General features: G+C 43.9%; 3 protein-coding genes across 10 annotated transcripts in view; 2 read left to right on the forward strand and 1 right to left on the reverse strand.

The window, feature by feature from the left end:
• The first annotated feature begins 1223 nt into the window (after nucleotides 1-1223).
• igsf9ba (immunoglobulin superfamily, member 9Ba) lies at nucleotides 1224-50794 on the forward strand. 5 transcript variants are annotated; one of them, XM_058079900.1, is made up of 21 exons: nucleotides 1224-1497; nucleotides 12012-12209; nucleotides 17297-17443; nucleotides 23725-23876; nucleotides 25774-25891; nucleotides 26690-26831; nucleotides 27275-27420; nucleotides 27540-27682; nucleotides 27760-27900; nucleotides 28015-28134; nucleotides 29239-29389; nucleotides 30809-30932; nucleotides 32303-32478; nucleotides 33920-34146; nucleotides 34212-34296; nucleotides 34497-34658; nucleotides 34739-34784; nucleotides 37216-37302; nucleotides 37841-39469; nucleotides 43114-43247; nucleotides 43362-50794. In XM_058079900.1, the coding sequence occupies exons 1-21, from the start codon at nucleotides 1434-1436 to the stop codon at nucleotides 43559-43561; spliced, it is 4392 nt and encodes a 1463-aa protein (XP_057935883.1). In that variant the 5' UTR covers nucleotides 1224-1433; the 3' UTR covers nucleotides 43562-50794. The 5 variants fall into 5 exon arrangements, with proteins under 5 accessions (XP_057935883.1, XP_057935885.1, XP_057935884.1 ...); XM_058079902.1 differs by lacking the exon at nucleotides 43362-50794 and adding an exon at nucleotides 40947-40989; XM_058079901.1 differs by lacking the exon at nucleotides 37216-37302 and having other exon boundaries at nucleotides 43362-50793.
• Nucleotides 50795-52199: 1405 nt separating this feature from the next.
• On the forward strand, nucleotides 52200-75769 carry arhgap32a (Rho GTPase activating protein 32a). 2 transcript variants are annotated; one of them, XM_058080342.1, is made up of 23 exons: nucleotides 52200-52528; nucleotides 59358-59475; nucleotides 60191-60287; nucleotides 61338-61429; nucleotides 61653-61737; nucleotides 66141-66227; nucleotides 66291-66428; nucleotides 66644-66736; nucleotides 66839-66961; nucleotides 67393-67470; nucleotides 67758-67839; nucleotides 67929-68078; nucleotides 69162-69264; nucleotides 69439-69583; nucleotides 70011-70093; nucleotides 70292-70399; nucleotides 70477-70622; nucleotides 70684-70897; nucleotides 71614-71762; nucleotides 71845-71919; nucleotides 72008-72391; nucleotides 72499-72618; nucleotides 72775-75769. In XM_058080342.1, the coding sequence occupies exons 2-23, from the start codon at nucleotides 59387-59389 to the stop codon at nucleotides 74757-74759; spliced, it is 4626 nt and encodes a 1541-aa protein (XP_057936325.1). In that variant the 5' UTR covers nucleotides 52200-52528; nucleotides 59358-59386; the 3' UTR covers nucleotides 74760-75769. The 2 variants fall into 2 exon arrangements, with proteins under 2 accessions (XP_057936325.1, XP_057936326.1); XM_058080343.1 differs by lacking the exons at nucleotides 52200-52528; nucleotides 59358-59475; nucleotides 60191-60287; nucleotides 61338-61429; nucleotides 61653-61737 and adding an exon at nucleotides 64273-64325 and having other exon boundaries at nucleotides 72775-75768.
• Nucleotides 75770-94206: 18437 nt separating this feature from the next.
• Nucleotides 94207-144179, reverse strand: part of cadm1b (cell adhesion molecule 1b) — a 164104-nt gene continuing 114131 nt past the window's right edge. For 2 of the 3 annotated variants that reach the window (XM_058080344.1, XM_058080345.1), the window contains 9 exons: nucleotides 141498-141644; nucleotides 133762-133914; nucleotides 131654-131791; nucleotides 120732-120890; nucleotides 119549-119645; nucleotides 119239-119411; nucleotides 112084-112134; nucleotides 99468-99596; nucleotides 94207-98317 (listed from right to left, as the gene is read on the reverse strand). In XM_058080344.1, the coding sequence (XP_057936327.1) occupies nucleotides 98199-98317; nucleotides 99468-99596; nucleotides 112084-112134; nucleotides 119239-119411; nucleotides 119549-119645; nucleotides 120732-120890; nucleotides 131654-131791; nucleotides 133762-133914; nucleotides 141498-141644 (1166 nt within the window). In that variant the 3' untranslated portion in view covers nucleotides 94207-98198. The remainder of the gene's footprint in view (nucleotides 98318-99467; nucleotides 99597-112083; nucleotides 112135-119238; nucleotides 119412-119548; nucleotides 119646-120731; nucleotides 120891-131653; nucleotides 131792-133761; nucleotides 133915-141497; nucleotides 141645-144179) is intronic. The other variant, XM_058080346.1, reaches the window with a different exon arrangement.

Below are 144179 nucleotides of genomic sequence, written 5' to 3' on the forward strand. Positions count from 1 at the left end.
TTGCACAAGATGTTGAGTCATCGGACTTACCTCACAGTTTGGGTTCTAGAATCAAACTCCTCGAGAGGGGCTGGACCTTGTTCTACTCTGAAGTTGTTTCAGGGTGGGGGAGTCAGTTGAGGTGGCTCGAGCATCCAGTCCTCCCCGGTGAGGCGTGCCCAGCCGAGAGAAGGCCCCCGGGGCAGACTCAGATCACACTGGAGGGATTATGTCCCACAGCTGGCCTGGGGACACCTTGGCGTTCTCCCGGTAGAGCGGGAGGAGGTGGCTGGGGACCGTCGAGTCTGGGCTTCCCTACTGACACGCTGCCTCCGCGACCCGGACCCGGATAAGCGGAAGCGAATGGAATAGATGGAGGCAGGTCTGCACTGCCTCCTGAACTGGCACCCTATATTTGGGTGCCAGTACACCCAAACACGCCTGAATTAGCTCCTTTCGGTAGCTCGAGTGTGTCAAATGTGTTCTGTTCAGCGATTGCGTGGCTGAAGAGCCAGCAGGCTTTGCAAGTCCACTCCAAAGTGTTAATTCATTCCAAAGGGAGCTGGATGAGTGGGATTGGTGTGTTGGTGATTCAGACACAAATGTGCCAGTCTTGTTAGACGGAAGGGAGGGCAGACATTGAGGTAATAACTCAAGATTTGCAGAACACAGACGGTCCTTGGTGGAAAGCCAGCCAGTCTCTCGGCCTGTCCTCATCCGCGTGTGTACATGCATGCATGCATGGATGCAGACGGCAGGGAGGGGGGGGGGCTGCATGGGGGTGTATTGGACAGCGGCAGCCTTATCAGCGGTCACCATGTGGAAGCTGCTGCATGTTCGTGGATGTGGAAGCATTGCATTCATTTGTCGCCACACCCAGCAGAAACGATGCACACGCAGCGAATAGGCTGTGATGGTATAAGATGTATGAATGTTGTATTTTCCAGAAGGGATGGATGCTGGTGCAAATATGTCCAAGACGTGTTTCCCCGTCAGTGCGCATGATTCTGCGGCTCCACTACAACGGCACGCTCCAACTCACCTTGAATGAGGCGCACGGAGGCTCTCTGCCGAGGGAGCCAATCCCCGCCAAGAGGTCCGACGCGCAACCAATCAGGTGAGGGTAAGGGGGTGGGATTTGTAGGTAGGGGAGGGAGGGCTGCGCTTTCCATTCCGGGGCTCTCGGCCCAGCCGCTCGTAAAAAAAAAAAAAACGGCTCCGTGTGTGGCGAGACGAGCGAGGCGGTGCAGGTGCTGAGTCTCATCGGGAGAGGATGCGGATGGAAGGACGGGGGAGGGAAGGGATGAAGGGAGGCTACGCTGGGGAGACGACACCGGATGTGTGAGAAGCAGCGGCTGTCGCTAAAGAAGAGGGAGGCGCAAGGTCGAATATGAGAGATTTTGGTCGAGCGAACGGGGCACTTTGCGTGGCGATAGCTGGCTGGCAATAGTACTATGATTTGGTATGTGGCCACTCTGATAGCAAGTGTATTCAGCATCAGAGGGACGGCCGCTCAAGGTGAGTCGAAGTGCAATATACCCGCACATTGCATTTGCACACCATCTGTGCGTGTGTGTTTGCTTGTGTGTGTGTGTGTGTGCGCGCGTTCTTCTGCTGCTTGAGACATCCATGGCATTTTCTTGCAACAAGAAGCCTTTTTTTTCCTTTTCCACGCCAAAGTTCAGGCCAGGGTAATTCAATGCAATAACATGTGCATCGATGCAGCCAACAATTGATTGTCTCAATCTCCTCCAGCTGAGGCCTGCTTGCATGGCAAAACGTGTGCATGCATGGGATCATAGCACAGCAGTCCCGTTCGAGTCCTCCTGAAAGGGGTGTGACCGTCTGAGCCCTCCGGATGGAAAAGTAGCTAAATAATGCATTATGTGTCAGATAAAATGCACTCTCCGTTTGGGCAGTCAGTCGGTAGCTGCATGTATGAGTATCACACACGACGGCACTACCATGCTATACTATTATACTATTATTATACTGTTATTATACTATTATGTGTGCAGATAACGCTGCTGTATCATTTCAAGCATGGAGTGCATTTTTCCACAGGAGTGCTTACTCCATGTGTGTGGACAGATGCACTCACTTAACCTTGCCTTCCCATTCATGCCCAGACGAGGGAGACAGGCGCCAAGCTGTTGCCTGGTAACTGATCCCAGTGACCCCCACATACCCAGTCAAAACTGGTCTGCATGCACACGCCTGACGCCAACATGATCGCGTCGAATCACAGCGAGATCCTGTGCTAGATTGTTCTGCTGATGTGAGAGTGTCTGCTTTGGGTGCTGCATTGAAGGTGACACGGGCTGCAACACAACACGCAAGTGTGGCGTGCTCAAACACCCGCCTTTTATTTACACGAGTGCAGCGAATCCCAGACATGTCCAAGAGAGGAGTCATACAGGGAATGGAGGCATTGACTGATGAAGATGTCAGCTGTACTGTCATGTGATGTGTCTATTCGGGTTTGTACCTGCTGCTCAGCAGAACATGCTAATGTGTATTTAGCGTTTTTAACACTAGCAAGAGAATATTGACGTTTGCCTCATCTTTTCTGTGGATTTAATTGGCAAGTTGGCCGAGCCTCTATCAGTGACCTGGAGGAAAGGCTAACTAAATTGATGTAAATTATGGTATTATGCTATTATTATGCTATTATATTATGTGGCTATGGAGTGTTAAAATAATCCCAGTACATCGTGGCACCTTCTGACTCTTGGATTATTTAGTCTTTCAGTCATGACAGCCAGTGCACATACCCTAGCCCACCTCTTCCAATGGTACCAGCGGGGCCCTCTCCCTTTCAGGGGGCCCAAGCATGGTACAATTGACCTGGTGGCAGCGTAAGGCAGTTCAGGGCTGGAACCACAAATCCTCACTAAATGAGAGTGAAGTTGCGTGACATTGGGCGACGAGCTCATTCATTCATTCAATTTCTACCGCTTTTTCCTCACGGGGGTCGCGGGGGGTGCTGGAGCCTATCCCAGCTGTCTTCGGGCGAGAGGCGGGGCACATATAGACAAACAACCATTCACACTCACATTCATACCTATGGACAATTTGGACAAACCGGAGTACCCGGAGAAAATGCACGCATGCACGGGGAGAACATGCAAACTCCACACAGAGATGGCAGAGGGTGGAATTGAACCCTGGTCTCCTAGCTGTGAGGTCTGCGCGCTAACCACTAGACCGCCGTGCGGCCCTAGCTAACAACCTGAAATGTCAACTCTGCACTGCTCTTAAGGTGCCAGGGAGTTAGCGTACTTTGGCTGGCATCCGTTACAGCAGTACACTTGAACACGCCTGAATCAGTTGCAGTTATGACGAGTGTAAAGCCTGCTCTTCTTCATGTTGCTTTGTCAGATTCAGAGAAAGAAGTTTGTCAAGTCAAATATGGATACAGAAATTATATTCCTAACTTGGTCACTTTGATACAAAAAGCACACTCGTTGCCACCAGGAAGTAGAGCCATTTGATTCCATTGGCCCGTCAGCCATTAGTCATGGAAACAGTTGTTTGATGAGCGTTCATCTCATGTTGTCGTCTGTAAGAAAAAGTCAGAGCTGCCAAGACAAGTAAATGGGTCAACACCAGTTGGGATTATTTTTCTGTTATGTGGCAGGAGGCAAGTCGGTGAAGCCGCGGGCAAAAATCTGATGTTGGAAAGGGAAACATTTTCAGACCAGGAATCAAGTATACTTATATATATACTTATTAATATTTGTGTAAAACAGAAGAAAAGCACAGACATGTTTGCATGTTCACAGGAACATCCTGCCAGTCGGTGTTGTGCAAACTGGCTAACAGTCCGTGCATGGTTAAGCCTCAGGACAAGTCAGCTGCTGAGCATCTGAGCCCCCTCCCCTCAATCTTTTCTATTGCACGCTTCTCTACGACATTTTCTACGGATTTCTCAACATGGAATCCACTGGTACCTGGTGCAGTACGGTCTTATTTGACCTTCATTAAACAAATAGAGTACATTTTCTCTGGACGCTCCTCTCCTGTTTGTCCCACACGGCATAGATCCACTCTAAAAGCTTTCTGTCCAGCTCTCCGCTAGCATTCTTCCTTCCGCCTGCAGCGAGGCACGCTCTTTTCTCGTAAGATGACATCTTTTTCTAATCACTATTTTTTGGGTCAATGCCGCGTATTGCAGTACTGTAAATGTCTGCTTTACAGATGCCACTTCTGCCATGAGGCATCAATTTGACTCTTTGTCTGTTCAGTTGCAGTACATTAGAGTGCAGCATATATAGTGAAAAACTGAAATGTCCGAAAACCAGAGTCATTTTTCCCATAGGAAATAACGTAAATCCAATTAATGCGTTCAAAAATATATATTAGAAAGAATAACTATCTGGTCTAAAAGACAATGAAAAAGTAATGATAAATATGTGAATGATATGGAAACACTCCAGTTTGCAGAGACAATAAAGAACAACAACTTGTCTTTGGTTGTTTCTGTTTTAGTCACAATGTTTGCATTTCCACCACATTTCATAATAATAATTCCCTCTTTTACCAGAATGGACCTTATTGTCTGCTGCACGGTGGATTATGGTTAGCATATTGGCTACACAGATCTGGGTTGGTATCTCATACTCTGGTTTCCTCCAGCATTCCAAACTACGCATGTTCGGTCATCCAATGAAATTGTCCATAGGTCTGATTGTCCATGTGAGTGCCTATATGTGCCTGATTGGCTGGGTCCAGGGTGTGCCTCACCTGTCACCCAAAGTCAGCTGGTATAGCATAGCATACCCTCATGACCCTAGTGAGGACAAGCGGTGGCGAAAATGGAGGGAACCCTATTATTGCTAAATTAAGCCTTACTGGATACAAATGTTGGGGGTGTGATGCAAGATGGCTGAATAAACACGCAATGCTATGAGTCGTCCATCTACTTCTTCATTAATACCACAAGATCCAACGTAGCAAAGGCACTGAGGCATAAACAGAATGGTACGAAAACTGGGGCGTTGGGTTGGACTGTATCAGAATAGCTCAGGCAGGAACAAACGGCCGCAGTAAACGGATGGTCGAGGAAGTGTGTTTTTATTTTGATGATTATTTCCTGCCAAGTACTCGCCGGAGAGGCAGCATATGGTCCAGAGGGCTGGAGGTCACTTCCAACTAAGTCAACGGTGATTTGGCAACCAATCAAAGTGAAGCAGTAATTAAGTGACATTGGCAAAGTGTTGCTGTTAGGACTACTTTCAGGCAAGGATGGCGACAGTTTCCGCTTCCATGCTGGACTGCTTTTTCTTTCCTGTGACGCATTGGTTGAACTGGCTTTGGGTCAGATGGTCAGTTATTGTCTGCTTTTTTCCACCTGAGACCCACGACTGAGACACGTGTCACTGGGTGACGTGGATCTTTAAATACAAGATTCAGATCATATTTTTGAAGGTGGCATGACTGTCAATCACACTGCTAAAGGCATGCCTGTAGAACCCGGACTGGAGTCTGAGGAGTCTGGTAGATTTTATATTGTTTGCGGCGACAATGGGGCGTTTTTGTTGTTAATATGCAAAAAATCAAACCTATGAAAAAGACACTTGGACACCAACCCATAGGTTGCTTTATTTGGGCACTCGTTGCTGTGTAATGACATAGTACAGGACAAACAAAGATTGGTTTGTTACGTGCAACATGTACAATAACTGAGGCAATGTATGAAAACCAAGGTTTGTCCGTACTATAGAAATGAAACTTGGATATACTATAGAGTACTCGGTGTACTATAGATGTACTATCATTGAAACCATTCTAATCTGAATAGCTGATAACACAAGTGAGTGCCAAGATAACTTCCTACAATTTAGCATGTTGGTGGTAGTGTCTTGGTCCAGGGCTGCATGTGTGCTACCGGGACTGGATAGCTGTGGTTCCCTAAGAGAACATGACCCGTTCCTTTGGGAAACAATTATGGCTATCTTAACAACTGTGTCACTTTGAAGCCCATTAAAAATGCCATAGACAGAAAACATAAATTGAAGCTTAAAGTCAGTTGTGTAATCACATCTTAATTATTTGATTACTATTATTGCTAATGGGAAGCTGCACGGTGATTAAGTGGTTAGCATGTAGGCCACACAGTCAGGAGATCAGGAAGACCTGGGTTGGATTCTCCTTGGGAATCGCTGTGTGGAGTCGGCATGTTCTCCCGGTACTCCGCTTTTCTCCCCCATTCCAAAAACATGCTAGCTTCATTGACCACTCCAAATTATCCATAGGTATGAATGTGAGTGTGAATGGTTGTTTGTCTATATGTGACCTGGGATTGGCTGGCCACCAGTCCAGGGTGGACCCCGCCTCTCGCCCAAGACAGCTGGGATAGGCTCCTAAATAAGAATGGGAACCACAATAATTGGATGTACCAGTATGATGACCATCACTTTGCAGTACTACTGACTTCCAGATGCCACACAAAACACGTCCTACTCTGGTCTCACTACCAGTGGGAGCAGCAGCAGTGCTTTGGTGTCCGATGGCCTCTATCGCTGGTGCACACTAGTTGGCTGATGCATCCACCAGTAGCAATTCATTGATGATTAAGTGATTATTTAATTAATCAACAACTACGTTGGTATTCAATGAATTATCCTTTGATTTTAGCCTCTGAAATGTCAATATTTCCTTCGTCATCCTATTATGTTTGTGTTTTGGCAAAACAAGATATTCACACACAATAGCTTTGACTTTGAAAAACAGTGATTGATATTTTTGCCTGTTTTTCATGTTGAATTGGTTGGTTTTGGAGCCTACCTGATCACTCCATGAATTAAAAAAACAAGCTTCAGATTGATCGACTAAGCAAATAATAATTTGCTGTGGCCCTACCTCGGTCACATTCCTGGATTTTGTGACGGAAACCTATTGCAATGTCGGCTGTACTGTACACTACTGATGGAGCAGGTCTTTCCAACGGCGGGGGGGGCAGTGAGTGTTAGCGTTGAGGTAGCTCCGTCAAAATGCTATTAAAGGTGTCCTGTAATGTGCACTTGGAAGCCACACTGTGTTAGTTCGCCCTTTGTGCCTTTGGCAAGCCACCGCCATCTTTCTTCTCTCTCTGTTCTGCATTGGGCTTTGCTTAGGTGTCAGCACATCTATCGCATCCCTGACTAAGCATCGCACATCAGAGCAGGCCACTCTGCAATTAAAGAGAGCTAAATAATGAAGAGAGCAGATCTATCCTCAATGATTGCCGCACAAAAAAGGATTGAAGCAGCAGACGCGTGGGGGGGGGGGTCATTGTGAAGCGTGCCCAAATGTCGTTGTGGTGTGTCAGGTTCTAGAAGTCGACAGAGTGCAGGCCTGCTGTTGCTTGCGATGGAACGTAGAATTCCATGATGTCTTCTGGTAGATATGCTAAATATGTGCAACGTGTATGATGCAAAAGCCTGCTCAGGGTTTTTAGTCCAACTATGTTTGTGTTTGAGAGGTTAAGATCACAAGTGCATTAGATTTGGGTTTGAACAAATGAGCTTTTTTAAGGCAGACACTCTGATTGTGTCACATTCCCGTGTGTATCGTTACTGTAGTTTCTGGACTATAAGTCGCTCCGGAGTATAAGTCACATTTTTTTCGGGTAATTTATTTTAAAAATAAAAAACAAAAAATAAACATGAACACAAAAAGTGTCCAGTGTTTATGTAACATAAATATTTTTTTCATTTATAAATCGCTCTGGAGTAAGTTGCAAGAACAGCCAACCTATGAAAAAAAGTATGACTTATAGTCCGGAAAATACGGTAATTGGTCATACAATTAGCGAATATATACCAATTAGGTATTGAAGCAATTGAGGCAAAATGGAGGTCAGCATTTTCCTGCTTCATGTGTGACTGGCATGGAAACAGGAGTTCAGAACACTGAGAACAGCACTTGAAAATATCAAACATTAAGTTTCCCCATCGTCGATCATGGGAATTGGCAGCCATGTTTATTTCTCATACATTCTAAGACTAACTAGGGTGGCGCTGCTTCCTGCTTCATCCACGTCGGTATAGGCGTAGGACTCTACCATTTGCATTCTGGGACAGAGGGGTGATGATAATTATGATTATTATGACCATAAATTGCTGTATCTACCAAAATGTAATTTTGCTCATGTACACGTATAAGGATAAGGATAGCAGGGATTTTGCGATGCCATCACCTCCACGCTCGCATGTACTGTACTACACACGTACATCCTCTGGGATGTGACCTTCAGCCACGCAGCCTGGCATTCAATTACCGCCCTGTCAGTGGCCCGTCCAGCCCGGCGGATGCATGTCCTTGACGGGCGATCTGCAGCCTACAGCACCGTACCGTATGTGCCGTTACGTTGCTGGTGCCCATTAAGAGTGCGGACCGCCCCTTTGATGCCACTCAGTCACTCATAACGCATGTCTACTGTCACCTTTATCTAGAGCCTCACCAAATGTCCATGGATTCCTCCTTGGTCCTTGCCTTTTGTACAATGCTGTATGTCACCCAACATGCAACTGACATGCAAGCCAAAGAAAAAGCACTTTTTCATTTGTTCCTTTAGATGGTCACTGAACTGAAGTCTCAGAAGGTCAACCACGATGGTGTGGAGGTGTTTAACTAGCTTTAACTTTGTCTTGTGTGACTTTAGCCTCATTGCAATTTCAAGCTTCCGCCACATTCTTTTAAAGCAGCTTCCGTGTTTTTATTCCAATAGCCTGTAATTGTGTCCTCGAATTGCCTTTAAACCATATTGACTCAAGTACTGAGTGGGAAGCATTTTATGGTGTTTACCACTTGAAAACAAGTGGAAACATTGCAAACTGCTATGGTGTATCGCTATGGACAGCCGCTGATGAAACCTTTATTGGTTTATGGGGGCTTCGTTCGGCTGCTTTGCTAACTTGTGCTCATGTTTGTGCCGTGCTTTTTTTTTTATTAGAAATGCATATTATTAAACACGTTACAGGAATTCAAGCTTTCACTGGGCCTGTTAAACCTACAGTCGGTTGAAATATTATACAATTATGTATTCCCTCTGTATTAATATTCTTTTGCACTGCAGTTTGGGTGATTTATCTGACAGGTGACTGAGATGTTTTCCCGGTTAAATCCACGGCAGTAAATCCAGCGGATGCCGAGGATAGATATGTAGATGTGTGACTGATTTGTGTGGATCTCACAGGCATGCATAAACAATGTTTACATATTGCCGTGTTGAACCTTTAATATCTGCGCTGCTATTTATTGTAAGGCCACAGGCGGTCGTGGAAGCTTGGAGACTTGGATCACATGAATATGTTGTTGAGAGCAGGAATATTTCCCCTCAATAAGTGCTCATAAACCCTAGTGGGGTCACTGTGCATCCATTAAGGAAATGAAAATGCGAAATGCTGTGATCAAGCCCACGCTGATTGTCCCCCTTGAGGATCCCCTAATGGGACTGGAGATTTATTAGTCCTGTGGTATTTACTGTAGAAGTCTGGGGATCCAAAAATAATGTCAAGCCAGAAACCAAAACCCTTCTGAACCCCGACCTGACCTGTCTGCACGGAAAATGATGGCTTTTCATCAGCTGGCATATTGTACACGCTCGGGCAGGGTTGGGGCTCGTGCTTCACGTCAAGTGACTCTACTTAGTCATAGCAAACAATGCATCCAGTGTGAAGCTGTGGAGGATATCTCAAGCACTCAGGGGGGTTGGGAATTTAAAAAACTTTTGATATCAATTGGTTATCATAGCGGCAGTAAAAGGTTGTTTAATGGCGCTTTCTATTTCAATCCCAGCTGCCATGTTTATTATTGTTATTATTAAAGCTCAACATTATGCTTCTCCACCTTTCCGACCTGTAAATGTCGTTACAATCTTGTATTCTGGTGTTAAACCATGCCAGAGCGTCAGATTATTAAAGAGGTCTGGGATGGTTGTGGATGCTCTGTTTTACACCGTTCCTTCTAATGCATCAGGTGGAAGTGGTTGGAGAAATCCATGCTCATTTGTTAATGTGACGCACGACTGTTTTGTGAATGTGGGCGAAGCGGGACTATCCGCCGAACTGTTGCTGAAGTCTGACACCTCTCCAACGTTACTTGGTCGTGGATGACGAGTCATGGGAGTAATGGGACAAAATGAGGGCTGCTGTCCAGAAGGCCAGGAGAGCTTGGGAGTGTGACCAATCACAGTGGAGTGGGGGACGCGTATGGGTGGGAAGAAACACTGCAGGAAGGGGTGCAGAATCTGGAAGATATAGAAACCCGTGTGGAGCTGCTTTTTTTTCCCGGGTACTCCGCTTCCCCCACCATTCCAAAAACGCTTCCAAAAAAATCTTCATTGGCCACTCAAAATTGTCCATAGGTATGAATGTGGGTGGGATTGGTTGTTTTCTCTATATGTGCCCTGGGATTAGCTGGCCACCAGTCCAGGATGGACCCCGCCTCTCCCCCGAAGACAGCTGGGATAGGCTCCAGCATACCCCCACCCTACTGAGGACAAGCAACATAGAAAAAGAAGATGAATGGATGTCTCCTGGCTCCAGCGCCATTACAAAGCTTCCAGATTCGAAGGCTGAGCCCAGATAACCGTCTGACCGCATCCCCTTTAAAAAGAAAAGTGTAATTTGATTTAATCTGCTCTGTTTCAGCGCAGAATCAGTGCCGGCTGAAACGACTAAAGTGGATTAACTCTATGACAGGATAATGCCGATTAAAATGATGAACACAATCACTAAGTGATCCATATGGCCTCCAGAGAGGAGAAACGGGTGAAAATGTTTGCGTTTTGATGTCGGTTTGCACAATTGAAGAAAGGAGGACATTTCCCAGAGATGATATAATGACATAGTGAAGAAAACATCAGTTTTTGGCAGTCGTCACCGACATCTAGTAATACACTCGACTGCCGCCTACAGGACCGAAGTGGAACATTATCCGGAGCATACACCATGCTAGCCTTTCCCGCTCCACTTCTTTGGCATTCGGGAGCGTCAAGGATCCACCGCTGTCTCATTAATTGGCCCCTATTATGCTGTATTCACGTTTTAATGATGTTCTAACAACAATATTTGTCCCTAGAGCCGGTTTATGAGCATCAAATATGTTAGCAAAAACAGCGGCATAATAGGACAGGGAGGAAGAGCACTTTTGGGTCTTGTTGTACATAACTGTGGTGCGTTCAATGACTGTTGATTATAGTGCCAAATGTTGACACTTGATGGAAAACATTGTTGATGAAAGAAAGACATAAGATTGTGTTTTTTTTTTGATGGCACATCATATCATTAACTTTGTTTGGAATGCTGGAGGACATTTTAAATATGAATGCCAGAGGGAACTGGTTTCCAGTTGAATAATCTAGGCATGTGAATACGGCTAGTGCTATCATATTCATGTATTTTATGTCAACATTCCGACTTTGAATGTAAGGAAAATGGGCAAAATGCTCTCTCTAACAATGACAATAAAGACCGATTCAAGATCTGATGGGTTTTGCTCCTGAAATCAGTCAGGTGGTTTTTTGTTCAGGCAGCGTCATGGCCAACACTAGCAGGCGCTGCTTTGAGGTTGTTGGTCTGGAGTGAAACAGCAGCATCCCTTAATCCCGTTCAGCCACTCAATGGAAGCCGGGATAGGATGTGACTGTGGGCGGGAAATTGGACAAACTTCACTCCCGGACGGAGCGTTGTGCTGATGCAGGTACGGCAACCTTTCAGTCGTCTGATAATAACGCTCGGCAGCCTGCCTGCGCCTTTCTGGCCGAGTGCCGAGCCCGGTGGCGCTCTGGGGGTGGGGGGGCAGGGCGGCGCTCTTGGCAGCTCACATCACGTACAGCATGGCACCACCACAAAACTCTCACGGTGGGAGGGGGGGGATTTGCTTTATCCTCCACCGCAAGTGCTCAATAAAGAGAATGGTGTTTTATTGCATCGGAGTCATTTTGTTGATGTGCTTTAATTGCCACCTAATTACTTCCTGACATCCTCTAGGCGTCACCGCGTCAGCATGAACGTCCTGACGTGACCTTCCTTTGCTGTCCTCAGGTGCCCACGGAGTGAGAGAGGAGCCTCGGTTTGTGACGGCACGCGCCGGCGAGAGCGTGATCCTGGGGTGCGACGTGTCCCCTCCCCTGGACGGCCAGCAGCCCCCCTACGTGGTGGAGTGGTTCAAGTTTGGAGTGCCTATTCCCTTCTTCATCAACTTCCGCTTCTACCCTCCTCATGTGGATCCAGAGTACACTGGTAAGTGTCACCGTGGTCACAGTCCCAGGATCAGCGCTAGCCAACCAGCCCATTGCACACCAGCTGGCATCTGCTACATATGCAAATAACAATGACATTAAGAAGGGGGCGTGTCTCTTCACTAAGGGCGGTGGCCAATCGTACCGTGCTCGGGCCCAGTTCGCACCTACAGGCTTACACGTTTGGCCTGTGTGGGTGCACAGATTCATGCTCAAATTCTGTGCGTGATGCAATTGCACCAACACATACATCCCGCTCAACCATGGAGCCAAGTCCCAGCGAAACAATGTGCATTTTTGTGTGTGATGATTAATGCGATTATTAATCTTCTTCTTATTCAATTCATGTCATTGTTGACCTGCTTTTGTCGTAGTGTTGATGTTCAGAATTCCTGCTGTTTGTGAATGCACTTTGCCTGCTGTGCCCTTGATTGGTCAGGGAAAGTTGTGTGCGGTGCCAGAACTGTTAAGGTCGGCAACAACGTTTGAGAAGAGCGTCAGACTTGCTTATAAAACGTTAATTGCACATTACCGCCTTGGAGCAGCTGTTGCTAGCGTCATTTAGCATCAAAATGATTTTGTGTGTCCAGGGACTGTCCTTGGTGTTGGCACCAGGACCTTTATAATGCCTTGTTTTGGTATGCATCCACATTCGTAGGACATTAATGACAGCCACCACCTTCCACAATGGAATGAGTGGCCCCCCATTTATCCTGGTTTCAGACCCGAACGCACTTGGTGAATTTTAGTAGGAATCTTATAAATATTTGTATTTTCTTACGACCTTCCCAATATGTTTGTTTCTAACATTATTAGACACAAAAGAATCAGGACAGAGACGTGCGTGCACCCCGTTCCTTGATGATTGAAGTGAAAGTTAGCCGAATGGAGATGAATTACACAACGCAGGAACACATCATAACCTTAAAGAAAAATCCTCCTGTGCTGATCGTCAATTTTCCAACATACTGCCTTGACACGGGCTCTAACAGCAGAAATGTGTGTCTTCTGAAGGTGTGTGTATGTATGTGTGTGTGTGTGTGTGTGAGACAAGACGGCACACTGTCAGAATGAGGTCAGATTTATCCCCCCTGTTCCCGACTGTTAATGGGCTGTCAAATAGAGGCAAAGAGTTTGGCGCTCTTACATCCTTCATGTGGGAAGTGACACCTGACACCTGATCAGGACTCACGACTTGAGGATTGTCTTTCGGTTATGTTGGACCCATGCACAGTAAAGGGGGGGCGCCCCGCCCGTGGAGAGCTGCTTGTGGTGTGTCATTGTTGACGTGACCCACAGCAGGTGTCATGCTGTGAGCAGAGTGGACTTTTCAAACAGCATCAGCATCCACGTTGCCAGGTGGCCTCGCGCTGGCTTCTGAAGAATTATCTTCAAACAGGAATAGCAGGAATAGCCTAATCTCGTCAGATAGATTATAGCGACAGGACTGCTGATGGCTGTATTCCTTCAATATCTGAATTGGTAAAGACTTATTTGGATGAATGGTAATTGTTTCCGACAAATCAGCTTTATTTACTCAACTTACCGCACATGACCATATTTCCTCAGTGTTCATGTCCGTTCCTTGTTATGTATATTTTGTATTCATTTGAGCTAAATGATAGCCTTTGCACGTCTCCTTCCAGACCATGTCTATCCTTCATTATCGAGCCTGTTTGTCCTGCGGCTATATGTAAATCACAGCATTTAAAAACATCTATTTTTGTGCCAACCCAAAGCAAAGCCGCCATCAATAATTCAGCTGCACAGCTTGTGAAATTGTAGCGGCGGATTCTCCGGCTTTGGGACAGGCTGCTGGCGTAAGAAAATCATATATCTTTTAACAACAGCTTTTCTGCATTCTGATTTATGTGAGCAGTCGCTGCGGGCTGGAGATGGGAAGTGATGTTTTCCAGCAGGATGAAAGATTATTTGGGTAAATAAATATACATTCAAGTTTTAGTTACTTGGAATATTAACCATGTTCACAACTTTTATGGATGGACTTTCTCGGGGCAGACCAGGGGGTCCACTTTGGGCGCCTTAGGTAACAGTGAAAAGTTTCTTTGTGCACCATAATTCAGATATTGATCAACCTTTAAAGGGTTCTTGCACGTTCTCGGCACGTCCAGTACAAAGTTTGATGGAAACCATCCAGCTAACAACAACAATGCCCTTCACCTGAAATGTCTTCATTGTCCCTAATGCTTTGGTGCCATGAATCTTCAGAAAAACTATGACATCAGATACGTACGTCACTTCTTCTTTCTCTTTGGGCTTTTCCCTTCATGGGTCGACACAACAAACCCATCTCCTCCATCCATCCGTCTTCTGCATCTGTCACTCTCATGTCCTCCTCCACTACATCCATAAACCTCCTATTAGGTCCTCCTCTACACCTCCTACCTGGCAACATCCTTCTACCAACAGCGAGGGCATATCTAGCTAAGGACGAGATTTCAAATGGAGGCGCATGGTAGCACACAAGTCAGCGGCTGAATGCCGTTGAGCACGACAGTTCTGCTTATGAATGAGTTGAAAGGAACCATGGCCTTGGTGTGTGTAGTACAGGCCCACACTTGGCTTGCTTCACGTTCTGTTCTTTGTAAGACACCCTCTTCTCTGCTTCTTCTCTTACACTTTAGATTCTTTTCTTCTTTATGAGGTTTGGGATGCGACCTGCACAAAGATCTTCACCAATTAAAGGTGTCTCAGGCTGCGTTCGGAACTGTGGTTCCGTACTGTAGCATGAACCGAAGAAAAGCTAGCTGGATTACACTTGTGTGATGCACTTGACCAAGAAGGCCATGCATCCTTGTGGGGTCCTAAGCGGACTCCCATTGCAGAGTTACTGAATCGGGGGTGTCACCAGAACTTTTGGGTGCATCCATTCATCATCCATTTTCTGTTTTCCCTAGGGTCACAGGTGTGGAGCCAAAAAACAGAAACTGCAAACTGTAAATGGCCCTTGGGCCACACTTTGGTCACCGCTGATTGTAAAAACAAACTTTAATGAAATAAGCTTTAAAAATGTGTTATTCTGTTTACTTGAGTTACGTGATAAAACCATTTTCATGTCTATAATTTCCATAACCTACGTATAATAACATGATGAAAGTATGCTGACTGGAAAATACCGTATTTTCTGGACTATAAGTCGCTCCGAAGTATAAGTCGCGCAAGACCAAAAATGCATAATTAGGTAGAGAAAAACATACACAAGTCGCACTGGAGTCACATTTTTTGCGGGTAATTTATTTTCCAAACTACTTAACCAAAACAGACATTACGTCCTCTTGGAAGGCAAGTTCTAGCAATAAAAGAATAGAGAACAGGCTGAATAGGTGTAAGATATGCTAACACAATGCTTATTCAGCCATGAATAACCATTGTGTACCAATGGTGCATTATTATACACAAAAAATAAACATGAACATAAAAGGTGTCCAGTGTTTATGTAACAAACAGTTTTTTCATTTATAAGTAGCTCTGGAGTATAAGTCGCAGGAACAGCCAACCTATGAAACAAAGTACGACTTATAGTCCGGAAAATACGGTAGAATAAAAGGAGCGGAGTTAGCTTGTGGCAAACTCAACATGACAAGCGTGAGCATACCCAAAATGGTCTTTGGGGGTCCCTGGGTGTACGGGGCTGTTAACTACAGCAGTGGCGTCTCGCTCCTTCATCTCCACCCTCCCGACTCAGCACTTCAATGGCCAAAAATAGACCTGACTTTTTCAAGACTAACAGCCTTTTTTCCTGCAAGACTGCAGTCGCCACACTCCTCTCCTCCCCTTGACACCATTGATTTTCTGCTAACAAAAAAACAATCCGTTTCCCCCCCAGTGATAATGGTGGTCCCGGGTGGACCCATCTATCTCTTGCATGTACCTGCAGCTCTGCTAGGCTGCTTTAGCTGCTTGGACACCAGCGTGTTAGCCAGACGCCCAGTGGAAAGGTACAGGAAGCGGGTCCTTATTGCATTTACACATCAAAGTTCGCTAACGTTTGTCAGGTTGAGCAGAAGCCAACGTTTGAGTCTGCTGGGCTGTCAAAGGCAGCTGGAAGATCCGAGACGGACAGCCGAGCAGCGGAGGATTTCAGCAGGCTGCCTTTCTTCAACCTCTCTCTCTCTTCCCTTGTGATTTGCTCCTTTTTGAATTTCAATTTATCCTAAGCTGTGAAGAAAAAAAAAAGTGCCAGACTGGACAAGTTCTGTGTGAAACATATGACTTCTTTGAGATGGGAGGCTGTTTTCCTCACCCTCAGAGTTTTGATTCAGCTTCAGTGGTGGCCTTCAGGAATGACTGCCAGACAGATGCTCTGTTTCCTTTTTCCATATTCATTTGAGTGAGAGTGAGGCACCATTTGCTGTATTGCTGACAGATAAGAGGGTGCTATCAATCTGTCTGTAGAGTTTTTTTTTAAATATACCTGCTTTGTGGGTTTTTTTTCTGGATACTTCCTTGTGCAGTCCAACAAGTCTAAAGCCACGTCTCCACCATTGGTATAGTACAGTCCACTTTACCATGGTATGGTATAGAACGGTGGGGGTGTCACCAGACCAGACCCAAGATTGGGTCTATGAGAACGAACGACACAAGATGAGATTTTAACTTTACTTTTAAGAAAAGTACAATAAAAAATATATGAAAATAAATATCAATCTACAAATGTAATTTCTAGTATTTCTATTCTACTACGTTACAGCAGGGATGTAATATGATCATTTAATTGCATGACAACTTATTGTGACAACTTTATTTATTATTGTGACCAAAAATGACAACTTCACACTTTGGTTGGGTTATTATGACTTAAAAACAAATATTTAATCCTTCAACTTTATGATCCTCATTTTTCCTTGTAATATTACAGACTTATTATAGTAAAATTAGAACTTTATTTCTTCATATTTTGACTTCATTCTTGGAAAATGACTGATTTATTCATGTTGGCTGTTGTTTTTCTCGAGTTTTCTTGATAATTTACAATATTGGATATGAATATGTGCTACACTCTTGAAAAAAACCCAACTAGAACCCTAGTCCTGGTCTAAGCGGTCTTTCCCTGTCCTGTTTTTGCAGGTAGAGCCTCTCTGCACGGGAAGGCCTCCCTGCAGATCGACCCGGTGCGCTCGGAAGACCAGGGCTGGTACGAGTGCAGGGTCCTGATGCTGGAGCAGCAGTCCGACACCTTCCATAACGGCAGCTGGGTGCACCTGACGGTCAATGGTGAGTCTCCTCCATGGGTCGCTTATTTATCCATATGGTCGCTCTCTATGCATGTGGTCAGAATCTGTAGAAAATATATGAAACTATTAAGACAAAAGAGTTGTATTCTACCAAGACATTTTTTTTCAAGAATAAACTCTTAATATTATAAAGAAAATAATTTTGGAATATTTTGAATTATATATTACAAATATAATAATATCATATTGTTATTATTAGGAACAAAATAAAATAAAGTTGTACTTTTTGAGCAATTATGTTGGGGAAAAATGCTATAAATAATACATGAACAAAGTTAAATAATATTTAATGAATAAAGTCATCATATAATGAGAAGGACATTTACAAGAAGACAATTGCAATCATAGGGGAAAAAAACGAGCTATGCTTTTTCATCTACATCACAAAGCTGGGAGCATTTTGTTGTTGACATATATACAGTATATACAGTATATACAGTATATACGGTACATACAGTATATACAGTATATATAGTATATACTGTATATACAGTATAACTCCAGCATGTCTACATGTGTTGGTAAACAAGAAGTGCATCATAGAAATAAAAATGTATATGAATAAACAAATAATGAACAAATAGCATTATTTGTTTAAGTGCAAGAAGATGAAAATTGTCATTTTGCTGCTGTGGTTTCAGTCGAAGCTTGACTCGGGCAGGCTTTGAGCGAGAGGCGATCAGGGAGTATTTATTTGGCTATTATTTAGCCAGCAGAGAATCGATGGTAGTTGGAGCTCTGAGGCAAAGTCTGTGATCGTGGATGGGCTATCAAGCTGATGACTGCATGGCTGGGAAAAAGCTGCACCTTTGCATTTCTCATAGGAAAGCCCCCAGGTTAGTCGATCCCACGACTACACACACTGGGATGTGTGTTTTATATCCGGAATGCGTTCCAGTCCCATTTCCTACTGAGCCGTTTTGCTTGCAGATGTGTGCTTTGCTGCAATCCGCAGCACTTTTAGTCAAGTGATGAGTTTGGTGCAATGTTTCACACGACCCCCCCCCCTTTACGGGTTCATTCACACGTGTATTTCTGGTGTTCATCCAGATTGTATGAAATGTGATTATGCATTTTGTAGCGACTGCAGAGCTTTATTGTGAATAATGCTGACAAGGTGCTGCATGGAAACTGGGGTGTAAAAGACCATCTATAAAGCCCATGGCGTCGGAATGAAGCATGCTGATGTGTATCAAAGCTGATTATCAATGCGGAACATAATGTTTTTCCTGTGTCGCGCATGCCGCCGTGCGTTAGCAAATGATGCCAGCGCTCGGTGTGCAACGATTACATCAGCGCTGACACGAGCGTCCTTTTATGTGCGCTTGCATGAGATCTCTGTGCTGCTTGAAGCTCACGTTGAAGTATGAATAGGTCAGGCAGGCCGCGGCACAGAGCGTCACCTGCACGCTGGTGGCTTTTATGAATGTCTTGTTGTGCAGGCATAATGCACCTCTGTAGTTCGCCTCATCGGTATTCACGCTCAACTTTAAGTGCTGCCGCTCTTCCTCCTCCAACGCTCTTCACTCCTGCCAGGCCTTTCAAGGTAATTGGCCTGTGGCAGGACTAATAATATCCCTCAATGTTGTGTACTTTCTGCATGTTACACGATGGATTTTTGTTGTGGGAAGGCGGGGAATCAAACACCGATGCTGTTGTGCATTGGAGCTATTGTCTTTTTTTGGATGTTGGTGACATCATTTCTCACCACACACACACAACTTCTGACTTCTGAGAAAACATACATTGAATGCAGTAGTCTATATACTGTATAATAACGAGGGCTGTTTTTACTACGATTATATTGTTACTGTAATTACCTCATTCTTTAACGTATTTATACATTTTTTTCAACCTGACCGCTCATTCCCAAAGACGCTCCCAAAGAAGTCTTTTAGTTTTTTTTTTTTTGCACAAGAGGCGATGATGCAACTCCACAATAGAAGAGAGCACATTTGGTGCAGTTTTAAGTTTTTTATGTTCAAATTAGTCCCATTTATTGATATTGATTCCTGCTTTGCGGAAATTCACTGATGGCGTTCAGGTCCAATTAGCCACGATAAACAAGGGGCGTCTGTGTATACTGTACACATCTGATCAATACACCAGTTGAGAGAAGTTTTACTACTGTTGGATCTTAAAGAGCCGAAAATAAGCTTTAAAATGCAACAATAAGAAGAAGTAGAGTAAGAAATGTATAGTAAAGCAGCATGAAAGTGAACCAGGCTGTTCATCAGCTGATTAAAAGTCTAAGACCACGGCCCCTAAGTCCATAGTCTTGGCTAAAACGTAGTCCGTCTCACTTTCTGATGGCAAAAAATGTAACCTTCACTGTGCTGATGCCTTCCAACATTACTGGCATGACTAGAGGATCCCACCTTAGATGTTTTCCACACGGCACAGTGGAGGGGGCACCATGATGGCCTGGAACAATGGAGTTTCAGGTTGTGCAGGGGCGTCAAACGGCCGATGGCTATGTGGAGATGTTGCAGGGGCATCCCTCATGACTAAAGGCACTCGTCTGTGTGGTAATGACAAGAGAAAGGACGACTTCCAAAGGAATAGGCTCACTCTTTTGGACCATCCAGGGTTGATGTTTCCACGGCACGTAACAGCACCACAGTTTCCTCACACACACAGCAGCATCCAGTCAGACTGCATTGCTGTCTCCTGAAGGAAATATATCGCCATGTTCCAATAAGAGAGCTGCTTCGAGTCAGACATCAAACAAGTGATGCCTTCATGGTGCCGTCGCCACCTAAAAGGCTGCGAGGGAAGCAGGTGCCATCTTCGTCACTCCAGGCCGCCGTTTCCTTTGACTGTTTGCTTTTTGACATTCCTGTTTACACACACGCTCCTCCTTTGGGTTCCTGTGTGGCCTTCGCTTCCTGCCAAGCAGACAGCGCATTAATGCCCACTCAGTGGCAGGTGTCAGATGGCGAGGCCTTGTGCCCGAAAAAGACACTAAGGCCAGTCTCTTCCCTTCCTCCCCCTCGCCCACATCTACTTTACATCTTACTGTGCTTCCCTTCTTTTTGCTTTTTTGCTTCAGAGATCAAGGCAAGTTTGACTTTATTGTGACACCAAAAGACATACTGGGTTATTTGCATATTCATATATTGTCATTGGCCAGCAATATTTCACAGTCCAAAAACCAAGTCAATAAAAAACTAATGACTCAGCCTGTTGGCGTTTCCCTGGTGCAAAGGCAACTAAAGGGGGGGGGAAGCGAGGGAACGTAATGCAGTGTGGGTGAGTTAGTGAGCTACAGTAATCATGGAAGAAGACGCCGTGCGAGCATCCGTCTGCCTGTGAGCTTTGTGCCTGACGAAGACAAGAACAATGGGATTTAAACATCTTTATTATTATATAATTGATGAAGGGCTGCCGCAAGTAGGACGAGGACGCTGGGCTTTTTTTCATCGAAGCAACTCTTGTGTTCTTCGGGCGTCCTACGGGACGAGCATGACAGTTGGAGACCGGTCCCAAGTTGACCAGCGTACCTGCAGTTGTCACCACACGGCATCCCGTTTCTGTCCTGTCAAACGATACTGCTTCCCAGAAGGGGCAACTAAAAAGGGGTTGGAATTATTAGTGTCACTTCCATTTCTTTGTGTGGTTATGGAATACGGACACGTGTTGGCCAGGAAGTTCCATGCAACAACATTACAATGGCGCTATAGCTTAGCTTAGCATAGCTTGGAGTAATGTCCTGTTTCTGGACACTGATGAGTTACTTGGGGTGTCCATAGTGCAGCCCGGGGGCCATTTCCGGGCTGTTTCAAAAATATAATGTAACAAAATAGAAAAAGTACTTTGCAGGTTATTTGCTAGCCTTCTGACCGTCTTGCACATACGGGTGAGCGTTGTCCACGCGGCTTTTGCCTGATGATCACACGATGAGCTTCAGGAAGTCACCATACTCCGTCACGTGTTTGTTCCTCGAAAGCTGCATTGTTAACATTCTAGCACCGCAGGATAGTTGTCGCGGCATATGTCGGCAGTTCAGTTCCACGTTGGGTATACTGCATTGGGCGCAGGGACCACTGCGGGCCGCCATTGTACTACCCACAGGTAGTACTACCTTTTGTGGCTGGTGTTGAAAGGCATTTATTGGCATATGCTGATCACGGGATTGAGCCAATATTGATGATTGATGAGGGATTGATTTTCCCTCATCATAACCATAGAACAGGAAACGTAAGTGACTCTATTATGTAAGAGGAGAGATGCATGTACTCCGATACTCTGATACTCCGATACTCCGATACTCTATATACGTATCTCCATTTCCTATGAATACATATGCCTCTACCTTCAAAATATAGAGGACATTTTAGGTTGTAGGTGTGATTTTGTATGCTTCCCATTGGACAATGAAATTAAACATGTAAATCAAACAAATTAATCGTCAAATGTGTGGAATTATGCAGCCATATATTGTTGAATGGACCAGGTAATTACATAGTAAGTTTTATATAAATGTACACGTGCACCTCTTGTAAAATAGTATAATATTGTATATTGCAATTAGCATGTTTTGCAATACGACTTTGAAATGGAATCATTTGGAATTTCCATGAAATGAATGACTTCAATGAATAATGACATTCAACAAGTTCTATATGTGCCAACTTCTCTTCTTAATAAATGACAAGCATTTGCATCTTCAATCAAGATCAATAATGTGCTTTGTAATTAAAGTGGTTAAAAACGACTCCAGGTCGCCATTTCATCATCAGTGTTTCCACGCCGTCATTGACCCACTGACTGAGCGGAACCCTTAAAGCAGTCATGCGTTTTACTCGCACCTAGCTCAACTACTGTATCTAATGCCTTTTTATTGGGGAGTGAAGTGGCGAGACAGACAGAGGTCTAAGTGGAACATTTGTTTTCCCGGCGCTTGTGTGCCGTGTGATGCATGGCAGCTTTCCCAGCAGCAAGCCGTGTCCCACTTGTGTTGCCGGCGCCTTCTCGCTCTTCAACTGAACACATGACCTCTATTTATCATCGCTGTATTGAAAGACTGAAAGCTAAGGGGGGCAAAATAGGATTAATTGGCCCCTGGTTGCTGGTGAAGAGCTCGGTGAAGCTTAGAAACATCGAGAGGTAATGCAGGGACATTACCAAGAGGCTTCTTTTACCATTGGAAAGATTTAGTGGTGGCTAAAGCCGCTATTCTACACTTCCCTCTTGCTGAGAGTTGAATATGTTCTATCTTATGGTCAGCAGAAAAGTGATTTTCTTTTCTGCATTTTGTGGGGACCAAAGGAGATTGTGGCGACCGGAGTTGGCCGGATGGTCACAAAATGCAACGGGATGCTAATGTTGTGCTACGTTTACTGCACAAGTAAACGCATAGTTTCGTCGATGCTGCTGTTCAAGCTTAAAAGGGCAAGTTCAAAGCACTCCTGTCAAAAATAGTTGAATGAGCAAGTATAATACCATATACAGTAAAACCTTGGTTAGCGTCATTGATTCGTTCCAGAAGGTCCGACTCTAACCAAAACGGACACTAACTGAATCAATTTTTGAATCAATGTGTTTCGATACATTCGATGCATACTTGTAAAACAATAAAAATATGTTTTATGTTTGCATTTTTGGCTTCCTGGAATGGTTTCATTGAATTTATGTCATTTCTTATTGGAAACATGTCCATTTTGGTTAGAGTTGGACCCTGTGGAACAAATGAATGATGCTAACCAAGGTTGGAGTCTATTACGGATTGGCCTAATGATCAATGACTCGATCATTCATAATTAATTTCAGAATTAACTCAAAATGGAGTGCACTACTTTGATGCGTGTGGCAGAGGTGCTGTTGATACGGACCACTGACATCAGACATCAAAACTAATAAAGAAAAATCATATTAAAAATGTCCTTGGAATAGAATAATCATTTGCGGTGCATGAGAAAGTGGAAAAGTAAAATTTATTTGTATCAAAACAAATATCATTTGTTTGTTTGTTTCTCATATTTCATCCGTATGCTACTACAATGACATCATTTTTCTCATCATATTTCAACTTTATTCTCCTAAAATGGTGACGTTTTTGCTTGTTGGAATGCGTCTCTGCTCTCTGCTCTTTTTTGACTTTATTCTCATAATTATAGCTGCTTTTTCCATTGATCTATTTTTCCATTGCAGTCCAAAATTTCCAAAGAGAACACTTTGGACACCCCCGGCTTCTATCAGAATCGAGGCACGGTGCGTCGGATTCCAGTGTGTTTACTTTGGCTTTCCTCTCTCCCACAGCCCCGCCTACATTTACATCGACGCCGCCGCAATATGTGGAGGCGAAGGAGGGGGGCAGCATCCTGCTTAGCTGCTCTGCCCAGGGAAACCCCAAACCGATGATCAGCTGGCTGAGGGAGGGGGAGGACCTGGTAACCAACGCTAAATATTCGGTAAGGAAAAGGATGTAAATTCATATTTATGAGGTCGAGCCTTCTTTTTCACAGATGGCGTCCATCTGCCACAATCACGTTTGTGCTCTCGAATATCGAGCTTCATTTGGGCATATTTTTAAATGAGTGGTGCAAAGCAAATCTATCAAACACTCAGTAGTGGGTCATGTTTCGTTTATGAAGATGCTACTTTGGGATGGTTTGTAAATGAAAGGTAAAAATCAGTTCTTATAACGGTTAGGACTCATTGATGTTCCATTAATGAAAGAAATTCTATGATCTTCATCTCAATGTCTGCATGCTCTCCACCACTCTCCTCCACCCACCTCCTTAAATGATGGGACGACATTCTGGTGCATTATTAATTCGCAGCCTTCGCCATCCATATCACATTCGTCCTCACTCGAATCTTCCTCAAAAAGGAAAGTCACCACAGAGCCCAGCACGTATATCAGTCAGCCTATAATATTTTTTCCTGGGGAATTTCATGCTAAGAAGATTGTCCGTGTGTGTGTGTGTGTGTGTGTTTGCTCACCCACATGCTGGCTTCCACGGAGACTGTTAGAGAAATGCAGGAATGTGTCAGACAGGGAATCGTCATCATGCTCTCTTGACTTCCCTTTATTGCTTCATTTATTTGCTGGTGGAAAAGGCTTCATACAATTACGATGCAAAACGGAACAGCAGACATTTAGGTGGGCTTGTAAGAGCCGGTGAAATGACCGTTTCTGGAGGACTGATTGGCCTCATGCAGGCGCTATTTTGGGCTAACCCCCAAAAGCTTTTATTTAACCCATTAGAAAAAGATAATAAGATAATTAAGATAAGGATTATGTAATAAGAGTGCAGATACCACACGAGTCTCATCTATGTATTGACATAGTACCATAAGATCCAGACTATTGAGTGCACCTGAATATTTCAAGGGAACATAATGTATGTACTGTACTGTATCTCGTATATAGCCTAAGGTGGGATATTTACACAATATAAGACACACTATAAAACTTGCAATCCTGCCTAGTCTCAGTGTTCCTCATCACTTGTTTTTGGAGTTCAACAGCAGTCCAGCTGTCGTAATTCTTCACACTCCGGTCTGTATTATGTCTTATTTCTGTCTTTTGTGTTTATTTTCTCTTAGTATGTCTACTACATTGGGTCATCGGAGTGTAAAGGTTACTACAAGGGTGTTTTATTTGATGTCTAGAGGGCTCTAATAATGTTAAAAACTGCATTCAGAAGTTTGTAAACAGGTTTCTATGCTTCATCTGGGGAAGTATTCAGTTTGGAAATAATTTCTCCTATTTTGCAGATTCACTAATCACCATCAGGCCTGGAACCAATTAAATGCGATAAAGGAGGAATTCATGTAGTAAAGTTAATTCATGAATGTTACCAATATTAGACTTTGCTTCTTTCTTCTTCTTCTTTCATCTTAAAGTGGCTTTCCAGGCGTCCGGTCTCACCTTCACAGCTTTCCACTGTTTACTTCACACCCGTGGCTCTCAGCCTGTGGCACACAAAGTGTTCATCTTGTCATCATGCGCTTCTAGACTTGGTCAGGGAGAGGAGATTTGTGCACTTGCATGGAGCTCTCAGTCTCAGTTCTGCTGAAGGCCACCACCTCCCTCCCCCAACCCCCCTCATCCCCTCCCTGACTCCCACTTCTTCTGTGCTGCATAATGGACTGACTACAGCTGTGTGTGAGTTCAATGAACAGCGTCTCACAACCTGTTGCATAATTTATAGATGGGGGGGGGAGGGTCTAGTAGGTCTTGTCTGGTCAGTATTTATTGGTTCCCATAAAGCAGCTCAGCAACACCGAGCCGTGCATTTCCAAGGTTCCGCTTTACAGGAGAGTGATGTGTTCACAAAAACATGGCTCGTGTCCCCACAGGTGCACGACGGAAGCTTGACCATCCTTGGTATAACTCGGGACGACAGAGGGGCATACACGTGCAAAGCCCACAGTGACCAGGGTGAAGTGCTGCACACCACCCGGCTGTTGGTTCAAGGTATGGAGCATTAAGACACGCAGATGTCCACACTCCAAAACCAAACGAGCCACTGGCTTTGTTGTCCCACGGCTTGGTACCACGGTCATGTGACGCTTGGAAACGCTAGGACCTCACTGCTCTCCCGTACAAATTCACACTTGCGCACCCGCAATGTCAAACTGTTGATGGGTTGGTTTGCAGTCCATCATTTCCTGTGTGTATCTGACTCGTTCAGAGATTGCCTTGATTTCTCCTCCTATTTTGAATCAACATTTGCAATAAAAATGTCTGAAATATTTTGTTTAGTTCCAGCTGCAAGAACGCTCTCCGTCTCTCTTGAATTACCATGGTTTCTTTGCAACGAGTGACACTAGCAAACTACATAGTTGAATAGAGTTAACCCCGATGAGGAGTTGTAAAAGCAGCCCCAAGCGTGTTTTAGAAATAAAATAAAACCAAAATAAACCTTATAAAAAAGGAAGATGGAGTAAAAGTCATAATGTCATGAAAAAGAGCTAATGTTTATGCTTGTAACTATGGTAACGAAGGCTGTCATAAATAGGGCATTCATGGCGCTAACTAATTTATTTATATTTATTTATTCTATTTATTTAATATGGTGTGATGCTCAACACTTACCGTACATTACCTTACATTACCTTTTCATTATCTTACATTACCTTACGTTACCTTACCTTACCTTACATTACATTACCTTACATTACCTTTCATTACCTTTCATTACCTTTCATTATCTGCTGTGACGTCATAAGTTGATGTTTCTTTTGTTGCCTTTCATTGTGGTCTGCCTTTCAGGGCCCCCGTTCATCGTTTCCCCGCCAGAAAATGTCACCGTCAACATATCGCAGAATGCACTCTTCACCTGCCAAGCGGAGGCGTATCCTGGCAACCTGACCTACACCTGGTTTTGGGAAGAGGATAACGTCTACTTCAAGAAGTAATGTGCTGAGTCGCTGGTTTGGGGGGGGTCAGGTTGTCGCTCCTGGGCCATGGCGGGAAGACCTGTTAAATGACACCAGGGATTTTTTATTTCAACATTCCATTTCCTCACTGAAGTATGATTTTATTCCCCTAATATTCTAACCTTTCCCAAGGTCTAGTTTTTCAAATAAATACAACTTTATTTACTTTTGTTTGTTTTTCAATATTAGAAAAGACAAGAATATATTTTTTCTTCAATATTTCAACTGTGTGCTACTAGTATGGCATTATTGTATTCCCCACAACTTTTTTTTCTTGTTAGAATAGGATTTTCTTCTTTTGTTTTTTTGTTTATTATTTAGTTTATTTATTTAATCATTTTTTGGCCGTCTCTCATGGCCTGATGGACGGTCCTGGTGTACACTGCTGTGATGAAAACGCCGGTGTGTCCTCTTGCAGCGACCTGAAGCTCCGAGTGCGCATCCTCATCGACGGCACCCTCATCATCTTCCGGGTCAAGCCAGAGGACGCCGGGAAATACACCTGCAGTCCGAGCAACAGCCTCGGCATCTCGCCGTCGGCATCGGCGTACCTGACCGTTCAGTGTGAGTTGACTGTGGCGTTTCTGTTGCAGCGCCATGGCGGCTTCTCTATTGTGTGACAGGACCGCCATGGCACTACACGACATGCAATGACATCCACCTTCTACTATGCTCATGTTCAGACCCCGCCCGAGTGATCAACATGCCCCCGGTTATCTACGTCCCTCGGAAACTGCCAGGCATCATCCGTTGCCCGGCGGACGCCAACCCGCCCGTGACATCGGTGAGGTGGGAGAAAGATGGCTACCCTCTGAGAGTGGAGAAGGTCAGACCCACGAGCTGCGCAGCGGGCTTCCCTTCATCATCCCATGTTTAAAAGTTCCTCTAACTGTCTCGCAATAGTACCCTGGCTGGAGCCTGATGCCAGATGGAAGTATTCGGGTAGCAGAGGCCACAGAAGACTCCCTGGGCACCTACACCTGTGTGCCTTACAACGCCCTGGGTACCATGGGCATGTCCCCCCCTGCCACTTTGGTGCTAAAGGTAGAAAACGTGCACTTCTGTATCACGCAATGAATGCAAGGCAACAGCTGCGAAAGAATCTGCCATCTGACAAATGGAATGGTAGTTCTAGCAACCTTTGTGTGTTTTTCCAAGGATCCCCCTTACTTTAATGTGAGGCCTGGGGGGGAGTACCGTCAGGAGGCCGGGAGAGAGCTAGTAATCCCTTGTGCTGCTTCTGGAGACCCCGACATTCCAAGTATCACTTGGAGAAAGGTGCACTTCCTTTATTCCGTTCCTTTTAGGGATGTCCGATATCGTCTTTTTTGCCGAAAACCGATATGCTGATATCAGCTGATACCGATATGTGTAACAATATAAAATATGAAAACACAATATCTGATACCGATATTGACCGATACTGATATCGGGAGGGTCATTATCAGCATCCATATTTTTTATTCATTCATTCATTCATTTTCTACCGCTTTTTCCTCACGAGGGTCGCGGGGGGTGCTGGAGCCTATCCCAGCTGTCTTTGGGTGAGAGGCGGGGTACACCCTGGACTGGTCGCCAGCCAATCACAGGGCACATATAGACAAACAACCACTCACACTCACATTCATACCTATGGACAATTTGGAGTCGCCAATTAACCTAGCATGTTTTTGGAATGTGTGAGGAAACCGGAGTACCCGGAGAAAACCCACGCATGCACAGGGAGAACATGCAAACTCCACACAGAGATGGCCGAGGGTGGGAATTGAACCCTGGTCTCCTAGCTGTGAGGTCTGCGCTAACCACTAGACCGCCGTGCCGCCCCATATTTTTCAGACATCCCTAAATCTTTTATTATATTAATTCTGGTATGATTCCATCTTTATTTGTTATCATAAAATGACATATTTTTCATAATATTAGGGTTTTATTGTCATAAAAACTATGAGTTCAGGGAATTTTTTTTATTATTGCAAAACACAAGGTTGGATGACCTGAAAATTATTTTTTTCCCCTTTTTTCTCTTAAAATGGATCATAATTAAGGCTTTACTCTCATAATATTATTCTTACAAAAATACCGCCATTTTCTCATGAAATGTAAAAATTGTAAAAAAAAATTGATTGCCGGAAAAATTACAATGCTAAAAATGATACTTAAGAAATAAAAATGTAACATCATTTGCATAATATTCCAGGTTATCAGCGTGAAACAACAGCTTGATGTTGGTAAACATGATGACTGGCTTCTCGGTAAAATAAACGTTTTTACATGTGAAACTAGAGATTGATTTTACTAAAATGACATTTGATCAAGTGATGATTATGGTAAAAATACAATGTATTCAATGTACCTAATGTAATGTCCTTATCTATGCCAAAGGTGGGGAAGCCAAGTAGGAGCAAGCACAATATCCTCCCCAGCGGCAGCTTACAGTTTGTGTCCCTCGGCAAGGAGGACCACGGCGAGTGGGAGTGTGTGGCGACCAACGTGGTCACAAGCATCACTGCCAGCACGAGGATCCTGGTCATCGGTACGAGGAGCCAACACACTTCTCTCTTGTTGTTGTAATTTCAGCTTCACTCTCGTTGCACTCTGACTTTGTGTACTTAGTGTCATTCCCATGAAGAGCTAGAGATAGACATCTCTTCATCTCCTCGCCTCGATCCAATTTGGCCGCGGCCGTCATTAAAATGCCGTTTAATCTTATCTGTAATAGCGTCATAAGATTTGGAGGCTGCGTCTGGAATCGCAGCGTGGCGCCGCCAGAGGAGCCTTTGTCTGTCCGCTCACCGGACCAAAGACGGTTTTCGTGTGCTTGAAATTGAAATCCACGGACTCGAACATCGAAAAGGAGTTTGGCTTGTAGCCTTTGATGATTAACCAGTGACTTTGAACCAAAAGGAAGAACGCCAGGTTCTACATGAGTCCGACATGAGTCCGTCATGAGTCCACAGATCCGTGATTTTTTCTGCGTCACCGAGCCCGCTTCAAACACTTTCCAACATATCTGCTCCCATTTCATGTACAATAAATCTATAGGAGCTGGCGAAATTATTAGGTACACCTACACATCTTCATGCACGGGGTGTTCAAACTTTTTCCGGCGACGGCCACATTGTGACTTTGTCACATATTCAACTTTTAAAAAATAACTTCTTATTCAACTCTATGCTACAAAAATAACATTAATTTTCCTCATAATATTACAAGTTTATTCTTGTAATATTGTGGGTTTTTTTCTTGTTTTTTGTTGGAGTTTTTTTCATAATATTTTGACTTGATTACAACTTATTTTTTCATATTTTATAAAAATATTTAGCAAATTTGTTTCTTGTAATAATAACCTTTATTGCCATAAGATTTATTTTATTGTTTTAACACTACAAAGTTTCTCCAAAAATTACAACTTTATTGTTTTATTTCTTTCATTTTTCCATTTTATGCGACTACATTGACTTTTGATGATTTTAATTATTTTTCCTTTGGACACACCTGATTTCATGACCGTGCCTTGGTCGGGATAGTTGATGGACGCTGTCAGAGAGATGTGTTGAAGCATTGGTGAGCTTTGACCAACTGGAGCGTCTGCACCTTCAGCGGTTCCTTCTGCTCCGGTTGAACGGAGCCAACTTTGGCTGGACCGCGTGAGGTGCAGCATGTCGCACCGCTGTGCCTCGCGGTCTCGGGTCTCTCAGCTCCATCCCACAGAGGTGCAAGGTAGGGCGGGACAGGCGAGAACCGCCGGAACTTGACCTGGTGCAGGTGGTCCTTTTGGCCACAGTGGGATGAAGACGATGAAGACAGAAATTATTGGAACCACGTTGTCGTTTCAACATTTGGTCACGCCGTTGTTGATAGCGCACGTGTGTGGCTTCTAGTTACATTGTTAGCTCACGTTTCCTACCTTCCTTCCTTCTTTCCTTCCTCCCGCTCTCTGAAATCCACTCAGGCACCAGCCCGCACGCTCCCGGCAACATCCATGTTTTGCCCTCCACGACCTCCGCTAATGTGTCCTGGGAACCGGGCTACGACGGCGGCTTCGAGCAGACGTTTTCCGTGTGGTACGGCCCAGTGTGAGTGCTCAGGCCCAGCGCCTTGTTGTCTACTGCCTTTGTTGATATTGATAAGATGTGGAACTATCTGCTCGGCACGCTTGGGGTCAAGAACCTTTGAATTTTTCAAAGAAAGTCATAAATCTGTTGTATTCTTGTGTAAGTAGCATTTGCACAACCATTTTTGTTTCTAGTACCTTAAGGGGACAATACTATAGGAATCATCTATTGTTGTCTTCATAGCTGCCAATAATCAAGATAATCGCCTCGGTTTGGGGCTGCACGTGTCCTGCCTGCGTTGGGGGAGCGGCGATTCATTGAAGGGAAACATGAACTCTAACATGTGACATTCTGAAGACGATAAGCCCCCCAGGCACACCTCCAACAAGTTACCACCCTTAGGAAGGTGAAGGTGACGGTGATGCATATGCACCAACCGTGTTTTACCAACACGGTTGGTGAAAAGGTTTTAAGTGGGTGCACAACTGTGATTCATTTTCTAAGGATTGGAGACCTGGCTGCAACCCCCCCTCTCTACTAAGTGTAACCAAGTTTACTTTCCATAGTATTGTCCCTTTAGATAATAAAATGGTTGTAAAATATGAGAGAGGGCGGTCGAGTGGTTAGCGCGCAGACCTCACAGCGAGGAGACCAGGGTTCAATTCCATCCTCGGCCATCTCTGTGTGGAGTTTGCATGTTCTCCCCGTGCATGCGTGGGTTTTCTCCGGGTACTCCGGTTTCCTCCCACATTCCAAAAACATGCTAGGTTAATTAGCGACTGCAAATTGTCCATAGGTATGAATGTGAGTGTGAATGGTTGTTTGTCTGTATGTGCCCTGTGATTGGCTGGCGAGGGTGTACCCCGCCTCTCGCCCGAAGACAGCTGGGATAGGTTCCAGCACCCCCGCGACCCTCGTGAGGAAAAAGCGGTAGAAAATGAATGAATAAATGAATATGAGAGGTGTATCATGTCAGGAACTCTGGGCTCCATGGAAAAAGTCACATTGGGTTTCCCTGGACAGTCATGGTCATCACGTCCCTATTGGGGAATTGTCCCAACCCCCCTCCATATGGCATCCCTGGGTGACCCGTAGTGACTTTTTTGAGATAGTGAATCCTCTGTTTTTCATCACAGGGAGTGATAATCAGGCGAAAGTCATATTGTTCCCCAGCTTTAGTGACCCTATTTTCCCCGTGGATCAGCATAAGTAGGTCACTTGTGTGCATTTTCCAACTTTTAACTATGAAAGCTCGCCAGTGTCTTTGCGGCTTCAACCCGAAGCCAAGCAGCACTTGCAGTGACGAACAGCAGACAAAAGCAATGGGAGTTCATTGGTCACCCTTAAATAACATGCCACTCTTCTTCCACTTGCTCTTGGGCAATTTCCAGGTCAAAGAGAATAGACTTCGGTCCACATGACTGGCATTCAATGCCGGTTTCTGGTGCTCAGACTTGGTTGCTGGTGCCAGGGCTGGAGCCTGGGACGGAGTACCAGTTCAGTGTGCTGGCACAGAACAAACTGGGCACAGGCCCGTTCAGCGAAGTTGTGACAGTCAACACTGCAGGTGGGTTCTGGTTCCATTGCTGGTTCCATTAACACTCGCATGCTTCCTTTTTTACCCTCTTCTGTTTGCCACCGACTTGGCTCTGGCACCTTTTTATCCTTTCCATAAGGCCCAATGTAGCATACTGCCCTCTAGTGTGCTTGGCATGTGGAATATTCCACTCACTGGATAGGTCCTGCTGTCCAGTCATACCTGTGCAACTCTGCATTGACTTGAAATCTTATTTGTCATGATTTTAAAAACATAGCGCCACATTTAAACACTACAGTACGTTTTCCTACACATTTCTTCTTAAACTACTAACTACTAAACGACTCATTAGGTTTGTAAAGGCACAATTTGTAGTTTCACTCGTAGGGAAAAAAATCAATGAATTAAGCAGCATCCTTTTTATGCTTCCATTTTATTATGTTCAAAGAGAAACAAATAATGTTGCTGCACCAAGCCAGACATGATATGCAGTTTCATCCACGTCTCTGTAATGACTCATGAGAAACTTGGGTTAGTTCGTGAGAAGAGGCCATTAAATCTTTATCTACTCAAAGCACATCGCTCCTCTAGCGGCGAGCAGTGATGTGTTCCATTGAGCACAAAAGCAACAGCATGAGCATGAGCCTCACTTGAAGGGAATCACCTGTGTTTGACAGGACAGCATTTGCTGGATGTAGAGTGTTTATGAATGAATGTTGCATTTCAGGTCGTGCATTTACTAAGTAATCTCATGCACACACACATATAATGCTTGCTATGTATGTCGCTGCAGTGCAAATTAAAGATGTCTGCTCTTTAAAATCAATGCCTCAGCAAGACATGGGGGGGGTATTGCATGGACAGATGACCCCATTTACAGTGGAGACAGCAACAATTGATCGCTTTAAGGGTAATGGTTTTACTTTATTAGGACGTGCTTACCAACTTACAGTAAGGGACATCGGCTGTTTACACTTCATGTCAAATACCGATGTTTCTCATTAGTAGTCAGGACTAATTCCCAGTGAATCAGCCACTACTTTGACTTTTTTCTTCAACTTTGAACCCTGCGGCTCATACAGCGCTGTGGCGAATTCATAGCTTAGTTCTGCTAATTAGTGGTGCCTGCTGGGGCACTGCAATGACATCAGCCTCCCTCTAGGCTCCTCTGTCCAGCACCCTGCTTCTTGCCCGAAGTCAGCTGGGATAGTTTCCAGCAACCCCAGTGAGCATAAGCGGCATAGACAATTGATGGGTGAAAAAGGTTTTCTTTGCTCCACTACAAAAATATTCAATTTATAAATCAAGAATCCCTCGTCAATGGAAAGGAATGGGAACCAATTAATGGAGGGATTCCTGTATTGTATTATTGCAATAACAGCCAAATCTTCCAACAAACTACATGAACCTTTACCACAAAAGACCATCTAAACTATATTTCCTCTGCGATACATCTGACCTTCTCCCCCAGGCTCACCCCTGGGTACCCCAGAACCACTGGTGCTTCTTACTCCACCGCGGTGCCTCACAGCCAATCGCACGCAGCACGGTGTCCTCCTCACTTGGCTCCCCCCAGCCAACCACTCTTCCCCCATCAACCGCTACATCATGGAGTTCCGCCTCGGGGAGCGATGGGAGATCCTGGATGACTTGATCCCGTCCACCGAGACGGAGCTCATTGCCAGAGACCTCGTTCAGGTAGGGAAACGTGATCGAGTGTTTATAGTAGCAAGACAATAAGACCATGGTTGTTGTGTTGCCAGGAATCCTGGTATGAGTTTCGAGTGATGGCCGTCATGGATGACCTGATCAGTGAGAGCAGCAACGTAGTGGGCGTGTCCAGCACGGGTCAGTATCCAGAAAAAACACCGCCTTTGTCATCCATATCGGATTCATGTATTTAGTGGGGAGTGTTTTTGCCTTCCTGGTAATTATCCCATGTGGTATTGGACCAATACTGTATTGCGTAATTACCAGGCTGGTTACCATATTGGATTAATTGAAGACCATATATTCCCATTTTAGAACCTCTGTACTTTTCCTGTCAGATCCTTTCCCCCCTGCAGAGGTGGCTGATGAGGGGCTGGCGCGGCCCGTGGTGGCGGGCGTCGTGGCAACTATCTGTTTCCTGGCAGCGGCGGTGCTGTTCAGCACCCTCGCGGCCTGCTTTGTCAACAAGCAGCATCGGCGCAAACTGAAGCGTAAACCGGGTTGGTCCTCCGTGTCTGATATCGTACCCCCCCCTCCCCACGTCTGACTGGGGAAATAGTAAATGTATTTGTCCTCCCAGATCCTCCCTTGTCGGTGACACACTTCCGGAAAAGCATAGAATCTCCGTAAGTAGCGCCAACGCCAGAGCCCGTGCTGCTGTCATGCATCTTCTTTTGCACCACTTTTATTATTTATGCCAAGAAATAATAATGAAAGTAGGGATGCTCCGGTCAGGGTCTTATGTGGACGATTCCGATACTGATCATCCATAAGCGATATCCGCCGATCACGTGGATTAACTTAATTAATTTTTCCATGTATTTATGCTGAGTGCTATTAGTCAGGGTCCCTGCCAAATATTATTATTATATTATTATTACAATTCATACAGTTCATTATTACCAAAATAAATGTTTGGGCGGCGTGTGAAATGATTTTTGTTTGACACAAACCTGAATTTTATTTGACGCATGTTGTGTAGTAATACACGGAATAATACATGGGAAATACAGTACATTCTTTAATAATAATCTGGAAAAAAAACAGAATGAATTAATAAACAAAAAGCATGAATAATCAAACTGCAATAGGTTCGGTAAAGAAGTGATCAAACACGCCGGCATCGATTGGCATAGCCTACGCTCAATTTTGAGCAAGATTTTGTTGGCAACTCTACGTGGCTCAGCAGACGTATAGTAGACGCCGCATGCTAATTGGATGTTGTCATTGGCTTCGGAAGGCGTTTATTGGCATATGCCAATTACGTATTTATTAAATATTGATCGGTGGGCGATCAATCGGAGCATCCCTAAATTAAACCTAGTATAAAATGTTGTGTGATTGCTGAGGGATGGTTTCACTGAGATAGATGTATACAAATAGATCAAATACAGGTGATAAACATAGCTCTGGATACTAGTACCATGCAGTCACATACATGCATACATATAATACCGATGTCCTCAAAGTTTTGTCATCGTTAGACAAATGGTCAATGACTGATGGTCAGTTAGTCCCGCCCCCGCCAAGACATTTTGCTTGATGACGGCCATATTTTTGCTCAAATTCCACACATGCTTGTCAGTGTCCTAAAATACAAAATGCTCCTACACTTACAGTGTGTGTGTTTTGCAGAGCAAGTACCAAATTTCCCAACATATTTATAAGTGAAAAACTGCATGATGAAGTTGACTGTAAGTTGCATTTACCAGCAATCCTAGAACATGAAATTGCCGAGAGAAGAAGAGGGAGCCAGTAGTGTTTACACCAGTAAGGAGACAAATAAAAGTACAGAAGCTGAAATAAGTCCTTTTTTGGATGCGCATTTCAGCATTCGAAATGGCAATGCAGCATAAAAAACAACACATAAAAAACCTGAACCATGAAATAATAATTAGCTGGCTACCAGTCCAGGGTTGTCCAAAGTCTGCTGGAATAGGCTCTATCAAACCCTGTGACCCTATAGAGAACGGATGGATGGATGGTTGGATCATAATAATAACAATAATATAATATAATAATGGAACTAGCTTTTACAAATGCAGTGAGAACTTTAAATGTATGTGTATGCATCTTACCACTGACCTATTTCATCCGGAATTTGTATAATAAAAATGAAAAATGCAGTTTTGCGTGCTGCTTCAGCCGCCATCTTCCGTCAGCCACAACAGAAGCCGCTGGTGGCATCCATCTGCAACGTTGTCATCTTTGCCACGGAGGAGCATCAGCCAATCAAGAGGGGGAATCTGATGTCATGTGACTTGCGTTGCAGTATCGACTGAGTCATAGTGGTATTGTTGCACCCCTAATGTTTTGATACTTCCAAAGTCGCATTTCTCCTCCAGAAATAGAGTAGAGCTGTGTGAGAACATGTTAATGATGGGGTCCATAATTGGTGTTCCATCATGTGATGTATTTGTCTTAGCTTACATTTGGACCAATTTGGACGATCCATTACTCCACAGTCTCCAGTTGGCTGTGGCGGCTCGTTTCCTGGTCTAGCTACCGTACTTATCTTTCAGCAGTCACACAAACACCTCTTAAGGTTTGTGTTCATAAAAGCAAACATGCAAATAAAGAATGTATGGATTCTGTACTGAGACAACCGGGGAGAAATAAAACTAAGAGATGTATTTTCGAGGTGCAGAAGAACATGCTCAGTAGTGAGCTTGTGCAGATTAGGAGCGAAAGCAGCCGAGTCAGCATCTGAAGCACAGAACTGCGGCGTGTGTATTGATTTGTATCCATGCGTGTTCTTTAACCTCAAACACTGTCTGCTCTCTGCATGATTCTCAGTGTTTAATAATTTGTTTGCTTTGTTTAGCTGCTCATTTAATGTACAGTGTGTAATCATCCGTCTGTGTGTAAAACCAATGTAGACATATGAGTGCACTGCAATACCCGAAAAAACAGGCGCAGCTGTGACAGTAACTTCTCCACAAGCGTCACTCATTGTATTCATTTGATGAGATGAGATGCAAGCAGGCCACTTCTCCTTTTCCTGCGCTTGCTATATTTAAGATGAACCAGGCCCATGTTGTTTGTCTCCCGCCGCAGGCCTCCTCTCACCCCCTTGCCAGGGGTAGAGCCCTGCTGGGACGAGCCTGCCAGGAGCACTTTCTTGCCCCCGCCCGCCAGCCCCCTGTGAGTGTGCTGCACTGCACTGGCTTGGCTGCATGCATGCTTCATTGTGGTGAAACCTATTTTTCGTATGTATGCACAGTCTTCCAGGGGTTCCACGACATTGGCGTGGCTGCATGTACTACCCTGTGTGTTGACTCGTGTGCCATGAAGGCCTGCTTGGATGTCATTTGCTCTCCTCGAGTCGCCACGCGGTGCAGCATATGCAAACTGGTCTCACATCTGCTGAAGACTCATAGATCTGTGATGTGATGTGCATCGTTGGTGCTTCATCCCTGTGTTGGTCATTCGCTTCTGTCCTCCTGCCGTCCCGTGTTGGTTGTGAAAAAGACATCTTCAGTTATGCATGAGCAGGAAGCTGCTCATGCAGAAGAATGAATGTTGTTATGACGGACCTCTTTGTGGTTGAAGACATTTGGTCTTTTACCCAAGTGTCCCCGTTCCAACCCAATGCTACATTTGGGAAGCTAAACTTAACCTTAACCTGGATGTGCTTTGCACCATTTTAGTTAAGCCTCACTTCTGCCCTATTCCATGTCAGGTTGTCATCAGGGAAGATAAGCCCAGAGAGCTCCCCTCCGTCTCGGCCCCGCTCCATTTCTTCAGACGGCTCCCACGGCCCCGGCCTGTACGTGAGGAAGCTGCCCAGCCCTCAGAGGGAAAAAGACAAAGAGCTCTCCTTCTACAAGAAAACCAAGCGTGCCATAGCCAGCAAGAAGTACAGCGTGTCCAAGCACGAGTCGGAAGTGACCACGCCCATCGAGCTAATATGTCGCGGCCCAGACGGCCGCTTCGTCATGGAGACCAGCCCACGGGCCCGCCGGATTCAGGGCTTCCCCTTCGCCGAGGAGTCCGACTTGTACCCCGAGTTCCGGCAGTCTGACGAGGAGAACGATTTTGACCCCGGGCCTCTGCCGCCCATCATGCCCACGCTGCGGCCCCAGCTCTCCCCAACATCCTCCAGCCTGGAGTCAACGCAGCCCCCCACCTACAGCCCCCACCTACACAGGGCCATGGAAGGTATGAGCTTTGCAGAGGGCAGTGCACTTCATGCCTCAGGGCAGGCCCCGTCCGCCCGCTACCGGGGCTTCCCCCAGGGCCCTTTCTATGGGTATTTAGGCAGCCGTATTGAATCAGGGATTCCACCACCATTCTACATGCCTGACATCAGCCCGCATAGCTCTGCTCTGTCCTCCCCCCCAGGCACCGCTGAGGGGCCCTTTGGTTACCCTTCCATCCCTGAGGAGAGTGGAGAGATGGAGCACCATCAGTACACTGCCTCTGGCCATTCTCTGTCTCACACTCACAGCCCCTCCCCTCGCTCACCTGACAGCTGGCAACCTCGCGAGTTACCCTTCCTGGGTCTAGAGGGTCCACGCTTCATGTTGCCCCCTCACCATCCCTCGCATCATCCTCCGGACATGCCAGAGCTACCCTCTTATGCCCCTCACTCACTTCCTCCCGGTCGCCTTCACCTCCCTCCCCTTTCGGATCCAACAAGCCTGAGACTCCTGCAGCTGGAGGTCCCTGTGGCTCCCCCAGGCAGAGACAGGCCCCCGGGGCCTCCGGTTAGGCGTTTAGCTATGCAACAGGCCCAAAGTCTCGGCCAGCTCAGACACACGGCCCATGGAGTGGGTGTACCAGTGTTGCCTTACCCTGACCCGGCAGCCCGTGCAGGGAGCCCAAGCACAGCCCCCAGTAGTAGCCCCCAGTCCTGGCTCAGCCCGAGGGCAGGACGACGAGCAGACCCCACCCTGCCCCCCTTAGTACTCCAGCCCTCCCGTCTTTCTCCGCTCTCCCAGAGCCCACTTAGCACCCAGCCGGGTTCTCCGGATATTCTAGTGCGCCCCCCTCCGCGACCCGGCATCCTCCGCACCTCTCGGTCTCTGGAGATGCCTGAGCTCACCCTGCAGCCCTCGGCCGCTGCCACTTTCTCCCGGAGGTCCTCTCTGACCGCCTCTCCCACTCAGAGTCAGGGAGGCCAACTGGCAAGCCCCAGTTACCATGCCGCCCACATGTCCTATGCCTCCACGGCAGCCAGTTACCCCTCACAGTCCCCCTCTCCCCCGCCGGAGGGCAGGGATGTTTTCGGGCAAAGGCCATCCCAGAGACGCACAGAGGAGGAGATGCTACCCTCAGAGCCCTCCCAGCTCCAGATATCGGCCTCAGGGTAGGTGATCCACTCCACCAGAGAATAGTCTCACATTTATTGAAAAGAGGGGAGAGAACTCCCAAATAACTTTGAACTTAACGGCGTCATTTAGACACAATTAGGACGCATATTGTTTAATATGCAGAAGGCATGGAATTGCATTTAGCACGCATTTGTGTAGAATAATTAATCTCCTGTCATGTGAAAAGGGACATTTTGTTGGATAATATTCAGCCCCAAGATAGATCATGAATACTTTCTGCAAGCGTGTTTTATGCGTACCTTTCGGGTTTAAGATGGGCCTATCATTTTTTCGGGACAAATTTACAGTGACGATTAAGTAGTTTAAAGCAATTACAAAAGAATAAAAAGAAGATATTTAAAACTGAGATTTTTTTTAGATTTTAGAAATAAACTAGTCTTTAACATTTCATCATTTATTTCCAGAGTGAAACTGCCACCATTATAAAACCTTTAATAACATGTTCGCCAATATTTTAAGTGACAATTTTAAACATTATTTTATTTTTACAAACAAATGCAAAAATACAAAATATAAAAAAAAACACACAAAATAAGAACTCAGTAAAGTAAATGCTCAGTTTTAATTTTAAAGAAGTGTAATTGAATCAGATTAAAAGGGAAACAGATTAAAAGGGGTTCAGTCTCAAAGGACACAATCTCGTTTTGTGCCGTCCTCATAGACCCAATCTCATCTCGTCTTGTGACACCCAGAATGTTCACCTTTGGTTTGAAGTATGTTTTGATAGCACAGTTCTATAAATTGTTGGGCTCCGAGATAAAAGTGGCTATATCTTATTTATTTATGAATAACCAAGAAATATCTAAAGATATTCTTATGAAAACGTATCGCTTCAAACAACAAAGTTCCCTCCAAGTAGGAGGCTTTTTGGCTTGTCTCCTCGGCAGCAAGGTCATCCTCAGCACATTCCAACGGTCCTCAGCTAGCATAGATGGGTTAGACGTTTGGGTCAAAATCTGATGTTGACCCAGTCCTGCATCTGGGAAAGGATAGCCAATATGCACTTCTGACTTACTTTTCCTTCATCACCTAAATAAAGACAAATATCACTGCTTTTGTCCCGGAAGCATTTTGCTTGAACACCAGTGGAGTCCACATTTTAGGGTTTTTCTATTAAAATAATGACTAAATTCACGAGGGCTGCTCCTCTAAACGTGAATGAACTAAACTAGACGTCTGCAAATGATTTATGACTTATAAACGGTGCCGGTCTCGCATTTTCCTGACAATTTGAATAGATTGGTGCCCTCAGGAAGTTTTGAGATGAAATGTTCCTAGTGGTCCCTCACACCAACTGTGCATTGTGGCATCGGTCCACTAGCCTCATGCACCATCATGGCCCCGGAAGGAAGGAGGGAAGGAGGGAGGGAAGGAAAGAAGGAAGGAGCAGTATAGGGCTGCTGTTTGCTAGAGGGCCAGGGTCTTACTTTATTTGTTTTTGATTGATCTCAGCTATCTGGGCAGCGTTGTGACCCGATCCCCTACGCCACAATAGGTAAGGGTCAGACCCATGTCTGAGAGGGGAGGGGGTCAGCAGGCGGAGGGCTCTAATCACTCTCTCCTTTAAAGGGGAATCGCTTTGGGTGGTGCCTCTGTGCTGGATTCAAGTGGAGTAGCTAAATGGCGATACCGATCATGATGATCATGATAATGACGGCTGCAGGACGCATTTGTCAATACTGTGCTAAGAAGGCGTGTGGCTTTGCATTTGACCTGGTGCACAAAAAGAAAAGCAAAAAAAAAAAAGCACACAAGCTTGAATCAATAGAGGGCACACTTGAAGGACAGAAAGGAGTATTCCCCTTTAAAGATTTCTTCCATGTGCAAAATGCCATGCATGCATTCTCTAAACTTCTCTCTCTTTCTCCGACCAAACAAATAACAATCTCCAAACTAAATTCTTTGTCTCATTTGTCGTCTCAAGTGCTTTGCTTTCTTTTTTCCGTCATGTGACCGTCTTCAATGGCCATCCTTCTTCTTCTTCTTCTTCTTCTTCCTGTCGTACGGCTGGTTCTTTAACGGCCTTTGTTCCTCTTGCTGCCATCTCCTCCCGTCAGCATGGTGAAGCCTCTGTGCGAAGTGTTCATGTCGATCAAAGTGTGCTGTACAGTGTTCATGTCTATGGAAACCTCGACACCGGCGCGCCGTGCGGCGTGCAACCGACTCTGCGACTTGTCTTTCCCTCTGCTGCTAACGGCTCTCACTCTCTCTCTCTCTCCACAGTGGCACGTGATGGACGCCATCTCTAAAGCTTATTGGCCTTGTCAATCATGCACCACACATCACCTCAACCTAACATTGGAGAACCTCACTTTTCTTTTTTGCCCATCTTCAACTTCCGTTCAAATGTCAGAATAGTCGTTGTGTCTTTTCATCAGCATAGCATCGTATTTCAAAAGACATGGGTGGGGCCTCCTTACTGCATTTTCAATACTTATGATACCGTTTAGAGATCTAACAGTGATACGGTGTATGGCCAATTCAGACACAATAAAAGTATTAAAGGGACTGGGTCTACACAAGATACAGTATGTACAGTAACACTCCTTTATCAGCATTAGACGGGGGTGTAACGGTACACATACTGTACTGTAGTCCAGGCGTGTCCAGGGGGTGTCCAGGGGTGTCTAGGGGGTGTCCAAGTGTGTCCAGGGGTGTCCAGGGATGTCCAGGTGGTGTCCAGGGGTGTCCAGGGATGTCTAGGGGGTGTCCAAGTGTGTCCAGGGGTGTCCAGGGATGTCCAGGGGGTGTCCAGGGGTGTCTGGGGGTGTCCAGGGGTGTCCAGGGATGTCCAGGGGTGTCCAGGGGGTGTCCAAGTGTGTCCAGGGATGTCCAGAGGTGTCCAGGGGGTGTCCAAAGTGCCGATCATCTATCCATCTTCTATGCCACTTATCCTCATTAGGGTCGCAGGGTGTGATGGAGCCTACCCCAGCTGACTTCAAGCGAGAAGCGGGGTACACCCTGGACCGGTGGCCAGCCAATGGGGTGTTCCATGAAATGTCTGGTGCGAGGAGCTAAGAGTAACCAGGAAATTTGGACATGAGGAATTGAGCCGTACATCGTGCTAACCAGCAAGTCTTCACACACCACATTGCATGCCAGTAAAGATGGCCGCCCCCATTTCTGTCCAAGCCCATGAATCATGAACATATAATAATAATAACGTGGATTAGAGGTTTCTCTTTTGCATACCATGAGACATTTAGTATTCATTCGTTTCATTGAATGAATTAAGTAAAGGACGTTTCCTTCCTCAAGCAGTCACTACGTCAAGACCCAGACCTTCTTGAGTCCTCGCAAATATGATAATGAGAAGAAACAACAAACTTAAGATTTGGAAATGGATGTACTCTCCCAAAGGGCAAAGCATGTATTGACTGCTTGAGAAGAAATTGGGGCTAATCGGTTCACCAAACATCTTCTTCCTGTCCTCCTGTGTCGTGTCTAAGGCTTATCTTCTCATCCATGTGTGCCAATTTCAGCATCTTAGTGAGACCTCTCAAATAGCGACCGACGTGCCATTATTCTGTGTTCGTGCAATGAGACGGGATGCAGCGTTGTTCCGATCAGGATTAATGCGGGACGCTGTTTGCTGTGCCTCTCTCTGTGCTCTCCTCAGGGAACCTCTAGGTGCGTCTGGAGATCCTGCTGGGTCTGAGAGCTTACCAGCACTGCTGCACCACTGTATCGCTAAAGCCAAGGGAATGGCCGCCAAAAACAACAATAACAATGCCACTTCCGCCAGAAGAACCGGTGAGTCCCACGTTTCTATCCACATGTTATCCGTGGTCGTAACGTCCGTGTTCTCAGCCTTTAACCATTCAGATGATTCAGCTGGTGCATCACTGATGTGCTTCCCCCCCGAAGGTGCGGCCCCCTCTCAGACTCAGCAGTCATCTCAGACACCCCAGGAGGACTTGGAGCTCGGCAGAAAGAAGAAAAGGCAGAATAAGAACCCCTATTTATATTTGACCTCCTTGCTGCATCGTGGGCGGTCGGAGGACGACCAGACAGGCATCCTGACCAGCGCGGACTCCGAGGCCCCCAATTACGGGACCCTGCGCTGACGCGAGGCGCCCGCCTTCGTTAACGCCAGGCCAAGCCATCGAACTCGACTAAAAGCCCCCTCGGCCCGCCGTGCTCCACCCCCCGATCTTAGTATCAAGGTTTCTTATCATCTCTGGAGTCCACGGGGCGATCAGGAGGCATCCATGTGAGTACAAAGCAAGACTTCTTCTCCTCAGTCGTCACGTCTACTCGACCACGAGGGACCTGACTTGAAGATGTATACTGTACATAGATAGTAACAATAAGGGAACCAAGCTCCCTCCTAAAGTAATAATTAACAAAAAGAAGTGTTGTCACAACACATGAAGATTTTTCACTCATGTGAGGGCGGGCGGGGTTCATGGTTTTTTTTGTTTTATTTGTTTTTTTAGTGATACAGTGTACTGTTAAGGCCGGTGCGTTCACGGACCGAGAGTCCAACTTTTCCTACAATACAAATAGTGTCAGTATTTAAACACAGGGTTCTTACCACCAAATATACCTCAGAGTAAACGCAGAGTTGCTGTAATTCTTGTGGTATACTGTACGTACTTGACCTTTTTACATATGGATGGACAAAAAAAGGTTCCGAGTCACACAAGGCGCTCGCTTTTCAACACTTTGCTAGCCTTCTGTTCCCGCTATTAGCTGGCATCGTTGTGTTTATTTAGCTGTATTATCCACTGAGACTGTGTCTTAATGTGTCGATGTTATGGCCTTCGCGAGAACACTCCAACGAACTCGCCAGAGGTCGTACTCGCTGGGGGTTAGACGAACAGGGTGACGAATCGTAAATGTTCCCGTAGGTTGACTTTCACTTATTAAGGAATAACTTGTGACGTGTGGCACATCTGGAGGTGCCTTTTTTTGCCTTTGCGCTCGTGTTTTTTCTAGCATAAACTTGCCTTTTCCTTTGCCTCCTCTCTGGGAAGGACACCAATACTATTCATGTGGTTCTAACTTCTTTCTTTGCCGAGGAGGGCATGCCAGAGAGGATGCATGACGACTCCTGTTTGTTTGCTTACATTGCCGTGCATTTCTATGGAAGACCACGCCAGTACCTGCGAAAAGATTCCAAGGAATGCACAGGCTTCAAAAAGGACACTAAAGGCAAATAAACCAATAAAGAAAACCTGATGCAGACAGAATAAAGGTGCTGCATGTTAAATAGGATGCCTCGTTCAGCTGGAAAGTGGTACAAGCAATGAATAAGAATAATAATACAGTGGACCCTCGGATGTCGGACATGGTCGATAAGAAATCAAGTAGCATTGCAGTGGGACCTCCAAGGTTCAAACCCAATCTTTTCACTACTTTATCTTCTAACCAATGCACGATGGCTACTGACGGGCACTCCACTGGGACATGCTGGTACATTTGTCTATGGAATTTCACCTGGAGTTGTCCAATCTTGAGGTACCACCTGAATCCATCCCAGCCGTTAAATTCTCATGTTGAAAATACTGTTAAGCTAATGTTGTGAGTTGCATTTTAGTTGCCGTATGCACCCCAGTATAAAGCTTTTCCCTGTGAAACGCCGTCTTATATTCACATGGCACCAAATTACATCTCCCCAAGCATGCCACAGCTTTTCTTCCAACACAAAACACATAAAAAAGTGTCAAAGGTTGTTAGTAAGGTAGCAAGATAATGCTGACCACAGCATTAGCAGTCTTCTTTTGTTGGTGGTTTTCGGTTTGCCACATATTTTTTCCTGAAACTTTGGTCAAATGGCAAATTCTATGACCATTGGGCGGTCACATTTATGGACATACCAATGTCGGTTAGTGAAAGCCAATCATTCATCTTCTTCCGCTTGCCTGAAATCTGGTCACAGGGAAGAGTAGAATTCCCTCTCCTGGCCGACTTGGTCCAGCTCCTCCAGGCGGATCCTGAAGCGTTCCCAGACCAATTGAGAAACATAGTGTCTCCAATGTGTCCTGGGTCTTCCCCAAAGCCTCCTTACCGGTCGGACATGGAGGAAGAGTGATTCTACTCCGAGTTTCTCCTGGATGACATTGCTTCTCACCTTATCTCTAAGGCAGCGCAAACAGACAAGCGACAGACAAAATTCACCTCCACAATCTCGTCCTCCTCATTACCTAAAGTTCATGACCACAGGTGAGGGTAGGAACGTAGATCGACCAGTAAGTTGTGAGCTTTGCCTTTTGCCTCAGCTCCCTCTACACCACAATGGGCCGATGCAGAGTCTGCATCACTGCAGAGGCCGCACCAGTCCATCACACCGGTCCATCGCACCAGTCCATCACACCGGTCCATCGCACCGGTCCATCGCATCTGTCCATCGCACCACACTTTCCATCGCACGTCCATTTGCTCAGTACCGTATCATTATTTATCAACTGCCCAAACAATTTCTTAGTGTGACAACGAAATAATGATTCTAGATTGATTGTGAGTAGCAACATTGATTAATGATGGGAAACACTCTAGAAATCAACATGTTTTTGGATGTCTGGAATGGATCAAATGAATTCATCCAATGGAAGAACGGCTTTGGTTCGTCTGAGCTTGTGGAAGAAATTAATAACAGAAACTGAGGTCCTACTGAATTTGAACTTTCACCATAATAAAACAATTAAATACTGCAGCAAAATTCATTCTGGTACAAATACAACAGCAAAAAATGGTTCAATCCTTACCTTGATGGGTCCCTTTATGATAAATTCACATTAAAGCAAAAAAAACCCACATTTTTGCGAGGTTGACTCTCAAACCGTTCCATTTCCGAGGATCCACTGTAGCAAAGAACAACAAATACCATGACTGTTTAACTACTGTATATTACTTGCTAGCTACTTCTCTGTATGTATTTTTTTCTTTTTTTTTGACACTAGCCGATAATGAATGTATGTTTTTCGCTGTACAGGAAATGAATGTCCCGATGTCGCAGTTCATCGAATGACCGCTGACGTTGTTGAGGTTGAGGTGCAGCTGCAACCTGCACCCAGGCCAAAATTGTTAAACCGGTACTGTTAGACCCAAGACACAAGCTCTCTTTTGTTGTTTAGTTAAAACAGGAAAGAATTTGCCACACACAAATATGAAAGAACGGGAAGGTTGCCTGAAAGTGAGTGTTAATCGGTATCATGTATGATACAAGGATATAAGGACAAAAAAAGATCTATATTTGTTATGTACTGTACATGGTGTGTATTGTATTTGTAAAGAGAAACCATGTTATACAGGAAGACATGTCTTCTTCGAGGACATGTGAGGAGCCCACCAGAGAAATTAGATTATATAGATTTATATTTAAAAAGAAAATAGTATTTGCTTACAGTTTGGCTTTAAGTGGTTTGGGAAATATTTGAAGGTGCCTCGTTTATCGTACTTTTAGCGCACATTGAGAAGGTATTAATGGTGGTAGCATACAATGTATCCTCGCCATAGCCTGCCGGCTGCACAACTCTCTTCTGGTTGTTTACTTTGCCCATACGCTGCTGATCAAAAGTTTAAGACCAGTTGAAGCTTTTAAAAAGTGTACATTTTGCACGGTTGGAGGTTCAAAGTGGTGCTTCAGAATACAAAGTAAAAAAATGGGGGTGTGACAAAAACATTTTGAGGAAGCAGTTTATAAAAGTGAAGTAGAAGATCGAAGATCACAGCCTTTAAAAGCCAAAATCTAAGCAAGCATTTGGATTGAGTGTCATTTTCTGTCAGGTATTCCAGTGTCACGATCTCTTGATGGCAAAGGCAGAAACCCTTTCTCTATTTGAGCATGGTGACATTGTTCAGCTGCATAAGCAAGGCCTCTCGCTGTTGAGGTTGGACTCAGTCGAACGGTAGACCCAAATAATGTCACCATGTCGTCTGAGCTGGACGATCCTATGAGCTGGACGATCCTATGGGCTGTCCATCAAACACACTGGTGGCAAATGCAGGCCAAAAACCATCAGCCGGCATCTGTGGGAGAAGGCTTTTAAGAACAAAAAAGGTCTTGAAGAGCCTCGTCTCCTTTGCCTGTTTGGAATTTTTTATCGAAAAACCAAACTCGGATGATTGAAAGGAAGAAAGTTAACGTTGTAACCTTGACGGCCCTGATAGCTTTCAACGTTACTGGCATGATAAGGGGATCGCACCTTTGTCACAGTGTAGCGGGCGCCATCATGATCTGGGGTGCTCTATCCTTCAATGGAACTTCAGGTTGTGCAGGAGCGTCAAATGGCAGTGGCTTTGTGGAGATGTTGCACTGAACAACTCTACAGTTCACAATGTTTGCCTGACAAAGGACTTCTTCCAGAGGAATAAGCTCATTCTTTTGGACTTTCCTGTGTCTTCCCTTGATCTAAATCCGATTGAGAACATTTGGGGATGGATGGCAAGGGAAGTTTATTATTCCAGACAGCAGATGCGCTCCGTAAAACCATCTTCCCCACCTGGAGCCTCCTGGAAACACTGCCATCAAGCATGCCCAAAGCCTTTTGGAGGTGACGAAAAAGAGCGATGTTGCTACTCATTATTGACTCCTTGAGGTTTTTTTCAGCTATGGTCTTAATCTTTTGATCAGTTGACAAACAGCCTCTTTCACTCCAATGCCCGTTTGCAATACATTTTGCATTTGGAAATTCTACTTGGAAGTTCCTTCAAATCCAACAGTACAAAATATAAATCCTTGCAGTCTTTCAACTGGTCTTAAAATTGTGATCAGGAGTGTACATAGAAGCTTTCGAAACAGACTGGTATCGTCTGGAGAAATTCATTTTGGCTGCTCACGAGCACACGCGTAGATTGACTAGTCATCCAAAGCTAACAAAGGCTGACTTCATGTACAGGACGTACCGTTTACATTAGTTGGAGTGTGGTAGTCGCTTCTCAGCATAACGACTTGGTGCTATGTTAATCTCTGTGGTGCTGTAGAGTAGAATAATCGGAAATTCTTTGTTTGGAACCTGCTAAACTAGCCCCCCCCCCTCGTCTCTTATCATAACAGTGTGACCATGATGGTGATAGACCGTACTGGAAAATAGTTGTATACTCTTTGGTAACCTCAAAATACTAGACTAATGACCTTCAAATGACCTCGCGATGACCTGTTTCTATAGCGTGTGTGTGCGTGCGTGTGTGTGTGTGTGTGCAGTGTCTGTCTGTGCTTCCAGGGTACCCTCTCTAAAAGTAGACGATATTGAGATATTGAGATACTGATATTGAGAGCCTACAAAGAGGAAGCATAACCTGATTAGCATCGTAGGACACACGGGGCGGACGGGAGAGCAGCGCCGGGTCGTCTCTTTGGTACACAAATGCACCTGTAGGTCCACCATCTTGATTTTGCAGCGCTGTTTTTCTAAGCACACGACCGCAGGACATCTCACGCCACATCTCAATGGTCAAAGAGACACTTTTAACTGCGACCTCAAATCATTTCTGGAGTTATCTTCACTACAACGGAGCGCCATAAGATACGGCCGCCACTTTAACAACAGCACTCTACTAAGTTAACTAGTTAGCCACCAATTTATTTATGCTAAACTTACTGAAGGGTTTCAAATAGGGTGGGGAAGATGACCAAAGTAGGAAGCCAAATCTTACCACTTCCACACGGAATTAGAGGATATTTTTTTTCCTCGCTATCATATTGGACGCCTCATGACCCGACTACTACTAATATTTTTGGACTAATAACCGGCCATAGTCAACCACAAAGCAGCACTGGATGAATTACTTAAAAGAAGGAAAATTGATCTCCCGTAAAATCAAACCTTGTTTTTAGATATTTTAGCAGCAATTTTAGATATAATTGCTGCTGATTTGTTTCCATCTTATCCATGAGGCCAAAACTCCAGAAGCGAACGTCGGTGTAAAAAGTGTCTCCTCCTTTCTAGTACTGTACAGGTTAGCCACGCAGTGTCATCGAAACACAGAACGCTCCACATCCTCGACTTGGGTTTTTAGTAACGGATGTCGTCTTCAGAGATCTTTTTTTCTTCCAGCATTCTGAACAAAAAAAAACATGTACAGTGTTAAAGAGGGCTGCTTTGGACGTACTGTTAGCTGCGTTTCTTTTTGTCCCAACTTCTCTGCTTCGTGCATCACTAGCTCCTGTCGGGGTGATACTTACAACTAATTTGTTTCTTTTTTTATTGTATTAATCCTGCATGTAGAGACAATACAAAACCGCCTATTTAGCAGTCATTCATGGACATCCGAGCTGGTTGTTGATGGACAGAAACCTAGAATAATATGTAGTATTTTCTATATTCTCTGTTTTTTCATGTGTACCAGCACTGAGGAACTAGAATGTATTGTTATGATTATTATTATTATTATTGTAGGCTACAATAAGCACTACATTGTTAACTGTTTTAGCATAAATGCTCATAATCAAGCAAGCCACATAGTGCTTCGAGGAAGAAAATATACATTTCCCCTCTCCATCCACCCAACTCTGTGCTGACATGTTTACATTCTGTATTCGGGTGCAACATCACTTCCTGGCATTTTCTTTGTCTTTCCGCTCATCTGTAAATATGTCAAAGCCAACAGGTTGTGTTCCGTCATCAGGTTTAACGCTTCACTCAATACTATGTGAGCAATGAACTCATACTGTACGGTGCTGTACCAAAGCCTTATGTATGATATTTGTCTTACTTTCCCCACCGCTGTCCAGTCACATCTGTAAAGTCATCTTCCAACGCTCATGGATCTTTTTCTTTGTGTCAAGGAGACGGAAACAAGCTACAATGTAAAAAAAACAAAACAAAATAGAAAACAACAGCCTGGCCTGGCTCCACCGGCCGGGATGTAACGCCTTTATTTGAAAGGGAAAGCGCACAGAGCCTCGCTGCTTGGTGGCGGAGCGCACCATCTATGCTCCCCCCCCCACACGGCAGCATCGTCGTTCACGTCACCATATCATCTCCGATGCTTAGTCCCATAAGGAAGTTTTTCTCTCAAATTTTTGTATTTTGATATAATAAAAAAGACAAAAGAGGTCTTCCCCTGGCGTGCTGTGGTCTTTTTTGTCAATGTGTGGACAAAAATGTTGGGACGCCTGGCCGGTCCACCCGCCCAGGAGGTCAAAATGGAAGAAAATACAAGGATCCTGTTAGGACTTAGTACAAGATATCCGTCCTGGTCATTTCCCCCTCCCCAAACATTACAGGGCCGTCAAAGTGGTTTTCAGTATGGTTGTGGTTACCCTCAGGGGGGCCTCCTGAAAAAGCCTATAAATGTATCAGCACCTTATATTACACATTTGATTATTAAAATTAGCATTTTGTTTGTATTGGTCTACCAACTAACTAACATTGAAATCAGAAGTCAAGGTGGAAAGAAGAAAATTAATTTTGAATGGTTTATTATTATGTATATTTTGTATTTTTCAGCATCATTTGACATTAAAAAAAATCTGAAAGTTCCAAAAATTCAGAGTAAAACAAAGAAATTAACTGTACGGCCATCACTTCAGTCACATTGTATCCATGCAAATGTCAAAATTAGGCGTCACTGCACATCTTAAAAGATGACCTGGAGTTTTATCCATCACTCAACACAAGACAAATTGCTCACAATGTATGTGTTTGGACTCTGGGAGAAGATGCCTTGGAAGAAAGTGTAGTTCACATGATGGACACAGGGTGTAAGTGTTGGTCAAAGAGTTGCCAAGACAGGAGCGGCTCCCTCCATTGGATTCAAAGACCTCCAGTCTAAGCAACAGTTCTTCTAATCATTCATGGATTCAAAACAAATGCTGCACACATTAGGAGTTAATGTTTTATTCTTTTGTTGGGGCTCAAAGGAATCAGGTCTCAAGCGGAACAAAAAAAAAACCTAAAGAGAATGCTGCCGCATTGACCTTTGTACTTTTTGTGCAACTTTCACCCCTGGAGCATGCTGGGAAACAAACATGCACACAAGCATATGCATACACCTGGGGTAAAGAGTTGCTAATCCACTAGATAAACATTAAAACTGGAGTCACACTCCTTTCTACTCTCCTTTCAATGAACCGGCACACATAGCTTTCCTTCACATCGTCACTTTTACATTTCATGTGAATTTGGGAATTTACATGAATGTACACTTCATTTAAGAATGTGGATAAGAAAAACACCAACCCAGCATTACACATATGTAATGTACATACATATATACATATACATATATACATATTCCCATTCATTGGCTAACATGGTAGGCTAATTTTGGGATTGCTTTCATCATAATCAAGTCATGTTGGATCTAATTCATAAAGCAAAAACTACTGATCCTTGATTTTCATTGGACAGGACAATACATAAATACGTGAATAAAGTCATAAAAGTAAAGGAACTAATAAAGCCATAAAGGTCTTTAAAGTGTGACTTTCCGTCCCCGTCAGCGTTTGTCAATAAAACCGCCTGGTGGGCGTGGCTTTTGGGTGCCAGTTTTTTAATTGGTCTACGGGGCAGCAGGTGTGACAAGAACCTGTCACGCGACCCGGAAGTAGAATCGTCGCTGTACCTGCAAACTAGTTAAAATCACATTTTTAGTTATGGTGTTTTCTAAGCCTTTTGGTCAAGAATGAATGGAATTATTAGTTATCTTTCGGAGGGGTGCTGCCTCCCACCGACTCATAGTGCTTATGTAACCAAGCACGCTCCCGTGCCAGATGAGGGGGCTCCTTCTCAGCTACCATTACGAAACAAGCCCCCACCCCCACGCACAATCCCACGCCTTTCCTCCTCCGTGGTAAATCGGCGTGTGGGAGACACCTGTGCCGCTAGCATCATCCATCCCTGGCGCGAGCACGGAGGCGGTGTCGTGCGCGCTCCCGAGGCTAGCGAGAGTGCACCAGTGCAGAGAGGAGGTAGACACCCTGCGCTGCATTTTACTTGTCGTTTTATGTATTTTTCTTCACAATCTCGGACGTCTACCTCAGCGACCAGTGGGCTAATCGGATGCGGGTGCGGTGCCATGTCTGCGACATGTTCGGGGATCCAGAGGAGCTGCTGGCTTAGACCGGCAGAGGACACCCGCAGCAGGTAGGAAGGCTGCTTGGCTGCGTTGCGTGGAGAGCGTCCATCATAACACACACACATACATGTGGTTTTACACACTGCTGCAGTGCACAACCTGTGTGTGTGTGTGTGGGGGGGGGGAGGTCAGAGTCCACCTGCAGGGAACTTCCCCCAGTTTACAGATCCAGTAACTACCAGTTGGAGCCTACTGAGCTGGCCAGTGTGTAATGTGCACCAAAGACCGTTTGAATGCAAATCCGTTTCCTGTATAAAGTTATGATACAAATAAAGAAATCAAGTAACCATAGAGATGAAAGTAGGACAGCACTGTCCTGGTGGGTTGGTGGAGGGCGTACTAGTGGGGCCAGCCCTCTTGCAACATGATGTCATAAACATCATTGTTTCAAGAGACTTTCCAGTAAAATAAGAAAGCCTGCTTTACGAATACTACGATGTAATCAGTAGCCTGTGTAAGCATTGCGTACAGTGGAGACCAGTTTTCATCGTTAATCCATTCAAAACAGCAGAAATCGTAGGAAAAATGAAACATGAAAAAATTAAATCCAGTTCAACTGTTCAACCCAAAATGTTAAAGGGGACCTATTGTGCTCATTTTTCCACCCTTTGTATCGAGTTGTGGTCTCCGAAAGAGCAGCTACACACAATAACGCGCACAGAAAACTTTTTAGATCTTCCAGAATCTGCACCTATTCCAGATGTATTTCCTTTTATTTGTTTTTTCTGCCAAAATGCTCTATTTTAATTTATTCCATAAGCCGTTAGGAGGATAGGACAGGGCCAGACTGACAGACGCTTGAATGGTATTTCTCATCTTCATCTTCATCATCAAAGCACTGGCGCTTGCAACCTTCATTGGCAGCCATACTTGATTAAAAATGCGGTCAAGCGGTTATGATGTCATATAGAGGGGCATCGGAGCTGGGGAATGGTGACGCCCATGTAGAAGCTGGGGGCAGGCTAACGGCCATGTGTTGTAGTAAAAGACAATAACGCGACTAGACTGAGTCACTGACGTGTGGGTCTCTTTGATTGGCCACAGAGTCCGTGGAATGATGTGGGCACACGGGCTAGTTCGTGTAACTCGAGGCATTGAATGGATCGCCTCTCATCCAAGTAGGCTTCATGCTCCAAGACCAGGTGGGACACACACCGGTCAACTAGATAGGACATCTCTAGTCGAGTTCACGCTAGTTGCCATTGATTGGCAAAACTAGCTACTGTGAGAATGTTCACAGGCAGTTTGTTTAACATTGAGTTCATCATCTGAGTTTGCCAGGTGAATGTGCCTTCTGGGGTGCCGTAGTACTTTGTAGACCAGGGACACATAGTGACAAATGAAAGGATGCACGGGCCACAAAGAAAATCTACATCTCAGCTTTGTGATGTAGGTGAAAAAGCCTATTATTAGTAAAAACGCACGTCTTTGCGCATTTTTGCTGTTAATTTGCAAAATATTTAAAGTTCGATATTAAAGGGGATCGACTATGCTCATTTTTCCATCCTTGGCATTGAGTTGTGGACTCTTATCCAGCACACTTTGGATTTCATGCTTCCCTTAAAAACGGTCTGTTTTAATGTATTCCACCCACGGCCCGCCTCCAGGCATGCCCACTCGGCTGCGGTTGGTCACACTCCCAAGTGCTTAGAAGGTTTATCGGTGCCGCTAGCTGTGAATCCAACTTTATAGGAAGAAAAAACATTGCTTCAAGATGTATCTCAATGCTAAGTAGCTTTAGCATTTTAGCATTAGGTTTTCTACATAATCGATAACATCTAATGTGCTTTGTGGGACCTCCAGTGTTTAAAAAAAATTGGGTGGAGCCACTTGTGGTGGGAAAAGACCATCAGCACCCCCCCTGTATGCACACTCTGTAATGCTACAAAGACAAAGATGATGATAGTGATACAGTATTTTACACTGGCCGATGTCACCGTAATGTTCAATGAGACACACAAGCACCGGACTGGATTGGGGGATATAACTGGCTTTTATTGAATGTTTGAATGATCTCACAGCAGGCACACTAATCCCTAACACAAGCTACTCCTGCGGCCGTAACTCATGCCAAGATGGAACGCAACTCTGAACATTTCAGTCTGCCGCCCCCTCACAGCTCTAAAACCACCAGAACACATTTATAGCAACATACAAAAGCACAACTTATTTATGACTTAAATGGCTTATTTTATCATTTTGTGTCTACTATATTGGGTAATATGAGTGTAAGTGTGACTGTAGGGGTGTTATTTTATGTGTAGAGGGCTTTAAGAATCTTTAAAAAAAACTATAAGGTTGTAAACAGGTTTTCTTCAGGAAATTTATAAATAAAGAATCCTAACTCGGAAATTGTGAATGTTCTGAACGCCTGTTTCCATGCTACTGTTGTGATGAGGATTGCATGGGTGAAACATCCATAGCTCTTGTCCTTCTTCAGCTCCCCTACTGGTTGCAGCCAAGTAGTGCACTTTATTTTTGCCTCCATTGTTGGAAGACACGACATATGAAATTGACATATGATCCGGTTTGAAAGAACAAACATGATGGATATTGTGTGCAGTCTACTGAAAGTGCCATTAATGTACATACTGTGCTGAATATTCACCACACTGTGTGCACCATCCAAAATAACTCCACCCACTGGAGAGAGCGAGGAAGCCTGCATGATCAACAACCGGCACTCGCTTTGAGCTGTGGAATGCAGTCAACACCAGCTGGAGAGGCGGTGGAAGAGAGACTGACGGTTGCCACGGCAACCCCTCTCGTCCACGATGATTCGATGCCCCTCCAGACTGAGGATGAGGTGGCAAAAGGGGGGACAAAGCAAGCCTCGGAGAGACCTTTTGACCGAAAGCTTTGACTCACTCCAATCCGTCCAAGGTGATGTCATCACAGCTAAGCACCGCCCCCTCCTCTGCCCTCGCCCTTCCCTCCTCATCAGCCGTATTCAAACACGACCTCATGTATTGCTGCCGAGTCACTATACTCCTACCACAAGGAGGAAGTGGAGGTCATATGATCCCATAATCTTCTCCAAATCTGCCGGATTAAATTGATGTCATCTAACACAGCGTCTGTGTCACGCCTCAATCCGAGCGCGGACCGCCTTAGCGTCACTCTGGGCCAGAGAGCAGGGCGATTAAGTGTAGCCTGATTAAATTGTGGACAACAGGGCGATAACTATTTCATCAACAGGCCGGACTCTCAGCCTGGATGACAATTTAATCCCAACCTTCACTGTGAGCCCATGAAGGCAACATTTACGTGTTGTTCCAATCCTACACTGATGACTTCAACTGTATTCAGACACAGAGTAAATATTAAGTATTTGGAAAGACAACCTATGGAGGCCAACACGCAGGTCATTTACTGTTGTGTGGAAACATTTGGACACCCCATGGAGCTCAATGCTCAGTGCAACACTAGCATGGAAGCAGGAGTTGAGTACATTTCAGAGGAAAACAATTTAAATAAGGCGTGTGTTACATTTCAGCAAACTCCTTGTTGTTGAAGTATTTGTGGCTAATCTGGTTTATCATCTGTGTTTATGCTTACAAACGTGCGGGCAGCCAATGCAGGTTCCATAAACAGCCCAGATGGAGAAGGCTTGTCCTAGCTCTCCCCCGCCAACCCACCATCAGATGTCTCTGTTTTTGTCAGACGTCTGAAAGGTCTAAACATGCCTATAAAGTCTTAGAAAGTATTCCTTTCAGGTCTGGACTGGCGGAACGGTACCTGTCCACCCTGTCCACATTTAAAAATAAGGGGATAACTCTAGCTCAGCATGCTCAGCATGCTCAGCATGCTCACCAGCAGGCCCGGATTGTGTACATTGGGTGAAAACTGTGTACATTGCACTTGTGTACATTTAATTGTATGTTTTTTGCCATTATCATGTCCTATTCTGCGCTTTTCCGTTGTCTTTTATCTAATTGAATTCATGTGTGCACTGTGTTCCAAAATCTGTAAAAACGTTGTTGTGCTACTCTGGTAAACAATCGCCTGATTGACCTTTGGACCATTTCCCACTGACAGGGCCGTAATACGAATGCTGGCAACGCTAAATAGAATTAGGATCTTTGGGTATTACCTGGTAGGGATAGTTGATCTAGCTAATATTAAAAAAAAAAAAAGACTTTTTCCAGCAAGGAAAGGCCACATTGGGAAAAATGAAAGGAGGCAAGGCCACTGTGGGATTTTGTAATGAAGCACGTTTTCACCATTTGTGCTATTTTTCATATAGCGTATAATATTTCAATATTTTCAATATTTATTCTTGTAAAATTACTTAGTGACTTTTGCTTTTTTTGTTTTCTTGTTAAATTATTATTTTTAGAATGTGCTATGGGCCAATAATAAAACAGCTGTTACCTAGCCTGGCCCGCGGGCCGCACTTTGGACACCCCTGATGTAAGCATTGTGTGCAAATGTAGCTAAAGTTGTGGCTACTACATTTCACTTCTATCTATTATAAATGTGTTGATGAAAAGGAGGACTCCTTCTAAACACCTGGACAACATTAATGCCTGAATGTGAGCTGGTGTGCATGCAGGGTTAGGGTTAGGTTTAGGGTTAGGGTGCCTTAATGTGAGCCAGTGTGCATGGAGCGTTTTGGTTCCAGTGCATGTTGGAGAGGAAGTAGTCCATACATACAGGAGAGCACATAGCAGACCACCCGCTTACATTCTGCTGAGTCAGTGGGCTTTGTGGCAATCTGTCAACAGCCAGCCAGCCAGGCTCCGGGCCAAAGGGCCAGCCCGGTGGGAAAGTTGTACTAACGACCGAGGTCTACTCCTAGTGTTTTTTGATTGGAGAAGAGTTAATTCCGGCAAAATTGGTGGCTTTCTTGAATTTAATGAACCCTTAAGTGTTTTTTGTGCCCTTAGTGGCCCTACTTATTGTTTTGTCGCTAAGCTCTCATTACATGGGAAGCTTGTATAGAGGAACATAAGGGAGTCAGGTTTCACTCTGTTAATGGGTTCCTTATGTTTGTTTGCTGTAAATACAGAATGGAGAGGATGTCAGCTTTAGCTGACAGGTCGGGTATATAGAAATGATAGTAGCACTTACTAGCCAGTCAAATACAAATCCCCTATTACAGTATGTCATAACCATCGTTTGGGCCCCAAGAGCCTGTTTATGGGCACCAAAAGAGGGACAAATTTATTATCTTAAAAAAGTTAAAAGATTTCTATCAGAATAATCAAAGCCACCAAGGCATACACCCAATTCAATTTGGCAGCCGCACGGTCGAGAGTCGATTCTCCGCTTGGGCATCTATATGTGGAGTTTGCATGTTCTCCCCATGCGTGGCTTTTCTCCAAGTACTCCTTTCATCCCGCATCCCAAAAATGGTGTGAATGGTTGTAGGATAGTAGGCTCAAGCATACCTGCACCCCTAATGAGGATAAGCACCATAGAAGATGGATGGAATTCAATTTGGCACATGTTTTTCATTCATTCATTTTCTACCGCTTTTTCCTCACGAGGGTCGCGGGGGGTGCTGGAGCCTATCCCAGCTGTCTTCGGGCGAGAGGCGGGGTACACCCTGGACTGGTCGCCAGCCAATCACATATAGACAAACAACCATTCACACTCACATTCATACCTATGGACAATTTGGAGTCGCCAATTAACCTAGCATGTTTTTGGAATGTGGGAGGAAACCGGAGTACCCGGAGAAAACCCACACATGCACGGGGAGAACATGCAAACTCCACACAGAGATGGCCGAGGGCGGGGACCGAACCCTGGTCTCCTAGCTGTGAGGTCTGCGCACTAACCACCAGACCGCCGTGCCACCCCGGCACATGTTTTTATAGTAATTAAAATGTCAAATTTAGTTTTGGTGAATTTTAGTTTTGGATTGTTTGAAGCTGTGGTAGTGGGCTGCATAAGAGGCTTTTTATGATGATTGACAAGTTTTAGTTATTTATGAACTGTTTTCCATAACCAGCATAACATGAACAGAAAACATTGCTGACTGTCAAACATTGAGCCTCCTCTTCTTACATATTATTAGTACTGACATATTAGTACAAAAGTACGATTTACTGTTAGATTAGATTTGATGGCTCTTTCAGAGTACTAGAACTACCGGTACATTGGACATGAGTTGTTCAATAATATATCTTTAATTTCAAAATAACAGAATAAAATAGCAATTTCTATATTTTTCATTTTCTTTTGGTTCATTCAACTTCCAGCACGATTAAAACTACGTGTACAAAAAGAAAGGAGAGGTGAGCTATTTGTGTACATATCGTGGAATGTTAGCACTTTGGCTCACATAGCTATGCTAGTGGTGCTAGTGTTTCCTTTCCCTCCCCCTAATGTTGCCTTGTATATTGTGATATATGACATCGTATTACATCAGACAAGTGCAGCGTAACGGTGTCATGTAAAGATGGATAAGGTGCACTATGGTGCTTCTCGGAGACAAACGCAGCTCATTAGTATTAAAGTATATTAAAGTAAACACACCCTCCCTGTAGAGCTTTTTACTCAGTGCACTTGTTCAATTATTCATTTAAAACAACAAAGTGGTGGACTAAATAAAACCTTTGCACAGTACCGTAATCGGACTTCATGAACTGAATAATAGAATTTTAGAATACTTGTAGTACTCCAAGTCCTGGTTTGCTGGTTAAAACAGTCCCTCCCCATTCTGACTATGGAGCCTGGTTTGCATCACCCAAGCTGGCAGCATCGTGCCACGGCATCACACACACTACCATGTATCAACGCCACGCTAAGCAGGCTCACGTCAGGCGGGCTCCATGCATCTTTTTCTCACATCCTCCTCTTTCTGCTCCCCCCCCACTCACGTTTCAGGCTGCGTGTGGTGGCAGAACAACAGCATCATGGAGGCTGGCTGCGTGGTTGCCGCGGTGATTGAGAATGCTACCTCAGGACCCCAGGGGGAGGCAGGACATGGTCACGTCCTTGAGGGGTGAGATGATCTATTTCTGTCTGCCACTCATGACTACTGAGTCCGATTCCTCACGCTTTATTGCAGTGGACACCAAGACGTGCACGTATTTATGCATGCATCATCATTTCAATGCAATGCCTCTATTGCCATACCTCTTATTCCTTGGCCATTAATGAGACTGCACGTTGCCGAAGCGGTGTGTGTCAGTGTTCTCGTGTGACTGATCTCATCAGCCGGAGTAACTGTGACAAAGCCGAGGGGCGTTCCCTGCCACATCTTTTTGTTGCTCATAAAAGTTGAGCGCATTCACGACCTCACCCTCTTTCTCCTGGAAGACCGAGTCACGTTGTGAGTCAGGCTTTTGTGGGGGGGCTGCCTTTATGAGCTGTCTCAATAGGTGAGCTTTGCTATGCTCAGCACACGCACTTCCTGTCTTTTCCACATGTTCATGATCCTATGTCTGATAACATGTTCCTCCGTGTCCCTCAGCTGTATGCTTTAGCGTTGCAGTTTCATGTTGCCAGCACAGGGTTGACGGGTAAAACTATATCAAGCTTGATAGGAGATAAATATCAGGGAAAACTATAGTCTGGAAAATATGGTATTCCATAAATAAAGCTGGTTAAGTAGTTTTCGTATAACTGTCCTTGCTGAACGTCCCTTCAGGCGCGCTAATAAAAAGATTTCTTTCTTCATTTCTAAATTCTTCATGTGCATCTTTGTTGTCCTGCAGAGACGTGGCACCATTCAGTCAGCTGAACAAAGACGATGTTGTACCTCAAGCTACCAGCAGCAGTCCTGCAGACGAGTGGCAACCACAGGACATGCGGGTATACACACACGTACACGTATCAAGGCTACGAAAGATAGAGAAGCCAGATCCAGAATGTCACCAGCATGTGATTTGGATGAACAGAAGGCCACATGATGATGATGATGATGCTGATGCTGTGTGAGAGTGTTTTGGATGTCGTAGATGTCTCATGAAAGGGAGATCTTGCATTCAGGAACAAGCTATGATGATGAAGCGATTAACTAATTAATCGGCAACTATTCTGGCATTCAAAGAATATTTTTTTCAGTTAAACGTAAATATCCTGAGCTCAGTCTATTGTCTATTACGGCAAAACAAGATATCCACACACATTACTGGAATCACTGCATGGACACAAGACAGCCAAGGCTTTAACCATTAGCATGCTAGCGAGTTAACTAGGTAGCTTCCATTTTATTGAATATATTGTATAACTTAAAGGGGACCTATTATGATCATTTTTCCACCCTTTGTATCGAGTTGTGGTCTCCTATAGAGCAGCTACACAGAATAACCCGCAAGAAAACTTTTCCAGAATCTGCACCTATTCCAGCTGGATTTCCTTAGATTTGTGCTTCCTGCAAAAACAGTCTGTTTTAATTTATTCCACCCATGGCCCACCTCCGGGCACGCCCACTCTGCTGTGATGAGGTCACACACCTAAAGTGCTACCTAGCCATGAACCATACACTATAAGAAAGTCCGCCCTTCTGTGACATCACAAAGGAACGGTTTTACCCCGCCTTTTCAAACCGAGTGTTTAGAGCCATCCACAAATTCTTCTAGAGCTCACTTCTAAATGTGCAAACCTCATGATCTGAAACTTTGGCATGGTTTAACACCAGAATAAATCATTCTAACTAGCCAAATCTATCTGTGGCAGTCCAAATGTACTCATGGCGGGCCTCCACATTTAAATGGATGTATGGGAAGCGCTGCTATAATATACGTAGCTGTGTAGGCTGCACACCCACTCAGAAAAAGGCCAAATATTGTATTTGTTGAACTGTTTATTGGTGGTCAACATGAGTGTTGAGTCTACCTGCATGCTGCCGTTGTTTGACAGGTCAGGAGCGATGACGTCACAGAGCGCCCGGCCGAGCACCTACTGCGGTCCTGCCCCAGCACGGCGAGCATGAAGGTCAAGAACATGAAGAAGTAGGTGCTCCCTGCTATTATGGGCTGTAAACCAGGTCTGTTATCCAGGCCAGTGAGACGAAGAGCTATAAAATGATTGGCGTAATAGTCTTAGGCACGCTCCGCCCCGCCCCACCAGACACCCACCCCCGTCACTCTTTCTTTCTTCCTTGTCGCTTTTCTTCCCCTTCCACCTCAGCATCGTAGCAGTGAGGTGATACTGTTGTACTTTTCCTGCTTTTAGGCTGACGTTCCCCAGAGGTCACTTCCCCCGCCTGGAAGAGTGCGCCCATTTCCACTATGAAACTGTTGACTTTGGGAACGTTGAGGTGAGCCCCTCACTGTACAGTAACGGTACTATAGAGATGAAACTTATATACTATACTGATATACTGTAGAGCAGTGGTTCCCTTCAGACATTTGACCTGAAGCTGTGTACCCCCTACTCCTGCACACTCCTGCACACTCCTGCACACAGAAACATTATGTCTATTCACTTCAAATATTGAACACAATTCAATCATTCCTTTTCATAGTAAATTGGGGTGAAAAATTTGTATTGGCATGGTGACATTAGGATAAAGTTTGACATGAGCACTACTGATAGATAAGTTATCCTACATATCTTTTTTTCCCCACTCTGAAGTCGGCATCCTTCCCTTTCGAGGAGTTATGTGATGCACCTGAATGCACCATTTCAGAAAAAGCTGTAGCAGCATTGACCGCAGTTTGCTAGTTTTGATCCTGCTTGTTGAGTATGAAGTATCCATTATCTGACTGGAATCTTTCCATGGTGTCCCAACTCTGGAATCTTTCCATGGTGTCCCAACTCTAAAAGAACCACTACCCCTTCTTAATAGTATCTGAAATACAAAAATACATACAACCATCAATAAAGCCTCATTTTTGGGTGAATCCCCATCACCCCAATGGCAGTTGATGCCATGATGTACCCCTGAGGGAATGCATACCATACTTTTGGAACCACAGCTTGTATTACAGTACAAGTACACTGTCCACCGAGGGTCAACACACAACCAAAGTTCTTCTAATGACAACACAAGTGAGAAGCAAGGTCATTGTGTCCTTCCTCCAATCAAGGGTGGCGATAGTAGCGCAAAGGTCTGGGGCTGCATGAGTGCTGTCGGCACTGGGGAGCTGTGGTTCTTTCATAGAGGCACTTTCATGCATTTTTTTTACATTTTTGGTCTGTTTAGTATATTTATATGTGAAAGAACTTTCAAGCCCAGAAATAACATTTTTTCTGACTCCATGGGGCCTATTTTTTACCCACTCCCACCGTGTATTAGTCTTCTTATTTATAATCTCTTAATCTACTTATTAATTGGACACTACTGTTGTATGAGTTTACATTACACAGATTGAACTATGAACATAAACGCTATTATTGCCTCCGTGTTGTGAAAAGGTTCAATTCCAAAATCCAAGCTAGAGCATGGATTCTGCGACTTAGCTCAAGCGATGCCAATAGTGTAGCTCATGGGCATGGAAAAGACTTACACATCAAAATGGCCCTTGCATCCTTTTATTCTTCATGATGTGGCCCTTGCTGTAAAACATTTTGAAATAAACCATCCAAAACTTTTTGACCTCAGAGCTTTTAAAAGAATCCTTGCAGTCTCAGCAGAGCCTTAGGGCTCTGTGACGTACATTTAAATCCCACACTGGTCCCACACCCTATTTGCATGCTGATGATGTGTTCTCTGAGGCTGGTATTTGCATTCACCTCAGAGCCGCTGCTCTTCTCTTAATGTTAGCAGGGGGAGCTTTCTAAAACTGTCCCAGTTAAGCGGTTGCATCACCCGCAGGATGCATGGAAGGATGATTACGTTATAACGCCACACAAAAGCCCGCGTCTATTCAAGGCTGCTTCAGCTGAGCATTGTGATGCAAGGGTCAGCTGAGGTGGAAGCATGTGACGTCAGCAGGAACGCCCCTGAAGGCGTCGCTGTTCTATAACAAGTGTGGACACAGGAAGCCACGTAAAGTCTCCTCTGAAGGACGCAGTCTCTGAATTAGGACGCAGACCCAAGTAGTATGGATGCTAGATGTGGAGGTGTCAGTCAAGGTAGCACCTCCTCTGTAGGGGAGGTGCTGTGGTGCGGAGTTGCTGGAGTAGCATAACAAGAGGTGGTGAGGCAGACGTGGCTGCTCAGTCAAGTGTGCAAGCGTCTATTAAGCGGTTGGATAACTTCCTTGAAGTTTCTCTTCTTTGCCAGCAGAGGGCAGCAGTCGTGTTCCTGCAAACTCGATGCCGCCATAGAAGTGGAAAGTACAAATGCTCTAACTGGAGGAGTGGAGATGAGGCTGCAGCTCCTCGCTTACTGTCAATATGCCAGCGTGCAGTGCAAACGCAACACTGCAAACAACAGCGTGATGTCTCTGGTGCCAGACTGCAGCGTGAGGGGGAGGGGGACCCTCGGCTCAGGTCTCGTGTATCCTAATCACCAAAGCGCACAAGGACAGCAAGGGCAGACTGCGTGATCCCGCTCCAGATCATCTCCAATCTCCTGCCCAGCCTTGAATGCCATCGAGCGGCGATGCTTTGCATGGCCCCCGGTCCGTTCAGCTGTTTTTGCAGCTTTGCTCGAGATGAGCTACTGTGTTCCCGTCGAGCCCATTTGCTGCCAAGCCGCCTTTTGTGGCCAGAGAAAGGACCGCCGTTGAGAGGAGGGGAGGCAGGGATGAGCAAGACGGGAAAGGGAGGAGGGGGGAGGGGATGTTGGAGGCAGCACGGAGGAGAGGGGATTGAAAAAAAGGGGGTAAGACACAGTGGGAAGCATCCTCACCTCATACGTTGTCCATTGTCGACCCAGCCAGAGAGGTGCATCATTCAATTTAGACATTGTGCTTTTTGGAGCATGGTGGAGGTCCAGGACAGGACGCTTGGTGCCAGGTAATGCGCACGTGTGTTGGTCTGCTGCATGCTTTGTGAGCCAGCCTTTGTGATGACAATTGTGTATGTGGCTTTAAAAGTTTGAGCTCGGATGTCCTAGTTTCCTTCATTTCTTTGTGACTCTTGTAGCAAATGTGGCTGAATGCACCGATTAATCAGTTGTTTACCACTTCCTTCGTGCATTGTGTTGGTGGGGAATAAAGCATAGGCAGGTAGTGTGGATCTGGGACATTTGGATGACTTGGTCTTGGCTACGGATGTACGTCTTTGTTAGATGATTCAATTCAAATCTAGATACACATGTTACAATACGATTAAAAAATGGTATGTTTCAAAATCAGAACGATTCCATGGAGCGTACAAACGATAGGATTCGATTCCATTCTACGGTTAATGTTTGTTGACATATTAATATTATATATTATATGCTGTAAAGATGCCAATTATATAAAAGTGTCATTCTCATTGTATTTATATTATATATACATTATTATCTATACATTATACATTATAGCCCCATTGGCTTTTTGGTCGATATCAACCGATACAGCTGTGAGTAACATCATACATCTCCTGTAGTGGAATGAACACATATGCTGTTGTGTTGTGAAACTAATGGATACAGCATCAGCAACTAGCTTCTCAGTGTGGCTGTAAACAACATTTTGTGTAAGCAAACTACCGTCCGACTGCTGCTATTTCTGCATTTTTTTACTTTCCTGCCCCCCCAAAGACATACGAAGGAATTGTGTACAGTGTTTTCTCCACCGTCAGCTAATTATGCTCTCAAAAAGTTATAAATTATCTGTGAAATGTTATGCCCTGGGATTTGGTTTGCAGCACATGAATGAGGCATTTTGTCCACTCTGATGCTTGCCACATCCAATATGGTGGCAACAATAACATACAGCACAGCGGAAGATCACATTATTAGATTTCCTACAAGGGACTAAACTACATTTTATTTTACAAAGTAGTAAAATGGATCAACCTGTTTATCCATCCCTCCCATTGTCTATGCCACTTAACCTCAGTAGGGTCACAGGGGTATGCTGGAGCCTATCCCAGCAGACTTTGTTTCCCTTTTTGACATCCAGTGTTGGATTATTTGTAATTTTTTTCATGTCTTTCATATTTTCTCATTGACTAAAATACGACTTAATCACAAAACTCAGCAACTGATTTAGTTGTTTGCCTTTTTCAACATGACATAGTAGGGTATTTTTCCGTACTGTATTGTATATTTTCATTTTTAAAACCCCCACAAACTCCCATCTACATACATCTCCATGATTCCAGCCTTCTCCATCGCCTTGGTCCCCTTTACCTCATGAAAGCAGTAAGTGGGTCGCAATGTGTTGTGTAATGTGCTGCAAACCGTTATAAATAACAAGAAGTTCCCTTGACTCCTTCCACACTAACATCTGCCAATGTATTCCCAAGCCCCCCCTATTTCTGGGACCATGTAGAACCTCGCTAGAGAGGACTTTGGGTTTGAGCAGCATGCAAAATGAATCCAAGCTAGAACACGCCTCAAAGCGCTCATCTATTGCAGCTTATACGGCATCATGATAATGAATAATTCTACTGCATATAATACATACTGCACCATTGATGAATAGAGGACTATCCATAAGGCTGGCATTGTCTACATTTATTTAGTGCTGTGTTTCTGCAGATCTCTGAATGTTTTTTACTAGAGTCGTAATCTTTCCTCCTTCTTCAGGTCACATCCAGAGAGGATGCTGTATCAGTCTCATCAATTATTTAGAAACCAAGCTCCACTAATATCACCCCACTGCTCTGCTTTCTCAGTTGGCCTTTGCAGAGGGGCAGAGCGAAGGACCAAAGGCGGGCCAAGACTCCAAAGAACTACTCTTTCTTGTCCAGATCACCTGCCAGGTATCTCACTGTTACGAGTCCTTTTGTCCTCCAGCCGGTTTCACACTTTCTCTTCTCACACAGGCTCGGAACTGGCTGGTGAAGAGATCCTACGAGGACTTCCGTGTGCTGGACAAACATCTCCACTTGTGCATCTATGACCGCCGCTACTCGCAACTGACCGAGCTGCCAAAATACGAGCCAGTGAAGGACACAGCTGAGGTACAGTGGAGCTGCACTTCTTAGCACCGCCATTGTGAATGGTCATACATCGAGATCTACTGAAGCTGCAGCAACAAATCTGCCTTTATTTTACATTTCTGATGTTATTTGCCTTCATCAGGAGGGCAAAATATTGGAAATATACCACCGCCTGACGGTGCCAAATAAAATGGATAGATGTACCTAATGATGTGTCTAATAGTATTTGTTTTCAGTCAGTAACCAAGATGTTGGCCACCTACCTGACCCGCTTCTCTGCCATCGCTGACAACAAGATCAACTGCGGTCCAGTTTTAACATGGATGGAGGTAGCATCGCCTCTCCTTTGTCAACGTGACTTTCCACCCGAAAGCAGGATTCTACTTTTGTCTAACTGGGGAATGGTTTCGAGTAAACGCTTGTGTTTGTAGATCGACAACAAGGGAAACCATCTTCTGGTATCTGAGGAGGCTTCCATCAACGTCCCTGCGATCGCTGCCGCCCATGTGACTAAACGCTACACAGCTCAGGCCACCGACGAGTTGACCTTTGAGGTATCGTCGCTCACAGACAAAACATTACTCTGTATTAACGTGTGTGACATTATCATTTTATTTCAACTTAACATGGATTGCATTATGCTATCCTTTAACATTCTTTTTTCCATCAAAGACAATACATAAGCAGAATACTTGATTTTTCTATTGGCCTCAAGCAGGAAATAAAAAAATAAAAAAATCTACAAATATGAATACCATGAGGTATTTACAGTTTTCACATGTGGAATTGAACTGTGTGTGCATGCATTAAAATGTCACTTTAACGCGTAACCTTGTACACGCTACACGACATTAAAGTGCCTTTATTTACTGCGTATAAACATCATTTACAGTCATCTTTTTTTTGCATTTTGGCCCTTTGTGGTTGGTGGATGTTTTTGCCTAAAATATAGCGTAACTGATGAAGTGTGGTATTCCTGTGCCAGGTGGGGGACATTGTGTCTGTCATCGATATGCCTCCCAAAGAGGACACTGGCTGGTGGAGAGGCAAACACGGCTTTCAGGTAACGCACCTTCTATTTTTGATTAGTAATGCCTGTGTTGAGCCATCCAACATCATGCTGATGAATGGGTTGGGAGAACATGTTTTTAGTTTGATATTTGCAGTGGGATATAAACATTTGCTGCCTGAAGCACCTCCGTATCCTCATGCTCGCTGACCTATTTCACTTTACACACACACACACACACACACACACACACACTCAGAGCCATAATGGCCTAACAACTCCACAACGTCTGCTCCATCAAGCCTACAAATACCAGCATGTCCGTCTGTGTCTGTTCTCAGGTTGGTTTCTTCCCATGTGACTGTGTCGAGCTGATAAACGACAAGATCCCTCCCAGCGTTCAGAGCTCGGTGTCTAAGCCAGGTACTGCTTCCTGTTTGCATGGTCCATTTACCACTTTCTCCTGGGATGGCAGAATAAGTGAATTGTAGCGTCTGTGTCGTACTCGTCAGTGTGTAAGAAGCACGGCAAGCTGGTTACCTTCCTGAGGTCCTTCATGAAGTCCAGACCGCCACCACAGAAGCTACGCCAGCGTGGGATCCTCAGGGAGCGTGTGTTCGGCTGCGATCTGGGTGAACACCTCCACAACTCGGAACATGAAGGTGAAACTAGCAGTGCAGAATGACTTATTTAGCAGTATCTCAGCGAGGTCAGCAACCTTTTTTATCCAAGTGTGTCTTCTCCAGGTGGAACCTTGCTTTTTGCAGAAGTCATGTTGATACGTCCATATTTTTAACATACACACACACTCACTCCTGCCTCTCCAAACCCTCCCAGCTATCTCGATGCTGATCAACATTTACAATAAAAGTGACCGTTGTAATGATTAGATTACACTCAGCTCCAAAAGGCTGTCTCTTCAAATGCCGTTGTTCACCAGCAACAGAAGCTAAGCAGCTAAATAGACAATCAAGGTTTAAGTAGTTTCTAAAGCAGTATTGTAACACCCCCACTGTCCCTGTGCTGCAGTTGAATTGTATGCTCCATTTGTGTCGGCTTGTCTGCGTGTTGGTGGCCCCCTGGCCTTTTGTCCCATGTTGGTAGAGAGTGTTCTTGGCCAATCGTATTCACTTAAAAAACACGTTTTAAAGCAAGCTGAAGATGCCTATGACTATTTCCTGTTCAACTCAAATGGACCACAGCTCCGATAAAAGCTGCTTTCAAACAGCACTACAGCACACTGCCGCCACCTTAACGGGGGAAACACCTGCCACCCACCAGTTGAGAGTACTTTGTGTGTACGATATCTAGTTACAATTACACAATATAATATTGTATCAGGATTCATGTACCGCATAGTACTGTGTGAGTGGGTGTGGTCACTGTTTGTAACCTTGTTCTTAGATATGATCCCATCCTATAAGACCCAACAGTGAATGTTGGCTAAATAAACCCCATAGCAGCATTAGCCTGCACGTGTTAGTCGGATCAATTCACTGTCTCTTTTTAATCCTCTCTAGGGGATTTATTGATAGCAAGAGAAGAAAAACAGCAACAAATATGACCAGCCAGCCAGACTCATCCATTTAACAGGATTTGAGTGGAATTAGAGACGTTCTAGCTGATGACGACTGGTGTCTTGTTATTTCATGCACCTTCTAGCGTGAGGAGCAATCCATCAACGTGTAACCGACGCTGAAAACCGCTCGTCATCTTTTGGTTGTCTGTCCTCACCTCTCCTACAGTACCCCAAGTCGTTCAGAGCTGTGCTGAGTTCATCGAAAAACGTGGCGTTGTGGATGGAATCTACAGGCTGTCAGGGATCTCGTCCAACATCCAGAAACTCAGGTTGGTTTTCGTTAGTGTGGAGTATCTCTCTTAACACAATTCCTCGACGAGGTGCAGTCGAGCAAGGTTGGTCTGTTGATCCAACCGATGGGCCCCAATTTCATAGTCCGGGGGGGGGCTCACCTGCCTGACCATTGTCGCATCATTCTTATTCTTTCTGTGTCTCCATTTTAGACACGAGTTTGACTCGGAGCAGATTCCCGACCTAAGCCGAGACGTCTTTAGACAGGACATCCATTCTGTGGGCTCCCTTTGTAAGCTGTACTTCCGAGAGCTGCCCAACCCCCTGCTCACCTACCAGCTGTACGACAAATTCTCAGTGAGTGAAAGTGGGCCACAATGATTGTTTTAGTGCTCTTGAGCCAAATTGCTCCTGCTGGAAAATGGTGTCGATGCGTTGTGTGGCGCTTTCTAGGAGCGGCGGGGGTGTCAGCAAATACAAATGTCTGCTCTGAATCTAAAGACCATTGAGGGCCACATACTGAAATGGTCCACTTTGACATTTTGTGTAATATAAAGTTAATATACTTTTTTTGGTGTAATTATGACTATTAAAATTATTATTATTATAAAATATTTCTACAACCAAATTTTACAGAAATAAAAAAAAAACTATTTGCTGGGTTTTGTTTTTCATAAAATGTGATACGCACACACACACGTATGTACATATCCAGTATATATGAGAGGGAGGGGGAGGGATATCAATGATATGCCTCCCAGCCCCGGTTGCTTTATCCTTGCAGGAGGCTGTGTCTGCTGCCACGGATGAAGAGAGGCTGGTTAAAATCCACAACGTCATCCAGCAGCTGCCTCCTCCACATTATAGGTCAGCTCGATGGCTCAGTGTTGCACCCTGTTGGCATGAAATGGAAGTGGCTGTTCTCAGCCAGTGTGAGGAAATGGAAACCCAAGTATTACTGTACAAACTGTAGTATTGCTATCATGACACAAACACAAATCTGATGTTTTTTGTCGTACTTTCCTGTGGTGTAGGTTCTGATTGGTTCTGACTGTTTGTGCACAGGACGCTGGAGTACCTCATGAGACACCTATCCCGCCTGGCCACATTTAGCTCGGTCACCAACATGCACACGAAAAATCTGGCCATCGTCTGGGCACCAAATCTGCTCAGGTGACAGACGGCAGGCAGCCAAGCGTCAATCAAAGCCATCAGCACCGCTGGACTGTCTGATTGGTTCTGTCTTTCAGGTCCAAACAAATCGAATCGGCATGTTTCAGTGGAACGGCGGCCTTCATGGAGGTGCGCATCCAGTCTGTCGTGGTCGAGTTCATCCTCAACAACACAGAGGCTCTCTTCAGCTCCAAACTCAACGCCATCATACGGGAAAGCACTGGTGAGTCAGGGCAGAAGCACAGCGCCCAGCAGGGGGTGCTAACACTTTGTTTGTCTCCAAGGTAACAGCACCTTATCCAGACCCAAGTCTCTGCTGGTCTGCTCCCCATCCACAAAGTTACTGTCCCTGGAGGAGGCCCAAGCACGCAGCCAGGCCCAGCTGAGCTCACCCACCACCACCCCCTGCCTCAGCCACAGCGACTACATCGAGGTGGGGGAGGGACCCGGAGCACTGCTGGGCAAGTTCCATACAGTCATTGAGCTCCCACTGGAGAGGTGCGTTCAAGGACGGTCTCGTTTGTGTGTTGTTTTCACTGTCTTAATTGCAGTCTTTGTAAAAGTACTAATGCTGATGCTAATGCAATATTCATCATTCTTCTAACGATAATGTTATACTTAAAGCAGAGTACATCAGATAATTGGTGATTTCATGACATTTAGTGTGTAAGTTGGTGGCACACTAATATTTCCACAAATTTGGCAACATATAAAAGCTGTAAAGCTTCTAGGAGTTCTAGTGTCACAGGCATTTATCCACCTCTTTATGCAAAGCATAATAATAATATAAGCATAATAATGGTGAACTATGTGACCATGTAATACATTTTCACCTCATTATAATGGAGTTTGCAATAAACTCTGCAACTTTTGTAACAACTAATACAACGATATACTAATATTGCAAAGTTATGACAAAAGTTGTGAAGTTTAAAATGTAGTGTAGTGTATTCTGGTAGTGCAACCAACATTTTAAAGCGCATGATGGATGCCGAACACTCCAATACTACCAATATGCTGCTTGTCCTCATTAGGGTCACAGGTAAGCTGGAGCCTATCCCAGCTGACTTTGGGCTAGAGGCGGCCAGCCAGCAGGGCACATAAAGACGAAGCATTCAATGCTTCATGCCGGGCTGGCATTGATATGAGACTGGCATTTGAGACCTGATTGTTGTTTTCAACTTTTATGGCAAATGCATCGTCTTGGGTTTCAGTGCCAAACGGGCTCCCTCCAAGGCCAAGAGGTCTCCTGTGGGGAACTGGCTTTCCTTCTTCCACTTGGGCAAGTCCAACTCTGTGTCCAAGCGTAAGCTGAAGCGACATCCCAGTGAGCCCAACGAGATCAAGAGCATCGCGCTGCCAGGTCGGGTCAGCGCCTCCACAGCCTCCATTTTGGATGCTACTGTCTGTTGTTGACAGATCCATTCTTCTTTTCATGCTGCCAGGTGGCAGAGGTGACAGCGGTACATTGCGCTCTGCTAAGAGTGAAGAATCTCTCACCTCCTTGCACGCCCTGGAAGGTCATCATGCATTTGTTTTTTTACCTGGCTTTGTGGACATGGTCTTATTCTGCAAAGAGGTTTTAATGATGTGGTTTTGCACCCCCAGGAGAACCTCCAAACTACCAGCACCTCGGCCCTCGTTCCGCTGGTGAGGCCGTGTCTGCATCGACTCGAGAAGACTTGATCAGGAGCCAAAGACAACTTCCCTTCAGTCAGCACGTTGCAGACGGTATCCCCACTTCGGTTTCACCCCCAAACCAAGAGGAGGACATTGACCTCTATCCTCCAGCTGCTGGCATCTCCACCCTGGACTTTGACCCCATGTCCTTCAAGTTCAGCCTGGCCTCCCCGACTCCTCAACCGCAACGCAACAAGGAAGGACAGAAATTGAGGAAGAGCGCCGGGTACTCCAGTGAATCGGATGCTATCACCTCTCCAAACAACATCAGCAGCCCTCTCTCTCCAGAGTTTAGCCCCACTCTTAGAAAAGGTAACCAGAAGGTAACCTGTGAGCCTCTCTTGCCGGGGAAGCTGTTCAGCTCATCAGGCTTTATCGTCTGCTTCAGCCCCCCTTGACCCTTTTCTCTCCCCCCACAGTAGGGGTGTCTGATGGGCCTATGGCGGATGGGCACGATTCCAGAGCTCCACACCGACATTGCAGCGCAGCGAGCCAAGCATCAGCACCAACGGAGTCCACACAGAACTTGCCTGATCCAGGTTGGTGCCAGCCATCTTTAAAGCCATCACTTCTTCTTCCTAGTTAGTCCATTCTGTAGATTCTTATGAAAGCTTTTGTGTCTTGTCCCATCACGTCTTACCATAGCTTTGTTTGTCCTGTCATACTGTAGCGTTGTTTGTCTTATCCCCCCCCAGGAACAGATAGACTTATGAGTTCAGTGTCTATTCTCCCTCCTCACCCTTCCCCGACGAGTGCTGCACGCAAGTTGGCTTTGGCTCTGGCCGAGTCGGCCCACAAGGCCAGCCGCGGCTCCCAGAGATCAAGAAGTCACCGGGCTCACCCTCTCCAAAGACAGGAAGCCCAGGACCGACCCCCCCGGCCCTCTGCCCTAGAGCTCAACGTCTACCCGCAGAAGTGGATGCTGGAGGAGAACCCGAATCCGGTCCAATTCCTGCCCGCTCACGTCTACTCGCAGCCGATGCCGCTTGTTGAAGGACCGGACAGCTCGTCTAACTTCACTCCTAATGTCAGCCCGCTCGGGTCAGGGAGCCTGGACGAGGGCAGTGCGGGCAGGAGGGGCTCCAGACCAGGGGACGTCACACCGGAGGAACCCACCTACCACAGTGTTGGCGTCTCAACGCCTACTGAGCCCCTCTGCTCCATCCACAGCCCCCTGACCTCCCCCATATATGCCAACGCGGACACCATTGATGTTTTCAATTTCCGCGCCATTCTGGCCGAGACCTCCATGCCTGCCTCTATCGATGAAGTCCTTCCACGTCCGTTCCAGTCTGCGTCACCCCTTCGTTACAACTACAGAGCCCAAGTCCAGCATGACGACGTCTATCACAACCTCAACCGTCAGCATCCTCAACCTGGAAGAATACTGCAGTATCCTCGAGCCATGGCTTTGCCCCATCACCTCATGTACAGGCAGTCCTCAGAGAACCGCTACAGCTCTTCGGGCTTAAGACACCCCTTGTCACCTCAGTACAGACGCTACCAGCGAGGTGAGCACCTTCTGGGTGCCAGACAGCGACAACAAAGCCCCTGGCAGAGGTCGGATGATGGACTCGCCCTGCACCCTGCCATCAGGAGGGCTCGCTCCTTCCACGCCCCGCAGATTAGTCGCCATGACTTCCCCACCAGTGACCTCACGCCTACTGACACCATGTTTCATTCTGGACAGGGCGTGCCCTATCAGAGGCTGCTTCAGTTCGAGGACGTGCAGGTCCTCCATAATAACCCATACTCGGACCTGCGTTATCCCGCGGATCCCTTCCAACGCAACAGTCAGCCTTGCAGGGCGCGTTCCACGAAGGAAAGAACGTCGTCCGACTTCTACCACTACTCTCCTCGCCTTGGCCACCCCCAAGACAAGGCGGTCTACATGGACTCAGAAAGATTTTCTTGTCAGAAGCACGAGAATGAAAGTGGGCGTAAAAACCTGTGCTCGCCACAATCTCCCTACAACAGCCCCGTCTCGCCGACTGACTCGATGGGACGGGAGATAAAGCACATCAGGAGTAAGTCGGATCCTGGAAACGGGATGCTCTCCTCAGACAGAAGGGAAAACCAAGCAGCTGCAAAATCCATATCGCAAGGGTCCCACCTGACGGAGCATGAAATCGCTCGACAGTCAGCAAAACCTGGCCCGGCCCGTCGCGTCGTCAAAGACGGCACCGTGCAGCAGGCGCCGCTTCGCAAAATCCCCTCATTTCCCGAGAGGAGCCACGCTAACCCGACCAAGCGGGGCGACAGTGGCCCGAAACGAGGCCACAAGGCAGACCGGGTAGAGATGCCCGGCGGCGGCGGCGGCTACCGGGCATCGATGAGAGGTGACCTCCTCAGGAGGCCCGAGCGCTCGCAGAGCACCAGAGAGAGTCGCCACCATTATGCCAAATCGCCGCCGGATGCTGAGCACGCTGGATCCTTTTCCACTCAGCTCAACAGAAGGACTCAGAGCACTAAAGCCAGGCCCACACAATATGACCACATGCCGGGGGGGCACTACGCCGCTCCCAGGCCTAAACCCACAAGAGCCAGTAAAGCCGGGTCAGGATTTTGGCCGGGCCAGGACGGCGTGGCTTCCCACGGACACGGACTGCTGTCCAAGGCTCTGGCTCAGGAAGCTTTTTATCACTCTCCAGTCCGAACACAAGCTGGAGTCCACGAGTGACCACCAGTGGTTTATTTTCAAGTGTATCCACCCCGGGGCCAAAGGACAAGAGCACTTTATCCTCTGCCAGACCATCAGACTGTTTCACTCAAAGTCTTTATTGTAACCTTCAGGAGCTGCTAAAAGTTGCCGTCGGTCGTGTCGCCTTCACGAATGATTCTTTCGTTTTTATGGAATCTAGAAAAATCACAAGGGAAGACAAGGTAGACTTTTATTATTGTTGATGTTAAAGTATGCTAAAGAATGTGACTGGACTAAAGTCAGATTGAGATGCTGTAGTACTGTATGTTTTGTATGACTGCTAGCAAGTGGCCAATGTACTGTACTGTACTTCTAACGTACTTCTTCCCCGCTTTTCATTGCAGTCTGAACGCACTTTTGACCGAGTCTTAATGATGAATATTCCTGATACAGTATAAACACTTTATATTTTTCTGTGTGAATCTGCTTGCTGGCTGGGAATTGTTTTGAAAAGTAAAAAAAAAAAAAAAGCACTTTTTAAGGAGTGAAACGGGAATCAACCTCATAGTTGGAATGGCTGACTTCGCTTTCAGTACACATTTTAAAATGCAATCAAATGATTTGCGTTAAAAGTACTTTTATATTTTCCTTACGCAGCTCGCCCTGTGAGAAGAGTATATTTTGTACGCTGATGTTGTTTTGTCAAAAAAAAAGTCATTTCTTCTTTTTAGGGAGCAATGTGGTGTTTGACAGATATGATTATAATCTTTTACTCTTTAAGTTGTAACCGTACATTCATTTAGTGGTCGTCTTACAGAGAATAAATATTAATATTATTCTCCTTTTGGTCAGCTTGTTTATTTATATGTTTCCCTGCCTCCTAGGTTGGGTGTTATTTCAACAGACAGTATTCATTTTTACATAGAAAGGCCTTCTATGGTGAAAAGTAGACTTTTTAATATGTAATAGAGAGTAATCCATACGTGTGCCTGGAGTCTGTCATGAAGGAAGGACGTCCTTATCAAGCTGGTACACCTCGACTCGCCCCACGTAGTCAGCCGCCACTTTGTGGAGGACAGCATGGCTTCGCTACACATCTTAAAATAAAGCCTGGAGGTCTGCTAATGACTCCGCCGTCGGCTGCAGACACGGGAGCTGTAAGTATAAACATGCGAGTGAAATGTCAGTGCTGTAGCTAGCACAGTAGCTATGCTAGTGTTGATAACATTTGTGTTGTGTCCCTCTCCTGATTATGTAAGTGATTACGTCATCGTTATGTCACGTTGATGAGCCACCGCAGGCTGAACCGGACAATGTCAGATGGCGGTCCGTTCTATTGGCTAAAGGAGTGTAAAGGTGACTATAGGGGTGTTATTTCCTATCTGGAAGGCTCTGATAATGTTAAACTATTATTACTACTAATATAACTATTGTAATATACATAACTACTATATTCTCATCTAAGTACTATATTCTAATCTAATGGTGACTATAGGGTTGATACTTCAAATCTAGAGTTTTTTTTTAATCTAGGTCAGTCATAACAAGTTTTTCTACAACTACAACAATATTCCATTTGTAAACAAGGAATTCAAGTTCAAATATAAATGTATTGACCATGATGGTGTCTGAAGTGTGATAAACGAGGGATTACTGTATATGTAAAAAGTGGATACAACAGCTCATTTGCATTCAAGCTGAAGACAAGCTAATATTTTTACATACATATCTTTTTAAAAATAGTATATTATGGTTCACAGGTACAGTCGGAGGATACCTAGTGGTATACTTTATGGTCATCTCCAAAATGTATGTGTATTTTATTAAGATAATTTAAAGCACACATTGATACTCCATAAACTATTAGGAAGAATATTCAATAGTCATCATTTGGTGCAACTACACGATGGATGATATAAAGGCAAGAATTGCCTTTAAAATCATAGATTGACAGTTCTAATTAGATCATAAATGATCACTAGAAATGCATCACGTGGAGATGTGTCTGTAATATTTGCTCATCATACCTGGCAGCTTGGATAGAGTCTTAAGTAAAGACGAGCCTTTTCTCTGCGCAATAGTGGCTTATAGCCACGGGGCGGCGCTGCAACACCGGAAACGGGACCGTACCGCCCACTGCAGGCTGAGATCAGAGTTGAGGTTTGCTTGTGAAAACATCTTTTGTGTGCAGGCTGATGAGTCACAGCTTTGGCGCGGTTTGTGGATCGGTTTGTTGCAATGACACATGAAGCGCACACGTTTGCCGCTAAAGCGCACTTAAATGTTCCATCCAAGGTTGCCCGTGTACAATATGGCCGTCGTCGCCGCTGCTGTGAATGCTCGGTGATAACGGAGAGGTCGCGTGGTCAGATAGAAGCATGAAGACATCAAGAGGGAGGCTGTGGGCTCCTGAAGCAGCGTCATTGTTTATTCATGGCCGCATTGGCATTCAATGTGCAGCCTCACTCTTCTCACTGCTCATCATCAACAAGTTACAATTTTTATTCCGCTGAGGGCTCAAGGCAAATTACGGCAGACAGGAAGAGGGCGGTCTCTAGCAAAATCCCTTCCTGTAGGCCTATATGGCTCCACTTGTATATGGCGCCACGTGCATGTGTAATGGTGGATTTGCATATACATATATATATATGTTAACATATATATGTCATATATTTGTATTCCAGGCTCTCAAGGGGCTTTGAACATCATCTTGTGGCTGAGCGGGGAAGCGTCGTATCAAATCCAGGAGGTTAAGAACTTTGACCCGTGTGAGGAATTATTCAAGAACATCTGCTGTAGTCCAGATTCTTTGTTGGGAGGAGCGAAGCCAACGACCAGCAGATGTGATGTCACAGGTGGGTGTGGCCTCTCAGGGCGCTTGAGGAGCATAGGGTTGTCTAAACTGTGGCCAAAGGGCAATTTGTGGCCTCTCTATTGGCTTTATTATTTATATTTTTTGTTATTTATTTATATTTTTATTATTTGTACTTTATTTTATTATTTTATATATTTATTTATTTTATTTATTTTATTATATATTTATATATAATATAATATTTATGATTATTTGTTGGCTCGCTGCACATTGTGAAATGAAAAAACAAAAATAAGTCGGAAATATGAAGATTTATTGTTGCTCCCATCCGTCGTGAGCTGAACTAAATAATGGAAGGAAATCTTTTTCTATGCACACAAAAGGTCTTTCACAAATATTGTTCACAAATTTGTCGAGAAGACGTCATGACTGGTGTGCTTTCGGCATTCTAGCCGTCGTCACTTCTTCATATACCCCACATTCAAGGTGTTCCATCGTTGGTTTCAGCTCATGGAAGATGGCTGCAAAACCTCACATTGTCCAATTGATATTTTTGGTGTGCGTACAGTCGCCCCTCGCTATTTTACAGTTTCACTCACAGGTTTTCCAAAATATATGCAGAGCAAATTAAACATTTTCATGCATAAAAATAGCTAAATGAATGAAAATACAAATATATGATATTTTAAGACACGGTTTTTAGAGATATAGTATTCTGATAGTATTCTTGGCTTCTCCATCGCTGCCCCCACCCTCTGGAACTTTTTGCCCCATTCACTCCATGCTTGCCCTGACCTTCCCACCTTCAAAAAGCAACTCAAAACCCCCCTGTTTAAATCCGTTTTTCATGTGCCCCGCTTTTAGCCTTGTTTTTAGCTCTGAATGAATGTATGGATGTTGTATTTTAATGCATATTTTACTCTGTTTTTTACACAACTTTGTAAAGCGTCTTTGAGTACTCTGAAAAACGCTATAAAAATAAAATGTATTTTTATTTATTATTATTATTATTATTATTATTATTATTATTATTATTATTATTATTATTATTATTATTATTATTATTATTATTATTATTATTATTCTATATAGTATTCTACCCGATCACTAGGTGGCAGTAAAGCTACCGCAATATTTGGGGATATGCACACACACCAACTTGATAGCAGAAACAACAAGCTTTTATTGCAGTTTTGAATTATCTCACAACATAGGCACCAATAATCCAGAATAAAAAGTCCTAATAAAACCTCAGGCTATGATTACAAAAAAAGTCACGCAAAAAGCTGAAACGCAACTCTGAACACCCGACATCACTTCCTGTCTGCCCGCCGCTCGGGTCCTCTAGGGAACATATCGTATTTATACTGCTATATATCAGTATATATATTCTTTTCTGTCATGCAAAATGAAAAAGAAAAAATTAATTATTCTTTGAATTTGAATTCTTAGAAATTGAAGCGTCAGAATGTTGTATTTGAGGCAGCGTTCTCGTCAACACTTGAGTGATTATGTAAGGAAATGAATGTGATCATGCCGGTTCACATCGTTAACAAAACAATGCAGTTTTGATTCAAGGAGCTCAGCAGGACCTGACCTTATTTTCATATTTCACTTTGTTATCCGGGATTTTGAAACGCTGTTTGGATTGGCAAATCAGTTGCTTTTTAAGGACTGAGAGGACACGATGCTTGGAGCTTGAAGAAGTGATTAGATGTGAAGTGGTGACAAGCAGCCAGAGGAACACAATGTCCTTCAAATGCCTGCAAATGCTAACCACCAGTTAGCAACCAGTTCAACGTTTCATTTGCCCCTTGTTTCCACTGCTTGTTCTGGTTTGGTGGACATTTGGATTTTTAAACCGCTGGGGTGGGATCCTGGTCTTCGGGTGGCCTTGGCGTCTCGGGGCTGGGCGTCCAATTGTCCTGTTTGCTGGACTGCCACCCTGGGGGTTTTGGTTTGAAGTCCAGATATGGGGATGGACCGTGGGTGGGGTGGTCGTCCCGGGGGCAGCGTGGGCCACCTTTCAGGGTGGTGGGTGGGCGGGGTGCCACATCCTGCATTCATCACATACATTGGTGTAGCAGGCTGGGCTGGGGTACCCCCTGCTGGTGGGTGTGCATGTGTGCACGTCTGAGTTCTTTTTATTTATTTGTTCGTTCATTCATTCATTTTATACCGCTTCTTCCTCACAAGGGTCGCGGGGGTGCTGGAGCCTATCCCAGCTGTCTTTGGGTGAGAGGCGGGGTACACCCTGGACTGGTGGCCAGCCAATCACAGGGCACATATAGACAAACAACCATTCACACTCACATTCATACCTATGGACAATTTGGAGTCGCCAATTAACCTAGCATGTTTTTGGAATGTGGGAGGAAACCGGAGTACCCGGAGAAAACCCACGCATGCACAGGGAGAACATGCAAACTCCACACAGAGATGGCCAAGGGTGGAATTGAACCCTGGTCTCCTAGCTGTGAGGTATACACGCTAACCACTAGACCGCCGTGCCGCTATTTATTTGTTGTTTTAATGAATTGATTAATTTCCATTTTTATTACACAGCATAACCAACAATATTGTAGAAGGACTGGTTCCTCTCTGGCTACCAACTCATCCTTGAGGTCTCGGTGAAACCGTTGATGGATACAGGACGTAGGGAATCTTCATCCTATCCCAACTCTGCTGCTAATGTTCAGAAATCTATGAAATATTCCATAAACCAGTATACAATATACTCGTCGTTTTGGACTGGACCCAGGTAGTCAGGTTGGTTGGAACACTGTTTTCATCTTTCTGGAAAAGATGGTTTCTGGTATCTTGGGACAAAACAAAAGCATCCGCCCATGCCGATACGCGTTCCCGTAAAAACGCCGTGCCATGATTGACCTTTGCTTATCAACAAAGGTATTTGGTCTCTGTTGAAACCTGAGTTCACATTGCAGCAAATACCCTCTGTAGTTTTTGAACCCACCCGTAAACAGTTCCGAACTGGTGGCATTGAGGTTCACCTGATGCTGAAGGCTGGGCTGTCGTGGCTGCGGCTGCCGTCATTGGCCGACGCTAAACTGGCTCTTGACGCCTTGCGAGTTAATTGAGCGATTATGATTGAAAAGCTTTCGAGTGGGTCTGACCTTGAAGGAGCTCTGAATCATGTCCCAGGAGGGCGTCGTTAGAACCCAGCACTATCCAGGAGTCCGTGTTGTTTGACCAGATGGTTCTGTCTGAGGTTGGTACTGGGATTGTGGACTCAACTCCAAAAGGCAGACACTTAAGAGTACACATAAGAGATTTTTTTTTTTAGACTCAAGAGTTTTTGAAAGGAGTGGAAGGTCATCAAAGATGACGGCAATGATTACACATCGGGGCATCCTTTGTATGCTGAAATAAAGGAATGACAGATCCTGACACAATCATTCAGGTCTTTGTATTCTCAGGGCTTGGAATCGATCATAACTGGACGGTCCTTGTTGTCTAAGAAGATATTCAGCCTCTCATCCAAGCAGGCTTCATCAGGTCTTTTAACCCTCCTCTTGTGTTAGGGTCGGCACCGACCTGTTTTACATTTTAATGCATAAAAAGAATCACATAACATTTGTTTATTGCATCAAGGCTTTTTGACTTTGTCAGGAAACTCTATTTCAACAAAATAAAACAAAAAAAAATAATTTTTGTACTACATTTTAAAATGGTCCGGTTGAAATTATGACCACTGTATTGTTAGGGTCGATTTCGATCCGGTTATAATAATATGACTGTAAAGCAATATTTTTAGCCACAACTGAAATCATTAATGGGCGGCACGGTGGTCTAGTGGTTAGCGCACAGACCTCACAGCTAGGAGACCAGGGTTCAATTCCACCCATGGCCATCTCTGTGTGGAGTTTGCATGTTCTCCCCGTGCATGCGTGGGTTTTCTCCGGGTACTCCGGTTTCCTCCCACATTCCAAAAACATGCTAGGTTAATTGGCGACTCCAAATTGTCCATAGGTATGAATGTGAGTGTGAATGGTTGTTTGTCTATATGTGCCCTGTGATTGGCTGGCGACCAGTCCAGGGTGTACCCCGCCTCTCGCCCGAAGACAGCTGGGATAGGCTCCAGGAGACCAGGGTTCAATTCCACCCTTGGCCATCTCTGTGTGGAGTTTGCATGTTCTCCCCGTGCATGCGTGGGTTTTCTCCGGGTACTCCGGTTTCCTCCCACATTCCAAAAACATGCTAGGTTAATTGGCGACTCCAAATTGTCCATAGGTATGAATGTGAGTGTGAATGGTTGTTTGTCTATATGTGCCCTGTGATTGGCTGGAGACCAGTCCAGGGTGTACCCCGCCTCTCGCCCAAAGACCCTCGTGAGGAAAAAGCGGTAGAAAATGAATGAATGAATGAATGAGGGGGTATCGTGACAAAAAAAAGGCCTACAAGTATTAAAACCAACATTTTCATGGATAAGGAAGCCTAAGAAGGTAACCAAGAGATGAGAAGCAAATTTGATGGTAACTTATTGTTTTTAGTGTATTTTATAGCTGATTTAATACATGGGTCAAAACCGAACCGTTAACATAAGAGATGATATCAGAAAGCTAACACAAGAGGAAGGTGTTGTTCTTTAGAGTGATGTTTCTCTTCGAGGTGCAGGTAGGCGGCCGAGTCTTTGCCTGAAGAAGACTTAGCCTGCTGGATCTGGACCTGCTGGTAAATCCGTGCATTCCTCACGGCACTGGACAGTGGACACCAGATTGTTTTCTGGTTATCCTGTGTCCGGCGTTTTGGGGGTGCACCAGCTTTTTTCTCAAATGGTAACCAGGTTTGATGCGTCGGTACGTTGTGGGGTTAAACATTCTTCTCAGATAGACCTGATACACACTTTTGTACTTTTTGTCATCCAACTTGTTCTTCTTTCTTCTGGAAGTAGATGCCCTGGTTTTCCCCAAACGACCTGCTGGGGTCACCATAGGTCCCAAAAGTGCTTATGTGCTTTCTCTTTGTACTGTGAGTGGGCGGGGTTCTGATCATGCCCAGTTTGTTCCAGTGGGTGAGTCAAAAGTAGGTGTAGGTCAGTGTGTGGGTTCTCTGTAAACCTCATCATGGAGGCACTGTTGCCAAAGTAGCTATTGGCTTTCCTAGATGACGCCATTGTCTAATTTGCATATGATGTTGTTAAAGACTTTAGGACAAAAATACAAACTCGTAGTGGAGTCAACAAACCAGTGAGTAAAAACTCTTTAATTACCTTTAGAATGATTAAATATTTTAATTATTTCTGCTTTGTTCATTTAAAATTGACCAATTAGATTTACCAACAAAATCGCCAAGTTGGCAACCGATTGAGATCTTAATGCGTCTTTATGACAGGAAATTGTTAGCACCGTGTTAGCATGGAAACCGGAAGTCATTCCCCCCCCAGCTCCGTCATCCCTGTGTAGTTTTTGTTAACTGGCACGGTTTCCTTTGAGAGTTCAGGGATTACTTCTACCTGACTGACTCGTCCATTGACGCTTGCATCTTGTGTTGGTCGCCATGGGTGGAAAGAAATCAATGGTGGAGTCACTCAGACAGCCCAGTCACTCACTCGGTTTGACCGAGCAGCTACCCCGGAGGGACTGAAGGAGATGGAAATGGAAAACCGTGTGTGACAGGAGGAGGCTGTCCAGGGAAATGTAGGGACCTGACCTTTGACCCGGGCTACGCCATCTCCTTTCAATGACCTGATGGAAGTTATCCTTTTAAATCGCTGATGACAGACGTCTGTTAAGACCTTTGACCTCAGCCATCTTGTGTCAAATTACACTGAAAATCAATAAGACCCTCAGAAGGGGGTGTGGCCATCTTCTACTAGCACATAGTCAATGAGTGCACGCGTGTGACGTAAGACGACTAGTTGGTCATGAAAACATTCCAATGCAAACATGGCTCCATCTTTTGTCATCTTAAATGAAACCCACTGCTTCCACCATAACGGCGGCGATGGCACAAACCCAAAACATCACGACCAGTACGGCGGAAGTGAGGAGAATATTAACGACATCATTCACTCCTTTAATGGAGCACAACAGCGAGGGTGAGGGGGTCCGCTCTCTGCCGCCATAATGTATTTAAGGTATACATTCATTCCTTGTTAATGGAGCTGGCATGCTTGGATGTCATTTGTCTTTCTGCCGTACCTTTCACGAAAAAAAGGACAAAATCAAATGTTTAATGATGGAGGGGAAGAATTTAAAAGCATATTGTTTTGCTTTGCTTCAGGGCGCCCCCTACATCAGTGCTATGTTTTCAGAACAATAACACACTTCTATCTCACTATTATTTTTATTTTGTACCAGTACATAATGTCGCCATAAGAATTGAATATAGAATATTGTTATGATACAACTGAATTACAATGCATACCAAAGATGTCCAAAAACAGCAGGCAGAAGAGGGGGTCCATAAACAGGACAAGGGTCAAGAAGCCAGACGGGGCAAAAACCAGGACTGCTGGGACATCACATGAGAGCGCAACCAACTTGCAACTAAGAGGGGGAACTAGAATGTATAAATAGGGGGGGGGGGCAGGACTACCTAGGCAGAATCAGGTAGGAGGTGGGAATGTACTTTCTCAAAGATCATCTATACGACAGGAACACTCTCTTTTACATAATCTAGTGCAAAAACGTGAATCAAAGATCTTCTATGTGACATTATTGCTCTGCTCTTTTTAATGATCTAACTACATCAAGTACATCAAATACATCAATATGTACATGTATATGCTGTACAACATCTCTTTGCACGAGTTGGAGGTTTTTACATTATATTTTGCTTGCTTTGCTATTATATTTTTGATATTTTTGCTCTTTACTGTGTTTGCTATTTGTACCTTATTTTATTTTTTTATTTTACTATACTATTTTACATAATACCATTCCCTTATTTTCTTCAACCCTGCATGCCCCCGTGTTTTACAAATCTGTAAGCTGCTGGATCCATCCATCCATCCATCCATCCATTGTTTCATCCATCCATCTATCCATCTATCCATCCATCCATCCATCCATCCATCCATCCATTGTTTCATCCATCCATCCATCCATCGTTTCATCCATCCATCCATTGTTTCATCCATCCATCGTTTCATCTATCCATCGTTTCATCCATCCATCCATCCAGCCATCCATCATTTCATCCATCCAGCGTTTCATCCATCCATCCACCCATCCATCCACCCATCATTTCATCCATCCATCCACCCATCATTTCATCCATCTATCTATCCATCCATCGTTTCATCCATCCATCCATCGTTTCATCCATCCATCCATCCATCATTTCATCCATCCATCCATCCATCCATTATTTCATCCATCCATCCATCGTTTCATCCATCCAACCATCCATCCATTGTTTCATCCATCCGTCCATCCATCCATCCATCGTTTCATCCATTCATCATCCATCGTTTCATTCATCCATCCATCCATCATTTCATCCATCTATCCATCCATCCATCGTTTCATCCATCCATCCATCCATACATCCATCCATCGTTTCATCCATCCATCTGTCCGTCCATCCATTCATATTTCATCTACTGCAAAAACACAAATCAGAGATCCTCTATATGACAGGAAGTAGGGGCGTCACGATACACTTGAGACGGTATTTTAACATTCCTTTTAAGAAAACATAACTGACTGACTGGACAAACGGACTTTATTTAGCCGTGTCGCAAAACAAGGCAGGTACATTTAGAAATGTTCATGTAATATACTAAACTATATATATATATATATATATATACACACACACACACATACACATACAGATATAGTATAGTATATTACATGAACACTGCATTTTCCACCGGATGATTTGTGGTCACCGTGTGAGCGACAGAGCCCCTTTCCACCTTTTACGCCCGTCAGCGAACCATGGCTTTATTTAGATGACCACCAACAGCCGGTTTCATCAGAACTTCGAGGCTAACAAACAACACAAGTCAAAACCGGTGTCATCATCACCAGAGGGATTACCAAGCCTGACAAAAGTCTTCTTTATGATATGTAAATAATGAAGTCCACACAGAAAGTCCTCAAATTACCAGCAGTCCCTTTTGCTAAGAATAAAGCCCAACATTGTCTACGAGCCAGTGGAGGGCGTGCTAGCAACATCTGCTTTTAAATAGATTTAAATGAGATGTAATGATGTGTTCAAAAGTCATTACCAACATAATTGCTCACTGTGCTGTTTTGTAGTGTGCACTATTCTTCAACACACTAATGGAGGACACCAGGAATGTTTTCTTCATGCCAGCACACTACAACCTCCGACGTCAAATTCCATCCCATCCAGGATGCTTTCTGGTCAGCCTGTGCTGTCTTTGGAATTTGATTAGCAGATAATGTCAGTTGCAATCATCAGTTCCAAGGTCAAACTGTGACGTTAGTCTCTCATTTGCATACCTGGCGTAAGTATGGGCGCTATAGGAGGTACGCTCTATTCATTTCAGACAGCGATGATAAAGTAATATACGGTCATGTGAGCGAGGATGAGCCAATAACACCAAAATATGAATATGAGACCAGAAAGCAACATGAAAGATCACACCGTTTGATTGAACCCACCCCATTTTCCATGTAAGCAAAAGCATTGGCACATTTGACTGACAGGTGTGTCCAGTTGCATTGTTTATTCAATCGATAAATCACTTCATGTCGGTCTTGGATTGGGTTGGGTTTTGCCAGTGTGGATTGTATTTAGAGGTGAAAACAACATGAAAACGAGGGAGCTGTCCATGGTTAAAAAACAGAGATAAGATGGCAAATCGATCAGAATCATTGCATAAATATTGGTCATAGCCTCTACAGGTATTTGGAATGTCCTGAAGAAGGGCGGGTGTACTAAGTAAGAGGTACACCCGCACCTGTAAGGAAAGACCCTAAAACAGGGGGGGTCCAAAGTCGTTTGCAGCCTGCAGATGTTTTTTCTCTAATTCCAAACATTAATAGAAAAAGTTGTCATTTTACCCGAATGATCATGGTAGGAAGGTAGGTAGGTATAGGTAGGTAGATAGGTCGGTAGGTAGATACTTAGATTCATCCCCATCGGGAAATTTGCATGTTCCCGCATACTTTGTAGAAGTACAATATCTTAAAAAAATGTAATCATGTAATATAAAATTTAGTAACATCAAGCTGAAAAAATTACAAAAAAATATGCTATTTTTGTTATTGTTCAGTTGGATTTTTTTGAGAAACAAATCATCAAATTTGCTTTTCATGTCTTGGTTACCTTCTTAGGCTTCCTCATCCATGAAAATGTTGGTTTTAATACTTTTGGTGTGGGCATGTAGGCCTTTTTTTTTGTCACGATACCCCTCCATTTCATTCATTCATTCATTCATTTTCTACCGCTTTTCCTCACGAGGGTTGTGGGGGGTGCTGGTGCTTATCCCAGTTGTCCTCGGGCGAGACGCGGGGTACACCCTGGACTGGTGGCCAGCTAATCACAGGGCACATATAGACAAACAACCATTCACACTCACATTCATACCTATGGACAATTTGGAGTTGCCAATTAACCTAGCATGTTTTTGGAATGTGGGAGGAAACCGGAGTACCCGGAGAAAACCCACGCAGGTTGACGGGGAGAACATGCAAACTCCACACAGAGATGGCCGAGGGTGGAATTGAACCCTGGTCTCCTAGCTGTGAGGTCTGCGTGCTCACCACTCGACGTGCCGCGGAGAAACAAACAAATTAGTAAAATTAGTTTGTAGAAAATTAAATGTTATGACTCAAAGTCAAACTAGTCAATAAAATCATGACTACAAGAATAACATTTAAAAGTTGAAATAGTGGCGGAATTAGCGGAGAAATGAAACAGCTGCTATTTTACAAAAACAAAGTCAAAATATTACGAGGAAAAAGTCACATTTTAATGAATTGTCAAAAAGTACGGCGAATACTGACCGGCTTTGGCGGCAAAGTTTCACGACAAACCTTGCATCGAGGTTCCGCTGGAGTCGAGGGTGTTCGCTCACGATGCTTCACTGTGTTATATGCAAACAGCCCCCACACGCCATCACACTGCAATCCCAGCACCCCTGAATGCTGCATCTTCCGTTAGAAAAGACCTCCGTGTTTACGCGCCACATCTTGAAATTGAATTGAAGCTCATTTGAGATGATGAACTAAATCCTGCCGTGCGTTTCTATTCTTCAAATTCAATGCCATTTTAATTAAAACATGTTACTTTTAATTACCTAACTAATTAATTTGATAAGTGAAAATAGAGTCGGACTGATAAATGACAGAGGTGGCGATGTTCCTGCAGCGAGTGGCTTCAAGGCCTCCCGTAAAAATAGAACACTCTTGCATGCGACAAATGAAACGGCAAAAAGACACCCAGAAAGGAGTGGTATCAGAAACATGAGTCTTTTTTTTTTACAGAGATATGACAAGCCACTATCCAAGTGTTTCAAATTAAAAGTCAAGCTTAGAAGGAAATTAATTATGCATCCACAATGGTAAATATGATGGGAAGATTACACGCAATCGTCGTGGAAGAGACGATAAGAAATGTCTGCCTCGCTTATTGTAGCTGGGGTGCTGGCCATGAAGCGGAACACTGAGCCCAAATTGGCAAACTTCTCCGCTGTGGAGTCACCTTGAGGTGGGGTGGGGAGGGGTTGAGGGTGCTGCTCCAAGCTTGGAGGTGCAGCACGTAATTACGTGTTTTCTCTCGGAGACACTTAACCTTTTGGAGAAGGCGCATTTTTAATTGTTTTGCTAATGAATCAGCCAAAACATCCACTTGAACATTTCCTTCTCTGCGGTAAACATCAGCGACGCTGGAATATTCTCATCCATCTCCATAGTGCTGACAGGTGATGCAAGTACAGAACATAGTATTTATGTATGTACTATTATTTTAGTACATGTAGAGATAAAAGTCACTTTGAAGACCAGAGCAGGCTTCCTCGGCCACTTTAGAAACGGATCATTTGTTCATTTTACCCGAAACAATCAGAAAGGGGAGACGTGCGGAGATGGTTTTTCTCCAGTCTCCAGGAGCCTGTATGTGTCAGTCTGTCCCAGGTGATGTTCCTGGAGAGAAGTGTCTTCTATGTGGCCTTCATGACATCAGACCATCTTCCAAAAGTCTTTGTGTCATCACACCACACCTGCTGAGCTTGGGTATTGACCGAAAGGATCACGGTTACAAGCGCCTGAAATGGGTTTCCTCTGGTGGGGGGCTGGGGAAGGAGACAAGAAGGTGGAACCTTTGCTCCTCCGCACTGAGAGGCCTCCTGGACCCCTCCCTGGGAGTTCCTCAGGACACATCCAACCGGTAGGAGGCCTCAGGGGAGACCCAGGACACGTTGGAGAGACTATGTCTCTAAACTCGGGAAGTCCGTGCCTCCTTTTCGGTTGCTGCACCCTTGACCTGACCTTGGATAAGCAGGAAAGCATTGCTGGACGGACATAATGCACCAATCAGATGTGGTTGTGTTTTCAGGCTGGGAAATATCAGTGTTCCTGACTGGTCATTTCTGCTTGAAATGTCTCCTTTGTATGTAATGTATCCTGACTGCTGATTGGTCGAGGCAGAAAAGGGGAGGGGTAAAGTGATTGTCCATTGAACACTGTCTAGTCATCCTTTCAACGTTCGGGCAAAAGCTACAGTATTTTATATCAACACAAAAACATTCCAGCTGTGAAATGGGAAAATTACGCTTTTCCCAGCATGCTTCACTCAGCATGCCACCTCTTTTAGGGGTTATGTTGTGTATTGGTTAAAATGATGCAGTTTTTAGTCATTTACAGTTACATTATTGTTACGCTTAGTGTGAATCTGGCACCCTTTGTGAAAATGGTTATGGAGTTCATGCTACCTGGTAATACTACGCCACTTCTGCTCCTGCAATACCAGATCAATAGTTCATACCAGAAGAATTGCTGCTTGACGCAGATTGTTGCAAGCACTTAGTTGAGGTCCTCGATGCCAACTTAATGAAATTATCCAAACAATTACATCGTTTATGATCTCTGTTTCATTTTATTGTTTATTATTGTCTGTTTCATGACCGCCTTTACCCGTTTTGCTTTACAACATTTTTACAACATTTGCTTCATTGATTTCTTCTATAGCCAAAGCCTCCTATGGTCTTGGTGACCACTGAGCCAGAGTAACAGTGACAGAATTCATGACGAGTAAGTGAACAAGTTAACGGAGAAGAGTAAAAAACCTGCCAGGTTTGAACGACTCACTCATGATTCGCCTATGTCTAGTGCCGAATTGCTACACCGAGTGATTTAGGGTTTAATAATCCTGATGCACTAATAAAGCTCAGCAGCAATCATTCTACAAGTGGAGTTGTACAAACCTTATTATTAAAATTGATTCAAAGCAATTGAATGGAACTATAAAAGTCTCTACGAGCTATGTGCCGGGCATCTTAAATTCCAGGTAGAAGTGTTTCTGTGTCCAATAAAAGTTATACAGAGCCATTTGCGATTGTAACCGTAAAAGGAAGTATTCCCATGAAAAGGACCTGCTACCTGTTGCTATCTTCAGGTTGGCATTTCAGACCAACTTTTGCTCTTTTCTTTCCAAACTATCGTTAGGGCTAGGGTTTGGGTTTGGGCTTAGCTTAGGGGTAAGGGTAGGGGTTGGGTTAGGGTTAGAGTTAGGGGTATGGTTAGGGGTAAGGGTTAGAGTAAGGGGTAGGGTTTGAAGTAGGGTTTGGGCTTAGGGTTTAGGTTAGGGGTTGGGGATTAGGGCTTAGGGGGTTACGGTTTGTTAGGGTTCGTGGGGTAGAGTTAGGCCAACTTCAGACTTTAGACAACTTTCTAAAGTCTGGAAAATAAAGACAGATCCAAGATATAGTCATTCATTCATTCATTTTCTACCGCTTTTTCCTCACGCGGGTCGCGGGGGGTGCTGGAGCCTATCCCAGCTGTCTTCGGGCGAGAGGCAGGGTACACCCTGGACTGGTCGCCAGCCAATCACAGGGCACATTTCGACAAACAACCATTCACACTCACATTCATACCTATGGACAATTTGGAGTCGCCAATTAACCTAGCATGCGGAGAAAACCCACGCATGCACGGGGAGAACATGCAAACTCCACACAGAGATGGCCGAGGGTGGAATTGAACCCTGGTCTCCTAGCTGCGAGGTCTGCGCGCTAACCACTAGACCACCGTGCCACCCCAAGATATAGTGAGGGTAGAGATCTTCTCCCTGTTTTTAATACAGACAGGTACACACACTTGCGTTGTTGTTGTTGTATGCGCTAAAGGAAAAGCGCTATTTAAGTGTTGAGACGGTTCATATTTTCCCTTTATTCCCACGTCACGTAATTACCTGTTCCAAGCCACGTGTGCTACATGCCATCCATCTCAATCAAGTAATTAAGCGACCAAACAAGCTCGGCTCAGACGTTTTGTTAACTCACAATTTCCCCATCGTGCTGATTGCACTTAAATGTGTCCTCCCAAATTAAGATTAAACACAGAGGAGAGGATTAGATGCCTGCATTCAATCCTGAAAGTTGGAGGCCTTGAAAGTCAATCCCATTAGATGTTTTTGTGGGATAAAAATGGCCAGTGCCTAAAGTGGATTTATTCCTTAATAGGCGAAAGGAGGAATAAATGACTGGTTTCAGGTTCAAGTCTTCTCATTCAAATATGAATATGTTATTGACCTTCCACTGCAAGAAACGGCACACTGACAGAATGATGATGACAGCTCAGCTACTGGAGACCAGGCAGGCCTTGTTTGGGAAAATGCCTATCAATTTGTCAAAGCGCTAACATGCACACATTCTGCTGGAATCCCTAACAGGAGCCCCGGAGCTCCTCCTTGTCAGTCATGTTGTCATTTCAAACATTTCTCTTCTCCATCAGCACCCGCAGTGCACGAGTCAGTCATGATGAGGCTTCAGATTCCTTATGCGTGCACAACACATCCATGCATGTTTTTACCTCCACTCTTTCCGGTTTAGCCGTTTGACATGCACAGCTCAGATGAAGCAGACAGATTTCCATCCACCTTAAATCGGGGCAAGGAACCATTTTTGCTCACTTCAAGTTCAGTGAAAACTGTAGGAGTTTTCACAATTAGTGAAGAAAAGTACATTCATTCATTTTCTACCGCTTTTTCCTCATGAGGGTCGCGGAGGCGGGGGTACACCCTGGACTGGTCACCAGCCAATCACAGGGCACATATAGACAAACAACCATTCACACTCACATTCATACCTATGGACAATCTGGAGTCGCCGATTAACCTAGCATGTTTTTGGAATGTGGGAGGAAACCGGAGTACCCGGAGAAAACCCACGCATGCACGGGGAGAAAATGCAAACTCCACACAGAGATGGCCGAGGGTAGAATTTAACCCTGGTCTCCTAGCTGTGAGGTCTGCACGCTAACCACTTGACACGCCGTGCCGCCCAAGAAAAGTACATATTGCTTTCAAAAAGTTGGAATTATTTAAAAATAGATTTGATACTCATTCATTCATTTTCTACCGCTTTTCCTCACAAGGGTCGCGGGGGTGCTGGAGCCTATCCCAGCTGTCTTCGGGCGAGAGGCGGGGTACACCCTGGACTGGTCAGATTTGATACTATAAAATAATATTTCTCAATAAAATATATACTGATGTAAAGATGCCCTGGCCTTTGGTTAAAATGTGGATTTCCATTGAAACATTTTCATCATGGGCAAAAATGACAAACAAATCATTTTTCCATCATAAAAACTAACAGCAGCAAAACATTATTGTGATTTTCAAAGTAGCTTTTCAACCTTTCTTCTCCTCTGCTGTGTCAAAAGTTACTCTTACTGTACCTAACATCAGCCTGCCCTCAGGGACTGAAGATGGAAATGAGCTATTGGCTCGAATCTTGCATATTTTCATGAACATGTCATGAAACATCTACAAACTGCAGCCTATCGCCATCTTGATAGTTGCGATACGATGCTCAGCACAGGATGCAGAGGCCCCAAGGAAAGCCAAAATATTCGTTTGGAGAAGCTTTATTCTGCAAAACTGTAACACAACATGGCAGATCAACTAAAAATACAAGAACATTCACGTACGAGCTGCAGAAAGAAAAAGCTTCAAGTGCTGTGATTCTTTCCAAAAGTCCTTGATTCTAAAATGCCAGCCAGAATAGAGAGAGCAGGATGGGGTACTGTGGATGAAGTACATAGTAAATACTCGCCATGGCTACTTGAAATAAATACCATTCTTCAAGTTCTGTGCACAGATACTTCAAATAAAAAGAGAACCTGCAACATTTGGTGCTGTACACATATTTTTCTTCAGTTAAATCAACGGTTTCTTTGAATAAAAAATACTTCCAGTACTTGTTTCTTTTAAAGAAAATATTTAAAAGTTTCTTTCCAAGAGTGCCATACCATAGACAATAAAAAGTGCTGAGTTACTTTAGCTTGAATGGCTAACCACTGGCACGGTGATGGTTAGCATGTTCGGCACACAGTCAGGAGATTGGGAAGATCTGGGTTTGAATCCCCGCTTGAGCAAGTTTGCATGCTCTCCTTGTGCGTAATTGCTAACTCTAATCTGTGAATGCTTGTTTGTCTATACGTGCCCTGTGATTGGCCGGCCACCAGTCCAGGGCGTACCTGGACCAAAAGATGCTGGTATAGGCCCCAGCATACCCGTGACTTTAGTGAGGATAAGCAGCATAAAAAATGGATGGATGGCATGAAATTGCTTATATTCAATGTGTTTGGTATCGAAGTAGTAAAAGAAATTGGTCTTAGCTGACTACCGTTTGACGACCCTGCACAATCTGAAGTTCCATTGTTTCACTGAAGCTGCCCAGCAATAAATTATCATTCATTCATTCATTCATTCATTTTCTACCGCTTTTCCTCACAAGGGTCGCGGGGGTGCTGGAGCCTATCCCAGCTGTCCTCGGGCGAGAGGCGAGGTACACCCTGGACTGGTCGCCAGCCAATCACAGGGCACATATAGACAAACAACCATTCACACTCACATTCATACCTATGGACAATTTGGAGTCGCCAATTAACCTAGCATGTTTTTGGAATGTGGGCGGAAACCGGAGTACCCGGAGAAAACCCACGCATGCACGGGGAGAACATGCAAACTCCACACAGAGATGGCAGAGGGTGGAATTGAACCCTGGTCTCCTAGCTGTGAGGTCTGCGCGCTAACCACTAGACCGCCGTGCCGCCCAGCAATAAATCATTTACTCAAAATTCCTTTTTTTTTTTTGCAATTTGAATATACTTAGCAAGTCGGTGCTTGAGAAAAAAAATAAAACGATGGCTTACTTGAAGACTATGCTGGAGGAGTGTTGTGTCCGTTAGTGAAAGCGACAAAGCACAACTACAACTTGGAACGACTTTGAACATATTTTATTAAGACAAGTACTCTTCAGGGTTTTTTTTCCATTTGTAAAAATGTTTGCCAACCAATACAAAATATGCATGGCCGTAACAGAAACAAGTTGTTCACTGCACAAAAGAAAATAGCCACCTGGGAGATCTTATAAGCCCCTCCCCCCCAGGATCATCATCCAAATATCCAAGACACGTTACAGATCGCACTCCATGTCACAGTAAATACACAATCTTTTCCCCCATTTCTCTATGACGATGTAGGCGAGGCTTAATGACCAAATAAACGTTAGCGGGTGAGCAGAAGGAGGAACTTTAATCAACACTGACTGTACACGTGGTGTTTGTCTTTCTTTGTGACCTAGGTCTATGTAAATCATACTTACTGTGACAGTGCACCATATTAATCAAGAACACATACAGCTGAGAAATACATGTACATCGGGTTTGAATAGCTGCAGTACTACAAGTACAGTATATACTCAGGGCCGTTTACATTTGCATTCTACCTGAGATGCAAAAAACACAACTATTAACACTCATGAACCTGAGAGAGTCAACACAAATGTACTAATAATAAACATCAAGTTAAAAAAAAAAAGACACATTGGATTGGAGCGATGCGGTGGTGCCGTGCTCCCTTCTTCAACGGCAAAGTCATCTTTTAAAAAAAGAAGAAAGGGAGGACAAAACAAGACACCAAAGTCCCAAAACCAGGAAAAAGGACTTAAACGGAATTGTAGCGTTGACAGTGGATAGAGAAAGAAGGCCTTCGTATTCAAATTGGATTGTTTGATACAGGAAGGTAAGATCTCACCCCGGGGTAGGGGGGTCCACGCGAAGAAATGAAAGGATGCAAGGACCACCTTCATATCTTAAAATATGCATAAGAGTTCAAAACCTTTGCCTCTCAGCTCTGTGATAAAGGTGATATTTCTTCTTAAATAATCTTTGTACATTTTCTTGATATTTTGGCTTTTCTTTTCTTCACCCTAATTTCCCTCCATTGGTTTTGTCTCATTTGATTCTCATCACATTACGATTATTTATTTCAACTGTGCTGCTAAAATAACATTATTTCCCTTGTAATATTACAAAGTCATTCTTCTAAATGTATCCATATGTTTTCAGTTTTGTTAATCTTCCAACTATTTCATCTGGCTTTGGAAGTAGGACGTTATTCCCGTAATATTTTGACTTTATTGTCATAATATTAGAACATCCTAATTTTCCAAACCCCTTTTTCTTTGTTTTGTTTGCATCTTATATGAACATCTTATAAATGAACAAAATCTTCAATATTTCAACTCTATGCCACTCAAATTATGTTATTTGTCTTCTTATGACTCCGTGGAGAGCAACTACAGCAGCACCTCATCATGGTAGACTTTTGAAAACATGAAGACGATTTAGCGAAAATGACAACTTCTTACTTGTAAAATCACGGCCTTTACCCCAGTTTTTATGTTTTCTAGTTAAATGATATTTTTAGAATGTGGCACGGGCAGCACTTTGGACACCTCTGGCTTACCGAGTTCCGGGTGGCGAGATAGCTGGAGCCCAAATGATTGGAACAACTGATGCGACATCGGTGATACATCGGAAATAACACTTGTGATTCATTCGGAAAAAACTAATTATGGTGAAAAAAGTTAAGAAATATGAAAAACAATCATAACAAAATCTGAAAAATATCCAAATGGTGACTTCCTGTATCCACTGTCCCCCCCACCCCAGGCTTGTTATCCCCGATGTCCAAAAGAATGACAAACGCTGTTCAAATGAACATTTGAAATCACCGAGTGATGACATAATAAATACAACGTCTCTGCTCATCCAAGCTTTTGTACAACATCACCGCAGGCGGCGACACGAATGCAAGGTTTCATGGTGCGACCGTGGGGGGTTTAGAAAGAGGACACAAATATACAAGATATACTTGAAAGTGTACATAAGGAATAGTGTACAACCAAGCGTATGCCTCGAAATGAAAGAAGGCACTACAGACGTCCTTCCTTCTAGTGATACGTATCAGGAGGTGGCATTAAGGCAGTGGTTATCTCTTATGGATTTCAGTAACGTCACAACTAGCCAACAACTAGCAGGGCACTCATGCTCTCCAGCCCACAGCGCTTCGGTGAAGCTTTGCGGATGCCAGTAAGAACGTGATTTTTTCATTTATTTTGAAACGGGTTGACAACTTGATGGTGCAGTCAGCCATTCAAGCCCAATCAAAGACCGACCTAAATGTAACGTGTCAAGAGGTTCACATTTTCACCGAGCGGACCGGTTCGTAAAGTGGAGCTGAGCCAAGAAATGCATTCGATATGATATATTATATTTCATAACTGCCTCCCCTTCCTTGAATGTCCCATTGTCATGTCAAACATGGAGCTTTGGAAAATGAAGCAATGCTTCATACATTCATGCATACACGTTCAAGGCCAGCGTCCAAAGTGGACCTTTTGTTGGACACAAGCCCAATTATCATATTGGGTAGACGTGGAATGGGCGGTGTTTCACCTTTTAGCATTTTTTCAAAAGTTTTTGACATTTTCCGAATATTTCAACTTTCTTCCTAAGTGACAAATGATCTGTTTATGATATTATGACTTTACTCTCATAATATTTTGACTAATGGTAAATGGTCTTCCACTTGTATAGCGCTTTTCGACCTCCAAGGTGCTCAAAGCGCTTTGACACTGTTTACATTTACCGACTGACGACAAGCAATTAGGGGTCCAGTATCTTGCCCAAGGATACTTCGACAGCAGGACAGAGGATTGAACCCACAACCTTCAAGTTGGGAGCCACACCGCCCCCCAAGACTATATATCCATAACGTTATAACTTTTTTGCCCAACCTAATTTGATGTTATTTTGTTTTGAATAATATTACGACTTTTCAACTGTTAGACTTTTAAATTTGACTTTTTGCTCTTGGGTAATAATAATTCCACGAAGAATGAGGAAGAAGACCACCACTTGTAAATCACACGAGTTATGTTACCCCAAAGAGCCCCCCCCTCCCCCCATTGGTGGCGCATATGATGAATGATGGCACTTTGGGACCGCTGGAAAGACTGACGGAGAATAAGGAGAAAGCAAAAAGACTGGAATGTTGAGTCGTTTTGGACCACGTGTTAACTTAGGGCACGTTACTAGCGTAGCATTCGCACATGATTGTTCCATCACGTCCGACTCCACCAGCTACCGACTATCGATACGTAACATTCGTACTCAAGGCGCATCACAGAGGCGTCACTTTACACGTTTACTAAAACAACATCATAGCTACCAAAATTAAACCGCGTTCTTCGGATCTGTACAGGCCACTGAATGAAAGGAAACAACTGACTCGCCGGCCACTTTATTAGGCACACCTTGGGTCGGCATGGCACCGATTCACCGAGATGTTTGCAACATTCCTCTAAAGCAGGGGCGTCAAACTCGTTCATGACGAGCGGCGACTCCTCAAATATCTGATATTTTAAGACACCGAACTTAATTGCTGCGTTCTTCTCTAGCGGATATCTGCAGCTGTGTGTCGGCACGTCCCCGTTCCAGCTGGGAATTTCTGTATTAGATTATTTGTTATTTTCAGTATTCATTTCATATTTTCATCCAGAATTCATACACATACGCTACCATGGGTCTCATCCGTTTGCTCCCCCCCATGCTAGAAATGACCAAAATGATAATAATCAGGTGACAAAAGCCATAGACAGTATGTATTGTATGTGTGTATCTCTTCTCCACAGACATTGGAGGCTGACGACCTTCATGCGGCGAGGATATGGTGTTCCTAATAAAGTGGCTGTAAACGTGTGAGGGGGATGCGTGATGAAGTCGGTCTTGTTCCCATTAGACATGAACGTGTTGACACCGTGTCCAAGTTGCTACTCGCAAAAAAAAAAAAAAAATTGGATGAGCTTTCTATTTGTGCACAATGACACTCAACCTAAAAGCTGGCACACACACACACACACACACACACACACACAGCCACTCTTTCAGCTTGTCCAAATAGTCCATGGTAAAAAGCAACAAGCATGTGGGGAGGGGTCAGGTTGGGGAGGGGGCAAAAGAAATAGAACAAGGCACAAAATTGTCTGTAAAAGAAGAAACTGTACATAATATATACTGTAGGCCCCAACAGTCCTGAAAGGGTTTCCATTGGACACTCGGCCTCTTCTTAACTATGGCCATGCCGGTCCTACTCCCAACTCCCCCCATAACCCCCCCCGCCGTAGCACCACCACCCTCCTCCATCTTTTTCTTTTAGATGTAATACTCCTTTTTCTCGTCTGTGTTGTTGTGTCCGCCCTCAGCGTTGATGATGGCCGTGTCGGCATCGGCGGCGTCGTCCGCCCCTTTGGCTTCGTGCGTGAAGTATGTGCCTGCAGACAAAAAAAACGTTTTGGGGAAAATTAAGTTGGAGAAAAATGTTATAGACATAAAGTTAAAATATTTGACATGGTTGACTTGGTGGTCGGCGGTGACTGATGCATCAAAATAGGTTGGCCACTCCTCCCATTGAGTGAGACAATCTTTGGGGGGAGATGTTAGGACATTAGTATAAGAGTGGCTTCCAACATTAGCCACGTTTACATGGACTCAAATATTCCAATTCCATTTGGGTTATTTGATCAAACGGAAAGAATGTAACCTTTGTATACACCTCATTCCGAAAGAAAAGTGCCAATCCGAGTGAAAATATAATCGGATTCACAGGGGTGGAATATTCCTTTCCCGAATCCGATTGAGGTATCTTGTACCCGCTCAATTGGAAGTTGTCAGACTGCGTTCTTCTTCGTGGTGTTTTTCTTCTTCTGTTATTTATTAGCGGTTGGCAAACTGCTTTCGTGTGCATTAGCGCCATCTGTGGAACAGAATCTAAACACTTCTATACGCCATTCACAAGTCCAGTTTTATTAAAAAAGAAAATATACATCTATATAAAACATGTGCCGAGCTTAATTATAAAATATTAGCAAGATTGAACTTTATCTTTTCCTGTTCCCGGGTGTGTTCTTTCAGCGAATGAAAAACTCGCAATACGGAAACTCGCGATACGGCTTTACTGCGCATGCCCCATTGACTATTCTGGTTGATTATAGTGGCGCATGGAGACGCGCGATTGGAATATTCCTTTCCATGTATACCATTGCTTTCGGAAAGGTCATTCGGAAAGATTCCATTCAGAAAGAGAAAAACTCCTCATGTAAACGTGGCTAATGTCCCAATAACTCTTCCCCCAAGCATTGCCTGTTTCCACGATGGAGTTGTTTTGCCACCATTCAGGTGAACAACCTATTGCTCTGCAAGCCGGGCCACAGAAAGAACTGCAACAACCCTGTTGTGACACCCACCAGGAACAGGAATCGGAAAACTAGAACTTAGAACCAAAGTAACCTTTTGGATGAAAAATGAAACATCTTCAACAAATGAGAGTCCGGTTGTCTCAATGTTCAAATCCAAAGCACACAACACAACCACGCTGCAACTGAGGGATGAGTTGATGATCAAGTAAGACTGGCCGTACGTTACCTTTGTGTCTGGCAAAGTATCGACCAAGAACAATGAGCGCACAGAGGATGGCGAACATCACTACCGCAACCACCCCGCCGATCACAGCGTGGTCAATCTTGGGTGGCGCCCCCTCGCCGGCTCTGGAGTCTGAAAACACAGTGACATATTGGTAACAAGGACCAGGCACCAAACAGCACTCGCTGGTCCAGGCAGGTCCACATGCATTTAGCCGTGATGTTGCTTCTCCAGCATTTACCGCTACATTGGATGTGAAGATGAATGGCAATGACAATGCGGATAGGCAGGGTTATGGCATGGTACACATTTATAACTGATTATTTTATCATGCAGTACGTTTGGAATGATAAAAAAAAACATCTCATCTGCAGCACAAAGGAAGCTCAGCTCAAAGACGTCCCAGCTTATGTTGTTGATTTAAAATACCAGAGATGCTGCAATGTCGCTAGTTGTTCCCTGGGGGATGCTAAATGCTACAACGTCTTTAACGAAAAAGCCCACAAATAGAATATTAAAGCCTTTTGTTCCGTCACCACGACAGACACTGCAGACCGATGAAGATATTTCAAAGTGACAATCACACTATGTGGTCTCACGTCTCAATCTGTCTCTTTTCAGAACTTCAGCTACCTTCTTGATCGTGTGTGAGGTCAGACTAATGAAACATTGATGCACATGTTAAGCAGCATCCGTCCTGAAGTATTGCTTTGGAAGAAGTCCTTTGTCAGGTGGGCATTGTGAAGTGCAGCGTTGTTGTTGAAGAAAAAAGGTCTTCAGTCTTGATGCCCTCTGCAATATCTCCACATAAGCCATGTGCCATTTTACGCCCCTGCACAACCTGAAGCTTCATTGTTCCATTGATGAAAAAAGCATTCTAGATCATGATGGTGGCCCCCCTCCAAGATGTCTACATGACATTTTTTCTTCCACTTTTCAATGTCTCGCTCAAATTCCAAGCAGTGTTGAAGGAGATGAGGTCTTTGCAGATGCTGTCTGATGGTTATTGGACTGCATTCAGCACCAGTCACAACCTTCATGTGGTCCACAGTTGTTCCGTGTCTTGAAAGACATCCAATGGTATTCTCTCAACAATTTTTTGGGGTCACCGCTTGACTTTTTTTGTTCCCAACCTCAGCAGCAATGGCCACTTGCTTATGCAGCTCAACAATCCCACCCGTTCAAAGAGACAAAGATTTCGTTTTTTTGGGGGGTTTTCGACTTAGACATACATAGATGAGTTAATGAACAGGCTGTTTTCATATTAACCCTTTTGCAATAAATCGCTTACTCAAATTTGTCATTTCTTCACCTCCTTAAGATTCAACAGGGCAAAACTAGTAAAGGCAACCCAAATGTGTCACGATCCTCAAGCTAGCCTGTGTGACAGTTTAGTTGGTTTCTGCTTCTATGCCTTGGTTCCTTCTATGCTCTTGTTTTGGTAGCATTTCCTGTTTTGCTCTGGGTTTTGTCTGCTTGCTTTGCTTTTTCCTTTTCACTCACACCTGTTGCTATTTGTGTTCCCCTCCTATTTAGTTCAGGTGCGTGCACCCTAGTTTGTTGTTGCATTGTTTGCTGTAGCTCCCCATGCTACTCCAACTGTCTTCGCTCGTGTCCTGCTGCTGTATATCAGCCATTTTCTAATTAAATAGACTTTTTATCTGCACTTGGGTCTCCTGCTCTCTGCATACTGGGGTCGTGTCACAATGCAGAAGCCAAGACGTAACAAAATGGCCTACTTGGGGGACCAGTCAGGACCCCTCTTTGCTGTGTTAGTGCTGGCATTGATAATCGTTCATCACAGTGTCTTAAAAGGACATTAAACTTCCCAACTGTAAGGTGTGCCTGGAAGCAAAAAAAAGAAGTCATTCTTCCCTTCTGCTGCTGAAAATATTGCCCATTACTGAGATGTCTTCGTGTGTAGCACGTTAATACCATTGGGTGTGGAATGTTTTAAGAAAGTTATTACACCATGAAACAGTAGACACTGACTGCAATTTTGTTGAGAGTTCACACACACACACACACACACAGTAAAATATATTGTGCTTTGTAAGAGACCATTTCTGGAAGCTATATAGAGCTCAATCATGAGAAAGAGACACAAGTCTGCAGATAAATTGTGCCCATGCGGAGAAATGTGAGGCTGCCTCAGGTGTCACCAAGCATCACTCTCTCACATTTAAGGCACATTTATCCGTGCGTCCCCCTGAAAAAGAACAAGGCAACATTTGAAGCCTTTAAATTTCCAGGCCCAGAATAGTTCAGAGGCGTTTATCAATCGTCTGCAATCGGTGCACCACCCGACTGATGGAGAGGAGCGGCGGCCGAGCGGAATGGCTGCACTGTTCTTTGCTGCATGAGAGAGCAGCTCAATTTGCCACCAATCTCACTAGTCATGCTCTCAACTTGAATGATTGTTCTCGAGAGAGAGACCAGACCAGCAGAGAGAGCGGGGAAGTGAAGAATATCTCGGTTAAGTTGCCTTTTGTTATAAAAACTAAATGTGTGGGTGGGGCACCAGCCCCTTTGGGTCGACGTCATACCAAGACAACTAGTGTACAGTTGAACGACATCGTGTTGTAGGAGCGCCGCTATACTTTATGGAACTGCTTAGAAATGAACGTGCCTAATGTGCTAAAAACCCATCACCGACCGTGAGACTCAGGCAGGAGCGAGTGTGTGTTTACCGTGCTGAATGCCAGGAAGCACAGCCAAGTCCCCGACGAGAGGTAAAGGTCCAAGCTGCACTTTAATGAACATCCACTTCCTAAAAAAAGGCCTGTACACAGTTTGCAGCCCAACCCGGCACCACTTCACACCCCCGCCCTCGCTTCCTCCTCCTCCGACAGCCTCTACTTCCTGCCCTCACCTTGCCCCCTGCCGTCTTGCATTTGACTCAGCCGCCAGGAAACATGCCTCTGCACACCGAGGGAGAGTTTTATTTAACAGGTGGGGAAAAAAAAATGCCGGAATGAGTAAAAAAGATGTCAGCAAGAGACGAAAAATCCCATAACAACATCCGTTTGCACATTATACTCAGAATACAGCTTGGCTGTTGGCACTGCTTTCTGTACTGGGGGGGGGGGTCGCCCCTCAGAAAAACACTTCCATCATTTTGGATTGAAGGGCCCGCTCACTGTTGGCAGACAAAATGACACCAAAATCTAATTTTTATGCAAACATCAGCTGATAATTATCAGCCATCCTACATCCACACAGTTGATTTCTTTGGATTAGTTTTCTTTGGATTTGTTCATCTAACAAAGTGATAGTCAGTAAGTCAAATACAAATACATTGTTAACATTCAAACACTTGGAACAATGTTGCTGAAGGCATAGATGATGGCTGGTGTTATGTAACACAGCTCCTGTACGTAGCCTCTTACGTTATGTGGCGTCTGCTTTATCCTGCAGTGCACCACTGGCTCGGCAGGGGCGGAGCTTCCAGCACACACCTGCCGCCAATCAACCTACGGCTTCTTAAGCATGGCTGAAGCGTTCCCTCATTGCCAGATCGTACCTCGGACTTCACGCACTCTCTGCTCTGCCCAGGCCTCGTGGTGTTGGTTGTTACCTTGGATTTTAGCGTACCTGTGCTTGCGTGTACCTGTTCCTGCTCAGCTACACAGCGGTTCTTTGTCCTGTTTGGCTTTTACAGCAGCACCTTGTGTTTTATAAATACTGTAGTTACTGTATCGTAGTTTCCTGTTCCCTTTTCCCTGGCAGTTTGTTCTCGTATTTTCATATCCCTGTATTTCTGTTCTATTTGGACTCGTTTTGTATTTTCCTCCTTCAGAGGTCAGTTTTTCTATAAAAAGGGGACCTATTATGCTTTTCCCCTTTTCTGACCTATAAAGGGGAGGGGGGGGTGCCTGGAGGCAGTGGAATACATGAATAAGCATGAAACCCAAAGAAATATATAGCTGAATAGGTGCAGATTCTGGAAGATTTAGAAAGCTGTCTGTGCTGGTTATTGTGTGGAGCTCCTCTATAGGTGTCCACAAGTGAATACAAAGCGTCGGTTTGGGATCCAAGGCTGGCTTGCACCAATCCTCGAACTCGAAGTGTCACGTGTTATGATTGTACACCGAGTTGGAGAAAGTCACTACTGTCTGTAATTATCCTGTAATTATCCTGAGTATTATTGTGAGTGATATGATGTTGGCAGGCCGTATTTGTCTGTTTTAAAAATGCAGTCACAGCCTTCTTTCTCCTTCAAGAATGATTTTGTGGGACTAGTAGTATATCTTTACCAAGTATGACATTGTGCCGACAGGATTCTGTCACACAGCCAGGCTCAAGAGTGGATTCACAGAAGACGATTGGTACACGAACACCTACACTACTAGACGTTACACTGAAATATATTCCCGGGTTGAGTAGCATTTCCTGCATCCCTCCTCTAATAAGCAGAATTTGATGACGTCTGTAATGTGGCTGCTTGTCCGTAAAGTGAGCACGGCTTCATCCGCTAGTGCTGACATGCCTGCAGCAATGACATCTTGACAGGATGTGTGCAGGCCATGGGGATTTATGGTGGTGTTGGGGGGATAATAGGGATTTGCAAGTAATGCCCATGTCTGTGTGATGGGGGAAGCTGCTCGGCTCAACTCCTGGTACCACATGCTTTACTCTGTCACCTTTGTGCATTCCTACGTTTGTATACATGCAAAAACGGAAAAAAAAGACCAATGTGGCACTGACCTCTAACATAGGTCGATTCAGCAATACGCTTAACTATACAGTCAACAAACGTCAATAATGTCATCTTTTTGTACCCCCAAAATGTCAAAAGCGTCAATGCTCAAGAGTTGAAGAGTCGCTTGTCACTCGGCAGAATTCCTGCCAATGATAAAAAAAAAAAAACCCACATCATTATTCTAACTTATTCTAGTTTACCTTTTTACTTGAGCTTATTCAGTTTTCATGTGTTGCATTGTAAATATTGATAATTTGGACAAATGTGATGACAACCTGAGGCGTAAATGCTTATTCTTGCTATTCAGCATAGCAACTCCCATAGGACAACGTCAAACTGAAACACTAAAATCTTGCTGGATGGTGTTTCCGTGGCAACTTGGGCCAACTGAAATCAGGACAGCAATATAATGATTCTAACAAAGGGTTACTTCTATACGTTATCTTCTCACTGTTTCCTTCAATGAATCAATAGCTGACTTTTAGGCAACACTGGACTGGTGGCCATCCAATCGTAGGGCATTTGCATTTACTCTTTATGATTCACTTTTTAAAGGATCCTTTGCAACGGATGAATACTTTTAATTAGTACATGCTTTTTATTGAACAGTCGAATGAAGGATTTGTTGAGAGAGTAGCGAACAGGTGGAGGAGATGCTAGAAGAGTGGAGGTTTGCCCTGGAAAGGAGAGGAATGAAGATTAGCCGCAGCAAGACGGAGTATATGTTTGTGAATGAGAGGGACCCGAGTGGAAGAGTGAGGTTACAGGGAGAAGAGATACATAATGTGGAGAATTTTAGGTACCTGGGGTCAACAGTTGAGAAGAAGGATTGTGAAAAGGAGGTGAAGAAGCAAGTGCAGGCAGGATGGAACGGGTGGACAAAAGTGTGATGTGATAGAAGAGTTTCAGCTAAAATGAAAGGAAAGGTATACAAAACTGTGGTGGGACCAGTCATGTTGTTTGGTCTAGAGACAGGAAGCAGAACTGGAGGTTCTGTTGGAGGTTGGAGAACTGGAGGTTGGAGGTGGAGAACCTCAGCATCCTCATCCCTGGGATACTGAGGTTCTCAGTGGGAGTGACCAGGATGGATAGGATCAGGAAGGACTACATGTTAGAGGCCTTGGAGATGACTTGGAGATGGTTGGGACATGTCCAGAGGAGAGATAGTAAATATATTAGTAGAAGGATGCTGCCAGGTAGGAGGCGTAGAGGAAGACCAAAGAGGAGGTTTATGGATGTAATGAAGGAGGACATGAGGGTAGTTGGTGTGAGAGAGACAGATGTAGAAGACAGTGTTGGATGGAGGCGGTTAATTTGCTGTGGCGACCCCTGGAGGGAAAAGCCCAAAGAGACAGAAGAAGAAGAAGAAGACGTGCGAATGACTATCCTTGGTCAGTAACAGAGGGTTCACCTTGTCACATTAAACATCTGAATAACATCTGTTGGTTTTCAATAGTTTCCCTAATCACAGAACACTTGCGCTGAAGCCACAATGGATGTAATTACATGCTTATAATTGACAGGGCAAATCCTTCAACTTGCTCTTAATGGATTCTCCACATAGCCCGCAGTGGCGTGACAATGAAGCGTCACTACAGAATTAACTTCCGGCATGTCGATACTCATTTGGCGGTGCGGGATTGCAAACATCCGTGTCTTTTGTATTTGTTCCAAAAGGAACGAAAGCCTGAGATGAGGTGAGAGCGTAGACAGGCACCTCTAACCAAATCATTTGCCGTGTTGTACTAAACCTTCATCACCGATATTGTGCTCCATTGGACTTTCATTGCCACTGGATGGACTGCTAAATAGATTTTCAGCCGCCTTTGAAATAACCCAAAAAATAATTTCATGAAGCACAAATGCCACCATGAATGTTGAGATTTAAGTGGGAATAAAAGTCAAGGTCTGATCATAAACGAAACGTCGAATGAATGAAAATTGGGTTGGTGAGCCTCGGGTTTATTGTGTCTTTTAAAAAATGCTCAGGACAAAAGCAAGCAGCATCCATCTTTATGCTCCAGGATCAAGTTTATGCGCTAGTTTTTCCCGTCCAAATTAGAAGCCGACACTGCCGTAATTATTACCAGTCGCTCCAAAAGAAAACAATCATGAACAATCATGAACCTCGAGGATGGGCGGGCATTACCAACCAGCTCACTGGGGGCCAATCAAAAAAAACAACTCACTTGCCCTCACACTGAAAACAGAGCAAAAATACACTACGGCGTTGGAAAAATCATTTTCAACTGGGAATCGTAGTAAAAAAAAGAGAGAAGGGAAAGAATAATTACTCCTTGGAGAAAATTCATTGATTTTTCCATTGAAATCCTTGAAGAGACAATGATACATGTGAGAGTTCAAACGATTCAAGTCTAGGCTTTATGGTTAATTACGCATGCAAGCTAACCGCACTCGTAAAATAAAATAAGAACCGAGAGACTTCATAGTAGTGTAAACATGTCAGCAACTGATATACACAAACGAATAAGCACCTGCTATATACGACCTGTTAGGTGCGACCTGCTAGGTGCAACCTGCTAGATACGACCTGCTAGGTGCGACCTACTAGGTGCAACCTGTTAGATACGACCTGCTGGGTAGGACTTGCTAGGTACGACCTGCTAGGCAGGACTTGCTAGGTGCGACCAGCTCGGTACGACCAGCTTGGTACGACCAGCTCGGTACGAACTGCAAGGTTCGACCTGCTAGGTAGGACCTGCTAGGTGTGACCTGCAAGGTTCGACCTGCTAGGTACAACCTGCTAGGTAGGACTTGCTAGGTACGACCTGCTAGGCAGGACTTGCTAGGTGCGACCAGCTCGGTACGACCTGCAAGGTTCGACCTGCTAGGTACAACCTGCTCGGTACGACCTGCTCAGTACAACCTGCAAGGTTCGACCTGCTAGGTAGGACCTGCTAGGTGCGACTTGCTAGGTAGGACTTGCTAGGTGCAACCAGCTTGGTACGACCAGCTTGGTATGACCTGCAAGGTTTGACCTGCAAGGTTCGACCTGCTAGGTAGGACCTGCTAGGTGCGACCTGCTCGGTACGACCTGCTAGGTAGGACTTGCTAGGTGCGACGAGCTCGGTATGACCAGCTTGGTACGACCTGCAAGGTTTGATCTGCAAGGTTCGACCTGCAAGGTTCGACCTGCTAGGTACGACCTGCTAGGTGCGACCAGCTCGGTACGACCTGCAAGGTTCGACCTGCTAGGTAGGACCTGCTAGGTGTGACCTGCTCGGGACGACCTGCAAGGTTCGACCTGCTAGGTATAAATACAGCTTTGATAGCCAATGAATTCATGAAAGGTTGGTTGGTTTAGGTGCAATCTTGCTAGCAGCAATATCCTTGCCCAGGGAGCCCTTTTTGTGCAAAGCAATGACGACTGCATATGTCTCCTTGCAGGTAACCATGGTTAGCAGAGGAAAAACAAAGATTTCAAGCACTGCCCCCGTTTTTAAAGGCTCCATTCTACTATGTAACTTTGTCCTTGCCAACAGTCACACCTCTGTAAACCAGAGAATCACTAACTCTTTTGGGATTAAGTTAATTTTCAAGAGGGACTTTCAATTCATCTTATCGCTCTTCATAAAAACTGAGGCACCACGTTTGTGAAAATTAATAATTGTGTCATTCATTAGAACATTTGTCAATTTTGAGTAAATACGTTTTCAGTGGAAAAGAAAAACATGTGACCAAATCTGCGCTTGTCATGAGTTGTGGGGTGAGATTTGCGGGGATGCACGGCATTGCCTGCCTCACATCCTTCTCGAAAAGAAGAAAAATCCCCGAAGGCTTAGTCGAGCAAGGGATGAGGAGTGCATTAAAGTTTTCATGATACATTCTAAAAGCTGCAGCGTCATGGCTGTTCTCATGCATTTGTTTACATTTCTATTGGGCAGCTCATTCCCAGCACGTTTTTTGTTCAACTCGGAAACATGCTGTTGACCTCGGAAACATGCTGACAACCTTTGAATTCACTCTGGTTCCTTGGGATGAGGTTGAAGCCAAGGTCGGATGATACTGTAGGCATGCTCCCAGGCTGCCAATGTGAGGAAAATGTCATCTGTTCAATCAACTTGAAAACCTAAACCTAATCATAATCGTAATTCCTTGTTCACTATCTCTCCTCTGACGGCTCTCGATGAGCTGGCAAAAAGTGGAGGGTATCTAGTGAGGGCTTAGCCGGGATATGATGTCCCTGCCTTGGATCATCTCAGAGCATCTGATGACTTGGAGCATTATCACCCCAGACTCCCTTTTTCCCCTCTTCTGTTCCTGAGCCATTTTTTTCCCTTTCTTGTCATCGCGACTTCCACATATCGTGAAACCTCGAATACTGAACGCCTCCCCCCCCCCCCGTGCAATGTTGTTTAGACTTTTTAAATGAGAACGGCAGAGACGAAGTTCACACCAGAGGAATCGCTTACGCAGTTCGCTGTCAGGACTTTGTTTGATTAGGTCCGCGAGGCGCGCCAACTCAATGCTATTAGTTCAACAGGCCGGATGAAACTGAAACGCAGGCCAGTTTTGGCCCCAGGGTCTGAGTTTGACACATTTTATATAAATAGCTTATTTTCTATGATTATATCTACTAAATTCGATAATACTAATGTAAAAGTGACTCTAGGGATTTAGGAGATGGTGAACAGGTTTTTGATGTCATGACTGAAAATCCTACTTATCATGGTTGGGTCTGAAATGAAGGATGACTGTACTTAATTATGGGCCTGGAAAGCCAATCTAATGCTGCAAAAGAATGCATAGCATATTTATTATCATTCCAATGATTTTAGTGAAGTAATGGTCACTATGATCATAAACAACTTTTAGTTTTATACTTCCATTAATTATGTTTGATTATTATTATTCCAGGTTCTGCCCAGGCTGCATGGCGTGTCGAGTGGTTAGCGTGCAGACCTCACAGTTATTAGACCAGGGTTCAATTCCACCCTCGGCCATCTCTGTGTGGAGTTTGCATGTTCTCCCCGTGCATGCGTGGGTTTTCTCCGGGTACTCCGGTTTCCTCCCACATTCCAAAAACATGCTAGGTTAACTGGCCACTCAAAATTGTCCATAGGTATGAATGTGAGTGTGAATGGTTGTTTGTCTATATGTCTATATGGGTGTACCCCGCCTCTCGCCCAAAGACAGCTGGGATAGGCTCCAGCACCCCCGCGACCCTGGTGAGGAAAAGCGGTAGAAAATGAATGAATGAATGAGGTTCTGCCCATGGCAAGTTCAGTGTTGTTGTCTCTTAATGTCGAGAGTACGTCTCAAGGAGCCTTCAAACACGTGAAACCAAAGCATGCTCTTGAGAGAGGGAACTTATTTCTCTCCCAAAAGGTTTGCACACATGCATAGAAATAAGACACTAAAACGCCATTTGTGACTCTTCAAAACCCGACAATTTAAACTCTTTTGAAAAGTTTCTGAACACGAAATAACACAGCAAATGTTTATTTGCTGTTTGCTCCCGCACCCCCGAGAGAAGAAAAGGAGCCTTGTCACCGAAATTCAAAGTTAAGCTTGATGACACGGCAAATGACACTTGACACCAACTAAAAGGCCTCTTTGTGTGTGACATGTCATCCTTTTGTGTCTGTACGCCTGACAATTACTGGAGTTTGCCTCAACAAAAACATCTTTGCACCCTCCACAGTTTGGTGCTCTTTGATTACAAACAGACATAAATCCCAGCTGGATGCACGTTTAACGAAATTGTGCTTTATATGGACGACAGTATAGCTACGGTATACTGCACTGTTATGCTGATTAAGGTGCCGCAAAGCAATCAACCACAAGCCAGCTTAGTGACAGGATGTTCAGAGGAGCCGTGAACTGCGAGAAGGCTCAATTACAACCCCCACCCCCCACCATGTGCTGAATTCATTGTCTTTCAGGATGTTATATCCCAAAAAATAGATGCTTATTAACTCATTCAATCCCGGACATTTTAGAAAAGACATCCGCTGCAGTGCGGCCCATTTCAGTTAATTTTGACTGATCTTTCAAGGCGTTGTGCTCTATGGCTATATACTGTAAACATGGAACCTACCAAAGGAAAGATTAGACTTTCCTAATCAATGTTTTCTGTTCTTTAGTAACATCAGTAAGTTTTGGAAAAATATCAGTTCCCAACTAAAAAGAGAGCTTTTTGACACAAATATTTCTTTTTTTTTTTTTTGTTGCTTTTTTTAGTGGACATTTTAATGCCTTAAAATTGCCCTACATCGGTCGTGCATCATCACCCTTTTTTGCCTCACGCAAAAATAACACGCCACAGGGCCAAAGGAAGTAGCAAGTGCCAGCAATTTCATACAGAGGGTGAACTCATGAGCTCTCTTCCCCATACATTCCAGATTGTATTTGCCGATAAGTCTTTAATATTCGTTGTTATATTAATATTCGTTGTATTCATTTATTCAGGGCAATGCATATTAATGGGCATCTGCAAAACAATACAGATGCAAATATCTCAGATTATACTACAAGTGCTAGTTCCCATCAGTCAGATAACAGATTAATTAATAACAACAATATAAAAACAATTCACCATAAACAATACATGACTAAAATAAACACAGAACATTAAAAGGTATCCATTTCATTTGTCATTTAGAATTATTTTTGCATTATTTTCTGTAAGTAAAATTATAATTATTTGCTACAAAATGTATATTTGTTAATATTTGAGTGTCTGAAACGGATTTATGGCAAATGGCAGGAAAAATTGCTTTGGTTTTTGTCAGACGATTTAGAATGAATGAAATACTATCACTGTACCAATATTTAAATTCACTTTAAAATGACATTGAAAAAAAGAACAGATAGAGCAATCTGTGTGGGTTTTTTTAATGCAGAATTCCATTTGTTAAAAAAAAAAAAGACCTTCATAAGCACAATACAGTTTTTGGTATACTTCATTACGGCCTGCCTGCAATGCATGAATGCTGCCCAGCTTATTAATATTATTATCCCTCATACTTATTATAATGGCAGTGATTTTAGTGATGCAGAGGTCAGTCTTCTTCCTGTTATATATACATTATTTTTAATTATTAGTTTTACATTTCCTTTATTTGCCATGAGCAATTCTCTGAATGGCTTGTTCCACTTGACCATGAAAAACACTGTGTGGGATGTCCATGTTATAACAGTGAAGTACAAAAAAAGATTTCATCTGTACAAGTTGGCGTTACGCAACACGCCTTTGGAAGGGTTAATACACAAAGTAATAGGTAGGCCTTTATTTGTGCCACATTTGTATTTGAACCCACTTGTCCTTCGTCCTTAGAAGCAACTTAAAGAAAAAACCGTTGTTACTCTTTGCCCATTCCAAAGCAGCACTTGAAGCATAGAGGGTTGTTTTTTTTTTTTTTTGGAAATGTCACATCCTGGCATATTCAAATGCCACCTCTTCCAGGGTGTCCTCATCGCATGTAACCTTGGTGCTGCTTTTCAAACACAGTTGATATTGAAATCCATTTAGAGGCGAATCAAAAGTATAACATTGTGTGTACAGCAGGTTGGCCAATGATCTGACGTTGCATTCATGTCCTGCGTCTGTGCATAAATGCTTATTGATGCTTTTTATTGCTTTCTGTGGCCCTTACAAAGAGAAAATGTGAATTGGCATTTGTAGGAGAGATGTAAAGGGCTTTCTCATGTGATGGAAGGGTGGGGTGAGATACAGCTGCAGATGCTGATAAGAAAGCACCAGGCCTTGAACATGCAACTCGGGCGCACTGACAGCGCTGGCAGACAGCACCCTGCTACCTGTCCTCAATGTCACCCATCAGCGCCTATCTGATTTCAACTGGCTGTCCGCAGTCTCTCTGCTGCCGTCAGACATACACTCAACACACACACATTTGGTGGAGAAGGGACGTAGTGGGGGGAAGTGTACAGTACCTTGCGTGTTGCCTGGATTGGTGGTGGGTGTGGGGATAGTAGTGGGAGCATCTAGATGAAGAGAGTAAAGAAAAATAAAGAACACACATAAGAAATAAGAAAGACAAGAGTAAAGAAGACAAAGATCACCGACGATGATGAGAGGCTACTCGAGTACAAGCCACAGCTATTGTGGGCGGTGAACATGTACAGTGGACCCCACCCCCACGCATTCAGCATTCACCAACCTACACATTCGACGATTTTCGGTCCAAATTGTATTAGACTTTTTAAAATAGGCTGTTTTTTCCCGTAATCTAATTTCCTTGGAGGGGGGTGTTCACGAGACGGAAACATTTGGCCATAATACGTAAATAAATTCAGTCATCACACAATACATCTGTGGTTTTCTTCTGTCATGGTCCCCCAGGGGACAGAGTTTGTTTCATGGCTCCCCCCAATTTAAAATACTTCTGAGAACCTATTAATCTGTCCTGTACAGACTGAAGTGAAACTGAAAGCAGGAAGATGCAACAAAACGGAGAACAGGGAATCTTAAACTGCATGTTGAGTACAACAAATGTGTACACGTTGGCAGGTCTGTACTAACACGCTCCCCCGACAGTTCACCATGCCCCCCCGGGGTCCCCGCCTACCTATTTAATAAATGTTAAATGAACAGGAAATATATTCCCATGTGCATGTTTGTTTATTTTCCTGGATTTTTGCCTCAGAGTTCACTCATTGTGCATTGGCTCAGCACCTACATGCTTCATAGAACAATGGCAAACAGGGAAAGACCTCCAGTTAGTCACACACTCGCTTTATAATGTAATAATACCGAAACAATGTACAGCAATTAACCACCACACAGAAGCAAAAACATATTTTAAATGTTGAATTATGATATTTTTTCCTACTAAAACAGAAAACAAATGTCATTCACAATAACTCAGCAATACTTAATACATATATAAAAATACAGGAATTTAAATGTTATTTACTTTCGTTTTTTTCTCTCTGTATTTTCAGCAGAAAACACATCCCATTCATCATAAGTTGGTAATAATCGGGACCATGCGGCCCCCGCCCCCAGAATGTCGATAACAACAGACTGCAACAAAAGGCCAGAAGGATCGACAGTGACCCCGCACATCTGGGACGCTTCTCTAAGCTAACCACTCAACTACCGTGCAGCCGAAACAGAATTAATAGACTAAAAAACGTTTTGTGTGCCTAAGCTGTCAAATGCACTCCCCCCACCCCCCAGGAATATCACACAGACACCCTTACTTGTGCAAGTTCCCCCATGTGCAATATCACTTCTCACTTGATACTTTTACACCTCAACCTTTTGGATGTATATTTCATACATTTAGATTGATATTTTAACATTTTAACGGCTGTCAATATGTGATTCACGTAGTAGTTGCTCTACTGGATCCCATTAGAGGTGGCGTACCTAATCCAGTGTCCATTTGATAGCGGCCCAAAGTGCCATCTGTAGAGCCAGAATGCATGGCAGGAATACGTAGGATTATGCCAACATCACATCATGGTACGCGGTCCTATTTCCGCCTGTCTATACATTTTCAAATGAACAATGCATAATAAGGACTTGCCGTCACGGGGAGATATCACTATTTTCCACCATCTTGCTGGATAATTAAGTCAAAGCGCAAATTAAACCACTGCGGTGGTCCAATCTGCGGCGCAGCAGAGAGCAGTCCTCCGCCACACGCACCCCGCACTGATTAGGCCTGTCGCAATAGCAAACATCATCATCAGAAAGACGAACAGAAGGGTGATTCAGGTATGCGGCGAGGCTAAGGAGGGCTGTGAGGTGCCTCATCAAGAGGATATATGGCGGGGGGAAGATATTGCGACCCCTTGCTGCGGCAGAGTCGCAGCGGGGGAAATTGGCTGGCGATGTGTGTGTGTTTGTGTGTGTGTGTGTGCGGTTACTGTCTGCATTCCATCAAAAGGCAGCAGTGGGGGAGCAAATAGTTCCAAACTAATGATAAAACATCAAGGATGGTGTAATGTTGCCGCCGGGGATGGAGTGCACGGCGAAGGAGGCGCTGATGGCGGTCAAGGGGGTGGCGGTGTCGGGAGAGATTCCCCTCTGACAGCATTTGAAGAGGAGGATTGGCTCCATTCCACTCCCTGTGACCGAAGGGGGTCTGATAGCAGAAATGTCAGAGGGGGAAATTTGCCATTCAGGTGTCGAGGTCTTTATAAAGGCCGGGATGGGATGGGCACGTATAATATCAAGGCAAACTAAAATTCTCCATGGGCAATTTCCCAGCCTGGATGACTGCAGCCTGTGCATTATTAAGGCTGAAATACGAGGCCATATTTCTAGCCTGCCTTTGTATTGCCGAGAAATCAGATAACATCAAATTTCACCATAAAGAGAAGCAGTGATACAAAAGCGGCTAAATTGTTTACCTGCTGTATGCCTGCTTAAACCATGTCGACACTGCTGATATTTCACTTTACTTCTCTTCTTGTGCTTCAGACTTTATATTGACAAGCAACAAGAACTCGGGGTTCCGCCTTTCCTAGCAATATCAATGCATGAATGGCCCTTAGAACGCTTCTCATGAATAAGGAGGCAATGTTTCCTGCATTAGCGGTACAGAAAATGGATGGATGGAAGGATATTTGTTGTTTCTCACAATATTGCAACAATAATACAGCTTTTTTCTTGTTTTTTTCTGTTGTCGGTTTGTATTTCATTCATTCATTTTCTACCGCTTATCCTCACGAGGGTTGCGGGGGGTGCTAAGTCGAGGGGCGGGGTACACCCTGGACTGGTGGCCAGCCAATCACAGGGCACATACGTATAGACAAACAACCATTCACACTCACATTCATACCTATGGACAATTTGGAGTCGCCAATTAACCTAGCATGTTTTTGGGATGGGGGAGGAAACCGGAAAACCCATGCATACACGGGGAGAACTCCACACAGAGATGGCCAAGGGTGGGATTGAACTCAGGTCTCCTAGCTGTGAGGTATGCGCGCTAACCACTCGACCGCCGTGCAGCTTTGCGTTTATTTTTACATTTTCTTATACAGTTCACTTACATATACTTCTAATATTTCTGCCGTGGGCTAATAAAAACCAGCCATGACTGCAAATAGTCCCCGGCCCACACTTTGGACCCCTGATCTATGTATCTTGAGTATGTGTGCTGATGTGTTGAAATGTGTTTTTCTTGCCAACAGACTTCTGGCCCATACAGGATTTACAGGTCAAAATGAGTCAATGGCGGGATAAACCGTGGCAGTGAAGGTAGCATCAAGCAGGTCATCAAGCAGGAGGAGGAGGAAGAGGATAACAGCATGACAAGCGTACACAGCCGCACACAATATACACATTTAACAGGTGGGGGGAAAGAGGGGTGTTGAGTTAGTACCTGGGGGGCCGCTTCATCCTCCCATTTATTGTATTAAGAACTGACGTGAATGTATATAAATATAGAAATATTGAATTACTGTACATTAATAGAATACTAATATTTTGGTTAAAGATAGGCGAGGATGAACACACATTATTAACATTATTATTATTATTTTGTCCACTAATAGAAAACATGTCCAACATCCAAGACGACGGTCCAAGGTTATCCCATCCATGGACACAAACACACTAATTAAACCGTTGCAGTGAGTGTGATTACTCAGGGACAACAAAACCCCTTCCACAAACCCCAACACCATCCGAGATGGCATTAAATCCTCCGGAAAGAGGCGTGGGAGCCACAGACATAATTATAACTGGTTATGAGCACCTTTTACCAATCTCCTGTGTTTCATTAGCGCCAGCTGAAGTTGTAGCGCTCCAACGTTGATTCACAAGAGATGGGCTCTTTTATGGAAATTGCTAAAATATGTGGAGAGGAAGTCGTCACTAATTGAAGAGACAACAAGGATGACGCAGATTGTTTTTTTTTTTTTTTTGCTCTACCAAGAACACCTGCTCCTACCATACTGATCACTCCATCTTTGAACCATCCACTGACTTACACCGTAATTGTTTATCATGAATTCATCAGCCGTCCTTACATCATTTTGCAAACTAGAATCCATAGAAGCTCCCCATAGAAACTGCAAATGAATGTTGCCAGAGTCCATCCAATCCCGGAGAACAGAGATACATGTCAGGCAGGCATTGTGGACAGCAGAGTTGTCCACACAACCACACAGAAGAAGGCTTTGGTGGATCTCCTAGTGGATCTCCATGCTAGTAACTTTGGAAGCCGTCCAGGGTACTTGTTTTGATGTCTTATGGTTATTGAACTGCAGTCAGCGTCAGAGGATGGTCCCGTGTCTCGACGGACAGCCATTGGGAACCTACGACTCAGGGCTGGTGGCAATGTTTGGGTCTACCACTTGACTTTGTTATTCCACAACCCTCAGGATGCTTCAGCTGACCGTTTTACAGCATCCAACCTCAGCAGCAAATGGACGCTGCATGCGAGAGGCCTTACTTATGCAGCTCAACAATCCAACTATGCTTTTCTGACTTTGCATCAAGACAACCCATGACAGTTTGAATGCCTGACAGAAAATGAGTTATGGGTTATGCATTAAATGGGACCTAATGTGCTCCTTTCCAGCCCTTTGTATTGAGTCGTGGACTCCGATAGAGCAGCTACACACAATAACCAGCACAGAAAGCTTTCCAGATCTTCCAGAATCTGTTTTTCCTTGGCTTTCCAAAATGGTCTGTTTGAATTTATTCTACGCACAGACTGCCTCCGGGCATGCCCACTCCACTGTGATTGGTCACATTCCCATGGTGAAACCTCCACCGTGCGGCAGAGCAGAGGATGGCAGGTCTACAGCTTGTATTTGGGAACGCCCATATAAGGAAGTCTGGCTCACTGTGACATCACAGCGAGGTCTCTGAAACCGAGCTTATAGAGCCATCCTAAACGTCTTCCAGGGCTCACTTCCAAATGTGGTGAAACTTTGACATGGTTTAACAAGATAGTACAACATTCCAACTACATTTATAGGTCAGAAACATGGAAGGAGCATCGTAGGTCTCCTTTAAATCATGAAAAACATTTCTACAAGACTAATATGAATATGCATCTTAAATATTTGTGTCTGCATTTGAAAAGGGAAATAGTACAAAGTAAAAATGAAATAGCTTGTAGTCCCAACTAGACATGTCATGTATAGTTGGGACTACAAGCTAGTTGTAGTCCAAAGTAGACATGTATAGTTGGGAATACCAGCTATTTCAAGGGTTACGTTTTTTTCATTTACAGATGCTAACAAATTCTTCTCAAAATCTTCACACTAAAAACCTGTCAAAAAAAAAAAGGCACAGTTGCCGTGATGGCCCAGACGTTAAAAAACCTTTTCAGTTATGTGCACAAATGCACATTTTCTACAGCTGTCATCGTAATTTGCTCCCGGGACAGATAAACAAACCGTAACATGGCTGCTTTTTGACAATGGCTGTCAAGTCGACTTAAACAAGACAGGCTGAGTAGAAATCAGAACAATATTGTTGTGAAAGCTGCAATCAGACAATCAGATCTTGGGCCTGTTTTCTCCAACTCTGAAGACCACACAACCCGTTAAGCCCCCCTCCCGACCCCCTCGTTGGAGCACAGTTTGAATAGGAGTGACCATGCTTGGAGTCTAAAAACAAAAAAAGATACAATTCCACAATCCGCCACGGTTTGGAACACTTAAGTATGAGAGGTTGCCAGTCTTATGTTTATTCAACACAACGTGAAAGGAAAAGAGGCTTTGAGAAACAAAGGCAGTTTTTCGAGAAGACAAAACGCAATGTCTGGAGGAACTCTGCTGTGCGAGCTTGTACGGGCATTTGTCATTCCGTATAAGACACGTTCCCCGAACCTGCAGAGCTCTTTACAAGGATCTTCACTTCTATGTACAGTACATTTTGGATGTGTTACTTTCAGATGAAATGGATATTGGATACGTGACTGAGCTAGAGTGATGATAAAGTGAATCTTGGATAACGTTTGGTCTTTTCTGAATTGATGATTTCATCTTGGATATTGGAAGAAAATAAAAGGACACAAAATATTGTGATATTTCCTGTAATTGAATCCTGAAAAATGATTTGCCGTGGGAGTCATTATTGATGTGCTGTTTGCAAAACTCAACCACCATTTCTGCTCCACAGATAATATTGATGAAGTTTAGGAACCGAGGAAATTCAATAGCAGTTGTTACGAGGGAGGTCAGGGGACACCCGACTCACAAGACGAGATGATGCACAAGATTGGGTTGACAAGAACAAGATATTATTAATATTCATTTTAATACAATGTAATAATATGACTGGACAAACAAACTTTTATTTAACCAAGTCAAAAAAATGTTTGATTTACCTACAAATTGACAAATAAATACATACATACCACTGTTATGATAATATATAATATTGATAAAGGTCACTGGTGTCCCTTGATAGTTATAATTATAAAAAACTATAAAGAAAAACATTCATATACTGTAATTAAAGACAAATGGAGGGATGTTAAGGGAAAAATGTTGTAATCCAACAAAAAAAGCATAATTTTATAACAATAAGATTGTGATATAATAAGATAGGGTAGAAGATGGGTGGACGTTAAGGGAAAAATGTTCATTCATTCATTCATTTTCTACTGCTTATCCTCACGAGGGTCGCAGAGGTGCTGGAGCCTATCCCAGCTGTCTTCGGGCGAGAGGCGGGGTCCATCCTGGACTGGTGGCCAGCCAATCACAGGGCACATATAGACAAACAACCATTCACACTCACATTGATACCTATGGACAATGTGGAGTTGCCAATTAACCTAGCATGTTTTTGGAATGTGGGAGGAAACCGGAGTACCCGGAGAAAACCCACGCATGCACGGGGAGAACATGCAAACTCCACACAGAGATGGCCGAGGGTCAGATTGAACTCAGGTCTTCGCGCTAACCAAGATTGTGATATAACAAGAAAAAATATGATATAATTGCAAAAAGAAAATTGACAAAGATTATTTAGGAGGAAAGTTGAGATGCAATACTTTCTATAATGTACGCGGCCCTTGCTGGCAAAGGCTTGTCCACCCCTGGTGTAAATGTTTGCTGTGGTGGTAAAGAGTTCTGAGTGTACTAGTAACTACTAGAGATAGTACTCACCATAAACATAGAGCATGTAGTCACCGTAGGCCTCGCCCACAGCATTGGAGGCCACGCAGCGATACGTGCCGTTGAAGGACTTATTGAGGTTCTCGATGTAAAGGTCCGCGCCCGTGACCACGGCATGAGGCGGCACGTCCTCGTCCACCCTCAGCCAACTGATCTGATGAGGACTGCAAATATGCACACGCATGTGTCACACAGCTACACACATCTCTGAAGTAAAGGTCAAAACTAAGGCCGTGGGAGAAGGGCCCGGTCATGAAGACGTTGAAGGTTCAAGCAGGAGAACATTTCAATGTGAACTCACTGTGGTTTTCCTTCTGCGATACACGTCAGGTCAAGATTGTCTCCCTCTCGAGTTAATCCTTCAGGATACGTCACCACAATCTTCACTTCTGGTTTATCTGAAATAACGGAGAGCAGATATTGACGGCGCTCTTGTGGCATAAACTCTTCGCCACGCTGGCCTTTTTTTTTTCAACCTGTGCTAGCTAGCCGCAGTCAAAGCTAAAATAAAACTGATGATTGCACCCTATAAAGTTGGGGAGACTCTCCAAGAATAGGCAGGATAAAAAAGGATTATCCAACGTGCACATTTGACATCTACTCAGCCTATAGTAGCTTTACAGGAAAATGATTTCTCTCCCCTTATCAATGTCCGCCAAAGATGACCAAAATGTCAAGCAGTTCCAAACAAGCTTTCTGTTTTTCATTGAAAGGTCAGAGAAAAAAGGCCAAAATGATATTCCACGTCGTCTTAACCTTTCTGAGTGGCGCCTAGCAGCCTAAATGAGCTCCTCAGTCATGGATCTATTGGTATTGGTGGCTGTCAATCAGAGACTAAGGGCAGCGCCACCTGTTGGCTGGTGGGAGGCATTTATGCAAATACTCTTGTCTGTGGGTGGAGTCATGCAGCAAGCACATGGCCGACTGTGCAGGTTTTCCAGGAAGGCCATTGACCACTGGTATAGATTCACGATCCGTGTGTGAGAGGGGACATGGTACGTATTTTATAGGGGGGGGGGGGCAACAGTGCACATTATGGCCATTTTTCTTTAGCCTGGTGGGCAGTTAGATTGAAGTCCATGCAACTTTGCCAAGCAACAAGTGGGTTCTTGAATTGGGGTGCGTTTTTTTTATTTATATGCCTCAAATGTCTGAGAGAAAACAATTTTGTATACACGGCGTGGCCGTGCACTAACAAGTACATTCATGGCAACATGTATACTTACAGTATTTTGTTGTATTTTCATCATTTTAAACATAACTAGGAATTCTTCCCTGGATGCATCGGTTTCACATCTAGTGCTACTAATGTCTGTTTCCTCCAGACTCTGCCGCTGGATACCTTCGCATGAATGCGGGTCCACAACCTAATCTTTTTCAGCCTGAATATATGGCGGATGAGCTACAGGTTTTAGGAGCTGATGGGGGGCCATTCAGCTTCCCAAGCCATTCCGTGGAATACAGTCAGGGATGGGTCCACTCACATAGCACTTCTAAGCTCCGTTGTGCCAGCAGGTCATTGGCAGCCGGATGGTCAACGATGCAGTCCACCGGCACGCCGTCATCCTCTTTACTGACAGGGAATCGTACCCGGCTGGTGACGGTAAACATCCTGTCATACGTTTCTTCCACTGTTGTTTCTCCTGGAAAAAAACACCCAAAAGCACCCAAGAAGGATTTGCGAGGTTAACGGCCAAGAAAAGCTGAAACATTCCTTTTAAATCCTGTGGCAGCACAAACAGCATAATGAAGCAGATCATTACCAGGACATTACCTGTCATAACGCCGTGCTCTCAAAAAGGCATTTACATTTCATTTATGATTCCGGAGCGCTGCCCATGGAGGTGAGGATTTAGACAAGCCCGGGGCTGGTGATTCTTAAAGGGGCAGCAAGGAGCATGTGGGTCACATAAGCCTGATAATGATTGCTCTTGCAGCTTAAGGGTGGAGCGTTGTCGGGGCGAACCTGGCAGTAATCTGCTGTCCACTCGGCCCCCGGGCTGTCAGAGGGGGCCTTCATTTGAAGAGCATTACAATGCCACGGGGGCATGGCATTAGCCGCTGTGCCGAGTGTGATGGTTTACTCGCACTTAATGAAGTGGGGAAATAATTACGGCCCCACTCTGACCTGCAGCTCACTTCCATTTCAGCCTTGTCACAGGGGAGCATCATTGGACTCTGGGGAGGCAAAACACTGTTACGACACTTGATTATCGCCGCATGTGTCCCTTGGATGGATATTAACTTCATGTAACATACACCTGCCCTCTGTAGACCTGCCCACATCCACAAGTCCAGAAAATCCAAAGGGATTTGGAAGTGGTCAGTCAGGGATTTATCACTAAGACCATTCAAATACAGTTCACCCTCACTTTTCAAATGCTTCAGTTTGTGGATGATTTGGTTTTCAACAAAATTTTGTCTCAGTTTTCCTACACTACATTGGTTATCGTACAGCTTTGCGTTAACTGTATTCCGTGGAAAAGAGTGCCTAAAGAGTGACTCACGGTCCATGTGTTTTTTCTGTGTGTGAGCCACCATGGGGGCCAAGAACGTTGAGTGCCATCAATTTGCTAAAAAAGTTGAAGCAAACTATTGAATTCAAGAAAAAACTCTTAGCAAAATATGAATATGGAGTCTGCATTGCCAATCTCGAGTTAAGTCCTTAAAAGGGGATCTATGATGCCCATTTTTGGGCAGCACACATAAAGCATCCTGGATCTTCCAGAATCTGCACCTATTCCAGCGCCATTTCCTTGGATTTCTTAAACGGTCTGTTTTAATTTATTCCCCGAATAGACCGCCAGTGATGGATCCTAGTCAGCTTGGACAGTCGCAGGTCGTGTGGCCACACGCTCTGTTCTTCCCGTAGCTCATTGGATCGTTGTGTTTCTGCCTGTTAGTTTGCTATTCTGCCGCTGCATTGCTGCATTCATATTAAAATATACATTTTCCCTGCAATTTCAGACCTGCTCTCTGCATCCTCGGGATTGTCTCCATACAATGCCAAAGCCGAAACGTAACAAATACATGCATATACAGACGCAGAGGGACAACAATTATACTTATAAGTATACTATTATTATTATTACTTATTATTATTATACTATTATTTAAGTAACTATTAAGTTATCTTATGAAAACATTACACCAGAACTCATTGAAATGATCGAAAATATTTGTGTTTTTTGGGGGAGCACTTGCAAAAGCAATGTTATTTTTATGAGCAAACGGAAGCCCCAGATGGACTCTATTCTCTGAAGGGAGGAAGGATAAGATCACTCCGGTTGTCAACACGCATAGAAACAGGAAAAGTACATTTTTGAACATTATGCCAGATAATGTATTATTGCAGGAAGAAAAAGTCTGCCATCTGCTATTATAAAAAACGAAAAACTAAACTGTTTTGTTCTCATCTAAAAAAAAACAGAAAAAACTGCCTGGAACTTATAAGAGGTCTGAGTTTTGCAGATGAGCGTGCTTATCAATGTGCGGACTGAGGCTTGTCAATTATCAACATCATCCACACGCAGATGAATGAAAACAGCCGCAAATCAAATCGTCCCAAGGACTTGAATCTCAATGCGGACAAGATTTGAGTGTTGCGGCAGAGACGTCTAATCAAAACACACTTGTGAGCATCAACCACTGATCAATCCCAGTGCAATCAAGCAAAACCTCTGCCAGGGTGACACTTGCCACCGTCAAACGCTGTTTGAACAGAATATTGCATTAGTAAATCAGACTGCCTTTCAGATAAGGCGGATGCAAAACAAGCTTAAAAAAATCCCATCATTAAATACTCCTTGAACACGATACTTTCCAACAAAACTTGGACATGAATATTGCTCAACTTAAGAAACTTCATTGATTTTGATCACATTTAATAGTATATAATTACACAAGCGTAAACAGTTCCTTTAAGGCTGAAAATATCTGAAAATCACTACCTCGGTTTTCGTCATTAATCTGTTTTGGTGGAAAAAACAAACAAACGTACAAAAACCGAACATATCAAATGAATCCTTTGCAGACACCCAGAAATATTAACACAAAACGGATTAAATGTATAAACGACCTTTTGACATCACTGTCACCTTTCATTGTTCTGTGCGCAATCTATGATAAAAATGAAGCTTACACACACACATACTTAAAGGATCCCTTGCCTGGGATCTGTTCATAGTGTCCCACCTGTAAAAGAAGTACAGTACATGTTTTCTTTTGCAATAAAGAACCAAATGACATAAATCAGGGCCCCTTGGGACCATTTCCAGCCCAAAGCTCATTTTTTATTGGCCCTCGGTATAGTCTGAATATGAAATACAATTCACTAATTCACATCACCATTGCTCTGCCAAGACTTCACTGCCAGACGGAACCAGACCACCACTTCCTGGGTTGAAGTGCTCATCAGCAAGAGGCCTTCGCAGATGCTGCTGCCATCATGGAAGACACGGCTGTGTGTGCACACCACTAAAAAAAGTGAACAGGCCAGGTTTCAAGTCTCAAAGGTTGAGCTACTCGGCCCCCAGGCCTGAAGCCAAAACGGAACACTGCGGCCCGCTAGTGTGGTACGAGCAGCCCTTTCTCACACACTCTACACATCCGCTCGAAAATATACGTACTTCCACACTGACACTTCCGGATGTCCATCTTTTGGCATTCTGTTGGACAGGAATGGATTGAACAACTTATTGTGCATATTTCTGTCTGTTCTTCATTGAACACACCACTTCCTCTGAGTCAAAACGTAGACTTTGGATACTAGACCACGCTACTTCTATGTCCTGATAATCCATTTTGTTGCATGCGATTGCTTTTAGCATCATGTTCAATATGTATCAATATGGCCCCACACGCTCTTCAGTTTTTGGCCGGTCTCCCAGCGCAAACAGGTCTTGGTGGCGGGACTGACAAAGAGTAATTCAGACAAAAGACGTCTCACACCGAGACCTCACCCTGGAGTCAGGCCTGGGGGAGAGGCTCACAGGTGAGCGCCTGGTTGTCGGGCCTTCACCAAAGAAGCCACAAAGGATCTCCCCACCATCTACCCACCAACTGCGGAGTTGGAATAAGGGTCCGGTGCATCGTGTATTGGGTAATGATCAAGGTAATCATCACAGTAATGAGGTTGCTGGACCGGAATATTGGGGTGAAGAGAGAGCTAAGCCGGAAGCCAAAGCTCGAAATTTACCGGTCCATCTATGTTGCCACACTGCAAAAACTGCAGATCTGACCAAGTGTAATAATCTTATATTTAGATTAGAAAATCTACTTGAACTTGTTTTAAGTATAAATGGATTATCTAGTGCTTTCTAAGGAAGATCATTTGACTTAATTCAAGTAAATGTCACTTGCCTTGTCTTGATAAGCATTTTTGTCTATGTTAGAGTTATTTTTGACTAGATACAAGGCACGTCTGTAAACATCCACTAAAGTCTTATTTAAAGTACTAGTAACTCGAGAAAAAAACATCTAATTTCAAGCATCAGCTGTGGTTAACATTTCCCCAGCAGGTACATTCAGGCAAAAACAGAGGCTTAAATTTTCATCTCTTTTAATTATTATCACACAGACTTTTATCTGGTCTCTTTAAGGAAGAGATGTCTATATACATTTTTTTTTGTTTTTAATTTTAAAATATTGGCCAAAAAAACATAAAAAAATAAAATGTTCTTAAATTGTTCACATATGTTGACCTGCTACATCATAACGCCTCACCATGGACCTTTCCCGAGTTTACCACTTGTATTTACAAATTCTTTGGCTTTTAATGTCCAAGTCAGCTGTTAAAGTGTGAATTTCCTACTTCACGAGGACATCCAAATGCATCACGAGCCACGCGCCAAAATTAGCAGTTGTGGCTAGCGGACCTTATCGCATCAGTTCACCAGAGAGCCAAGGTGGGGCAGCGACCAAGCAAGGTAAGGTAGAAATTCGATGTAGTTAAACATCAGCTAACCAAGAGAATTGCCAGTCAAATTAGAAAGGCATAGGGGATGTATGGAGGGGTGCTCCAAATATAACAAGTTGACAGAATAACTTAATGAACTGTTAGCTGATTTAACTTTGTTAAGCTAGCTCGCTAACTGCAAAACCCGTTTTGCTAGCTAGCTGCCTCGCTGATGGGGTGTGTACAACGACTGTAGCTAATTAGTCTCATGTAAATAAACTGTCTGTAGCTTATACCAGGTCAAATGACATTAATATCATGTGTTTTCCTTTGGTGTTCAGTAATTTTATCTGTTAAAACCTAGCTAACATTAAGGACTGCCTCAAGTCGCATGGCGCGAAGGGGATTTGATATGATAAGGAAGGTTAACATTAGCCAGTTGGTTGCGAGTCTCAGCAATGGACAAATTAATTTCCGTCATATTTATGTTTGTTGTTATTTTAGTTATTTGTTTGTTTGCTTTTTAATGACATGAACTCTTTTCCCGTTTACTGTAACTTGCAGATTGCTTTTTCATTGTGAGATGGAGACATTAGATGAGGCAACTGTGTCACTCTTAAAAGGTAAATGTCATGTAAATTATAAAGACACCTACCCTCAGCACATATTTTTAGACACACCTAGACTGATGTTAATAATATATTTTTTTTAATGTAGTATTATTGATTAATATCTTCATCATCCACCAAGACTTTAGAATACCAAAAAGTTTCTAAGATGTGGTGGTCACTAGAGGTTTTAAACACCACTAACACCTTTTCATGTATACATATGACCCTTACAGTCTTGTTTTTCACTTGTGCAACTGACAAGTGCTTTTTATATCCCTGCAGCGACAGTGTCGAGAATATTGTAGATTCACCCCGACTGCTGTTGCCACACTATCCAGCCAAACTTTAAGTTTGCTTGTCCAATAACAGCAAAAGCTTTTATTTTACTCTTATTTTACTAAAAATTCATATTGTTTCAGGGATATACACACTAAACACATAAACAAACATACGCTGTCGCTCACTGATACAGTTTTTCCATGATTACACTACCTTTTTTGCCTTTTATGTTGACTTTTCAGTTACACAATTGCACAATACTTAATGTCACAGTCAAATTGCCTAACAGCAAGAAAGACAATGCAGTTGATGTGTCCATATTGTTTTTCAGCAGGACATGCCATTGCTTTGTTCAAGGCACTTCCTTCAATGTTCCCTTCTGCAATGCCCCCACCCAAAAAGCTTGGACCAGCATGTGAGGCACTGTTCCATGTTCTTGAGGTGAGTTTGCATCAGTATCAGTATCAAACTGAAAATGAAGTTGATATGCGTGAAGTTTAATCTTGTTCTACCTTTTGTCTCTACTTTGTTGCTCTCAGCCATCTGAGGACCCCAATATGTTTCTCCAGAGACGGCCCATCACCAGTCCGGTCTTCCTGGTAGGATCTACTAACCTTCTCCTGGCTGTTGGCACAATGCCACTGACCACCTTACCTAAGGAAATGATTCATGAGGCTCCTCTGATCCTCATGGGGTGTTATTACACCTTCCACCTCACCTACCCCAAATGTGGTGCCACTTTGTTGACAGTATTCACGAGCGTGACCTTACTCATTCCTACAAGAAGGCAATAGCTGAATGGGAAGAATTCAACAAAAAGTAGAGTGAGCCAAAAATGCACAGGTTTGTGACCAGTGTGACCAAAAATGGTTGATTCATGTTTGATTTGCCAAAATGTCACGGTACAATTTGTTGTTTGGTTTTAGTCATTTTGATTGAAACTCACTTCTAAATTTGTTATGAAATGCACGTTGAGGGTTTTGGGCTGTGTTTAGACCCCTCTGAAGACAATCTTTACCTTGGTCCTTGTCAATAAAAAGCATGTTTTTTTTCCTGAGAGCATTGTCTTGTTTCCTTATTTTAAGCATGTGGTCTTATTTAGCAACCTAAAAACAAGAATTTAATAAATCTTGTTTTAAGTCATTTGATGCTAAAAAAATACCCTAGTTTTGAGTGATAATAAGCTTCTTTTGCATTAACCAAGCTTAACTAGATTGCTTGAAATGAGTCTTTGTGATCTTATTTCAAGATTGTATGTGCTATACTGACAGTCGGACAGAGTGACTTGTTTTAAGACATCTTAGCAAGTGAAATTCACTTACTGCACTGGCAGCCAAATTTGATTGTTTTAAGCACAAGCATGCTTATATCTAGAATATTTAGCCTTAAAATTGACAGGGCATTTTTGCAGTGCACCCATACCCTCACCTGCGGTCTTCAGCTTTGGGTCATGATTGAAAGAACGAGATTGCGGATACAAGCAGCCAAAATGAGTTTCCTCGCTGGGTGGCTGGATTCACCCAAAGTGGCTAAGGTATTCCGGGAGGAGCTTGGAGTAGAGCTGCTGCTTCTTCACATCAAGAATCTTGTCCAGATGCTTCCTGAACGCCTCACTGGTGAGGACTTGTGGGCATACCCAGCCGGGAGGAGGCCTCCGGAGGGATGATGTCTCACAGCTCGCTTGGGAACGCTTCTGTGGGACTGGAAGAGGTGGCCGGAATTTGGGAAGTCCCCGGATAAGCGGAAGAAAATGGATGGATGGAACAGCTGGATGGACGGTCCTCCATTGTTATTCCATATTGGTGTTTTACTGTTGTCTTGCTGTGGTGCCAAAGTATTAGATAACTGAGGAAAGTGTTGATCAAGCCTACACTGAAACGACTGAACTATGCTGTTTATCAGTTGACCTACAATTAGGTTCCACCTGTAAGCAGCAAGGAAACTAACTTCGGACTCCTTGACTACCTTCGGCTCCATGAGCTCTTGGCTGCATGCCATCCAGCATCCAGGCATACGGAGGAAACTCATTTTGGCCGCTTGTATCCCGCATCTCATTCTTCTTACAAAGCTCAGGGGGAATACTTGAGTGTTGGCAAAAAATACTAATCATAGCTTTGCCTTCAAGGGTCATGTTAACACATTTACCACTTCCTTGTCTCCTGCAATAAGGCTAAGGAGGCTACTTTATGGTATTTTTGATCGCTATTGATTGTACAAAACATGTACATGTACTATATTGTAATATAATATCACCTACAAAAATGTACATACTTCTAACCATGAGTCCAGATGATTATTAAATCTTCTGCAGGCTGTTTCACATAAGAATTGCAGATTTAAAACATCCTTCTCAGCAGCAGCAGCAGCAGCAGACACACATTTCCACAATATTAAAACATCTTGTGTGCCGACTCTCTCTCCACTGCCACAACCTGCCCATGGAAATCTTGCCAGTTTGATAATTGATAGCAATACTGCTAAAGCTTACATTAGACAAGCACTGCTACGTTTAGCCTTGAAATACCACCGGTGATAGTAATAATCAACAAAGTTTTATCCACTTTATTTGGAATGGGATTTTACGTCTATACTGACTGTTAGCCCTAAGACTACACGTTCCAGAATGCACTGCTGTATCGGTGTTACTTGCTAGCAGTCATGTGGCTCATGTTTTGCTTCATCGTGTACAGTCAAATCTGGATTTTTTAAAGCCCCAGTTTCAGTTTTTCGGTTTAATTTTTGGAAAAATTTTTCCTCACTTCTCACAAACAAAATATTGTATTTTAGGCTTGCGGTAAATTGACATTACATTGCTTGTTTGTATGGTGCTACTTAGTTGGGACAATACCAGGTATCCTCGAAGGAACATTCAGTTGGCAAACAAATGAAATAACGTTCTGTTGTTCAGGCTACGGATATCTGAATAACGTAAACATATGCCTATTTAGCTTGTTGCTCTCCATTTCAGTGTTATTACTACAACTTGCCTTTCAAGATGAAATGTCTCTCTGGTTTTATAAAGGCAATTTTCTCCCAAATATGTGATTAACAGCATCCTGTGTGACTTAAATGTTTTTTTTTCTTCTTCATTGATCCTGTTGGAGCGGTGCGACTTATACTCCGGAGAGACATATAGTCTGGACAATGAGGTAGTTACAATATCATACTAACCACCGTATCAGTGTTTGCCAACAGAGCATGTAATTGGCATTTCAGTGTTGCAACCATCGCATTGTCTCTTGCACACCTACACAAGACCTCATCAACAACTCCAAAACAAAAATGGACTCCTTCAGGGAATGAACAGATGGCATTTAGACTCAGATTGGCCTTTGTCTGAATATTGAATCACCCCACAAGCCCAATCAATCCTCCATTCTAACACGTACACACATTTGACAACAAGCCTGCAGATAACCACAATATGACCAAAATGAATATCCTCAACTTGCTGTACGGTGAGGACATGATGAAAAATTGATGACCCTTAATCTTAACTGAGAGGCATAAGGATTATTCCACACCCCCAAGGTTACACGCGCCTTTGATGATGCGGAAATGAGTTCATAACACTAACCCAGCATTTACTATGTATAGATTCTTTCAGGCCACCACACTAGATGTGTGCTGGTCGAATTCCATCAGCATTCAATGTGCCTACTGAGCCCTGCGAGTAACTACTTTCCAGTTTTAAATCAAAGTGAAAGTGACTGAGGCTAATGATTGATGGGAAACATTCGGTAACATGAAGCTGTGAATGTGACGCTTGATCACTTTACAGGATTTCTGCTGAGCAAGCAACCCGGGCTGGCTAATGGAAATAACTGCAAACACCCACTGTGCATCTTCCTAATTGTTTATGATGCTGTACATATACCATAAAAGTCAGGCAGCAATAATAAGGTCATCTTAAGTCATACTGTCCTGTAACTGACATTGAAAATGGAATAAAGCAGCTCCTGCTCATTCATGGAGGGGACGCTCCTTCTTTCCGACCTACAACATGAATGTGTTTATTTATTTACGCTTTTTCATTTTCATGGTCATCAGTAAAGTCTCTGGATCAGTCAGTTCAGAACAACGAAATGAAAAACCAATGCTCCACTAGATATTTATTCTTCAAAATCGGCGCTGATTCGCTCATTTCACCGTAAATCGAAAATGGATTCTCCCTCAGACAGATCATCCAATCATTATGCAGAAGCCGAGCGTCCGGGCCAGCCCACTGCCCCATAAATCCTCCAAGATGCTGAGCGCCCAATGGGTGAGCAAAGATCAGGATTTATCCAATGACTGTCCAGTTTTGTGTAGTAGAACAACCCCCCTCATGCCTCCCCATCAAAGTCAGTAGACGCTCAGCATCTGCGGGACTGCAGGGATGAATGACAAGGTTGTATCAGTTACCTGTGATAAGTAGCTGATTGTGAAGAAAATATATTCATTCTAGTATTCCAGTGCACATTTAGTCAATGAAATGTACACACAGCTGAACATATTTCACCGCTTTTCAGATTTTAGGGGAAGATAGCAATCCCCACTGGAAGAATCTTAATGTGATCCAAATTGATCTGTGGGCTGTTTTGGTATATGGCGGATAACTGAACTTAATTTTATCAGCACCAAATTGTACAACTCGTTGGTCAAAACGAGACATGCCAACAACAAGAATGGAGGAAAACAAGGGCTTGTTCTAGATGGCTTGTCGCTGTGGGCTATGGTATAGAGCAGGGGTCTCAAACACGCGGCCCGAGGGCCAAATGTGGCCCGCAGGACACTAGTTTGAGGCCCCCACCTTGATATGAAAGTTTAATGTTAGTGCGGCCCGCGCAAGTTTGATATGGATGCTGTATGGTATCATGTACCCAGAAAAAATAATTACGTTTGATTAATGTTCATGTTAAAGGTTAAATAACTGTTAATAGTTATCCTCCCTATCTGTGTGGAAGTGGTAAGTTTTTGGCTTTTTAAGTTTAAAGGAAATAACTTGGAGGCTACCGTTTAGGTCGCTAGGTCTCTAGTTTGCGAGTTAGCATGTGTCACAAGACCCTGCAGTTGCGCAATGTTAATTTTAATCTGAAAAAAATAATGTCTACCCACCAACTATATGGGGTTTCTTAAGTTTTTATTATTTGCCGTTTTATTATTATTATTATATTTATTTATTTATTACTGATTGATTTTCTTTACTCTTGATTTGTTTATTTATTTTTCATCTTATTTTGTGTAGAAAAATAAAAAGTAAGATATTTGAGAACAGTGGAATCTTTTATCAGAGCTATTCTTGTAGAAAATCGGAACCAAAGCAAAGTTTATTCATTTTTCTGTTTTTAATAAATGCGTTTTCCAATCGATCCACCACCTATCGATATCAGTGAAAAAGCCCGGAATCAATATCGGCCGATATTGCAGCATCCAGAAGGAGCATGTCTGTCGTTCAGGCTAATAACAAAGCACCCAAAGGCAACATGAACATAGTCTGTTTGCTCTTTAGCTCCAAGCCCAGACACAATTAAAAAGTCATCTTTTTTTCCAGAAGTAGAACTCCATGTTCTCATCACAAGAGCACACAAAGTGGAAGACCAGCGGAGAGAAATAACGGTGATGCTGAACGTGGACCCACCTATCAGTTCTACCTCTCCTTTCATCCATCTGATGGAGGCCGCCGGCTTGCTGCCCATAGCCGTACAGGTGAGCTCCGTCTCGTTGCCCTCGCTGACCACGTCCTCGCGGCTCTCGATGATTGGGCTTCCTGGCGGCACTGAGACACAGTAATGAGGTAGACACAAGCGTCCATCTTTGCTCATACAGCAATAACAATAACAATAACAATGGCATACAGGGACGTTTGACATTGTGGTTCCGGACACGCCCCTTCTGCTGGTAGATTATCTTGAAAAATAAGATCTCACTTTGCTTAAAGCGGGACTGTCCAGACCTTTTCCAGTGAGGGTGAAGGATGCAAGGATCACTTGCATGTAGCTATGGCAAGAAGCATATATTTCAAGATAAAAAACACATCTTAGCTTTGTGAAAAACGTGAAAAAGCGTATTTTTAAAATGAACTTTGGGTCTTTAAACAATTACAACTATATTTTGCTTTGTTTGTCATTTGGAAAAACACATATATTATTATTTACATTATTATTATTATTTATACATTATTTACTTTTTACATTATTATTATACATTATTTCCATAAATGTTTTTACGACTTCTGAATTTGACTTTTTCCCTTAATATATTGACTTTGTTCTTGTCAAACTCAAGCTGCTTTTTTTTTTTAAATTTCTGCTTTTTTTAACTGTTGTATCTCTCTTCTTGTACATATTCTTCTCATAATTATGACTTTATTCTCATGAGATTTAACATCATTTTTTAATGCCAACTAACTTTCCAAAAATAACCACTTTATTCCTTGTTTTTTTTTTTCTTGTATTACAAGCTTCTAACAATAACTTCTTATGCTCCCAAAGCGATGTTTGTTGTCAGCTGATAGCAATGTGGTAAAGTTCCGCTACGTTTAGCCTATGGAAATGACATGGCTGTAATGTCGGCCTCTTCTCGGAGACTGCTTCGGTACGAATTGCGGCATGAACATCAGACAGCCATGAGTGAAGGAGTTGTCATATTTTTTGATTGCAGTAAATCCTGAACCAATTGCATACTGTCTACTTCAGATAATACACATGGTTCATTGGTGTAGATCCTGGTAAGAAGAAGTATCTTATGAAATACGTATTTCTCACCCTGATTTTTGATTGTCTTTTCGAGTCTTTGCACTGAGGAAAAAAGCGTCTCATCAGTATGTATATAACACATCATCCCATATTGCTTTTTATTTACAGCTCTGATGCGGGTGAATTTAGCCTTTGAGCGCGCAAACGGTAACAAATGGAAATGTAAATCCAAACTGACCTTTAAGTGTGAAAGGAGTGAACGTTAAACACTATTAAATGCTTCCGTATTAACGTTTCTCTCAGTAAACCTCTCTGCTGTGTCTCCTCGGATCCAAAAAAAGGTCAGTGCAGTTTAAAGTTTGTAGAGTTCCAAAAGTTTGCCGCACTCATCTTTGAACGCTCAAACAGAGCACACAAAAGGGGATGAATGGGTGGAGATTTAAATATGAAAGCCATGTTCTCGCGAACGGCCAAATAACCCCTCCATGCTTAGAAAGCAGGATACTTCTCCCTTACTCCTCGAATTAGTCACCGGGCTGAACTCTAGTCACTTGAAAGCCAAATGTCAGTGGGGGGGTTCATTCCAAGGACTCTTCAATTACACCCCGGGTTCAGGAAAGAACTGCAGCTACTGTCAGCCTCAATTGTACAAGTAAAGTCATTACTTTAAAGGGCTTTTAATTCCTTTCAATCCCCCCCGGGATGTCAGCATGTATAATAAAGCTTAACTAGAGTCATTTTACTGCAAAGCATCGCCGTGAAGGCACAGCTGACTCTCAAAGGGGAATGGTTTGGACCAGCCAAGTCAACATTCAGCGGGATTCACGGAGTCAACACAGCTGCCAAACCGACGCGGTCGATGCCATCGGATTCAGCATCTGCTCCTTTTTCGTCGGGCTGCCGAGCACTGAGAACGCCTAATTGGCTGACATTTTGTTTCTGGTTGTAGAGATAACAGGATCATAGATGACGACGTATTCATATTCACCGTCTGTAATGCAGTAGTGTAAGCGTGTAGGGGGGGTGGGGTCGGAGGGGGTGCATACAGTACCCAGGACGGTGATGTCTGCGTAGGCCTCCTGAGGGGGGTCGGTGTAGAGCTGGCACACGTAGCGTCCCTCGTCGGAGAGTGACACATTGGACAGAGACACCCGCAGTTCGTTGTCAGAGAAATTGACCAGCTGGAACCGACTGTCCTTCAGGGCTGTGGGGGGGGGGACATGCCAGACAATGAGTAAGGATCTACGGCTAGGTGAGGGAACGCACAAATGTGACGGAAAAGTCCCTCAAACTGGTAAATGGAAGTGAGAATGAGTGTGGAAATGGAGGAAGACAAAGGGTGGAGAAAATGAGATAGGGAGGATGAGGGGGTCGGGGGCGGGCGGGGGGGCACAGCTTTGTGGGCTCTCTCCTTAATTGAGTCAAAGAAAAGTGGGCTTCAAGATGATTCATACCAGTTGATTTATAAAGTAGCTTCACAGTCGGCGGTGCACCGGCCGAGACAGGGAGGTGTGAGGGCGCTCATGAGGACTGCTAACAAGTCGGCAACTCTAACCAGCCGGCTGCTCCTCGTCATGGATGAATGCTTCACACTCCTTTCCAAAATACATCATCAATTAAAATTTCAATAGTTCTGAAAGTAAAATTCCGCTCTACTGGAGTCGGCATGGCCAAATATGTTTGCAGGCTAACGTTGCAAATCGTTTCAGCCAATCAGATACATGAAAAAAGCCATTTGAGGAAAAGGCATCATAATAAAAAACAACAATGGAGAATAGCTGGATTATCCTTTGCTTATCACCGTTAATTGGCTTCTGACCAACACGGTGTGGGAATTTCCCCAAAATAGGATTCAAAAAATGAAATATTCATGTCGTTAGAGCATAGAAAACCCGTTCATACTCATTAGAACCCCATAGACATGAAATACCACCCTAATAGTCACTTTTACACGCTTATTATTCTTTGTTTACATCACATTGCACAGGCTGCGGAAGCACTCCAGGGACAAAACAGATGGCTGTCAATAGCATAACAAGCTAGTGAGCTAACAAGTTCGCCTCTCCAATGTACTTCTTCTCACTTTAAGGAAGGAGTGGTGAAGAAGGACCAAACATATATACGTACAAATGATAGGTAACCTCGGCCCAAATGTAGCACGTTCCAGCATATGAATGATATACATGAATGAATTATGGTAATGCTGGGATTTTATTTCAACATGCATCAAGTTACAATGGAATGCGTCACGTAATTCAATTGACATAACGACGTAAGGTAGTGAAGCATATAGCAATGTCAAGTGATTTTCACAACCATAATAAATAATGATCATAAATATGGTGATGAATAACAGAGATAAACATAACATGACGCGTTCAAGACGCGTTCCTTGTATTTTGCAAACATCAAACTTGCTTCTTGAGTTCCTTACTCACTCCATTTCATAGTTTGATTCCACAAGCTCTTTAACCTTCTTCTCACATTCAAGTTTAGTTCTTCCCTGAGATCATATTTCTCCTGTCTTGTCAAAAAGTAGTGCATGACATTTTGGGGGAATAGGTTATGTTTAGCTTTATGCATTATTTCAGCTGTTGGAAAATGTACTATGTCAGCCAGGACTTTCTGTGGATTATCCTTGCAGTACATTTAGCGAGTGAAGAATACTTATAGTCATTACCCCGTATCTCCACACGATTAGATAGGCATGGTAAAACCAGAGAGCAATAAAGAGTATTGAGTGATTTTTGATCAAGAATGAATTTTGCTTTGTTCGATATTGAAATATTTCTCGCCACCTTACGTTGTATATTTTCAGTATGACATTTCTACCTCATCTTGTCATCTATTATGATCCCCAGACATTTATTTTCCTCCATCCTTTCAATGTCTACACGGTCTATTTGTATTTGCGCATGTGCAATATTTTCTACTACCAAACAACATTATTTTACTTCTCAACGCTAATCTATTATTATGGTTATATTATGGTGGTATCATTTGAAAGTAATACATTTTGTAACTTTACAGATGTCATTAATGCACAAGTAGAACAATTTCGGTCCCAGTATTGACCCCTGGGGTACTCCACACATAATATTTCAACTTGCAGATGTGTGTTCTCCTAGCTTTACGTATTGCTTCCTGTCAGCTAAGCAGCTTTTGACCCAGTTCAAAACTAATCCTCTGATTCCATATCTTCTTAATTTTGTTATTAAATGTCATGACTGATTGTATCAAAGGCTTTTGTCAGATCCATAAATACTGCAGCTGCAACTTTCTACGATCGTTAGCATTAGTGATTTCCTCCCTAATTTCAATGTGTGCCGTGGAGGTTGAAATATTAGCTCTGCATCCGTACTGGCTTTATGCTACTACTTCATTCCTATTAATACATTTCTCCTATTCTTTTATTGATGTACGTCTTCATTTTAAAAAATGGAACTACTTTTGCTGTTTTCATTTCGTTAGGGAATATTCCAATCTGAAATGATAAATTACTCAGCGGTTCTATAATCTCATTGATTACCCTTTTCATAGTTTCCATTTCAATTCCATTACAATGCTTGTAGACGCACTGTACATTCTGATAAAATACTGTTTTTGCCTTATTTTGCATACATTTCCTATTTGGACCCACTACTGTATCTTGGAAACTAGAGCCAATCAGCACTTAAACCAAGAAAAAATTAAAACTACTTTTGTTCAATACCTTTTGCTTGTAGACCAGTGTGATGCTAAAAAAAACATATTTGTAAACAGGTTTACTATGCTATAACTACAAAAACATTAAATTTATTAATATTGAATCCTACTTTACGGAAATTCACGTATTGTGTCAAGAACCAATACACTGATTAAATGGGATTACTCTATCTGTCAGTCATGTTACGTTGATGAGACATTACCTTAGAGTACACTACCTTCAACTACATGGAATCAGCCATGGCATATACAACATGTTAGAGTGGAAAAAAGTTCTCCTCCCACTTCGTGTGGAAGTGGTATGTCCTTCTTCCCCACTTTGTGTGAAACACTTTCTTAACTTTACAACAAACAGATTGGAGGATTCCATAGCCTGTCCATAAGTGTATTGTTGCGCAATGTGGTGTAAATAAAAAATAATAGGAGTTGAAAGGTGCCTTTAGGGGTGTTATTTCGTGGCTCTATGGCTCTATACTTAGAAAGTCACAAGCAGGTTTTATATGCTCTAACAACAGAAATATTGAATCCTGTTTTACGGAAATTCACACGTTGCAGTTAGGACTGGAAACAATTAACCGAGATAAACAAGGGAGGACCGTAGGCCATCAAGTCCTTAAAATACAGTGTCGATGTTAGCCCTATGTTTTTTATGTTGACATCAGAAGCACATTTCTCAGCATCCATCCAAATGAAAGTAGCCAGAAATGTTGTGTACTAATGTCCATCGACATTTTCATTAACAGAGTCAAAGTAGGTTAGCCATTTTTCATCCCACGGCGCTCTTCCACATTAGCATCTTTGGCCGATCTGATCAGACGTGCTCCATTTGATGTTTTGACCCGCCTCCTTTATCAGGTTCTCTCTGCATCTGCAGAGATAACGAACTCCACGCACTCGCTGTTTCAAGCGGGAGGCGTTTTGTTATTCCCGTCAGGCTTTGCAGTTATTATCATGATCATTACTCAAGGTCTCAGGGCAGCATCAACATGAAATCCCATCCCCAGATATAATTTGAGAGCTCTTCAGAGGACTCAAAAGGGGAACAATGGCACTCGTGTAACTTGGAGAGTCACAACACCTGTTAGGGAGAGAAACCCGTCCCTCCTGAGACGCCCGGCGGAGATTAAGCAACATAAAATAAACAACACGGTTTGGAAAGAGGTAAGGTGCTCACCAGTGCACTCCATCAGCAAAGATGTTTCCTAGTTTCCTAGTCTTATTGGAGTCGTGCAATAATGTTGAAGAGCCATGGGTATGCGCACACAGGATTTGGGAATTGTATCCATTTATTCCGAACACTATTATCTTCATTTAGTAGTGCGTCTCTTGGCTGCACTGCTTCCAGAAGTGTATGTTCAAGTTTTTCATCCAATCACCTGTGGTGCCATATCAATGTAATCTGCCCACGGCCTTCAGAATCGGGAGTGCTGGCCCATGTCATATACACACTATTAGCTATGGATCAGATTTAAGATTCGCCTCACGTGGCAAATCTGAAAACTGATTGCCTGTAAATCAGCCATCTACAATTGAACACGCTATCATCAGGTTAGCCGCACATCGGTGCTCATAAACTAGGAATACATACATATTTCAATAATTAGTTTTGCATATGCGGAGGCCTGAATGTACACTAAGCAAGCCTCTTCCTAATGAGGGTTTTTTAATTGGCACTGTTGTGGGTATGACTTATCTAATTGGGCACCTACAGAGACATAAGATCTTGTAGATCTTTTTCCTGGCACTCAAAATCTACCTTTTTCAAAGTCAGGCAACTTCAGAGGAGCGCTGCTGTGCATAAATAAGAGCGTAACATCGCCTGCTCCATAGAGGTCCTCTGATAAACACTCATTTTTCCCATTACCCATGTCAGCTCTGCCAAATTGCATGTCATTTTGCATAGATCTCGCAGAATAAACGGCTTGTCGAGATGAGCCTCAACCTGTAAGGTAATTTTTATTTACTTCCAGCGGTATAAATGTGTTGATTTTCTCCTTATTGGTGCTGTGAAACTGCGATGATTGTGGTGTTTGTGTGTACATCAGCCTCCTGCTGTTTGCCTCCTGGTATACAACCATCTTTCCCTGTGTCCGACGGCCGCGTTTGACAGCTAACAATGCCACCGAGTCAGGGTGGGAAGTCGTTAATCCTTTAGGACCACAGCCTAGAATAGCACGACGGTGAGGTGCACTCGACCCTTTAAAAACAACACCTCAGATTCCTGTTATTTCAAGCATAGTACTACCATGCTTTGCTGAGATGGCTAGATGGATACTTTATTCAACAATGCTTTGCAAAGATGGGAACATGCAAGGTAAAAATGGAATATCAACTTAAATTTACATCCGTAACGGGTAAAAGCTCCTTGGCATGTTCCATAGAACAACAGCATGAACAGAGTGAGCCCCGTTTGTCTTGGTGGGTGGAGGCGGGGCCACTAGCGTGCGCACAGAGTGTAACATAGTAGACATTAAATTAGTCATATTTTTGTATTTTGAAAGTAATCTCGTCTCGTCTTATCGACCCAATCTTGGTATCAATCAGCTCATCAGGTGACAAACCCAATAAGGACTTCATACCCAAGGATATACAGTCAAATATGTGTATCCCTGATCTCTTGCACTGAAGCAAGACCTGTTTCCCAACTTCACTGATGGTGAGCAACCCCCCCCCCCCCCCCCCCCCTCGGAACTTGTGAACAACAGCTGGGATGCGTTATAGACTGAGACGTTCTCATCACCTTGAATTCTGGCTGGCATCCCAGACACGAACAAGTGAAAGAAGTGAGACAAAAAGAGTGAAAAGCAGACAGACACGGCCCATATGCTCATGCATAATGAGAATGTTCAATATCCTAATCTAAGAGATTATCGTAAAATCGAACAGTGACAAGGACACAAAAGTATTCCCATTATGGCCCGGCGGAGAATTATCTCATATTAATCTCAGCGCTTCCTGAGCTTAATGACTTGTGTTAAAGTGGCAAACGTCAAGGACAGATGGAATCACGTTTGCACACATACGATGAAAAGAAGGCGGGTGCGGCAACCTTCCAGCTTGCCGCGTGATGGCTGAGATGAGCGTGGAAAATCAGGTTGATTTATCGCAAGATGCCACCGCACCAGAAAGCAAAGTTAGGATGAAGTCAGAAATAAACTCTTTTTGCAAAAAAAGCCTTTTTTTGGGTTTAATTTGAAAATGAAGGCTGTGTCTCATGAGAATGTTGTCGTAAAAATATTACAAATGTTTTACTCAAAGTGAAACATTCGCTGCATGAGCTTTGTTTTCATGCATACGTAACACAAGAACCCACCCCCTCCCCCAAGTGACCCCCTCCACAGTGACGGCTCCTGCTGTGGCACACTCCTTAAATATTGCAGACATGCTGTTTTTCCACACTTTCCATCTTACTTTGAAATGTTGTATTACTCTATTATATATTTATTTTGTTATTAATTGTGACTTATGATTATGTTTTTTCATGATATCAGTACAGAATTCAAGGGTTTTCACTGAATAAAACTGTCAGTTTAAATGAAATGACTGAGTTAACAACTGAGTTGTTTGGGTCGTACGATTTCTGTATAACAACAAAATTGTGGACAGAAGTACAGAATTGGCCCAAAAAAACGGAATCTCTGGAAAATGGACATAATGCCAAAAAAATGCAGAGGAGAAGGAACGTTTGTGGGGGAAGTAGTTCCTCGGCGGCCCACTCAATCACGGTGGAATCTTATCCCAAAAACTAAATATGTTGAACACTGACAAATATTGCTCTTATGGAGCGTGAATGGAAGCTAGCTGGGTTAGCTTAGCATGCCGGTGCAGCTGCGTGTGTGTGTTCTCGCCGTGTAGTATTTTATATTTTACCGCTTATTAATGGAACCGAGCATTTTATGTTGTGAAAGTTCTGAGTGAAATTAGGAGGAGAGGCACTTTTATTCTTGCAACAACTGCAACACAAAACACTTCTGGCCTTCAAAATAAAAGCATGGTTTGCCACATGGTGTCTAATTGTGTAAAAACATAAACAAGGGTGTCGTAAGAATGATCTTAGATAAATAATGTGATTGGAAGTGCATCCTTGACTACGTATGTCCTCCTTCCTACACGCACGGACATGACAGTACAGTTTGTTGCAGATTTTCTTTCATCCAATCAGAAAGTTAGCCCAACTTCATCCATTTCTTCACTTCTGGCCAAACTTGTCCAACGATGTACCGCATCGATACGTGCTTGCATTTAATTAAAGGACACAAAGTACGCCATAAAAAACTGAATTCTTAAAAAAATAAACCAGAAGTCGGAAACAGCTGATTTCATAAGTCCCTAACTTGTCTGTCATATTGAGGAGCGTTCCTGCGTGAAATCAGACCTCGAGTCCAAAAGGGCCCCCCTTTCTTGTCTGTACAAATGTATGAAATAATGAAAGCATTATTTACACAGAATGAACTCATAAGAGTAAGAGTAGAAATATGCCTGGCTCTTTCATAAAGGGACCATGTCACCTTTCCTGAGAAATAAATAAGGAGGAGTACGGCAGGAGTTCATCACCCTTCAGGACTACGTACTTCCTGACTAGCAGCCACTGACTTCATTCTTTTCACTTTCAATTTCAAGCTCTGTTCTGTTGAATGGACCAATGTGTGTGTCTTTATTTGACTGTAAAGTAGTCACTCCTGGAAATACCATACCTTACAAACTAATATTCTATGAGGTGAGTCAAAGTCCTCTAAAATGGCCGATACTGAAGGGGGTGTCTTTGGGAAAATGTCTGAACAAGTTAAGGGCCTCACTGAAGAAGGGGAAGGTGATGGAGTGGTGATGGAGTGGTGATGTTTATTTCCAGACCTGAAGCCAATGAAGCACTTGGAGGATTAAGGCCCTGCTTGGTGCTCACACCAAATATCGACACCAAGAACAGCGATGGGCATGAACATTGGCAGGTGTACTCACACTCACTTGGGTTGCCAGCTGTTGAGGCAACTGCTGGATGTGTATTGTCATAGAACAGTAAAGCTATGTTCTAGCCAAGATTCATTTCTATATAAAGATAAAACGCTTCAAACGTGTTTGACTTACGTCTGACATCCTTGAAGTAGATGGTCTGCCTGTTGGGGTTGAGCAGCTGGATGACCGAGTCGTCGTTATTCTTCACCCTGCAGCTTATGGTGGCCATCTCGCCCTCCACCACTGACACGTTGTCGGTTGCCAGGTTCTGACCTTCCACTTTTACAAACACACAAACACAGCACGTGAGCAATCAGTGTTGCCGTCTGGACCGGGTTCGCGACCTTTAGAGCGGTCAGTCGGGGCGTCACGAGACCAAAGAGCATCCATCCATTGATTTTCTATGCTGATTATCCTCACTGGGGTCATTGGGGGGCTGGAGCCTATCCCAGCTGACAGCTAACAACCATTATCACTCCTTGCCAATTTTGGGGAGAACATGCAAACTCCACACATAGATGTGAAGCGGAGATTCGAACCCAGGTCTTCCAGATCTCCTGTGTGGTCAACATGCTACCACTTGTTCACCGTGCGGCCCCCAATAATAGTCTAGAGCAGAGGTAGGGAACCTATGGCTCGGGAGCCAGGTAGGGCTCTTTTGATGACTGTATCTGGCTCTCAAGCATTTACCACAATAAAAATGTATGTTAGCTAACATTTTAAAGTAAACATCACAGAAATCACTGTTAAAAATATTAAAAATCAACAACTTTCTTATGCATTTTAATCCGTCCATCTATTTTCTACTGCAATACGGCCGACCATATCTATCTTTCCTGATGATATTTTCCAGGTCAAATACCAAAACTCGATTATTACTGGGTAATGTGGTAGTCTACCTCGGTCATTAAGATGTAAATGTAAACTTTCCTCCTTTAGTCAAATAGTCACCTAGCTAAAGCTGCAGAACCAAGCCTTCTGGCAAAGATGGCCAAAAGAATGAAATATACTGAGTACGGTGCAAAACCATGCAGCAGCAGAAGTTGCATTAATGGCAGCAAGTATTTGATTTATTATTGGACACTGCGCTGCTCACGAAAGTGTGCTGGCCACACCCCCTTGGAGTGGGGTAGTGTGCCTGGTCTACATAATTAGAGCCCATTATATCTAAAACTGTTGGTCTTACATAAAAATGCACACATTTTATTGCATTCAATGTTGAAAAAAATGTATATGGCTCTCACAGATACACATTTTAAAATATCTGGTCTTCATGGCTCTCGTAGCCAAAAAGGTTCCCGACCCCTGGTCTAGAGTATTAAACATTACACAGCTTATAAACGTGTCCATCCATTCTCTCTGCTGCATATCACCAGTAGGTTCATGGAAATGCTGGAGCCTATCCCAGCTGACTTTGGACTTCTGGTTATCCCATAAATGACAGAATTGTGTTTTACTCAGTAACTTGCTTCTGACTCAACTTTTTCTTTCTCCAGTGAGACTCACTGCATACACTAGCATACACTAGCATACATTAGTTTACATTAGCATATACTATCTTACACTAGCTTAAACTAGCTTACACTAGCATACAATAGCATACACTAGCTTACACTAACATACACTAACATACACTAGTATACACTAGCATACACTAGCTTACACTATGCACTAGCATACACAAGCATACACTAGCTTACTACACTAGCATACACGAGCATACACTAGCTTACTACACTAGCTTACACTAGCATACTACACTAGCTTACTACACTAGCATACCCTAGCTTACACTAGTTTACACTAGCTTACACTAGCATACACTAGCATACACTAGCTTACACTATCTTACTACACAAGCTTACACTAGTATACACTAGGTTACACTAGCATACTACACTAGCTTACTATACTAGCATACGCTACCTTACACTAGCATACACTAGCATACACTAGCTAACACGCGCAGTGAATCTACTTTTCCCCTACATTTCCACTACTCGGCAAAGGGAGCCGCAACAAGGAGGCTAAAGAGCCACACCAGAGCCGTGGGTTGCTGACCCCTGGTCTGGACATTTACAGCCGCCTAAATATTTGCCTTGTGTCAACACAACGCAACAATGTGGAGCTACACAAACAGGCCTTCGTGTAGATTGTGCAGCCACAATCTAATCCCTTTAATATAGGAGCCATGTTTGTCACTATTGATCTCCCCCAGCTCCGAGTGTGGGCCCCCGTGAGTCAGTGCCAGATGGGCTGCAAGCTCGGCTGCCCACAAAGGGAAGCTGGAGAGGAGCAGCTCGGAGACAAAGGAGGAGTGTTGGGAGAAAATTGGCAACAGGAGATCAGGGCGGAGAGGAGGAGGAAGAGCTGGATGCTGGTGATGGCGATGGTGATGGGCTAAGCTTCATCAGAGCCCCCCATCTGAGCTACCATGTGACCAATGTGTGCTCAGTGTCCCGTCCTGTATCTCTTGGCATAAAGGAGCAGCTCTCGGCAGACATGCGCTGTTCTCCGACAGAACCCGGACCTTGTCATCGTAACTCACGCCTTACACATTGGCTTTTGTGGGGGGAGTGGGAGGGGGGGTAATACATTAGAATGTCTCAGCTTCACACCATTGGAGGCACAACGCTATCACCCGCAGACGCAGGCGAAACATCAAAAGCACATTTACATGCCCGAGTCGTCTCATACCTCCATCGCTTTGTGACATTTACAAAGCAAAGAGGAATAATAGAAAAAGGGGGGGGGGGGGCACAGATAATGGGAATAGACAGGCAAACTAACATGATTCAAGATGAGCTCTGTGAA

This window comes from Doryrhamphus excisus, chromosome 8, assembly GCF_030265055.1.
Source record: "Doryrhamphus excisus isolate RoL2022-K1 chromosome 8, RoL_Dexc_1.0, whole genome shotgun sequence".
NCBI lineage: Eukaryota > Metazoa > Chordata > Actinopteri > Syngnathiformes > Syngnathidae > Doryrhamphus > Doryrhamphus excisus.

Excerpts from the sequence above, each read along its gene's own strand:
- igsf9ba (XM_058079900.1), top strand. The coding sequence starts at position 1,434 with ATGATTTGGTATGTGGCCACTCTGATAGCAAGTGTATTCAGCATCAGA. Across the intron at positions 27,901-28,014 it reads CTGCCACTTTGGTGCTAAAG|GATCCCCCTTACTTTAATGT; the intron begins GTAGAAAACGTG and ends TGTTTTTCCAAG. Across the intron at positions 39,470-43,113 it reads CTCCAGATATCGGCCTCAGG|GGAACCTCTAGGTGCGTCTG; the intron begins GTAGGTGATCCA and ends TGCTCTCCTCAG.
- arhgap32a (XM_058080342.1), top strand. The coding sequence starts at position 59,387 with ATGGAGGCTGGCTGCGTGGTTGCCGCGGTGATTGAGAATGCTACCTCA. Across the intron at positions 61,430-61,652 it reads AAGGTCAAGAACATGAAGAA|GCTGACGTTCCCCAGAGGTC; the intron begins GTAGGTGCTCCC and ends TCCTGCTTTTAG. Across the intron at positions 67,471-67,757 it reads GAGGCAAACACGGCTTTCAG|GTTGGTTTCTTCCCATGTGA; the intron begins GTAACGCACCTT and ends GTCTGTTCTCAG.